This window comes from Centruroides vittatus, unplaced genomic scaffold, assembly GCF_030686945.1.
Source record: "Centruroides vittatus isolate TY-2023 unplaced genomic scaffold, ASM3068694v2 scaffold_149, whole genome shotgun sequence".
NCBI lineage: Eukaryota > Metazoa > Arthropoda > Arachnida > Scorpiones > Buthidae > Centruroides > Centruroides vittatus.
The window spans coordinates 655,817-799,995 of NW_027122681.1; the positions used below are offsets into that span (position 1 = coordinate 655,817).

Sequence of the window (144,179 nt, forward strand, 5' to 3'; positions counted from 1 at the left end):
GTTTAAAAAATTATAAATAACTGCATTATACTGTCAACCAGAAAGGTACAGCTGATGTTAAATTTGTTATTTGTCTAGCCACATGATTACTGTTCGTTAGACAGAACCAAGTACTCTTCCACGATAGACATTGATCGTTTATGCATTTTCTGAACTTTTGCATTATTATTTTGTCGACAAGATGTCCGCCTCTTACTTTCGTATTGCTCAAATTACCATGGCCAGTATACGCAACCGAGTAATGTTAAACTCGCAATTTTCTAGTCCACATTAATACTAGTTTTAAATTACTACCACATACAAGTAAGGAAAAGGTAACTAAATATTTATCGCAAATTTGTTTTTGTCGTCGCTTTCTCGTTCATCAAATGTACGAAATATCGCTACTACAAACAAACTATTCCGAAGAAATCCCATGCATAAATTAAGCTGTAAGCATTAACATGCCTGTATCAAAAATGCCGTATATTTTAAAATATAAGATACTGTTATATAACGAAATGATCGAAGACGAATTTTGATCTTCGATTTAAGCTTAAGTAAGGAATTTAAGCAGGTATTGATTTCGTTTGTTAATACTTACAACAGAGCGTTATACAAAACAAAGGAAAACAATGGCATTCCGATGAAAAAATGACTTAAGATTTTTATATTTTTGGTTTCAAGGACCTCGAAACATCGAGAAATGCAAACAAATTCGAAAGGTTTTTTCAGTATGTATGAATGTTTGTGTGTGTGTGGCACGATTACAAATTCATTTATTTAATTACTTGTTTTATAAACTTATTAAGTGATGTAGGAAAACACCAGTAATCAGTTTTTTTCTATACTTTTGTACTGTTCTTTGCAAACAGGTACGAAGTGAAAGAAATGAATATTCATGCGATACAATTACAAGAAACTGGATGTCAGTTAAACGAATTCGGCCAATGGCTGACTGATTAAGTGTTAATTATAAAACATTATATTTATCCTGTTGTACTTGAAAACACTTCGTGTCTGCATGGAATTAGTACTACAATGTGCTCCTTATTTTTTTGTTATTTTCATTATTTTGTATTGACTCTGTAATTTTCGAAACAGACTGTACTTGTAAATTTTCGTATTTATTTATTCCACAGTTGCTTTTAACATGCAAGCAGCAATCGGCCGGAAATTTTGAACTTGACATGTGTCAACCCATCGATTGAATTTAAAAGTCCAGCTTCTTCAATATAATTGTAAATGTTGAGAAACAAATAAGAACTACAAAACAGAAATGAAGGGTTGTCCACTGGTACATTAAGTATTTATTTCTAACCACTGCGGTTACAAATAACAGATTAATGTTCATCAGCCTTTAAGTGATTTCTCAATAGTGTGCGATAAGTACTACCAAAAGCTATTTGTAGTGATAGGATAATTAAATAATAGCAGTGGGACAAGAAGAGTAATATCAATTATTTAAGTACTGTTAAATTAAAATGTAACTTATCAAGTACTACAGAACATTTTACAGTATGTACAACTATAACCTGCGTGATATTTGATGTTCTTCACTAAATTAAATTAAGCTCCGGGTGGTCTAAAATACCTTGACGAATGACCGGAACTGAGGAATGTGTACTTTACGGGTTTCCGTGGTTTACGTGATTAACGTGGATACGAAGATAAAATTAGGCACTTACACAAGTTAAAATATAGTGAAACTATTTATTTATATGATTAATTACATCTATACGTAATGATCATTAAAATAATTGAAAAATAATCCCAACGAATTTTGAATTATCGAAGGAAATCCGAAGCAAACGTTATGACATTTAAGGTGCCAATTCTGAAGCGTCAGAAGCACGCGCTACCACTGTATCTTCATAAAGATTAAACCATAAACTTCGTGTACATCAGACATTCATTTATTAATTTATAATTTTGAACATCAAGATTAACCTTTTGACTTTCGGATTTTTGAAAAAATAAAAAAATTCGACGAGTCCCGAGGCTTAGATTTTATGTAAAATAATTTAAAATTATTTAATTTGAAAATAAATTAATTTATTATTTTCAAATATTTAAGATTTAATAAATGTACACGATATAATTACTTGGATTGGTTTTTGTTTAGTTTGTCTGACTGTACACCGACAAAACAGTTCATCTCTACTCATAAATATTCTGGGAAACTCCACCTTCCTACAGTAAGTCTATGGGAAACCTTATTGCCGTTAATCGGCTTTTAAATTTCTTGTTTATACGCTTTTTACTCTCTAATTGGTCGTGTTAAAGTTAATAATAGCTCTGTAAATAGTTGGGGCTAATTCACCCGCAATTTCAATACGGACAGAGTTTGACGCGCGACGCACGTGTCGCGCGTCGCTTAGTGCGCGCTACGATGACATAATCGTTCCTGTCTCAGCTAGTGTCCTCGAATAACCGTTTGAACATCTGTTAGAGTTATTTATAGCTCTGTGGACAGTGGGGATAGATTTGGCGGTAATAAATGTAATAAATGAACCGGAATTGCAGTTACCGTTTCTAAACACGATAAAAGACCATAAAATCAATAAGTGAAATAAAGCAAAAAAATCATTCAAAAAACATAATCTTAATCTGAAGTACACTCAATACACCGGTTTCGAATAAGTTTCTAAGTTAAGCAAATAAATAAAGCAAATGACTTAAAAATCAATAGATTCAATTAAAATTCTTCATCTGAAAACGTAATTAGTATTTAATAGCGCTATGTATATAAATAATAGAACTGTAATAAGTAATGAACCACCGTAAATGATTTTAACCATTTTAATCACACTGATTTGTAGAAATTATATAAACTTATTTCCACTCAATCGATATACTCCATGATTTTAAAGCAGATCATAGCAACCTGCTATAATCGAATAAACAAATTACGACCAACACAACTGAAATATTCTGCAAAAAGGAAACCGCTTAATTGTAGGCTAAAAACTATTCTTTTCGTATAAATAAAACATGTTTTCAGTTCAAAAGAAAAAACTTTGCATGGCGTACATATTGGCTCCATTGCTTAATTCAGCAAAGATATTTGGATTATATTATTGAAATCCGTGTCAATGCGTGGAAAATAACAAGAGGACACAGAACAGTTTTCGATCAACATTATTTAAGTTGTATACTTCGTTTGTAGAAGTATTTCTATGGTTAGTGGCTTTGGTTTTTCTGATGAGAGTACACGATGTCAATCTTTACTTTGTAAGAGTTGTTAAAATGTTTGGAGATTACGCATTAGAAGCATCGGTAATCTATGCACTTGTCTCACTTTACATAGCTGCGCAGTTTAGTATACTCAAAAGAAGAAAAGTAACGTTTCACTGCGTCCTCAGCAGTTATCCAGAAGAATGGAAAATAACAGAAGAAATAGAAAAATATTCATTCAGTTTCTTGTCTCTGTTATTTATGGCATTCACTACTTCTTCCGTCATGTCCGAAATTGCATTTTATGCGCAAATAAAAAAATTAAAGGGAACAGACACAGGGGCATTTCTTGTGTCTTCAATTCACGCTTTATGGTTCATTTATTTTTCTGGTCAAATCCTATCGCTCGTTTATATCTGTTCTGCTACTGTGTTGATATTGCAGAGAAGATACTCGAAACTGGCAGAAGAAATGTCGGAAATAACTGCAGACAAACTTTTTCTACGGCAGATATTGGAGGAGATATTGCAAAAGCAGTTTGAACTTTGGACATATTTCATAATACTTAACGAATCTTATCTCCTTTTGTTTACACCTTGTTTCTTTTGGTATGCAACATTATTTGTTAAATTACACCCGATGATGAGATTTTATCTTACAATATCTTCGTTGCTGCTTCTCTTTGGATTAATTTCTGTCTGCTGGGCGCTGTCTCATTTGACATCTGCGGTATGTGATCGTTATTTCTTGTTCGATTCTTACAATTAATAAATTAATGAGCTGGAGTGTAAGTTACAAAAAAATATTTTTAATTAGAATATCTAATCTTTATAGCTCCATGCATTAGTGTAACAGCAGATTTCATCACAAACAATTTTTTCGTTATTACATTAAGTAGCATTTGGTCAGATGCATTAAATAGCTTAACCTGGCAATTCATCTAATGTCAATTATTTTATTTAATAGGGCTCTAATACAGATGCATAGCTAAACGAAACAATGATAATGTTTTACATGAAACGTTATTCAGCTGTATTAAAGCCGATTTACCGTGTAGCTAGACTAATGTCAAGTAATTAATATAATACAAAGTAAATGGCTTTCAATTTACATCAAGCTCACTTAATTCAACGAGCAAACCAATGACGTATCCCGTTCGATGTGAAATAGACTATTCGTTCTGTTAGTTTTCAATCTGTTTTCAGGCTGCTTTACCGGGCAACAAAGCATAGCTTATGTAATAAAGTCGTTTATGAAAATTTAGGCGACTGCTTCTAAACGGATCAGCATTTGAAACCTTTTTGTTGAACATTGAATGAAGACACGAACCAAAAATAGCTCATTAACCTCAATATGAGTGTGAGTTAGCAACAATCCTTGGTCTAGAGCAAGTACAACTAAAATACGAAAATATTTTACAATTGTTTCTAATTTATTGAATTTTTCACACTATTCATGTGCGAAAACGTTTCAAGGTAAGTTCGTATTTACTCAAAAAAAGTTGTTTTACTACAATTTTAATGTTATTACAGAAAAATTTGAGTTGTGTATGATCACTTTATGCACATTTATTAATAAAATATACGTAAAAAACAGCATCTGGTTCTCTTACAGCGTAGACAATTGCGGCTTTGTAACATAATAAAGTTGGTGTACTTGACACAATTTCTCATCTCTGTACTATTAAAAAACAAACGTACTAGGAAACCGTTCTTTCCTTAAACACTCTTAACGACATTAAGGAATATTGTAAGTAAAAGTTTTAAAATACGCAAAAATTACAACTGTTTATACTTTTAAATTGTAGATATATAAGATCGACTTAATTCTGTTTTTCACTTCTGTTAAATGTTTTTAAATTTACGCAATATTTAATGGAGTAAAATCGATTTTGGTGTCTTGGCACGTAGTGAACGAGTTGGTATTTGTTTTTATAAATATACAGAGTTAAAAATAACTGTTGCGAGTTATTTTTGTACGCTTCGTAGTAAGTAAAGTTTACTGTTGGTGTTCTCCAGACGTTTGAAATTTACACAAGGAAAGCCTCATTTTATCAAATATAACGTATAAAAATACGTATAGATTATAAGTGTTTCATCCTTCCATCCTTCGAGCACTAACATGGCCTTTCTCTTGTCTATTTTGGGTTTGGTTAAGCCACAGATGGGTTGGGCGTTTACATAAATGTTACATAATTCTATGGTCTTAACCATTGGGTAACATAATCATTCGTTTTTGTTTCTGAAGTGCTACTTAGAGGAACGTTATGTTTGTCACCTGCTTTGTACGTTACGCATGTAATTGATAAAATAATGTAACGTACTGTACTCTGTCCTGTATATTATTCCTTAGTACACTTAAATGGGTATTTTTACGTATATTTGGAGGTGGGTATTTTAAGTTTGGCATAAACAATACGTATGTGTGTCAAGGACTGCTCACCCTTGATCTACAGTATCAACACTGCTCTAGAAAGCCATTGAATAATAGAGACAAAATCATTAATAGTTACTACTGTTATCGTTACGTTATCTCGTTTACTTTAACCTAATTTCTTTATCTTTCTATAGGATCTTAAATGTTGCCTGGAAAGTCGATAAACTTATTGCTAGTTGTTTATTTATCATTATATTTTTGAAGAAGGTGAAGTGATGCTCGAAACTGTACACGTAAAACACGAGTAAACAATAAAACGAGAAAGACAGGCTTTACAACGTTACGTTACGTTATTTGTGGCCAACGAAAGAAGGCAATTACAAATAACATCTTGTTTGATTGACCAGACGTAACATAACGTAAGATATGCTGCACGTAGCCTAACACAGGCGATCATTCTGAAGGTGTGACGGACAATCGAAAGGCCAGATTAGAAAGTGACCTTTATATAAACGTATCTAATAATATTTTCATTTTCATTTGAAAAACAAATGAAATCATTTGATAAGATGATAAACGAAAAGATAAATTTATCGCTATTATTTACAGCAAATATCAAATTAACGCTTCAAACGAAAGAGAAACTTTAATAACTGTTACAGAAGTTTCTCTTCTTCATTTTCTGTGTAAAAGGTTTATTATCGTTACGCATTTTCCTATATAAATTTATATTAAAAACATTATTTATAAGTAATTTTTAGCGTTATAATAATAGTAATAACAATAATTAATCGATTAATTCTTAATTTCAGGCAGTCAAATTTTAAATTTCAGAAGGAATGCCGTTTATCGGAAACCGTAAGTTTTTAATTTTCATTTTATATTCTTATTTCTATAAAGTATCGAAGAATAGCAAAATCTCAAGCGTATTATTTATAATATAAATTTTGCTAAGCTTTCACCGGGATAGCCGGATAGTCGAGAGGGTAAAGAGATGATAATCGAAAGGATAGTCGTCTATTAAGAATTTGAGTAAATTTCACAAGTGGTTTCTCTGTATGTATGCCTAAAGAGTAGTGACACGTATATGCCTCCAGATCGACATACTCGTCCATTGCATGGTATACACAGGTGCTCGGGGCATAGCTGCACCCCTTCTAGGGAATTTTCTCGAGTAAATCGAAGTGACAATAACGAGTGTACGGGACATAATCATACGCCTTGTGCCCTGTAAAAACGAATATTTTGGACGAGTGAATTGTAGGTGTAAATAAAATACAAGTATCCATCCTACAACACGATACTTCTACGATTCGGTAATTCGAACACAACTTCTGGCTTCCAAAATACACAATATGATTCAATTTGCCAATCACAATAACTGTCCATTACAATCTCTTACTCAGTGTTTACAGTTTTTACATCCGACAAGGTTTACCCAGCATTCCGCTGGCACCACACCGTTATTTAAATTTACGGAGTTACTTCGCGTAACAATTGCAAAATGTTCTTTAAATTTTCGTTTTACATTATTTATTTCTTTATACACAATTTTTACTTCATTAACATTAATTTGACAATTATTAATATTACAATGCAAAAATACCCGGGAAGTATTGACCTTTAAAAAGGTACTGCGGCGAGACGTTCCGACAGTCTGACCTCCAACTTCCGTTTAATCCCTCCGACGTAAAAATTCGGGACTCCGCACGTGCATATCAATCTGTACACCACTCCTTCCTCCTCCAACGGATCCTTTTTTTGCTTAATGTTACCTATGGTGCCAAAATGGCGGCTCGTCTCTGATTCAAGGAAACAGAAGAAAGAAAACAGTGGTGACGCACGTTCTAACCTAACCTAACCTATTCTAATTATTAGGTTAGGTTAGTTTTTAAGCCTCCGTAAGTCAGAAAAGAAGGAAAATTCGAATTTTCGTCTACTTACAGTACAGTTACAGTACAGTTAAGTAAGGATATATACTATTAATTATTTATTGAACGGAAATAAATTATCGATTGCGTTAATCAACAAACATATTTCTCTTGCTAACTAAAAAGAATAGAATCCTTTGTTCTAACTTATGGAACGTAACCCTATGCTTCGCGTTAGTCCTTTGTTTTGTATAGCACGAATTCGCATAACACGGCCCTTTTTCGGACGGTATCTACCGGGTTACACGAGGGATACCTGTACAACAATTACGTAATTTAAATAAGTTATACTAAAAATTAATTTTATTTGTTATAAATTCTGTCAATATCGTTAAAATCATCAAATTATTATCACTATTTACTTGCTGATAACATAATTTCTGTAATTTGATTTTGGTTTTGGTTTGGTTTATTGTTTTTGTTAGATTAAAATAACATAATATCAGGTCAGTCCATAAGTCCATGCGCATTTTTATGACCTTGAGAAAAATCTCGTTTTGCTGTTAAAAATATCAGTCTAATGTGATAATTTTTACACTGAAGTGTTAAATTGGATCTCATTCATATAATACTGTTCAGAATTGAAAGCATTTCAGTTGTTTATTTTTGTTAAAATGGAAGTAATTCACGAATACAAAAGACATGTTTTATACTTTTTATTTTTAAGTGGTGAGAATGCTACAAATGCAGCCAAAAAAAAATAAATAAATACTGTACATAATCAAATTGTAATTAGTGCAAGGACTGCGCAGAAGTGGTTTGAAAGATTTAGAAACAATGATTATAGTGTGGAGGATAAGGCTCGTACTGGAAGACTCGTTGACTTTAATGATGATGCTCTCTCTGCACTGGTTAAAGCAGAACCATCTTTAACAGTTGATGAAATTGCGGAACGTTTAAATTCATCCCACGGAACTGTTCATACAACAAACCGGAAAAGTTTCAAAGCTAGGAAAATGGATACCACACGAACTGTCAATAGCTAACCGACAACAACGTGTAAACATTTGCACGTCTCTTTCATCCCGCATTGCTTTAGAACCTTTTCTTGGTAGGCTGGTTACTGGAAACGAAAAATGGATCTAATAATGTGACAAGAAAAAGACAATGGATGGATCGCGACAAGCAGCCAAAACCGACTGCAAAAGGTGGGTTGCATCCAAAAAAAATTCTTTTGTCTGTTTGGTGGGATATGTCCGGTGTAATTCACTTTGAGCTGTTAGAACCTAATCAAACAATTACAGCTCAAATGTATTGTGAGCAATTAGAGCGTTTAAATGAAAAATTGAAAAAAACAATCGACCGTCGTTAGTGAACAGAAAGCAAGTTCTCTTGCAGCATAACAATGGAAATCGTGACTTCCTGTTTAAACCGGATCTTAATGCTTAGTTCATCGGGACCTCCCTTCCGTATGATTTTTATATCTGGTTTCTAATTTCATGTATCTACCTCCACTCTCGAGATTAAGGAAGGACAGACAAACGGATAGTGGAAATTTATAGGTATACAATTTTTTTCAAATTGTAGCGCAACAAGGTCCTCCAGTGGCCAAGCGGTTCCGTTCCCTGAACACTGAGAGTTCGGTCGTAGAGAGGACGGTTTTCTCCACGTCTGTAACTCATGATTAGGGGCCAGTTACCTTTAAAAAGACCTTTTCTCTAGACAGATCGCCCAAGTGTTGCGTTGCCGTGACTTAACTAAATAAACAAACAAGCAGCCCAACAATACTTATTAACGATAAGTGTTATACTTAATTAATTTACGTGTCCACCAGTGACCGAGTGGATAAAACTATTGAACACGCTAGCGAATTGATGAGGTGTGAACAGTGGTTTCATCCACTCTGTCGAGTTTTTCTATGGTTAATAGTCGTGTTAAATCAATAATAAAATGAATTAATATTAAAAATCTACAAGTATCCCTGTTTGATCTTCCGATTTAACTAACGCCATAAGCCTAATTTCTATTATTTATATTTTAAAGATATTAACAATAACATTTGTGAGGATAATGAAAATACTCAAAAGGTAACCGTTTTTAATGTAAAATATTTTTATAGGTAATAAAATAAGTTATAACATAATATTTGTTATATAAAACCATAGTTAATTTTTTAGATATTTTGCGATCCTGTTCACGGACAAATCAGTTTCAATGGTTTATGTATGAAAATCATAGACACACCAGAATTTCAAAGACTACGTTCCATCAAGCAGTTGGGATTTCTCTACACTGTTTATCCAGGAGCTAACAATAATCGCTTCGAACACTCTTTAGGGTATGAACATTTTAATATTCAAGAAACCTGAGATCAGCAAACAGGCCACTAACCTGTTGTTTACACAAAATATTAGTGCCCGTCGGTGGGCCAGAATAATTTAGTATCCTAAATATTTATGTATAATTCTAGAGTCGCTTATTTGTCGAGAAAATTTCTTCTAGAATTAAGAAACAATCAACCGGAATTAAATATAACGGACCAAGAGGTAAATTGCGTACAGGTTGCGGGACTTTGCCACGATCTTGGTCACGGTCCATTTTCTCATTCGTGGGAAAGATTTATGAGGAAGTGCAGAAAAAAACGTAAAGAAGAAAGCAAACCGTGGAATGTACGTTAACACGTTAAATATCGAGCAATTTCTAAGCGAATTGTGAATTTATATCCATTTTAATTGCAGCACGAAGAAGTATCCATTAGGATATTTGATTATATTATTCGAAAATACGAGTATGAATTGGAAGAGGAATTTCAAAGATATAATATAGACAAAACGAAAATCAATTTCATCAGAGATCTTATGAAAGGAAAACCTGTAAGGAAAACCATATTACATCTTTTCTAAAATACGCTCTGTTTACCTAATTAATATTTCATTTACAGACCTGCGATGAGCGGGCATTTTTGTTTCAAGTAAGAATCTGTTTGTTTATTTATATATTTATTATTGATTTTAATAAATACGGTATAACCTCCGAATAGCGGACACCGTCGAAACACAGAATTTTATCTGTTATTTAGTGGTAAACATAATAGATGTCCTGTTTGAACGGTCTGGGATTGTAAAAATGCCCGTTAAGTAAAGGTGTCCGCTATTCGGGAGTGTTTGTTAATGGAGTTTTCGCTGCAAATAAGCATTAATGATTTCTATGTGTATTTTATAGATTGTGAATAACGAAGAATCGGGATTAGACGTTGATAAATGGGATTATTATCTTCGCGACTGTCTGTATCTCGGAATCAAATGCGGATTCGAATACAAACGTCTCATGCAGTTTGCAAGAGTAAATGATGTCGATGGTAAAAAGGTCATCTGTTTCCGTGACAAAGTAAGAAATTTACTATTTAATTAATGTTTTAAAAAGTAAGGAAAATTACCGATTGGGTGAGGGAATTCACCAACACTGAGGCCTGAAGAGCCTAGTGCCGGTAGTGCCAGGTAAAAACAGAAGTATCTGGGATACTGCCCATCTAATGATCCATGGAGGCAGTTGCAGCCTCTTAAACAGGGTCCACACAGGAACCGAAGTAAACAGAGGGAAAGTTTGTCCTCGAATGCATGTTATCACGGAGCCTTCGTGGTGGCAACCTAGTGCCTATTTCGCAAAGACACAACTCGTTTTAACAATTTCTGTAGACATTACTCAGAAAAATTTAATTACACGCATTTTCTTAAAGGTTGTAAGTGCTGTTTACAAGAATTTTCTAACAAGAAGTGAATTGCATCACGCTGCTTACCAACATCGCATGAACAGAAGAATAGAAAGAATGTATGTTTTTTCTAATATTGATAAAATTGTGTAGAATAACCGAAATAACACGGCTATTTTACAAAATTTCAGTATTTTCGATGCTTTATTAGAGGCGGATGAAAGAGTTTTAGCGCCTAACGGGTAAGCTGGTTTTTTATTTGTGTTTTGAAATAATGATTATTCTATATTCTTAATTCATTTTCGCTGTAGTGAAAATTTCCAGTTCTACAATTGGACTAATGCAGTGAACAGGGAGGAAGAAGATATTGCATTGACAATGAGAAACTTCTGCATGATGACTGACAGCGCTGTTTACGACTCTCTCAAATACTCAAAAATAGAGAAAGTTCGAAACATAATAGATATAGTAGAGAGACGCTTTCAAAATTCTAAAATATATCAGACGGTTTCTCATTGGTCCGTTGCCGAAAAGCCTGATAAGGTAACTTTAAAAATAATTATAACTCATATAGATTTCGGGGTATTTTTCCCGTATCTAACACCTTTTTTTTTTAACTCTTTCCGCCCTGTGGGCACTAAGAGGGCCTCTTATTGCAAGCCATTATGGGTTCGGCCAGGCCCACAATGGGGCGACCGGGTGGTGAGGGACGGGGCCCGACATAACCGGACGGACCACCCCCCGAAAAATTCCTGGGGATTTTTCGACCCGTCGGGATTCGAACCCGGGTCCCCCAGAGCGATAGGCTGCAATCTTGACCGCTCGGCCATCCGGCCTCGTATCTAACACCTAAATAGGGACAAGTTTCTCAGAGAATACCTTCTAGGGGGCATCTCCACTCTCGGTGATTGCCCTCCTAGTGCCATTGCCTAATCCTATCACTCTGATCTAAGCGGCACGTGTTATGATTATTGATAATCATAACAAATGCCGCTTGGATGGCCAAGGCGATCGAGAGATGCTATGAGAATCTGAGATTAAATTTGGGCAAGCAATTCTCTGTCAGATTTTAGTAGGCAATTAGACCTGAATATATCGACCTTCACCCAATCTTTCCCGCAACGGGAATTGGTATAAATAGAAAGATCCTCTAAGTGCCCACTGGGCAGAAAAAGTTAAAAATTGAAATAAAGTGGAAAACTATAACTTCATTTAGTGTTTTTTGGCACAAAACTAAACTAAAACGAGAACACTTTAATAGTCGCATGCATATTTCATGTACACGTTTTTCATTTCAGAAAACTGTAAAAGCGGCAATTATAAAATGTGCACAAGAATTATCTCCGGAGGAAAAAAGAGACTTTTATAAAAAACATGGAAGTGATTTTGAATTACACGAAGAAGATTTTAAGATTCAGGTAAATAACACTAGAATTAGAAAGTATGCAATTAAAATTACACTGTAAAATATACATAAATATGAAATTTGTGTTATTTTTAATGTATATTCAGGCCGTCACTTGAACATTTATCTAGATTCAAAACAGGTCTTTCCAGTATCGAGCACGTGTGCGTGCTGTTCCACAGTCCTGTAGGAAGGAGTAAATCATTGAGGGGCTGCTACTTTTTCTATTTTCTATCTAACGTGCTAAAAGCAAAAGCGTATATTATGTATTGCATACAGGCACTGCCGAGCAAGATGAGGGAGGTTAGCCATCTCATAGCCCCTGTATCTATGGATCTGTCGTGCGATCCCTAAAATAATCGAATGGAATTAATTTAAGACGATTTACCATTATGTATAAATAATCTATGAGTGTAGCAATGACAACATGGCAATAATTGACACAAAAGGTGGACTTTCTTTTGCTAGAGAACATCTTCAAAGCGATGCGTTAAGAATCAAACATGACATTTCTGGTATCGCTGTATCATAAGTCTTTCTTACGCATCCAGTTCGATAACAATAGTGAATATGCTGGCTAGGCATGTAACGATTTTTTTAGCTGACCCACAAAAAAATTTCAGAGTGGTCATGTGTGGAGTACGTGGTGGTCATGGAATGTTGAATTTATTGTGTAAATTCAACATCGTGATGAACCTCCACTGAAATCGCTGTGCGGTATGTTTGCCTTTTATGATGGTTTCAGATATCAGAGAGGTGGGTGCATGTCATGGCAACGTAATATCCTGTTATCTAAAGCCTACAAACTTAACATAACAAATACTGAAAAAGAACTGTTTTGCCTCTGGAGAGATGCTTAAGTGAAAAGCAAAATAAATTCAAAAAACACAGTTAATGATATCCACTTTATGTATTTCACTATTATATTATACGAGGTACTCCATAAGTCTGGAACTATATGCATTATGTTGGTATTTGCGTATGCTTTTACAGGTAAAGCACGGTGCTGAGTAGGGAGAAACGAAGTCAAGTTGTTTCGATAGTGGCGATCCACATACAATCGGCGCAAAGTCGCCGAAGAGTTTAACAGGCAGCGTTAAGACTGTTGCGTGTGATCGAAAGTCTGGATGTAACCTGTTAATTTCTTCCACGACATCATATTGACTGGGGTACACAACATCATAATAACTCGAGTTCGACTCTCCTTACTCGGCACCATCATTTCCTTGTAAAAGAATGAAGAAAGAGCAACATATTTCCCGTGGACCTAGTCTTACTGGGTACTCCTGTAAATTGTCATAATTTCTCTGAACTTATTTAGTTATTAAGTATCAATATCTTTATTCAACGCTGTCTGTAAAGATTTTTCAATCCAAATGCAACCAAATCTGACATGATGACGTTTCAAGACATATAGAAGACATTTCCAAAAAAATATAATAAAATTAATAGCAAAATTTTCCACTATTGCATCTGTGATGCTGCAACAACAAACTTTATTTGTTTAAGACATTCACACTACACAGAGATCGTAGATGCGGAGGACACTGTTCAATATGGTTTTCATTCTCTACGTGCAAGTTCTGAAGGCAACTGTCGCTGAATTTCTGTAATATTTCTAACATGCAGAGTTATGCAATCTTTCGAGGCTGGTAAATTTGCAAAGTATCCTCGATAAAGTACACTTTTTAAGACTTTATGATCCAAATCGCCAATAGTGCCATAGTGGTGAATTTCTATACTTATTTGCAAATGTCTTCCACATGTCCCGAAATGTCACCAACCAATTTTGATTATATTTGGGACTACTAAATTGCTCTCCAAACAGCACCAAATACAGGTATTTCAATTACAAGATCGTTGTATGTACCATTCCCAGAATGCCCAACGTTTTCTGTTATACTAATATTAAAAGTTTAAATAATGAAAATTTTTGACAATAATTATGTATTAAACATTATTTTTTGTGTTATTAGATAATTTCGATTGATTGGGGCAAGGGTGAAGATAATCCAGTTAGTCGTGTCTACTTCTTTTCTAAATATAACATGAATGATACTTGGAAAGAAGAGCGAACTAATTGGATGACTCCGAAAACATTCAGAGATGTAAAACTTAGTGTTTTGTGTAGACGACACGACGATATGACATTCGAAAAATTAAGAATTTGTTGCGAAAAGTACGATGCAATGCACACTTAATGGCATCTTTAAACCTGCGCAACGAATTTGCGATAGTTATAAAATTAATTCTCATAAGTTAATATATTATAATTTAAATTATAATTCTATTATATTCTACAAAACTTATTTCATAAATTTCAGTGAAGAGAATGCGTTAACTTGTATACATGCCATATTCAATTAAACCTGTGAAATATTTCAATGTAAAAGTCGTTATATTACAATTCTGTACATCTGTACTGTACAATAAAGTATATACTGGTAAATAATTAATCATTATGCTTACTATTTTAATTTTACTGCAAATCAAGCCACTTACAACGCGTTAAAATACTTTCATTCGCCCATCAGTGGCCGAATGTATAAAAAAACTGAAGTACTGTCGTGGGTTCTCGCCTGGGCAACGGGCTGCACACGTGGAATTTTTCGGGTTTTCTTTGTGTTAGTAACACCTAAATCGGGGCCGGTTCCTCGTAAAAGACCTCCCGAAAGGCATTTTCCCATCAAACCAAATACTTTATTCGTGTACAATACTGTAATACTGGATAGCTATATTACTGTATGTATAAATTATTATTTTCAATAAATATTTAATTAATTATACATTTTTGTATAAATTTAATTATTTTTTTAAAATTTTCTACCAAAAGATGGCGTTACGTGTAAATACAGAATGTCCTTGCTCTATGCTCCTCAGTAGAGTTAATGTATCAGGTTGCCGATAGCTGGCGTCAGAGTCGCTGTTAGGCGAGAAGAAGTTGGTTTATCTATTTGGTTAATTACATTTTTTAATTTTATATCATGTATAAAGAAAGAAAAAAGCGTATTTGGTTTATAAAAAATTAATAACATGATAATTTAATTACAGGTGATGATGTGGATAAATATTTAATTTATCCGGGTTTTAAATAGTGATCTGTTTAAAACTGTTATAACTAATATCTCAAATACCATAGTAGAGATAACAGAGACTTATCACACTGCTACTGGTAACATAAAAATGACACTTCTTCAGAATGCAATCTTCTATCATTTTATGTTATCTTTAGCATTGTGATAAGTCTGTGTTATCTCTACTATAGTATTTGAGATATTAGTTTCAACAATTTTCAAGACAAGAAGCTCTTTTATAATGTTAAAAACTGTTAACAATATTGCTATATATCGTGAATGAAAGTTTTGTACATAATGTTCCGTGTGTAATATATCTGTTCAATAAATAGGTAATGGTATAATAAGTAAATGAATTTGCATTTTACTGTTTTATTGCATACGTATGACAATAGAATTAGGAAAACCATAGCTTATCTTCTGATACATTTAAATAATCGTAGAAATTTAATTCAGATAAAGACAAAGTACTTTTTAAACAATTTATTAACTTTAACGCTACATAAAGTGTTCTATACAATTTTACTTGATTTAGTGTAATGAAAAATAGTATTTGGAATGAAATAGTTTTGTATTTTTGACACGAAAAATTATATTTCTTATGATACATTGGCTCTGCATATTTTGGTAATTTATATAATATTCTGCACTATCAAAAGTAGAATATGAATGAAGATTTATTCATGGCCTACTACACCTGTCCTTTATTTTTATAGGTTCAAAATATCACTAACATGCCTTTTTTCTAGCCTCCATGTCATCACTATCACTGTCAATATCTAATAATAATGTCTGAACTCTTACCATCCTACATTTACCTATTTTATTTGTCAACCTTTAACTCATCATCCTCTAATCATCTCTAAGTTATTATGTGCCTGTAAATATGTTGAATAGGTTGTCTAAATAGTTGGAATTTCCTCTTTTTCCTCCAACAACCTATATTTGAAATCCAAGAACTAAATCTACTGAATTTAATCCCTTTCTCTAAGCTGTTCCTAACTTTTTTGGCTCAACTTTAATCTCTCTCCATCTCATTAATAAACACAATATAAATTATGAATAACATATATCATAGTTATTTTCTCACTGCAAAAGAATAGTTAAGAAAAAGCATTACATCGATGGAAATTTAACATCGTCTCAATGAGTTTGGCTGAGGACAAAAAAACAACAGTATAAAATAACGAAAACAGAGATGAGAAATTACTATAAAGCAGCGTTTTCCAAACTTATTGGTCACGTGACACTAATAAGTATGTAAGAATACGGGCCAGATGGCCGAGCGGTCAAGGTGACACCTTACTGTTCTGGAGGGACCAGGTTCGAATCCGGACGGATCGATAAATCCCCAGGAATTTTTCGGGAGGTGGTCTGTCCGAATATGTCGAGCCTTGTCCTTCACAACCCGGCCTTCCCATTGTGGGCATGGCCGAACCCATAATGGGTTTGCTAAAAAAGATCATCTTAGTACCCACAGGGTAGAAAGAGTTTTAAAAAAAGCATGTATGGAATGCATAAGATACTTCACTGAAAGAAATCAAAAGCTTGCATATGTTAAATACAAAAATTTTCTCCCCAACATAGATACATAATCGACACGACTCAATTGCTTATTGCTTACAGGAACAGTACGATGTACAGGAGCAAAACACTAGTACACTTCAACAGGCAAGTGCTATGCGCTACCTGTCGCAGTAATGGCACATCTATTTCGACTATATCATTGTCGCAGTAATTAGGTGAATATTATATATATATTTTAATTACCGGTACTGTATATCCTTTTTTGTAATAATTATATTTAGTTAATTATTTTGTTAACTTTTTGCCAATAGATGGCGCTACGTGTAACACAGAAAATAAATAAAAATTAATTGATTTATAGAAATGCAATCGATATTTTGGAGTGGGATGTATGACATGTTCTAAGTTAGAGATATATCTTACTTATATATATGGATATATAGGTTAACGTGATAAAATTATTGAATAGTATATGAAGCAAAAAGCAAACAAATAATCGTAAAAATTAATTCTAAAAATGGAAAACGACATTTATTTTTTTCCAGTCGAACTTCCATTTAAATAAGTGAACTAGATTATTACCATTTCCCCAACTAAACGTATGTGGCTGCGGCTAAATAAGCAGTTTGGAAAAGACATGGCGGCAACTATCCGTATGACCACTCTCTCATCAAAGGCTTCCTAATTTGCATAACCAACCTTACAAAAACGGACGAACATTTTAAAACAAACAGAATCGGTTCGAATAGTTTTTCAGAGGAGGAATTTCGACAGTAGGATTCGAATAAAGGCGCGAAAATAGGAATGGAGAGGAGAGCAGATTGTAAAAAGCCGAACAATAGCGTTTTCTAACAGATAAAGAGTAATCTGGTTAAGTTGTCAATCATTACTTACCGTCGTACATATTACCGTTATTAGCAAGGTTGAGGCCGAAGTTTTAAGTGCGAAAACGCGTATGTCGGACGTTCAGCGCCGCTTCCTGTAAGCCTAGAAGTTTGACAATGGCGTTTGGAATGTCGAGCATGATTCCACTGACTTTCCAAACACCATTGCCAAACTTCAAGGCTTACAGGAAGCGGCGCTGAACGTCCGACGTATGCATTTTCACGTTTAAAACTTCGGCCTAAACCTCGCTATTAAACTTCTGTCCTATTGTCGGGAAGTAAACTTACGGTACTAAGAAAACGTAAACTTTTTCCGAGTTATTCATTCACTCGACAAGAATCTTACTACAGTAATAATGAAAAATAAACTTAAAACTGTTAAAACTGTGTTTATTTTGGTGAAGTTTCAAAGATCGCGTTACGAAAATTTGCCGGCCATTTTAAAGTGTGAGAAGATATTCGGTGTTCTGGCATTTATGACGTCACAGCTTCGTGATGTAATTTTTTAATAATTTTTTTTTACTTTATTTATTTATTATTATCAATTTTATTAAATATAACAATAACTTATTGTTCTAACCTCTATGCATTTATCGTACGGTAATTATTACGCCGATGATGTAATAAACCATGTTAGGTTCGGTTTGTTAGAATTTTAAACGCTAGAGGGCGACCGGAAAATGATCACATGGGTTTGGGTTTGGTTTTGGTTTTGTTTACAGACATGGTTTAATCGTACGAGATGAAATTCACTAAGATTCTCTATCACTTGGGCTTTGGGAAATTTCAGGTTTACATATGCCTGCTGGTAGGGGTTTTGCAGATATTCGGAGGTTTGCAGTTAAATTCTAATCTGTTCTATATGCATAGCTTCGTTCCGAAAAGCAATCTACAACGAAGCAGGTAAGAACTGCTAAGCACGTGTCTATTCGTAATTAATTAATTTGTAAATTAATCTTAAAATAGAATTATAACATAGCGAGATAAGATTATACACACGTTTAAACGATAAAACCTTATTAATGAACGCGAATTGGTCAAACAATTCGTATTCGGATAACGAATTGCATATTGATCTGTTGAAGTCGTCTGTTTGTCGGTTCGTTTCTGATCACTTTTACAAAGTTAAAATGCAGCTTAATCTAATCATTTGTTTTGCGTAGCTTACTCGGTCTAAAATCGATAATCCAGTCAAACCTTATGGATTTTAATGCTGCATGAAATGTTATAGTACAATTAACTATAGTCATTAGATAAGAAAGGAAAACTTCCTTTCACAATATGTTTTAGTTAATGAAGAAACTGTTGATTTCTGAAGGTCAGAGGTCACTGATAGGTGGGCCGTACCATTTACACTCCGACGGGGGACACATTTCGGAATCGGTGAAAATGGGTTCCGGAACCGTCGCGTTTATTGATTTGTAAATCGGTAGCATTTTATATCGACACGTTAATAAAATTGCTCCGTCGGAAGATTGATTCTACGGTTAAATATTAAAGGCGGGCAAAACCGGGATTGTCCGTTGGCCCTATTGAGAAATTCTCGTTAACATTTATATATGTGATTCCCAAAAGCAGATTAAGGTAATCGATTAAAAGTTAACTGATAGTTTCTTATGTAAAGTGTGGGTTGTGATAAAGGTGCGACGATACGTTTCCTTTCGAGTGAAGGTCGCGAGAATTGTAAGATTTCGTAATGCCAAAAATTATATTATTTCTCTCGATATGTTATAGTCTATTAGATATTAAGATTTAGCTGCGTATATTAAAGAAGGGATTCGGTTTTGGTATCGGTCGGAGTTAAAATTAGTGTGCATTTGCCACACTTAAATTGTTAACAATTGGAAAATTAAAGTAAGCATATTTGAAAATGGCCGAACAAACTGTATTCTTATCTTTTCTCGTGTCATTCTGGCTACTTTGTCTCCATCTCCAGATAAAAGATTTCTTTAATTTTCATAATAACTATTGTTTTCGTCTGGGATAATATTTAAAGGACGCACGGTAAAGTCCTTATACACTGATCGAGTGAGTGATGCACAGTATACAACACAGTAATAAATGCAGCACTAAGACTAAGTAAAATGAGAACTGTGTGAAATGAATGAGAAATACAGTTTACTATCTACACTCAATGCGCACATTAGCATTTTGTGCTTTCTATTCACACCATTTGTGTACCAGGGTTTCCTATTGTACTAAATTGGTTGTGTTCTACAACTTTGTAATTGACTTTTTTGTATTGCACATAATTTTTCGGATAGGAGTGCTAACTTCTGAATTTTATCATAAGCGTACTGCAGGTGGTCTTGTCTTGTAACACATACTGTAGTCATTTTACTATAACTACAAAATATCTTTGTAACTGTTTGCATTCGTCAGTTACATGGACGTTTAAGGACTTTACTGTGTACCCTGCGTATGCTGTGTGTTTTTGTAATCAAAATCCTAAAAACAAGGATCTTTATCTATATTATGACAGTCTGTCTGTGGGAGGAATCAACTTAATTAACTAATGAGAATCAGCTATTAATTGCTTAGTTGTGGTAAGTTACTTCCAGTTACTTTGTTGTTTGTTAAACATCACCACCATTATAAACAGTGTTACAGATGCTTTGTATTATGGTATTGGAATATGAGAAAGTTGGTTGTAATAGTAGTTGAATTCACAATTCTTTACAGTTAATGCATCTTATAAAAAATTAACACAATTAATGGAAAAGTTATTCTGTTTTCTAGTGAGAGAAAATAAAATAAAATCCACGTATTGCCTGACGTATTAAGCAAAAAGTGCCGATCGGTTTAACCAAAGTGACGTCACTTCGGTCAATTCATTCTGTAGACAGACTGCAAGATAATTTGTTTGTGGCTAATAAGAATGTATGGTGTAACTGAACACTTCGTGGGATTAAACAAAATAACTTAAACCACAGTATATAAAAAAAAATGAAGTTTTTTATTGATTTACAAGTTATTAATGGTTTTAACAGTGCATTATTTCAAGTCTAACATACTTATTGTTATGTCTTGATTTATTATAAATTCTCCAAAAAATGGCAGAATGGAAAAGAAAAAGAAAGATTTGTACCCATGCATACATCACCGTCAAGAGAATATGAAAGAACATCACCAAATCGTCACCAGATTTATCAAATTTGTGTCAAGAATTGTATTATTGAAAATGAATTATAGATCTCCTTTACAATTAAATGTAGTGTTTACAGTTTAAAATTTAGATTGTGTATATCGTATTTAATAAAAATGTCTTAAATCTCAATTTATTGAAGAACAGATTCTTATTAACGAGGTCGAGGCCGAAGTTTTAAACGCAAAAACGTATGTGTCGGACGTTCAGAACTGCTTTCCTGTAAGCCTAGAAGTTTGACAGTGGTGTTTGGAAAATCGGTGGAATCGTGCTTGACATTCCAAACGCCATTGTCGAACTTCTAAGCTAACGGGAACGTCCGACGTATAAGTTTTCACATTTAAAACTTCGGCCTCAACCTCGCTATTGACACGACTTTCCAAACTTCTAGTACTTTCAGGTTCTATTTTTACCATAGGATGGGTCAGAATACTTAAAAGTATTAGGGAAATATATAAAGGTATGTTAATAAAGCTGTTCTCCTTACAAAATTGCTAGTGTCTTATGTTTCATTTTATATTTCTACATTCTCTGAACTACAATTGATTTGAATTGAAAATCTTATGTATATATACTTGTTAAAAATCATTTTTATAGAAAATTAAAAACTAAGCCATTATCTATTACATATATCAGGTGTCCAAGCCTTGACACAATATGAACCATAAATCATCTATCAGAATTATTATTGATTGTGTAATTATGTAATTAATACAAGCAATTTATTTATGGTGACAATGCAGGGCTGCAATTTTTAATCATGTTTTTAACTTTTCTTTTAACAATAGTGTCATACTTTTTAGCGAAAATTTTTGAATTGAAATAATGTGACTTCCGGTTTGAATCGGAAGTTTGTATATAGTTAATTGGGGCCTCCCGACTCTAATGTTTTCCGTACCTGGTCTCGCCTCGCCTATCTGGCTCCATTCTTGAGATTAAGGAAAGACGGGACAGACGGACAGTAGTGGGAATTTATAGGTTTACAGTTTTTTTAAATTGCAGTCCAATAAAGTAAAAAATGGAGAAGAATAAAGTATCAATTAAACAGAACTCTATTAAATGTGTTGTTTTAAATTTAATAAGAGTTACGTTCATTTAGCTTATGTTGGCCAAATGGCTGCATAGTTTAGTGTCAGTTTACCACTACAGGAATCCAAGTGGGAACTCAGTTCTGACCATAATTTATCACAGAATATATAGGTTATGCATCATTTCCCATGCTGATCAACTCCATGGCAGTTGGGCCTGCTCATAATTGTATAATTCTTGCCCTCCATATGGCCTTTATTTTTTTAAAACATTATTTTATTTAAGGTATGGTCAGCAGCCTGTGATCCTTACATCGTGGAATGATTCAATTTGGATTGACGGAATAAGACAATGTAATTTGTGGTCAATCTGCCAAGATAAGGATGCTTTCTGGGATGACTTTCAATAGGAAATTTGCCCATTTAGATGTTAGACATAAAAAAAAAACCCCCCAGAACACTCCATGTCAGTTGGGCACGAACCTGCAACCGAGCGTTCGGTGGTTTTACCCACTTGGCCACTGATGGGCCTCAACAATTTCGATGAACATACACAAACATAAACTTAGCATTTGTCAAAATTTTTTAATTCTTTACCATTATGTAAAAGCAAATGTGATTTGTATGTGGCGGTTATAGCTGCAGGAAAGATTGAAGTCTCCACATTCCAAAAGTAGCCTAGAAAAATGATCTTTTGGAGTAAGGGCTGTTTTGTCCTTTTAGAAAGTTTTATTAACATAAATATATTGCAAATATTGATTTTTCACCCAACAGTTAACAATAAATGGTAAATAAGGACAATTAGAAACCATAAATGTATGTTGTGTTTTCTCTCTTCTTGAAAATTAAACCTTAGCATGTCAGTTTCGACTGCGTATTGTTATACTACGGAACTATTAAACACATTTCATTACGGTATTATTAAACGATTGCTCTCTTATAAGATCAAGTGTTTCGGTAAATACATTTCATAGTATTGAATGTATTCCTTTATTAGTGTATTTTTTACCTTATAATAAAAAATTCATTATTAGTACGATTACATGTTCTTTTAATAGTTAAATTCTCTGTTTTCTATGTAAAAAACACATATTTAACATTACATGAAAAACAAATATTACATTACAGTTTAAATTTTGAATTTACATATCTTAGGAACAGATGTAAAAATATAAAAGGCCAAATTCAGGAAAGCACTGTATTAAAATTCATTGATGTTATGTTTGTTATATTCCAATTTATGTATTTAAATAAAAATTTTACATTTTATATGCTATTATAACGGAAATTTTTGGTTGGTCGAACCTCACTAGTCCGGCAGCTTCGACGATTTGGGATAGCGATTTGAATCCGACGACTGTCGGTTTGCACGACCGTCACTTGGTCGGCTGTGCCATATTATCAGTGTATTTAGTAATATGACATAGCTGGCATTTGGCAAATACAAATTTGCTGTTGGGCCACTTGTTGCTTCCATATTGGTAACATTCATCTCGGCTCGTTTACGATGCAGCTTGATGTTGCTATGTTGGTTCAGATATTACTGTATTGCTGTATTTTTAACTGTAAGCTTTGCCGAATTTGGATTCTACACTACTCGAGCACCCGTCCGGTCCAAAGCTTGCAGGATTAGTGAAGTTTGACCCATATGCATCATATCTATAACAATTTCAAACTTTACAATTAAAAACTACTGTAGTTTGTTCAGCGAAAGAGTAGACACAAGTCAGCCCAAGCTGGGTCTGTCAGATGAAAGGGGTGGAAGATGTGGGAGTTGACATATGAATCTTATCTCTTTAAGCTGTTTTGTCTTACTATCTTCATTCATTAATTTTATTGTTTTACTACTTTTTACAAATTTATTACTGTAATAATGGCATCATGGTCAATGCAGAACCAATATGGGGAAGAAGAACAAACCAGGAACTGCAGACAACCTATGACAAGCCCATTATCACACAGGTGATTAAGGCCAGAACATTACAGTAGCTAGGCCATGTCGTAAGGCCACCTGCAGTGGCAACAGCATCACGAGGGCTACACTACGAGAGGAAAGGGAAGAGGCCAAGAGGCCGTCGCAGAAAAAGGTGGATAGATGGAGTCGCTTAAGATCTTCAAGACTTCATAATCAAAGATTGGCAGGTTATAGACCAAACGAGGTGGAGAAGGATTGCAACTGTGGCTAAGGGGACTCCAAGGCCCATATTGCCAGACGAAGAATGTGTCGATTTTCACGTGCCATCTTTCATCTGACATATACTCTTCCAGCTCAGGCTGACTGATGTCTACTCTTACTATACAGACTACAGGCCTAGCAGATTAAAGATAAGAATCAGAGAATTAGAATTTGTCGTTTAGTAACGACAAATTTTATAGGTATAATTAGTTTAAATTATTAAATGTCAACTATTGGCCTAAATTATCATCGCAATAAATAAATCAATCGTGTCCATTATCATCAAATACAAGGAACTATTTTAATATAGATAAAGAAACGTGTGAAACATTTCTACAAGATTGTAACGTGTTTAAATGAGTGTGTACAAATTGTGTGAGTACGACAATGTATACAAATACTTACTACATTTTGAAATAATATCTAGTATCAAGAGCATAGTATTAAATATCTGTAGTCTGTTTCCTTCTCGCTTGTTAGAAGTTATAACTTAATTTACATTTTTAATTTGTCAAAAACCATAATGTAGATAGCTGGGTGTAGATAATAAACTGATAAATATTGTTCTAGTTCGACTTATACTTGTGTATAAGCGAAATAATATAAAATCGAGGAAGATTCCGAGCGAAATTTTAACAATAACTCGGTATTTTTGCGTGTGGAAGCCGAAATTTGTTATAATGTAAACGGCATTTACCCGAACACTCGATTGTCAACGGGTGACACTCGGTCACGTGTCCCCCGTCGGCATCGAGCTGATAGTAAATGCATGGATAACAACAATAATATAGTCTCGTGGTTTAACTCGTTTCGTCCTTGTACGTGACGTCGACGCCACGTAACAACTCTCCATTAACGGGTGAAACATATTTCATAGTCGTACTGGTGTTTATAGTGTGATGTCGATAGTTTCTGCCGCTCTCCTGTCGGAAATATGGGAAAAGAAGACAAAGGAGATAGGGAAATCGACGAGATTATGGCCCATCTCGGTCAGTTCGGGAGATTTCAATTGTATATTTTTATATTAGCTTGTATACCACAGATATTCGTTGGGATTCATATGCTTTCTAGCGTTTTCGTCGAATACGTACCCCAACACAGGTAAGAGCACGGTACAATTTCTCCTTCCGGAAGGAAATCGCTTCCGATTTGACGTTTCGAAACGATCGACGATCCGTCGGCCAATGACGTCCGCCGTTGCGAACGCGTTTTCGATTTTCCTTTCTTTCTTCCGGACGTCGCCGATTGGCGTGTCGATTTCGCGGAATAATCCTCTAGTCCAATCGAATGTCTCGTCGCGAATAATTTCGTTACGATTGGATGAATTTGAACTAAATGACGGGGAATACATTATTTATCGTTTTTTAAGTGGGTGTTTCGTTCGTTAATTATCTAATCTGAAATAATCTTTGTGAAATTTCGACTGTACTCTGAAGATTTTTTGATTAGCCTATCAATTGACTTACATTGATATTGGATTTATCATTTATTTTTTTATTTTTATTTTTTTAAATTGCATCTTATCTTAACTTTTCGTCTGTTGTTTTCTTTTTAAATTCTATTTCTCCTGTGGGCATTAGGATGGTGCATTCTTGTATCCGGTGTGGGTTTGTGGCGGCGATGTTTTTAGGGTGTTAGATGTCCCAGATTTTTTCCGACTGCCCTCCGGTGAAGGGAGGATTTTATTCTAAAAAGTCTTCCTAGGCTGAAATATATTGTGTTTTTGCGATTTAAACGTATTTCTGTCATCGGAAGAGTACAATACGCGTCTGTTGCCCATCCTGGTAATCTCGTTTGGTGCGGTAATTTGTGGTGTTGCCTGCTTGGATCTCTTTTCGTAAAAGACCATACAGAATACTTTACTAAATTTTTTCTACGTACTAATGTTACTCAAACACTGTAATTTTCATATATAATGCCAATAAAATAAAACAATTAGCAAAATTAAAATTACAATTTTGTAATCATATTTATATTGTAACCCAGTAATAACGGCTGCTTTGACTGGAATGCATTAGCATTAGGAAGTTCGAGAAGCAAGTTAGCACGGTTTTAGTGTTGCAGATATTTTGACATGTAAGCCAATTTGTTATATAACTAATTATAGGAATGTTAAAAATATAATAGCAACAATAAATTTCGGCAGAAAAATTCCACAAAAATTTTACAGATATTCGTTTTGGCATCACCCGTGTTTGGTGTTTGCCTACCGTTATGGGGACTTGGAATGAATCTGGTTGGGTTGAAAACCACGGGAAGATTTTTTGGGGATGGTCTGTCCCAGAAATGTTGTGCTCCTTCCCTCACTGTCCAGATTCACCATTGTGAGCTTGACCAAATTTATGGTGGCAAACAATGGGGAAGCACTTTCTGCAGGCCAGTTTAGTACCCACGAGGCAGAAACAGCCAAAAAAAATTATGGATTTAGTCAATCCATTACAAGATGCCCTGACATCCTCTTGATCGTACCACCCATGTATATTTCTGAACATCCAACTGGGACCAAACTTCGAACCTCAGAAAGTAGGCTTAAACAATAGCAAAGGACTAGAAATGACAATAAACAATTTTTATAAATTATTATTCTGTCATTTTTGTTAAATTTAAGTTTATAAACGTTTTCAAATTAACTACAGATGTTACGTTCCTACCTGTGATAATTCTACATCAGACTACAATGAACCTTGGGTAGAATATGCTATACCCAAAGCTGGAAACGAAGACGATTCTTTGGATGAGCATCAGTGTACTTATTATGACTCGAACGCTACTACTTGTTCGCCAGATAGTTTTACTAAAACATTAGTAGAATGTGATGATTGGAAATGGGATAAGGAAGTATTTGAATCAACAGTTGTATCGGATGTAAGTTGGTTTACAGATAATATAAATATTTAAATTGCATTTATAAGCTAACCTCTTTTCGACCGACTTATCAATTGGTTTAATAGATTTGTTCTGTTTACATACACACATCTTATGAATGTAACAGAATGTTTATTAGAGATAAACGATTATAATGGTCAAATATATTTATCTCTAATAAATGTTTGTACATCTGTAAATGTGTACATATATTCATGTTTGATTAATAAACTATTACACAAAGGTGTCATAATGAAAATAATACATTTATTCTTATTTTTAATCTTCTCTTGCAGTTTAAACTTGTTTGTAAATCGAAAAATAAGAAAACAATGTCTGAAGCTTTATTTATGTTTGGAGTTCTGACTGGTTCGGTTACTTTTGGACATGCTTCGGACAGGTAATTTTGCTTTCGTTTATATAAGCTAGGCTTTCATTGGCATACGAACTGCCAGTCTGTTCCCTTTCACCGACTGTTTGACTGGTTCTTTGGGCATTCCAAAGAGGTTGTAGCATTCTCAACTTTGGTTCATTCAACTGATTAACTTTTCACGAATGATTAAAATGGTTTTGAACACTAATCATGTCCTAACTTAGTTTTGCATAGTACAATATGGACAGTGTTTGATGCAGTTTGTATGACAGTGTAAACCTATCTTAAGTACCTAATGCTTCCTGTAAATGTTTAAACTTTATAGATGGGGACGGAAATGTGTTTTCCTAGTAGCTCCTGCAATGCTGGCGGCTTCATCCATAAGTACTGCATTTGCAAATAGTTTACCTTTATTTTCTTTCTTGAGGTTTGTTACAGCTGCAAGTGTCTCTGGATTGTTTCAAACCGGTTATGTCCTAGGTATGTCTGCAGTGACGATTTCTTTCAGCAGTTGTAACTCTTAACGAATTTTTATTTATGTGCGTTTATTTATATTTTAGCAATAGAATTTGTTGGTAAAACAAAACGTTTATGGTGTGCTAACTCGTTGCAAATGGTGTTTGCCGGAGGAGAGCTGTTGTTAGCCGGTGCTGCGGCAATTTCTAAAAAAAACTGGCAAACTCTGCAATTAATAATATCGGCCCCGACTGTCCTTTTATTAGGTTACAATTGGTAAGTTTAATAATATCAAAATGCAGTATTTTAAATATATAGTTTTTTATTGTTTTATTTATTCTTATTTCGAAAGGCTGTTACCAGAATCGGCAAGGTGGCAAATTTCAAAAAATCAGTTTCATAAAGCACGTTCTACTATTTTAAAAGCTGCATCTTGGAATAAAGTAACCATACCAGAAAATTTACTGAGATCACTTAATGATGTATGAATTTATATTGTTAATTTTTGAAAATAAATTTAGTTTTCAAGCACATTTTAATATTTAAATTGTCTGTTTTTAGCCTGGATTACATGAGAATACAAGACGTCAACGTTCAAACCCAATAGATCTGGTAAGAACTCCAACAATGCGTAAATGGACTTTAAATTTGTTTTTTAATTGGTAAGTGTCTCCTCAGAGTTCTAATTTGATTTGCTAATTTCAAATCTTCTTAAACGTGTACAATAAAATTACAGGATTGTAAATGCTATGGTGTATTATGGCCTTTCTCTTAGTGCATCGAAGTTCAGCAATAATGTTTATTTAAGCTTTTCGGTAATGGCTCTAGTCGAAATACCCGCCATTGCATTATCTACGGTACTTCTGAAACGGATCGGAAGAAGACCAGTCCTCTGTTGCGTTATGATATTAGGAGGAATTTGTTGTCTTACTACTCCATTTATACCAAAGAGTATATGTTTTAAAAGTATTATTATAATTTTGTATTAATATAATACCAAACTTACTTTAAAAATTTGTTTAGTTTACGGAACAGTAATGGCAATTTTGGGGAAGGCTGCAATCGGTGCATCTTTTTCAATCATTTATATTTATTCCTCGGAAATTTATCCAACTGTTTTAAGGAATACGGGACTTGGAATGAGCAGTATGTGCGCCCGACTTGGCGGCATAGTCGCACCATTTATAGCCGGAATGGTATAATCTTTTTTTAAATAAAAACAGATTTAATTAAGGTTTAATTAATGTTTTATTTATATCTCTTCAGCGGCAATTTCATTCCAAGTTACCAATGATAATTTTTGGAGTAAGTACGATTATTGCCGGGGTTCTTGCATTTTTATTACCGGAAACTAATAATAGAGAACTTCCAGAAAATGTAGAAGAAGCAGAAAAATTGAAAAGGTTTGTGTTATACTTTTTTTTAAATGTTCAAACATAAAAGATAAGATTATTTTGTAAAATAATTACCGATTTCACTACTTAATAGCCGTGATTCTGGCGATGAGAGATCTCAAATTGATTCGCAAGATGATGAAGAAAGATTAAGACTTTTAGCTGGATAATGTTGTTTTGTGGTGAATAAAATGAATAATATTTAAAGGTGAGAAAATAAATTTGTATTTTTTTTTCAAAAATATGTTTTTTAATTTTAAGTTACCCTTTCTAGTTTTGTTTACAAAACTTGATATACTCTGAAAGTCTTTCATATTTACAGATTTTAATGTAAGTCAAGCACATCCTTAATAAGGAAGATTTACATGTACATATTTGTTTTAAATGAATATGTAAAAAGCTTTCATTAGGTGGAAGATCATCAGTTTGTAATTTTTAAAATAAAAAATGAAACAATTTAAAACTTTTTAACACAGTTAAATGTTATAAATTTGCATATTTTCACACTGTTGGAATGTATATTTATATATACATTTTGAACTACGATGTTGATGTTTTAATAAAATATTTTATAAAATGTGCTTTTTGTACCAAGTTTTCGTCAGTGACAAAAATACAGATACACCACTGAATTTCTGGCAACTGATCTGAATGAAATTACAAAAGGAAACTTGGAATCCTGCAGCTACCAGATTAATTTGCTGGGCATCTACAGATGGTGTTTTGTACTGGGCACACTTATTTACATTTTTTACACTAACTTTTTTATATTCTTAGTTTCGTTTGCTAAATTTAACCCTAGATACAGTCTCTAAGAAAGATGAGAGTGTCAATGGAGGTGTCATGTCTAGTTTCTAGTCCATGCTGTACTTTAGACACATAGGTGTATAATTAGTGGATTAGAGGTGTGCCGGTGAATCATTATTACACGTGACTAACCACTTTGCTGGACCTAATCTGGCCAGACTTTGGAACCAATCATGTATTATATTATTCATGAATTTAAAATACATGATATCAAATAGCAATGAATCAAAAGTTTATTTTAAATATATATTTATTAATTATAATTATAAAGATAAAAAATTTACTTTTCTATTAGTTTAATTTAAAAAACCTGAATTTAATATTTCACAGCATAAAAAATATGCACAATATATTTTTTATTTCTAACAGAATTGCATTAATTGTAGATCAGACACATTAACAAAACTTATTACAGTCGTAACAAGATCAAATTATTAAATATTTGTATATATATTTAAAATCTGATGAAAGTATGAAATAAGTTTACAACAAAAACACTCGAATTAGGGATTAAAATTGGGAAATGGGAGAACATAAAGCAACTGGAATGCACTTATAATATTCCAAAGGAAGTAAATGTGTTAACTCTGAATATGCATCTGAATCATTAAAAAAAATTTGTTTTGAAATTCAAATAGTACAGAAAATAATTTACTGTAAACAAACTTACTTGATACTTCTTCAGATGTATGAAGACGTTCGGGAACAATTAATGAGGAATTATCTACATTTTCACATTCAGCTTCTTTTGATTGGCTGAAATTGTTAAGAAACGATAACCAAGCAGTTTTTTCTTCTTCAGTAGCTTCGTCTCGGTTTACGTCCGTACACGACATACGAGTCGTAAGATTGTCTGTCTGTGTACCCACGTTACGTTTAATTATCTTAATGCTAGGAATTAGAAGAAGTGCTTTCTTAGTCGAGCGAAACTCCGAACACTTATTCTCGTCGTCGGTGCGCTCTGATAGAATGTATATTTTTATAAATTATCTTTCAAATTTTTATTAAAGAAACTACAAAAAGCTTAAAAAAACAAACCTGATTGAGAAATGATAACCTTAACAATTGATTCTGGTAAAGAATCTGTCATTGCCTTGGATTATAAATTAAATATTTTTAGAATTCATTCAGACTTTGTAATTTAATTTTGTTTGATTCATACTTTACCATGAAAGAAGAATGGTTTCTTTTCTGTTTCAAGGATTTGCAATTTCTTCTTGGTCTATAAATGTACCCTAAATGAAGAAATTTTAAAGTTTTTATTATAAAATATGTAATTATAAAGTTGCAACTGTATAAATTGTTAATGAAAATACATATGAAAACATCGCAGTTAAATTTACCATTTGCTGTCAGTCTTTCTTTAATCGAATCATTAAAATTAATTGTATTAAAAGGTTTTTAAAATGTGGTAATACCTGGATAAATCTCTTTGTGTTTTCTGTCGCATTCTTTAGCTTTCTGATAGTAAATTGCCTTTGCCTCAGGATTCATCCTTCTCCATACGTTTCCTAATCGTATGCTAATCTCTTGATTGGTATCCTTCGGATAATTCAATCTGAAGCTCGTGCGATTTTCTCTGGAGAAAATCATAAACGCATTCGGCGGACGAGGTATCTTAAAATCTTAATAAGAATAAATAGAATCTGAATGCGAAGTCTAAAGTAATATTCAAATCAAACCAAATTATATAACTGCCTTAAAGTCTATCGAGCAATTTCATTCTTCATAAGATTAGTCTAGGAAACTTATGAAATTAAACAACTGCTGCCAATAAAATTAAGACTGCTTAGACCAGGGGTGGCCAAACCTCATCCTTTTTATATACACTTAGTATCCCCGTTCAATAGAGTATCACTTGCATTACACTTACAATTCCACTGTCTGTTACACATATAAAAACAATATATAAGTTTTCTATTATGTAGTGTAAATATTATGTATCAAGTTTATAATAAGAAAATGTATAAATATATGGGAGCTGCAGGAAGGGTCTAGAAGAGCCACCCTGGGCTTACACTATAACAGTAGATTGTAGGCCCAAATTACCACACAATGGGCCCTTCCCTTTCACTAAATCATGATAAATATAAAAATTGAGGCCCTAAATCTGAAGTTTATTTACCTTATGTGTGTGAGGGAGTGAGAGATCATGTCATTGAAGCAAAGAAAAACTTGGTGAAAAGAATTAAAATTGAATTTATTTGAAAAATTTCCCAAATAGTGGCGCTATCTATCGGTGATATTAAGAAACACACACACACACAGTATATACAGTAGTGTCGTTTATCCGAATCAAGTGGGGACTGGGGTTGTTCGGATAACCGATTATGCACGAAAAAATATATTAACCTATCCGATGTTGAAATTTTTCTCCGTTGCGTGTCGCTTCGCGTTGAATTTTTGTCGATTTTAAGCCTAACGAAAATTTTTATTATAATAATCGTGGCTATTGTATCGTTAAAAATTATTTCTTTATTTTGTACAAACAAAATAAATATATTGAAAAATATAAAAACAAAAAAAATTATACTTTAGAAGTTAATCTAGTATCAAAAACGTTCGATTCGGCACGACACAGTCCGACTGGAAAGCTTTCGGATAAACGACGCTCTACTGTAATTTGATTAATTATATTTATATAAAACTTTTAATTATATATAATGAAATTTGACATTTATCGGCTAAAACTTACCTTTATCGCCATGCTTTTTCGATAGGAAAGGTTTATTTTCCATATTTTGCCAAAATTAATTAAGTTTTGACGAACAAATTAAATATGTCCGTTTCGTCAGGTGAAAAACCAAACGACTTTTTAAAGTGCGCCGCTCGATTAAACAATATTTATAATTTACATTATTTTGTTTTATAAATAATACAACTTGCATAAAACTTATTTTAAAATTGTTATTATAATTTAATGAATTTTTTTTAATCAAATAATTAATTAATTTGTAATAATATAGTAATTTTTGACAGATGATTTAGTGTTGCCATCTGTTTACGTTATTTAAAAAAAATAAATTCATTTTTTACATATTTTTGAAGATAATTTCCTAAAAATCTAAACTTTTTTTTCTAAATTTAAAATAAATTTTAATTATGTGAAACTTCTAAATAATTAAAATTTTAAAAAATTCGATAAATCTCTTCGTGTAATTTTTGTAAATTTATATCATAAAGATCGTAACTTCCCGAATGGCGAAGTCGTTTTAAAATTAAAAAATAGCCTATATTATGGTAAATATATATATATATATATATTTTACTTCCACATACCATAGTCATCCGGGATATTTACACACCTGTACGGTGTGACAAGTTTTTTTTTATTTTTTTTTTTTTATTTTTTTTTTTTGTAATCCTTCCTCATACACCCGCTGCCGGTCCATTCAGAAGCGTAGTAACTCCAACGTTTCTGAATGGACTTCACAAAAATTATAATAAAATTTGAAAAAAACAGGCAGAAAATTATTTTCAAAATACATGAAATGACAAAACTTTATTACACATAACAGAAACAATAGAAGCCAATACACCAGATATGGAGAGCCCGAAACTTCTTTCATTTAATCCGAATAAATTTTAAAATTGGCGTGTCTTATTTCTACTACAGAAAATTTATTTAAATTAATTAAAAGATTTCATTAGATTTTAAAAGTACCATTTTCAGTTTATCATAGTTTGGTAAAGTTAAGTTTGACCATGGCCGCTACAGGAATGAGTACGGCCAAGATCAAATAATTAGATTGTGCAATAGTGTTAAGTTCTGTTTGCCCGAAATAAATGTCTTCGGATGTGTTGAATCTGTTCAATTGAAGAAAATAACAATAGCGCACATTCATATATTACTGCAATTACCGTTGAAGTACAAGTACTCGTTGGCGGATTTCCTCATAGCAAGTAGGTACAGTACGTGCCTCCAGCGACTTTGATTAAATACATTTTTTAATGATTTTTGCATTGATACGTCATCAGAAACGGCAAAATTTTCCATGCCCATAGCCAGGATAGTAAATCCGTCCATGCTTATACTACAATCAAAAATCGTACCACAATACTCAATATGGCGTACCCCATATTGGGAAAGTAACATTTTTATTTATAATTACATACAATGTAAAGACGCTTTTAGGGGGTATTCCTCATTGAGAGCGTTGTTTTACTTAAAACTTTATTAATATTTTAACAAATTGAGACCAAATAAAAAGAAAATCTTATTAATTTATTCCTTCATCACATTTTTCAATAAGATTGAATTTTTTCTGTAATCTTAACAAATTTCAAAATTTATTGAATCAAATGCCGTGATTTATATTTAAATACACATTTAACTGATGATTTCTCGTTTAAGAATAGTATATAAAGAGTAAAGAATGAATCTGGTTTATGCTACATAAAATGAATATGGCGGCGGATTTACTTTTTTGGTAAATGAAGAAGAATGACATGGAAACCAAATTTTTATATCGTACAGCAAAATCCCAAATTAATAAATACATTAATTCTGGTATCTTAGACCGCATTTATATCCTATTAATATTCGTACACATAATTTTCATGACCGAGTCCTCCTTCGGTTACTTCCTGATAAGCGTAACTGTTAACTGATTTATCGTTTCTACCGTAACCGACGGCTTGTATACGAGTTGTTACAGTTCCACTTGGTTTTTTATCGTTATCGGTATTGTCGTCGTCCTGTTTCTGCGAGTCGTCTCTCTTAGTTTTCGGCACGATGTACAACCTTGCATTCGATTTCTCGTACAGACTGCGAGACTTTCCACAGTGTACATTGTACCACCAATCACAGACTAGAAATAACTGATTAAACATGGTACCGTTTGGGCACAGAAACGAATCCATTGCACCTCCCGCTTGACAGATGTGGAATACCTGAAATTAAACGGAAACATTTTTAAATCGACCAATAATACGACTCGAATCGATCCGACGCAGTGCTCCGATTGGCTAATTTAAAATTTTAAACTGTTTTATTGTATTTACCTGGCACATAGTGTCGGGATCTGCATAATATCCAGGTTTGTAGTGAGAACAATTGAAGTGTGTCATGGGTACCGTAGCATAAATGGGGTAATCTACACCGGCAACTCCGGGTATGGGTGGTGGAGTGGTTTTATAATGATGGTGATCGTCGGTTTTGTACTGATCGTGACGTTTGTTTGTCTTGGCCTTACTTTCGAGGTTTTCTGATTTATCTACTGTTAATGGTTTTTCGTCTTCTTTCGAGCTGTCCAAATTGTCATCGTCGTACATGACTGTATTCTTGATGATGACTTCTTTGCTAGTAGTGGGGCGATCGCTTTCTTCTGTGGATGTTGAGATAGCTTTAGTGTTAATTTTAATATCTTTCGGGTAATTTTTAAATAATTTATCTAATTCGGGCTCTTTAAAACTAGTACGACGTTGTTTACCATCCACTTCACCACTGTGGTATGTCGACTTTTTGGGATTATCTATAAGAGATGGAAATGAATTATCAGACTTTTTAGAATGGTTACCATCTGATTTTGAATTGCTAAATAAGTTGGGATGAAATTTTCCTAAGTATTTTGAATTTTTGTTGGGTTCGTAAATAGGGCTTTTGTCTTCTTTACTGTAATCATAATCTTTGGCTCTGTATGGTGATCTTGAATCTTTGGTGGTCTCGTAACTATTTCTAGTATTTTTATTTGGCTCGTGCCTAGATTTCGAACTTTTAACGGGCTCGTAATTAGATCTAGAACCCTTATTTGACTCGTAACTTGATCTAGAATCCTTGCTGGGTTCATCGTAACTGGATCTATAATCCTTGCTAGATTCGTAACTAGATCTAGAATCCTTACTAGGTTCGTAACTAGATCTAGAATCCTTGTTTTCGTATTTATATCTGGTTTCTTTAACGGGTCCATAATTAGGTCTTGTGTCCTTAGATTCGTAACTAGATCTAGAATCTTTATTTGGCTCATAATTACTATTTACTCTAGAGTCTCTACCTGGTTTGTAATTCCCGTAACTTTTGCTAGGATAATTATATGAGTCTTTTTCGTATGATTTCGCAGAAGCGGGATAATACAAAGCTTTCTCTGGATCTCTGGCACTCGGATCGTAAACTTCGCTGGAATCTCCGGAATTATAAGAATAAGGTTTACTTAATCTTGAAGAATCGGAAAATTTCGTTTTCTGGTAAATTTCTCCTGAATCATCCCCTGGCTTATAATAAGAGTGATCGGGATAACTCTGCCGTTTTACCTAAAATAATGGTGTTAAGATTAAATTTTATATAAAACTTACATGATCACAAGTAAATTATTTAAATATTACCCTAATTTCGGTAGCAGACTTGACTAGAACACCTGTAATTTAAATAATTTTCATTTAATACAAGAATCTCGTGATTAAATTACGCTTTATCTTTATAGGCAATCGATCCATTAAATGGAATTGATAAATACAATTAATTAAAGTATAAACAGCGACTACAGTGGGTTACTTGCCTAATATTTAATGAAGTTTATACTTTATCTAGGGCCTTGTACTTTTAGGACACTTAGAAAAACACAAACTTATACAGAATGTTAAAAAGTATTCAGCATTTGTATGGTAAATAGTACATGCCACACTGAGTTAAAGCACCACAGAAACGATTGAGTTTTCCTACTTACAAGCTAGTTTAGTGGGTAATAATCCTGTATGTTAATGCACTTGAACACTGTAATTTAATACTAGCTGGGATCAGAGCTGGACTTCGACTTGACCTTAAGCTGAAATATAACAGTCCCTTCCTCGCTAACAAATGATGATATATGTTAAAATACAAGGCCCTAAGATGCAGCTGAGGTATAAATCGGGCCCTGGCTTGGATATTTGTACAATATGAGGGTTTTAAATTCTAAAAAAAAAGCTTAGACCATAACCTAAAACTCAATTGTCTTACTTATAAACTACATTTTAATGACTAATTTAAACTTAAATAAACATAGAAGCATGTGAAAGGATACCTGATTAAATAAATTTAAAAATTAAATTTAAAAAAATATATATAAAATGGTTTATATTTACCCATAGCTAATACTAAAACTGTTAAACGGTGCTTCATTTCGCTAGAAACACCTAAAAATAAACAAATAAATAAATAAAGATAAAATAATATATAAATAATAAAAATTATAATTGAACGATATTATTTTTAACGTACCAAACATATATTATACAATTAAATAATATAGAAAATATGGCATATTAACTGCGATAACAGAGTATCGAATCGATACTAGCGAAAATTTTCTAATCGCCAATTCTTAAAGACTTATGTCACATGACTTTTATGACGTCAAGCGGTCAGCAGACAGAGGTTAAAAAATGGTGCCTCTTACTTATAGTTTCTCCATGGTACTTATTCTTCCTTCTCTTCGAGAGCGTAAACATATGCAAAAGATTTCCCCCTTTAATCGCATTTTTACTTATTTTTTTCCGTTACAATTGTGTTTTGTCTTCTGTTTACACTTTTTTAAAAGTTAATTAACAGTTTTTACATTTTAAATTATACAAATATTAAGGTATTTGTATTGTTTTTAACCCCTTAAAGCTACATTAAAATGAGCTCTTAACGAGTGACGTAAAGTGTATTGCAAGTGTATCGCAGGCGTGCAAGTATATTGCAAAGCTATATATACCCTTGAAATTAAAATGAATAAGTAATTATTAAAATTTTAACCTCACATTTACTCGAAATATTCAGAAATATTCTTAAAAAATTCATCGCTTTCATCAGTAAAATTCAATAAGGTTATTATCGACAGTTTTAACAAGGAAACTTTGATTATAGGATAATGTTTTTAAATAGCTTAAGTTAAATTAATGATATATAACGGCAATCACGTGACTTACCGGGAACTCTTCAGCTTAAAACACGCTCCGGACAGTGACTCCTTCAGAAATGGCAGAGCTAGGATCACTCTCGATGTATTGATGAAAGTATGGAGATGTCATCTGAGACAATACTTAACAATGCATGAAATATGCTTAATTGATGCATCGCAAAGGTGATGAAGTGAAAAATGTCCTAGATTTTACTCGGTGAAAAAATGTTATATTCCATAAAATATTCTCTTTTTTCTCTTTCTCTCTCTCTCTCTCTCTCTCTCTCTCTTCTTGTTCATTACTTTCTTCCATTACAAAAAATATCAAAGAAATAAAATAGTGAGAAAGTGAAATTTCTTAACAGGTTTGCTCCGAGAGAAAAATATTCTACGAAATTTCTTGCAAATGATTAATTTATTTCAGTTTATTTTTCATAAATGTTTACCTTATTTTGTATATTTGACTTTATAGGGTCAGGTACAAAGTAAATTGTTTATGATAATAGGAAAATGTGCATACACCTGAAAGGTCATAATTATGAGGGATGATAATCCATACCCCCCTCGACTTACACTTTTTAAGTTTATGCAGCAAGTTTTAAGTTGTGAGGGCTGTAGGCAAGTGGTTAGAAGGCTTTAAAGTATATACTTTAAGTACTAAGCATTTTCGATAGTATATGAGGCTCCTTAAAGCCGAGACCGTAGAACCCTAAAGATATAGTCTAGGGCCTAAGATCTAGGCATAGGAAACACAGACTTTAGGCTCTAGAAACCTAAAGTCTAGGGTTCCTATGCCTAAAATCGCCACTTAATTTAGGTTAAGTCTAACGTAAATTCTCAAAGAAAAATGCTTTTATTTTGATATTTCTAATTTATTGTTTTATAAATGAATTATAAGTCGAAGCTGTCACCTGTAAACGGCGGCCATTTTTACAAGTGCAAAAATGTATAAAAGTAACTTCCAAACGACGTCTACCTCTTAAAAACGGCCATCTTTTTTTTTTACGTTTCCGCAAGTGGTAAGCTATTTTTAATTATTAAATTGCTTTTATAAAAATTGATAATAATTAGGCCCACGATCAGATGTCAATTAGAGTGAAGAATGACGTTAAAAAAACTTACAACCAATCAAATTAATTCTCACACCGAATTTACATCAATTTCACTTTTTAAATTTCGAATCAACCAATGAAAGGCCTTTATTTACGCCGTCAAAAATTCAAACGTACGAACAAAAATATATTTTAATTAATATAAATTATTTTGTATAAAAACTTGTTATATATTTACATTTTTTATTTTAAATTTTTAAGTTAATATTTTATTTTAAAAAAATATTAAAAAAATAGTAAATTAATTCGTGCGAATTTCACTAGTTGTTCTGCCTGATTAATGAAGTTTAAAATCAGGCATAATAAATAGATTTTAGAAAATAAAAATAAAAAACACATATTTATTTATTTTTTATTTTGTTCTTTTATGAAAAAAATTAAGGAGAAAGCAGAACGGAAGAGACAGTGTCATCCAGGGCACCGTGACCACCGGTGTGAGGACGTGTCTCACTCAAACGGAATATCATTTTTCCTGTTGTGGTCAATTGTCGGGTCAAATTGCCGATGACACTTAAAAAATATCCCTATTTTACCCTACAACACAAACCGTAAAACAATGAAATTTCTTTTACCGAGCTCCAACCGTTGTAATGAAAGCGACAACCAATCACGAGCTCCGATTTGAAAATTTGAATTTTGAAATAAACACGAGAATTCCCGTGTTTAAAATTCGTAAATTATACGGGAGAATAGTTTTTATTTTTGGTGTTGGTTCGGTCAGTGAGTTTTCTGTTATGTTAATTATCGCGTTTTAACTAAGTGAATGCTATCGTGTGAATTATGCTGTAAGTTTTTCAAATGTTAATTTTAGTATTCTCACGTTCCACCCTAAACGGTCCATTGAAGTGAGGATCAATTCATACGAAACGTAGGAACAGCAAGGTACAATGTGAGTAATGTATAAAAATATATTAAGGATCGATTTTTATTTTCAATTATTGTCTGGACAAGCGAAAATAATATCATACAAAATGAAGATTATTATTGTTTCCTTACAATTAAAACTATAAATATCTGAATGGCGTCGTTTTTTTCTCCTATTTTTTCCAGATATTCGCTGGAAAACAAATGCTGGGAATCAGTTGTTTGTTTAAAATAATTATTTGTATATAAATATCCTTGGCCTAGAACCTGTTAAGGAGTTGTGGCGACGTGTTTTAATGCTCGATGCCAATATCGTATGTGAAATAACTAAAATATACGGCTGGAATGTTTAAAGGAAGCACCCTGTGGGGGGCCAGGTCGAATCTGGAAGTGTCAAAAAAAGTGTCTTCTGGAAATTTCGGGTCCTGTCCCTTATTTTACCAGTCGTCCCCATTGTTGGCCTGAAAACACGACGCGCGATTTAAATAAAAGCCCCCTCTTAGTGTGTCGTTTTCATATTAATTCTCTTCACTAACATATTTAATTCTAATTAAAACAAACGGACCACTCAAAGCATATTTTAATTTTTACGAATTTAAAATATACATTTAAAAAAATCTGTAATAAAATACAATTGAAATAATTAATTTAAAATGAATTTTTTCCTTATCTTTGTTGTAAGGTCCTAGATCGTAATTAACGTTAATACGCTAATTATAATTACTTTTTTAAAAATTTAACCTGAAAAAATGTGTTCTGTTAAGTGTTTTTATCCTTCCAATTAAGGATATTTGTTCGAATTTTAATTATTTATCTGTCCAAAAATAATACCTTAAATGAATTAACAAACATTTCTTTCTTTTCTTCTCTCAACATAATGCTGAGAGTAATGTTTTTTTAATCTCGAAATTCGATGTTGTAGATGAAGTTTGTATACCCGAAAACTTCTCAACCTTGACCAATTTGTTTAAGATAAATAAAATGCTGTGCCATATTTAACTAGGTACTAATTCATACAGAATTAAAGAGATGTAAGAATAGATTATACACAAAATTTAAAAATCTGCAACAAATCGACAACATTTGGAACCTTTTCTATAATAATTACATCCAGGATAATGATGGTAAAAATATAAGATTAACCTTTTAATCGATTATTAGCCTTTACTCTTGTAAATACTACTGTATTTTAAAACGCGCAAGGAAAAAAATCGATTAATTAAACACGATAAATCGATTTTACGTTTGTTAATCGATCATGTTTGCTTGATCGTGTGAACAATGCATCGATTATATTAAGGAAATTTAAGTCCGGAGATGTTTTAATGAGTAATAAACACTTTCTACCAATAAAAAGACACAATAGCGTTGTTCTGGAATAGGCATAATAGCGCTGATCTGTAATACAGTAACTAATAGTGCTGTTCTAGAATAGATAGACAATTGTGATGTTCTAGAATATAGACATAATAGTGCTGTTCTAGAATATATAGACATAATAGTGCTGTTATAGAATAGATAGACAATTGTGATGTTCTAGAATATAGACATAATAGTGCTGTTCTAGAATATATAGACATAATAGTGCTGTTATAGAATAGATAGACAATTGTGATGTTCTAGAATATAGACATCATAGTACTGTTCTGGAATATATAGACATAATATTGCTGTTCTAGAATAAATAGACAATTGTAATGTTCTAGAATCTAGAATATATACATAATAGTGCTGTTCTAGAATACAGGAATACTTGTGCTGTTCTAGAATATATAGACATAACAGTGCTATTCCGATATAGATAGACACAAGTATTGTTCCAGAATAGCGTCGTCCTATTGAATAGATGCATTGAGCGCGTTATCTGGTAAAGCGTTTCCTTCAATTTTTAATAATATTTAAAATAGAAAACAATTATTTACAATAGATCTACACATACTAATAATAATTTATTTTCGATACAAGAAATAACAGAAATTTTTATATTCTTTGTGTATATTGGGCAATTTTTACGGGAAAATTAACTTTTCGTGCTTGTGAAAATAATTATTTTCGCTAAAATTTTATGATATTTATGCAATTTTAAATTTTCTACACTAAAAAGTATTAGCAAACACTTATTTAAAAATCGTATTGTTTTTTAGATTTATTTATTTTAATTTTAAATTAGTTACATTTATCATAAAAAAAAGGTGATTGAAGTTAAGCAGCTTGTTGAAAACATGTCTTAACTCTTGTGTATTTATGAAAATTAATGTATTTATGCCACTTAATCTGTGTTCGTTGTATTCAAAAATCTCACCTAGAACTTACACACGAGGAATAGTAAAAAGTTATAGAAAGATGGCTGAGAGGCCTTCTTAGAGCTTTGGGGCCCTGCTAATCACTAATATTTTTCTTCCGTACCTGTACGCCTGTAAATAAATTGGGTCCTAGGCCGAAAATAACTTCTCAAAACGGCCCCGTATATTGATTGTGCGTTATGCCAGGTAAACAAGTGGTGATACATAAATAAAACAACAGAAAATATTTTAATTTGTAATCCGTAAGTATAGATAAAACGTAAACTTATTAACATTTTAATTCGTTAAATAATACTGTCAAACCCGTGAATAACGGCCACATCGCTCGAAGATGGCCGTCATTAGCGGTTCGTCCGTATTCAGATCAATAAACTTGTTTATTATTATTTAATTCCTAGATCTAATAAAGCAATCGGCTGTGAACTGATACTCTTCTGCAAAATCACACCTTTTTTTTTTAACTTAAACCAAATAAAAACTCGGGAAGAAGTATAAAAAACCGGACTGAATAAATAGAAAATAAATATTTTAAGATCTAATGATGATTTTAGGGGGTTAAAATTAACATTATCCAACGATAAATAATACATTTAGTAAGTTAAAACTCGTGACAAACTGTACAAATGAATATCTTCTCCTTGACATACTCACGTAATCAGTATTTTTAATCTAAACTTTCCTTTCCGATGCTCTTCACAAGAGGAAAACCGTTATATGAATGGGAAAACCGAATTCATTACTCTCTTATATCCGTAACAGTGCAGTAGAAGTGTTTTATGAAAACGTAGCATACAAAATACAGTAACGTATTGATGTACAGTCAAGCCGTTATTCGGGGGTGGCCGTTGTTTGGGGATTGTTTTGAAAGCATTTCAAAGAAAAAAGATGGCCGCCATTGGAGGTTCAATTAAAACATTAAGGAATGCAGTTTTTAACACAGTTTGCCTGCCAAATCTTTTATAAATTTTAATTAATTAACCTCCAAACTCGATAAACTGATTAATTATAATCGAGTATTTCAAGATTATTTAAGATTATGTTAAATTATTTAAGAAAAATAGTAAAAAATATAATTTATTTATTTATTTTAATTAATATTCCTGTAATGTCAGTAGTATTAATAAATTTTTCCCCGAGGCGAAAGTGAGGAAGAGTGAAGTTGTCCTTGCACCTTAGCACCCAATGTCTATAATCCCCCCAATGGTCACGTTCAGTGTCCTTGTATCATGTGACCTATTTAAAAATACATTAAGCACCACGTGAGAATTTTATTCATTTACTTACAAACAGTTTGTAAAAACATTTTTATCAAGTAAGATTTGCCAATTTACACAATGAAAATAATACTCGGTAAGTACTAGTTTAACATCTAAGAACTATAATTTATTATTATTATCATTAGTAAATACGTAATTTTCTGTATATTTTCAGAAATTTTAATCGTTTCCGCGATTTTTCAGGTAAGTAACTAAATTAAATATATTTTTTTCCTCTCGTAATCCAATAAGAATCATTGAATTAAGATTCAAAATTTAAACTATCCAATCACGTGTACTGTAACGATAATTAACCGACGCTGATTAGCTGAGATTTTTTGTTATTGTTTCTAAAGGTGATAATAGGTTTGGATCAGGACGAGATAAACGAAATCGAAGATGTTATACCCGGTAAAGCGGGAGAAGATTATCCGTTAAATATCGATTTTCCCAAGACGGAATTTCGTTGTTCTAATTATAATTATTCTGGATTTTTTGCTGATCCGGAACTTGGTTGTCAGGTGAGAAATTTTGCCGTTCTTTCTAATGATTTCTGCATTATCGAAGCTTGTGTGAGGCCCGATTTGCACGTAAGCTGCAGCTTAGGGCCTCACACATATATATGCATCATCGGAGAAAAAGGGTTTGTTATCAGTGGTGCGTTAAGGATAATTCTATGCTCGTTTTCATCGTTTGTACGAGCATTTATACCCTTCTTGCAATGAATATTTACATTTTAAAATAGCTATTTGTTACTGTAAAATTTTATCTTTTTTAATTCTAATTTACTTAAATTAAGGGCTATCACATATGCTTCCCTGACGGGCGTAATGCAAGCTTCCTTTGTGTCAACGGAACGGTCTTCAATCAGCGATATTTTGTCTGCGATTGGTGGTTTCACTTCGACTGTTCGGTAGCTCCACTTCTCTATCCACTAAATCTGGTTAACAGGCCACCATTGCCAAATTTACCGCGCATAATCAAAAAGTTTCTAAGACCTAGAAAGAGGGTTACTACACCCAAACCGCGTCCATTAGCTGTTCGTCAAGCTTCTGATTGCTATTGTCCTTGCCTCAACGAAACTTCGACACTGGATTAATTATATTTATGCGTGTTTACAAATATCTTCATGATGTAGGCTATATGTTTGTATGGTTTAATAATATCCACAAGAGAAAAATCATCCTAATACCTTTGTAGAAGTTGAATAAAGTTACTAATAAAATTTACCATAGTGGTGTTTTGTTATTACACAATATAAGTGAGTCGTGTCTTTATACAAAGCTGTGGCAAGGATTCCTACTAAATTCTGCAGCAAATCTTAAGATGATGTCCGTACCTACCAGTAGGATGATCTCTGATATGGAAATAGTCTTAAAATGAGGCCCTTGAGAAGACCCTTTTTCCTTCTTAAGGCCCAATAGCGTAGTTCGTTTCATACGATACGGACTATGCTATTGGCTGGCTTAGAGGGTCTCACGTGCCATTCCCGTTAGAAGCGCTCATTGTTAAAGCAATATGATATCTAATATTGCATTTATGATTTAAATACAAAATTAAATACTTAATTATTTTATAAATATAAATATAATTCAATATAAATTACGTAATTAACAGGTTCAATAATGAATTCGAATGGTAGCATTTGTCCCGCCATCTACCGGAGGAATATTTAATGATTTCATTTCAATTTTTAAAGTTTTATTTAAAAAGTACAAATTTAAATGTTAGAATGACAAATAAATTTAAACAATTAAACACTGTTAACTTTTATAATTTTCTTATAATTATGAATAAGTTTATATAATACACGAGTGTGGGAAATATTTAATAAAAATAATGTAAGTAGTTATATAATTAAGAATTCCATTATACAGTTTAAATAAAGAAAATTTATTTAAAAATAATTGAAAAAGAAAAAAAAATTCGCAGTCGACAGGATTCGAACCTGTGCGGGAAGATCCCAACGGATTTCTAGTCCGTCGCCTTAACCACTCGGCCACGACTGCACGTTCACCAACTTTTCATTTACATCTCTTTAAACTTAAATTTATTTATTTAAAATTTCTTTTTTTAAATTTTATATAAAGTACATTTAATCATTTATTATTGGTGCTATTTTTGGCGTGAAGTGAAAAAACAAGAAATTCGTCACTTAATTTCGCGACAGTAGATGGCGCTAAATGGTTTTATTACTTACCGATGAGAACAATTTTTTAAAATTATTATTTTAACATAAACGTACTTTTCTTTAATAATTCTTGTTTATTACATTACGTTAAATTTGAATAATTTTCTAACAAAATTAATACAATTTGGAAATAGAAAAATTAATTTCGCAATTTATTGAAATGAATATAATTTCTGTTGTAATCACTGGCGTTACTGACGTAGTTAGTGACGTAACCGAAACAATTATTAATTAATTGAAGCAGGCAAACACTGAGTTAATGAAATAAAAAAATATGCAAAATTCGTAGTCGACAGGATTCGAACCTGTGCGGGAAGATCCCAACGGATTTCTAGTCCGTCGCCTTAACCACTCGGCCACGACTACACTTTACACAATAGCCTTTTCTCAAATACATTTCAATTCAAAGTTGTAAGGTTCAATCGTCCCTTACAGTCACTCAAAATGCCAGCGTAAACAGGCATTTGGAGTGACTGTATGTATATTGTGAACCATTTATTCTGTATTTTAATATTACAGCACAGAACCAACACCTGTAGAGATATAATCACGCTTATTTAGCTGCTATTTATAGCGAAGAACATTGGAATATAATGGAATTAAGTACGTTAATATGAAAAACTTCACGTACTTTCTTGTACTTTTACTGTAAATACGCCTAATTTTTTTCTTGCCATATTCTTTGTATTTTGTCGCGCATTCTTTATGCTAGATTACAGCCTTTAAACTGTTTTTCGTCGATTAATTAAACAAGTGTTTTCAGTCTCAGATTTTAGTCCAATAATATAAAAGAAACTAATAAACAATATTTGTCCACTGACCCAAGCAACTTCGGGTGCGTTCTTTTATTCCTCCCCGTAACTCCGCGTGAGAGCGACATCTGTTTAAAAATTCCTGTGAAACGCGTTCCTAAATTCCGGTGGGAGTGCGCGTCGTCGAACGGCAAAAACGGCCGTTTGTAGCAGTAGTTTACGGTGGAAAGCAAAACGGCATTTTCCATGGCTCAGATAGTTTCGTTTCGGGTCCATTATGTGGTTTTATGAATGAAAATTTAGAAGTTCTGAAAGTGCACGCAGTGATGTAAGTGTCTTTTCGAAGTTTTTTCGAATGGTAGCCCGGCATTCTAATTTTTTTCGTGGCTATTTCGAATGCTCTTTCAACAAATAATCCATTTTATGGTTAAATTTTACTTACTTACTTACTTAAATGGAGCAGTCCATCCTTCCTGACAGTTCGTCAGGAGGTTGGTACTCCAACTTTATTCACGACCTTGCTTCGCATCTTGCTTGCAAGGGTTTAAATACATACATGCGGACGTAGCCGCTATATTATTATCCCGACATTGTTATCTAATTTATAATTTATTTGTATCCGGTTAAATTTTACTATTAGGACCCTTCTTTTACCTTTAAAAGCTCATATTTTAGAATTATAGATTCCTCCATCACGATACTATCGATAGTGCGGGCGCCGCCATCTTTCTTTCTTTCACCGTCGTTCCTAAATGCCTACAAACAGCAGCGCACTCCCGTAGTAGCGGCGACGCGGAACGACCGCTATTAATTAAAGAACGCACCCTTCGTCGTATGTTGACCAAAATCCCATTCCTTGTTTTCGAGACCAACTTAACCCCGAGTACAACCAGCGTACATTGTGAGAACGCTGATCCGACATTGAATCATAGAGTTTAAAGTTCCTTTCGTGATGTACGATGCCTTTTTTTTTATAGCTTGTGCCCCCTTTTTCATAGTTTGCGGGCGCCGCTGGACCTGGCTATTCTTCCGTGATAACCGGCATTTCGTAGCACATTGCCCACAATTTCTGAGCTAACTTTTTAAATGCATGTTGAATGTATTTCTGTTGCAATATTAGAAGTACTGGTTTTTGGATTTTTCATTATTCTGCGCACTGTTTTCCTTTCTTATCTGGAAGTCAATATCTTTGACAATGTACAGTACATCTGACGGAGAAAGTTTCTTTATGATTCTACACACTGGAATGAGGTATATCAATGATTTTACTAATTTAATGAAGAGATTGACCCTCATCTCGTAATTATATCAAGCGCCTCACAGATAGAGGTATTTCAAGCTTTTGCCATTATTTCACGTGTTAAAGACATGTTGCAACTTGCTTTGTACAAAATCGCTGATTTGAAATCACTGATCTTTAGCTATTGTGGCCAACCTGGCAACACTTACCGTGCCCCTAGATTTTTGCCCTTTGTCTCCCGGTCAGCCATTCTGACCACGTGCATGGTACTGCTGGCATTCTCTGTACTAGAGCTCCAAATAAATTTGTTTTACCCGCTAAAGTCTGTGGTTATTTCATCTAGAACCCCAAACTATCATTTTTGGAAACAAAAATATGTAAATTTCTTGGTTGTATATACAACTCTTTTGATCGCATTTTCTTCCATTCGATGGAGTCATCGATACCATTCGTTAATGAAGACTAGTGCCTCTATAAAGAAAACTACAAAAATATTATGGTAGAATATTAAATTAATCGCTTCAACCATCCGGCTGGCGAATATACATGCTTATACTGTATATAAGTATGTATATATATGTGTGCCTATATCTGGTATGTATTCCTAAGCCGAAATTTGTTGTCTGTCTGATACTGGTGAGTGGCTAAATATTAATTGTTCAGGAACATAGTGTGAACCAGCCTTCAGCTTTTTCTCATTTATTGTGGATGCTAGTTTACGCTATGTCTAATGAAAAGTGAGCTAAAATAGAAAAGGGTAAACTCCTTGCATTATGAGCTTCACGATAAATCCAATCTTACTTTTGAAAAAAGTAAAGCATATTTATAGACGTATCAACACACATTATAAATACTGATTTTTTGCAATATCTCAGTTCCATTACACCTATGTAAATATCATGCCGATTGTCCGTAAATTTAAAAGATATTTATAGAACTTATATTAAAAATAATATTGATATAAAGTACAAGGGCTTCGCACTGTTTTAAACAAACGCAAGGGTTTCGCCCTGGTATGACTACAGCATTTATTTTAAGACAATTCACTGTTTTTAACTTTCCTCCCTGTGAGCACTAGAGAATCTTTTTACTCATACGGTCAGTGCCGTAACTAGCCATTTCTGTGTCCTGTGCAAGAATTAGCATTTAGGCCCCTTAATTTGGGAAAATAAAACAAAATACAGTAGAGCATCGATTATCCGACTTAATTGGGGACTGGGGTTGGTCGGATAACCGAAAAGTATGAAAAAATACATTATTAGTATAGTGTATTAAGCCTGGTTTAAATACTAGCCTCCCTTTCATGGTCGAGCCAGTGCTGCCAACTAAAACATGCAAAAATTTAAAAATAATAATATTGAAGTAGCCAAGACATAACCAAATATTGTAGCGCCACATCACTAGCGAACATTTGAATTTACTGACTAGAACGCGGTCGGTTAACCGATAAGTCGGTTAATCGGGGGTTGGATAACGATGCTCTACTGTACCTGTACATGCATTTTGGGCCCCCTTCCAAGTGGGCCCTGTGCGGATGCACCTGCCTAGTTACGGCACTGCATAGGGTAATATGGTGGGTTCGCTTTAACTTGAAATAGAACGGTGGTTCTTGATCTTGAGCTCACGGCGCACTCAAAAATCGTTAAGTTGCAACACGCAGTGGTGATATTCGAAATATTTAACAAGGGGTTCGCTAGCAGAAAATTTTTCCTTGACAATCACCGACAAACGAAATGGAAGTTTTGGCTAGAAATAAATACAATACCTTTTCTTGCAACCATATATCTAACAATCAGTGGCGTATTTAGAACGTAACGAGCCATGGGAGAAGGCCAGGTAACAATAGTATTTTAGGGCTGTCGACCTTTTTTTTTTTTCAAGGCAGAGAAATTCTTTACCGCAATATGGCGCTTCTAGAAATAGGCACATGTCATCATCTCTCGAGATACATTATACTTTTTCTTTCGCTGTCCATAGCCCGACACGTGTTCCACAGCCATCTTGTCTCGCGCGCGTGGCATTCTGGGATCTCTCTTATGACTGGATCTACTTTCAAGAACACTCTTGAATCGATCGCGACTAAACCTTGATTGAAACGGTCGAGAGAGATCGCACCAAGACATACTCCCTGACCTTGCTCACAATCTAGATTGAAATGCTCGGTGCAAACAGGGTATAAGGCCCTAGTTTAGTAGTATTACAGAGTATAATACGCATATTTTAATATATTAAAAAAACCCACTGAGAAATGTTCCGTGTGTTTAACAAGGTTCGGGAAACTGAAAATTTTAACAACGGGTTCGGCCGAACCTGTGCGAACCCGCCGAATATCACCACTGGCAACACGCTATTGAAAACTACAGGACCGGCGAACAAATCAATCGCGAAGGTACTGTGCTTTTACTTGCAAGTCAGAGTATTCAAATTTGTTCGTGTTTCTATCATGTCGACCAGATGACCGCAGCGACTTAGCTTCGCTTGCTGCTCTGGGGGCTAGATTGAGACCGGGCTACGACTGCCTGTATTTTTTGAGCGCTGGCAATCTCTGGAATTTCAACTGAGGATGAGGCGTCTGCTCACTCAAAATTCTGAGTTGTGTGAGGTGGATCAGAGTGGGTAGGGTACCTTATTCCCGTTACCGGTCAATACGGAGACAATGGATCTTTCGGACGTCATTGCTGAATGATTTCACCACATACACAATCTAACGATTTTAAATACAGTGGGTGATCGGTTAACGAACGCTTTCGCGAAAGATTTTTATGTTCAGACAACGAACAACTCACAGAAAAAACACAAGAAGCGACGTAAAATAATGAATACCGATTGGTTTTCCTCGTCTTCGGGCAAGAATTCGAAACTTATCGAAGCGCGGGAGACATCGACATCGACGCTCAACCCGGTATATACTGATAGGATAGTATTACTCCGAACTTTGAGAGTCTCCCTTGTAATTCCAGCCTTTTATTTTTCTGACAGATACAATTCTTTTATAGTATTCGCGGGACTGTCGGGCGGGCACTCGTTAAGTATTGCGTGGGTTTTTATTTTCGAAAAGTGAGAGTATAATAGCAAAGGTATAGAGCAGGTATGGGCAAATGCGGCTCTTGCTGAAAGTTCTATCCTTCCCATACTATCCGCCACGACAGTACAGAACTGCGGCTCCCATGCATTTTGCAAAACCTACATTTCGACTCCCACTGAACTCTTGCTTGCCCACCTCTGGTATAGAGCGTGCAGATAATGTCTGACGTTGCTGGACACGGCCAGATTTAACATTCAGAGGCCCGTGGGCACAAATACGGTCGGGGGCCCCCCTTTAAGAGTAGGCAAATTTGATGATTTAGAAAATTTACACAAAATACTGTACTTTCAACTAGATTTCAACTAGGAGGTTGTAAATTTCACTTAAAAATAAGGTTATTGTAAACATACATATATTTTATTGTGTAAAACTAATTATTTTAATTTAATAGAAAAATACCTATATAAAATTTTTCTTTATGAAATTTTTTTTTATAGGTTTTTTTTTCCCTGGGTTTGGTTTTCTCTGCCTGTGGCCCTCATAATTAGGCCACATTAGGCTGTCACGGTAATAGAAAAAAAAATTATGTTTAAACATAGTTTTGTGGGGTCCCTGGGCACCGACCCCAAATGTCCTTATGTAAATCCGGCCCTGTTGCTGGGCAGTATGGCTTGAACAGGTCTACAGTAGGCCGCAGTTCAATCTTATTTAAGAAAGATACAGTATAATCAAGATGATTCAAGCAGCTAAAAAAGTAACAAAAATCACATCTGAGAAATAAAGAACATTGAAGAGCTCATAGAGGAACCTGAAATGGATCTGACGACAGAAGAACGCCAAGAACTCTTGAATGAACACAAAGAGACTTGGCGAGATGTTTTCTTCTGAAAAAGAGGATTAATGCCAATATCTGCCATTAATCATCTTTTAAAGAAGTGGGAAGATGTCAGAATGGTCTTAGAATGGCATCCAAACCAGGTTGAGGTTATTAGGCTTGGGGAATCTCTACAATTACAATGCTATTAATTACTTCTGAAAAATCCTGAAGGAGAGAGAAAAGCAATCGACATTAAAAAGATTCTTTAATCCCCACAAATGGAAAAAACATGAATAATAAAAATGCAACTGTGTGTGAATGTATTTTTATTATTACATATAAATAAACATAGTAAGGAAGTATATATATATTTTTTATTTATTTTGGGGGCCTCCAGAATGAGTTAATCAAATTCCCATAAAAACCTATGGTAAATCGATAATCGGTTAACGAACAAAGTCTTGGAAGGGATTATGTTCGTTAACTGACCACCCACTGTACAATGTATATAGGTGATTTTCGTTTATTATCCCTACCTTCCAACAAAATTATACGCATTTTATCATATTGCAAATTTTTGTAATTTTATTTTGAATAGAGTAAAAATCCATATCCACAATCCTGTGACGGTCGGATGGCCGAGCAGTCAAAGTGAGCTACCGCTTTCAGGGACCCGAATCTGAACGGGTCGAAAAATCCCTAGAACTTTTTCAGGAGTAAGCCATCCAGATATTTCGGACACCGTCCTTTACCACTCGGCCTCCCCATTGTGGGTTTGGCCAGGCCCACAATGGGCTTGCTAAAAGAGGCCCTCTTAGCGCCCACAGAAAGGAATTAAAAGAGTTGCTTAACTTTCCCATCAATCTATACTATCCAGAACCTATAACCGGTGCATAACACATATATACTATATATATAGTGCGGTTGAGCTATCACATCGCTCTTCCTCAGGTCAACTGGTTCCCTGGACGGAGTGTACATTGTTTAGTGGAATCAGGTGTCTTTCTGGCAAAGCCTTCCTATTCCTGCCATGCACGGTTGTAGGGGGTTGGCATCCAAAAGGGATTGCCAGGCCTGAGACAGTGTCATCTCCTCCTTCCGGTTGATGCACATGGCTGCCCGGCTGGTGTTCTCAGATGGCTAGAGGCAACGGCCATCTACAACACCAGCCGGGCAGCCATGTGTGTCAACTGGAAGGAGATGACGACTCTGTCTCAGGCCTGACAATCCCTTTTGGATGCCAACCCCCCATCCAGTACACAACCACGCATGACAGGAAGGACCCACTTCACCAGAAAGACACCTGATCCCACTAAACAACGTACACTCCGTCCAGAGAACCAGTTGACCTGAGGAAGAGCAAAGTGATAGCTCGAAAACGTTTGTCAACCTCACTATATATAGAGTATATACGTGTTACGCACCGGTTATAGGTTCTGGTTAGTATATATTTCACCCCGGTGCTGAAATCAGAGGAATTTTCTGGTTATTGTAAGGTTTCCCATCAATATTTGATGGCACCATCTATGCCACTAATACACAAACACATCTATAAAAGAGGTCTTTAAAATTTTTGACTATTCACCATACTTCCTGTTATATATAACAGAGGCGGGGAGATATTAAGTACAGTACATGTATTTTTAATCTTTACATACACGTATATAAATCAACACAAATAAATTCGTTAAAGAGGGCACGTCTGGGAAGAGTGTGCATATTTTATTTTTTAAATAATATTACATTTGATATCAAACTTTTAAAAAAAACTCTGCTCTTTGGGTACTAAGAGGACCTTTCTAGCAAACCCATTGAGAACTTGGGTAATGACAATGAGTCCGCTAGTAGGAGGTGACTAGGCCTGACATATCCAAACAGATCACCCCAAAACATTCGTGGGGTTTCTTGACCCATCCGGGGTTCCCAAAGCGACACACTAATAGCTGGGTCATCCAACTGTCAATATACTCATATATTCAATAGTATCAAATATTAAAATGTGGGTTATACAACGCCTAGACAAAAAATTAGAATATTCACCTAACTGAAAGTTTAGTGTACATTTTCTTATGAACACAGAGTACGAAACTTTTTTTGACCCTACATAAACAATGTCTATGTATATTTATTATACCCATTAATCAGACAAATTAAATCAAACATTTTTTTGTTACAAATGTAAATGAAATGACGAAAAATAGAACAACAGTTTGACCATGACAAAAAATTAGAATATTAGCAAAACAAACACCCATAAAAAGCTATATTGTAATGTAAATTTCCATATCGCTGAGCAAAGAAGTATAACAGTACATGAAGCGTAAGCGCAACATCAGTGACAGAACTAAAGATATCATAGCCTTTTACAAAGTAGGAAAAACATGAATAAATTGCAAATTATGTATAATGCTCACAGCCAACAGTCTTTAGAGTACTAAAACAACAAAACCGTGTTCAAGTTTTAACTAATAAATGCCAGAAATGTGGACGTAAATGAGCAATGACTGCGAGGGATGAGAGAAACTTGAGAAAGATTGTTGTGCGAAACTGCTTTAAGAGCGTTAAACACTCGCATTTACAATGAAGAGCAATTGGAGTGAACGTTAGTAGCCGAACCACATGCTGAAGGCTGCATGACTTGCACTTTAACTTCCGTGTTCCCAAGACAAAGCCATCTCTAATAAAAACGCGACAAGCAAGGTTAAATGGTGCAGAGAGGGGCTCATGTGAAACAAGACAACTGGATACAATGTTCTCTTTTGTGACAAATCCCTATTTTCTCTCTCCTGTAGTGACCAAGGTCCACATGTATGGAGAACAACCAAAGAGGCCTTCGAAAAGGATTGTATGAAGAGATCCGTGAAGTTCGCATCATCTATCATGATCTAGGATGCATCAATGCTAACGGCTTAGGACAACTGTGCATATTTCGGGAACATGTCAATGCACAAACGTATCAAGACATCTTAGAGACATTTATAATTTTCCTTTCCTTTTTTTTCTTTTTTTTTTTTTTATCTTTTTTTTTCTTCTTATTTTTCTTTTTCTTTTTTCTCTTCTCTCTCATTTTTCTTCTTTTTTCTTTTTTTTCTTTCTTTTCTTTTTTTTTTCTTCTTTTCTTTTTCGCTTTTTTCTTTTCTTTCCTTCTTTTCTTTTTTTTCTTTTTTCTTTTCTTTTTTTTTTTTCTTTTTCTCTTCTCTTTTTTTTTTTTTCTTTTGTTCTTCGTTTTTTTTCTTCTTTTTCTTCTTCTTTTTTTTTTCTTTCTCTTCTTCTTTTTCCTTTTCTTTTTCCCTTCCTTCTTTTCTCTCTTTCTTTTTTTTCCTTTCTTTCTCTTATTTTTCTTCTCTTGTTTCTCTTCTTCTTCCTTTCTTTTTTTCTTTTTTTTTTTCTCTTCTCTCCTCTCCTTTTTCTCTTTTTCTTTCCTTTTTCTTCTTTTTTTTTTTTTTTTTCTTTTTTTTCTTTTTTTCTTCTTTCTTTTTTCTTCTCTTCTTTTTCTTTTTTTTTTCTTCCTCTTTTCTTTCTCCTCATCCTGTCACTCTTCTCCTCTTCTTCTTGTTTTTCTCTTTTTTTCTTTTTTCTTCTCTTTATTTCTATTCATTTTTTTTTTCTCTGAGGAACATGCCGAATGGTCATGCACAAACGTATCAAGACATCTTAGAGACATTTATAATACCACTGGCAGAGAATTTAATTGAGAAAACATTTCTATTTCAACAAGACGGAACATCCTGTCTTACTGCAAAGTCAACGATGCATTGATTATAAGAATGACAGATTGCACTCCTGCCTTGCCCAAGCAATTCCCCAGACTTAAACCCATTGAAATTTTGTGGGGAGTCATGAAACGACAATCTCAATAAATGGCAATCAATTCAAAAGAGGAACTAGTGACGTATACATTCGACACATTTGGAACTGCATCACCAGAAACGAATGCAAAGCATTAATCTGCACCATGCCCAACAGATTGCGAGCACTGATTATAGCAAAAGGCGACGCACCAAAATATTAAGTTTATTTTGTTGTATTTCCTATATTTAACCCACATTTCGATAATATTGTAATCTTTTGTCTAGGAGTTGTAATATCTAAATCTTTGGGATATATAAAAAGCATTTAACTCCCTGTGATGGTTATATAAAACATATGTGATTTAATGTACAGTATGCAGCTTATGGAAGTTTTTATACTTCTTAGTTTCAGTTTTTCATAGTTTAAGCATAATGTTTTATCAATTATAGAAGAAATGAATAATATTACACATTAAACTTATTTAATCTACACACATTTTGATTATTAGTATCATTTTAAAATTATTTAGCAACTTTTATTTGCAAAAAGTAAATAAACATGTAATCTTCTGTGGATTTGAATATGTCCTAACAATACAAAATTTTACAAGTTTAATTTTGCTGTCATAAATTTTGAAAATATATTTTTTCTTTCAACCTGAATACAATTTATTCTCAGTATATTATACTGAGTGTGAATAGTTACAAAATGCAAGATGCAACACCTTCCAACTACAGTAATAAACGGTCACCCATCTTTCATTTAATGATGTAATTGCTCAATAACTGTAATAGGGGAAAAAAGTGAAATCTACTCCGCACGCGGCGCTAGTATCGACGAGGTTGTAAACAGACTAAGCGATACGTTGTCGGTTCTAAAGTACGATTTGTTAATTCTTTAAACAAAAATCCAATAATTATTTTAAGACTGGGTAATGGCTGATGGAGGTTTTAACATTCAGGAATAACTAATTACTAAAGATGTTGTGGTAAATATACCCACTTTTATGAGAGGAAAAGCACAGCTGAGCAGCAGTTTGTCATCTCGAGACAGAAAAATATCTAGTAAAAGAATACATATTGAACGTATTATAGGAATGGCTCGTACTGTACATATAAAATTTTGAAGCAACACATGCATCCGACAGTAACCAAACTTGGCAGTGAAATTATATTTATATGTTTTATGTTATGCAATTTTAGACCATGCATTGTTGGCAGAGATTCTTAATTTGTTTCACTGTTAGTCTAGCTCTCTATTAATACCGTATATAAATTTTTTTCCATTCTAGACCCTAGCCTAATTTAAGTTTTCCATCTATAGTATTTTTAAATTTTTGTCTGTTTATAAATTCTAAGATTAAGAATGTATACTATCATACACAGTAAGGTCTTCATTGTGGAACTTCAATTCAAAGTAATATAGTGGTTTTAAAATTTGTACTATAGTTGAATAAATACTTGTAAGCTAATAAAAGAATTTTAATCTTTAAAACAAAATCTCTTTTTATTATTTAAAAAAATTCACACTATACACCATCTAGAAAAATTTTACATAAACTCAAATTGTAAAATAACAATTAGCTCAATTATTTTATAAACTTAATGTTTATAAAACATTTTTTTTAAAAAGAACTGGCTTAATATGCTCATGGAAAAACATAATTAGTGTTTCAATCATGTCTGCAATGAATTTATTATCTCTTGGAATGATACAAACTTTGAAGTCACTTTTTGTGTAAATAAACAGATGAGCAACTTGTCTATTTGTCACTGCTAATTGTCCTTGGATTTGATGAAAATAATCATGATTCCGTTTTAAAGTAATTTTGTCATCAGTACATTCCAAATATGGTATCTTTAGCACATTCACAGGAAGTTTAAAACTGGAGTAAGGACATTTAACTTCTAATATTTTATCATCATCCACTAGCCCATCTGGACTTGCAGCTAAGAATGAATATTTTGAATGAAGAAACATGCCACATTCTTTCACAGGAGTATTTACAAAAGATTATGTTTCAATTGCTTTTTTTTTTCATACCTTAAGCCGTGAGAAATTGCCTTACTTTTTATTGGCCTACTTGACAGTAATGAGCCACACAATTTTAGTCTGTTTGTTAATTTTAATTTACAAACTTTTCCAAAGTTTGAAGATGTCAAATGCAACAAATGTTCCTTCTTCCAAACTGCACTTTTTCATTGTAATCTGGTCTCTTTTTCCAAATGTTTTATGTACTCCCTACTTGCTTCAGTTACATGTAAAGCACTTAAACACATTTCAGACATTGTGCTTTTGCAATCATGATCTGACTCTAAAGCCCTCATGTTTGCTGGTTGCCTTAATTACAATATCGGTATTGCACAACCACTTTGCATGTTCATTGCCAAATTAATAACAAAGTTTGTATAATCAGGGATTGTACTACCAGATGGTCTGGGGTCAAATTTTATGTCTTCCAATCATTTTCTTTTCATTCCTTTCTTCTTAAATAAATGAAATGGAAGCTCACTAGCCTTAACTGGGGAACCTTTATGTTGGCAGGTAGGCTGATGGAATGTTTGTAGAACCTGTGTGCATGTTTTGTGACACTTATATGTGCCTGTTCTTCCATATTCTTCTATTGCCAATAGTGTTACACATACATGTTTGCAATACGCTTTAGGCCCTTTACCTGCTGTACATTCACATATTACATTTTCTATAACCCCATCATCTGTAATTACTAAATCTGTGTAAATCTGTTCCCCTTGGTTAATTCAGATTTTACATTACCTTTAAAATATAAAAAATGTTTCTCTTTTGTTCCTCTTATTATTAATAAGAATTCATTAAAATACATCTGCACAGCAGACAGTGGCATTCTTTGATCTGACATCTGCATGTAGGCATCAATTGTCTCTATAGTCAAAACTGGTATTTGTAAACTTGGAGAGAGATCCTTATATTCAGATGAATCAGGAAGTTTGAGTTCAGGAGAGCTATCACAGGATATAGAAAAATTATGAGTTTTCTGATTCCTCTCATATGCCAGTAACCTGAAAATTATTGTAAACAAGTTTAATAACTAGTTAACATATGATCACCAATATTTTATTTAGTTTTTTCTGTCTCATTGACAGGAAAGGCAAAAATTATTATTATATATTATATTCTTACCTTAATATATTACATATAATATAAAAATAAACAGTATAAGGTAACTGAACAGTATTGACAAGCACCTAAATATGGCATATATATAGTGTATGCCAGATTTAGTAAAAGAAAATGGGCAAAAATTCACTTGTACAAAAAGTTTATTGGTGAAGAAATTAGTCTTATTGCATTAAATTATTGAAACAAGATGACTTGTGACCAATAAAAAAGACATTTTGATTATATTTATTTTAAATACTCCGAATATTGTTTTCTCTTGGTAAAAGATTAAGATATGTATCTCTTATATTGTCTTAGAACTTCATAGAAAGTAGTTTTGTTTGTGTTGATTGTTGTTCTAAATTACAGTGATAACCTATTGGTACAGTTAACATTTCAGATACTGGTATAAATTGGTTATAATATGTCAGGCTCAGTACATGACCATATTCCAAAGGAAAAAAAAATTTATTTTAATTAAAGTTTTGACCTTATGTATTGGTTAGACAAATGTGAAAGGAATCAATGACTACTTTACTGATCTTTAAATGTTTTTATCGACGAAAAATGTGCATTTTGTGAAATCTTATCCTTAAAACTTTCATCTACTGGTAAGTTACCTTATCATGTAATAGTTATAAGGACTTGAAATTATAAATGTAATAATTAACGATAAAAATGTAGATGTAGATTATTTTAACTTACCTTTCTATTAAATCGGCTTTTCTACCAGCTAACTTGGCATTGTACTTTTTTAATTCTTCCTTTAATTGTACCGTTGTTAACCTTCCTAAAAAATATTTTCGTTCTTCCATTATTGTAAAGTAAGCTATCCTTCGAACAGAACAGCTTGTTTACAACCGTATCGATATGTGCGACACCTATGTCACGTGATCACTTTTTTCCCCTATTGTTTTTCATAATTTAAATCTTGTAAAGACTAATTACACTAAACACCTGTTCTATGAATTAACATGCAATCTGTTATCTGTCTAAATTTAAATAAAAAATAACCTTGGATGACGAATACAGTCAAGAGATTTACGTTCTAATCTCCTAAATTTTTTCCCCGTGAAAAACACTCAAAGTTTCGCGTATATTTTTCGGGCATTTTAAAGTAGAAACTGTTAAACTTTACAAGGTTTAGTATTGCAAATAAATAAACACGCGAGTTTCGTATAAATACATTTATTGTTAATATATAATCAAATAACATATTGTAAATCATAGTAAAACAAAAATGTAAATAACAATTTTCATATAATAATAATAATTGTTTTCTCTACAATATATTAAACATAATTAAAATGCTAAATCTGTAAAAAATTTAAGTTCAATTAATATAAATGAACACGGATACACTGTTAGGAAAACTGGAAGTGTTCAGTATCCATCATGATCTTTCATCACTATATTAATTAAGCATATGCCAAATATTACAAATAGACTTCTCTCGTACGAGACCTCTTGTCCCCAAAAGTATTTACTACTGTCGACTTTACATCAACTTAAAATAAGGTAAAGATACATAGTAAAACTACACCTTTAGTGTATTTTAATTAAATATGGAAGAAATCATAAATGAATATATTACAGATTATATCAGATTATCACTTCATATTTTAAGATTCACAAGGATTTAATTTGTTTTCAATATATCTGATCCAGAGATATACTTTTAATAATTCACATTAAAACTGTAATCAAATACTACCACTAATTGTAAATAACTTATTAAAAAAGGCTAGCTATTTTTATAAACAGTTTGCGAATTATAAAATGAAGAAGAGTGCATAAAGCTGATAACGGTATATTTTTGTGGATCTATTAAGTGTTTAAAGTGGAAAAAGGGAGCGTTACTAAAATTAAACAGAAAACAAATTCATTAAATCTGCGCAAACCGTCTCACCTGCAACGACACAAGTTTTCTCGAGTAATTACATTTTAACGCTCGAGACACGAATAAAGTTACGAGTATTAAATTTTAAAGATAACAAAATAATTAAAAATTGCATTTATTTCTTTTACAAAGACGTTCCTTAAAATTTATACAAAAACATTATCAGGAATAAGATTTTTCAAAGAATGTCGTAGCATAAAACGACCACTAAATTGCTTCTTCATGCATAATATTAATAATTTTACTTTCTCCATTTTATAATTATCAACATATTGCACTGTTAATGTTACTTTTAAATAAAACAATTATACTTATTATTAGTTTAAAACAAAGTATAGTAAGCTATAACTATACTTCGTTTTAAAATTATTCTATAATGAACAAGCTATAGTTCATTATAGAATAATTTTAAATCGGTAATGCTCGTCGTACACTGTAACATTTAAATGAAAATATTATATATTATAATTTATACAGTAATGTTTCAAATTTTTATTATATAAGTATACGATACAATGAAAAGTATAGATCCGAAGAAGAAATATTCTCATACTATTGAAATCTCGTACCATACAATATATTGAAAGAATCGCGTATTATTCTTTAACGAAAATTATAATTTGTACTTCTACGACACGCAACCGGCAGTCAAAAATCTTATTCAACCGATGTAATATAGATTTTATTCATATAATAAGCAATAGAAAGTCTCTAAATTGCTTAATTAGCATATTTTCTTGTCTTACAACAATTTAGAAAAATTGGTGATGGTGTTGTTATAACAAGTGCAGTTTCATATCTCTCATTTCTAACTTTCAGTATAGTCCTTTCTCACATTCATAAATTGCTATTTTGACTAAATAACCTCAATAAAGATCGATTCCTCGACGACCGTAACCTTATTCCGTTAATAGCGTATGTAGATTAAACTACATTTCCGAAAATTAAACGTCGAAAATAAAATCCGTTAATCATTTATTCGTTTCTTTAGAACGATCGAGAAGGATCGGCAATATTTTTTAATGCAAATTTTTTAAGCGCACGATCTACCATTTATCTAAATTTTACAAAAAGCAGCATTTCTAAACTACAATCAATGGAATGTGTAAATTTTAAGATATGTTTTAAACTGGAATTATTTTGGTTTCAAAAAGTGAATAAATAATAAAAAAATTTACTAAATTATAACTAAAATAAAACTCGCAAAATTATACATAAAACAACAACATAAATGAAAAAATACTAATAATAATAAATGTGGATTAAAAATTCCTTACTTTTAAATGTGCAATATTTGAATTCATGCCGTTTTCGAAAGACTTGCATTTATTTAAAACACTACACATGTCAGCATCCATTTGACACTAATTTGCAATGATGGATATCTGTCATATTTAATTATAGGATATGATGCACATGATAAAATGTACCATCATATTTTCTACAAAGGTAGTTAAGCTTTTAATTCACAGACTGATGCTATCCAGGAAGTAAAACATATATTTAATTTGTACACTATAAATCAGTTTATGTCTGATTTGAAATAAGAACGATATCATCTCTCAACCATGTACAGCTTGATGCACATGACAAAAAATCCATTAATGCCTAAAGAGGAAGTAGTCGTCATTTTTATAAAAAATTCCCAAATATTGCATATTCTAAAATAGGGGAGAGAGAGAGAGAGAGAGAGAGATACTTAAATTATAATATTAATTGAACGTTATACTTTTAATACGATCAAAATTTAAAACTATATCACCTACTAGAAAAGACAATAAGTGATATATTTTTCTTTTTCTGCTACCGCTAAGATTATCGATTCGTTTTTAATATTACAATTTTCTCTACTACTATTATAAACAAACGTTTCGAATATTTTAATAATTATTTTAATCCTAGCTACATATATTTCCACAGTGTGGAATGGATGCAAAATATGAAAAATTTGCAAGTAAAAATCAAATTTATAAAGATTAAGTGTCAAAATACATTAGAGACAGTCGCGTCGTCCTTTCGTTGGCACCTAGGGTTTACCGTTATTAAGTAGCTGCCGTTTTGTTTTTGTCTGCAAGTTTTAAAAACTTAATATAACAATAATTGATAAACGGAATACAGCCAAAACAGATAATTTTATACGGTTTCTAAGTTGTTCTGTAGATAAAATAAATATAAAATAATTAAACTTAATAAATCTTATTGAACATGTACCAAAATAATAGAAGAAACATGAAATGTGATGTTTAAAAAAAATATAATAAAATTGGACAGATTATTCGGCTTTACAGTAAACGAGCACCGAGGCAAGCCCCGGACAGGACAAGAATGGCCTTTCGGTAATTAAACATATAAATACATATATGTGTCACAAAATATAACTTTAGAATATTTACGTATTATATGATATAATTAGCTTGTTAAAAGTCGGTCTACTTTTGTAGCGTTCTTTTCGCACCTACCGTATATTATAAGTCTTTTCGATAATAAACGCTTTATAGATCATTTACTGTATAATCCAGAGTATTAATTTAATAAATTTATCATAAAAATATGACTTTATTTATCAAATACTATCATTGAGGTATCTGTAAATTCATTTATCTGACTGACGAGTGAAATACAAATGTTAAAATCTGTCAAACGAAAGTATCTAATAGACATCTTTAGTGATCAAAGATCGAAACTACACATATAAAAATCGTACTCTTGCGATCGACCGGATCGATATTCGTTCTTTCGATTATTTAGGTACATGCCCGATGATCTTATATTTAATTTAACATTTTTAAACTAGTAATAATAAATATATATTATAATAATAATAACCATTATATAAAGTAATATCAAATAAATGAATAACAATATATGTATATATATATATATATATATCTAAAAATATTTCTAAATAAAATTATATTCTAATTTTTGAAATTAATAATTCAATAATTAATTCTTGCACATCATTTAATTAGTCTTGCTTTGTTTCCTTGTTCAAATTTTCTTTATTTGAAACGGTTGCTTTGCTTGCAAGTAATTTGCTCTGTTTCTTTTCTTTTCGTCTCACTTGGAAAAACACTACCAGCCTACAAGCCAACATCAAGGCAAAAACTATAGAAGGTGCCGTACGTTCGAATTTATCTTCCATTATTGTATGAGTATAGAAAGCACCGGTCATCATCATGAGGAGGAGGACATTAGCCAATTGCTTTATCATTCCTACAATTGAAAATTTAATATAATTATTTTCATTAAATACGTAACGTTGCTTAAATTGAAGTTCGTAATTCGGATGAATTGTTATTCGTCTAAAATATACGATACTTACCGGGTATAAAAACAAGTATAGTGCCACAGATTACCTCAGTCCAACCAACAGTTAACCTGTAGTACTTTGAAGGTACTTTAAATGCAAACGTCTTTGCCAGTGGAAATACTTTTGCATATTGGACAAAGTTTCGACGCTAGAAAAGAACAATTTTTCAACAATGCAGAACTTTTCGCTGTTAAATTCATTTAATATTTATCGTTAAAATACATAAAAATATTAAAAAATCTGAAACGGAAAATGAATAATAAATTAAAAGTTCTTATATTAATTTATGCTTCAAACTTTGTTCTAAGAGATTGTTTCTGTTAAAAATTAATCCATTTGAGTATAAATTATCATCGTTCTTTAAAACTGGTTAATATCATCAATGTAAATAGACGTAATGGAGCAACGTATCTCTGCTCTCCTATAGAAACAAAAATTGTAATAATATTTTATAGAGTAAATGGAACATAAATTGGTAATAAAATGTGATAATTTTCTAAATGCTACATAAAAATAAGGATTCATTTTCATAATATAAATGAGTCAGGAATACATGGAAATGTCTATCATGCTCCATCAAAGAAACCACAAAAACTCTACAGGATAGAATTAGAGAATAAAAAGTAACTATAACGACACATAATATAACTAGAATACATTAATGTGAAAAGTAGACTAATGAATAATGTTAATATTAAATACAATGATATGAAAATTATAATCTTATTTACGGTAAAAAGATTAAAATAACTGACAATTTAAATCTAGAAAAACGTAATTAATGGAAACATTATTGGAAATTCGAATGTATTGATAATTATTGGAATGATTTAATGACTAAGTGGACCGTATCATTTATGATCCGACGGAGACGTGTTTCGCAATTAGTCAAAATGGAGTCTAGAAATGATTCAAGTTTATTTTTTAAAATTTATTTATTGATCTATAAATTGGTGATAATTGATGCATTAGTAAAATTACTCTATTCAAAGATTTATTCTACAATCAAACATTAAAAAGAAGCATAACCGGGAAACTATTCTCAGAAATCGAGGATGTCCGGTCACTAACTCCAAAAAATGTTTTGTTCTCGATCCGAAATGATGATTTTTATATCTTTATGTGTTTTTTGGTTGTTTTCAAAATTAAACATCAAAAGACAGTTCTGTTATTTTAGAAGTAATATCAATCAATAATTAGCTGTAATATTTAGTGCGTAATGAGATTTTTGCGTACAAAAGAAAGATTTCTTCGCGGTGGTACAAACCGCTTGAGTTGGAGAATATCCAAGATTTCTAGTTTCTCGATATAAATTAAAAAGATCCGTGAAAAAATAAAATCTTTCACGGATCTTTTTAATTTATATCGAGAAACTAGACTTTTAATTTAATTTATCTGTTAAAAAATAAAGTATAAAGTTGATAGAAAAAAATCGTATTAAGTTTGTTGAAATATGATAATTCTTTCCCACTTATTAATTTCGGAAACAATCAAGAGATAGTTTTACAGATAGAGAGGATTTTTAAATGTTTTTTTTACTGCTATTACTTCTAATAACTGTATCGACTAAGAGTTATCGCAAAAATCATTAGTCTCTAAAAACAAATGTAATTTTTCTATTATTTTAATTTGCACAGATAAATTTCAAAATATTTTAACTGTTTACGCTTCTTTCATTTTGATTCTATGCTTAATATTTTATTGTAAATTTTAATAATCAAAATACCATCAACTTCCCTACCATTAATGGAGTTTCGTTTACTGAAGAATGAGTTTAATGGGCGATTGATTGCTGTAATCTGTATTAAATTTCAAAAATTGATAAAAGTATTCAAAACACATCATTGTTAATATTAATAAACAGACATATATAAGATACTAAAAGGACTAGGAGACGAAGTTTTTTAATACTGTAAAATCGCTTCATGTCTAATTGTTTATCTTCACATTTTATTAATGGCTGTAACAGAATATAAATGTTCTTTGAGGCTTCAGTTTTATCATCATCACATCCTGCAATATTAATTTTGCAGGATGTGGAGCTTGTGATGAAGAAAAACAAACGTTTTCTCCATCACAAGCTGATTTTACCGCATGATCTGCGATATTATCTGGGCTATAACAACAATAATTTAATAATTAGTCGTAAAACAAAACACTTGCAGAAAACTGGAAATCAATATACCAATAACTCTACAACTTATATACTTTTCCAGCAATATTTTAATTAAAACAAATGTTTTCGACCCCGTTTAGAGCTCCGTCTCGGGTTAAAAACGTATAAATCACAAATTACAGAAAAAAGAAACAGAGTTGTAACAGCTATTTCAAACTTACAACATTCGAAAATAAACAACTCGCAAATTTCAAAATTTGACAAACGAATAATTTATGTATTAAAAGGAAAACATAAAATCAAATAAAATAAATTAGCAACCCGGGAGTGTTGGCACGTTGCGACCAGGCTGAATTATTAAGAAAGTGTTCGACGTCGACAAAGTAAAATCAATGGAAGTGTTTGAAATCTTCCAAGCTTCTAGAAAGAGTGTACACATGAATTAATTTCAAAAAGAAAACGTTATCCACAACTTGGCATTCTACTTGATAACACGACGAGACAAGAGAACATCATAGGCTTTTAAAATTGACTTAATCGTTGAACGGATTTTGAATTAGTGAATTTAATTTTCAACATTTAATTTAACTCAGTAAATTAACAAAAGCAATTTATCAAAATTTGCCTAAAATTAACTTTCAATCAATTATATTTTTAAAAATGGGAAGAAGACAGATAAGAATTTGTAGCATCTATTATATTATTATAATTAACGAGCTACGTGTTCCCGGAGTAGCTTGGGCTTTCGAGGAGATTGGGATCGACGAAGCTGTGTCGAGAAAGGCCGATAAAAAGAATAGTCTTTGCAGTTAAAATGTACTGTACATTTAACATATATAAACATCTCAAGGTGCAATGATCAAAATAATCGGTCCAGTTGCAGAGGTCCTAACGCCTACCTCTAGTGTCAAATTACTCAGGATTTAATAATTATTAATAGTGATAATGTAGCCCAATCTAATCCGGTAATTGTTTCGCTATACATTTATTGACCCGAATATTTACCCTGCAAAACACTGAAAATTGCTGAAGCTTAAGTTAAGAAGGAATGTGCTTTGGCAGTGATAACTTTAAACTAAAAACATTTTTAAAAGACATAAATTTATATTTTAGAAATATAACTTTAGCTACAATAATTATATTTAGTAAATAAAATAAAATACAATACAAAGTTTAATATAAAAACAAGGGAATTCTTTAGAATCTTATCAAATAAATATATGCAGGAAAAAATACATAATCAATATTTACTTAATAATTTAAGATTGTCAGTACATGAGGTGCTACTACCTTTCAGTGTTGGATTACAGATTTAATGAATGTAAGATGAAGGAAAAGATACGTTACTTAATGTCCTTTTAATCGTGCTTATCCTATACAGGTATAGGAAAGATTCTTATCTTACAGACAACACTTAAAAAAATAGTATTACTAAAGATTTATATAAGATTCCCTAATTAGTGTTTCTACAAAACTCTTCTTTAATGAATGAAAGTAAAAATCAATCTATTGATTATTTTATAACTCAAAAATTACATGTTACAAATACCTTCCAATGAAATTTACTAAGTTACAGCGTATAAATTGTTAAATACGAAGAAAAACTTAGTTAACGAAAGATTTATAAAACAGTGATTAAACATTAAAAGGATCCAACTGATAAAGATGAAAAGATCGGAGAATAAATCAAATTACACGTATTTTAACTATTAAATATAATTTTGTTGCGATTAATAAAATAAATTGTAGTTTTCTGTGAATAATAATTATACTTTTTTTTACACTTTAGTTTTGTTTACATTCAATCATTAATTCGGCTATATGATAACTATTGAGTTTATTAATGCACCTTTAACTATATGTGAAGTTAAACAATGTTTTTAGTCCAATTATAATGTCCCATCAACCAGATTGAAAATGTTTTGTGTTCTTTAAACTTCATCCTCTGTTAGAGGTGTATCGATTGTTTCGGATGAGTAACCTACAGTGGCTACTTAATCCTTATTACAGCTTAAACATAAACACAGTTTGTGTTACCTTATAATAAGTTTTTCTCGCAGACAAAGTATGTTTTTAATATTAAGTTTTATGATGTTATATAAATATAAATAACATCTAAATAGAGAAACAATAACATTACATACTTGTATTATAATGTATTTTAAATGCAGACCTAATTCTGTTGTTAACTATAAAACAATAAGTTTAGGAGAGAAAAAGTTATTTCTATTCTAAACTTACCGTTAATGTATAATTTTCTTTCTCGAAAACAATTTTAACTACAATATATATTACAGTAGAGCATCGATTATCCGACTTAATTGGGGACTGGGATTGGTCGGATAACCGAAAAGTATGAAAAAATACATTATTAGTATAGTGTATTAGGCCTGGTTTAAATACTGGCTTCCCTTTCATGGTCGAGCCAGTACTGCCAGCTACAACATGCAAAAATTTAACAAAAATAATATTAAAGCAGCCAAGACATAACCAAATATTGTAGCACCACATCACTAGCAGACATTTGAATTTGCCGACTAGAACGCGGTCGGTTAATCGGGGGTCGGATAATCGATGCTCTACTGTACTTTAAAACTTATGAAATTCATTACGCTGACTTGTTACAAGCAGTTTACGAATAAAAAACCTATATAACCTATATAAAAAATTATTGGATTATATTTCGAATTTAATACAAATTCTATTCTTTTAAACAAATTAAAATTAATATTTTAATAATAAGTTCTTTTGTTATTACTGGGATATCAGGATATAATGAATTTGAACAATTATTTTAAATTCTGCATTAGTTTCTTTGATTAGCAGATAGCAGCAAAATTCATTTCTCATTCTATAATTAAATTATTTATTATATAAATGAGCATTAATTAATATTTATATATATTTTCTGAAATCGTGCCAAGTTTAAACTTGCACAACTTAAAATCATAATTAAAAAATTGTTTTTAAATGTTGTAGAAAGAATATAAAGGATATATTTAAATAATGCCTAGAATAAAAAGTTAACAAATCTATATTATATATAGATATAACCCTACAGTATTTCTGGAAATATTAATTATAATTATTAATAAAAATACAAAATATATTTAATCTATTATTATAAACGAATTGATTAGTTTAGAATGTTGTCCCACAACACGAGTTAGGTATTTTTAAAAAAAAACATTTTTTTATTCTAACCGTACGACAATGCATCGATTTGATATATTTCATCGTCTCGTCACCAATGTCAAAGAATTATTTAGCAAACTTAATACCTGCAATTTCTGCCATCGAGATAATTAGTCAGAACGTAACCATTATATAAATTACAAAAGTACTCGGACACGTTTCGTTATTCCATTTGCAAGAAAGTCGATTAAGACGCTTTGGTCACATAGAGAGAAACAAGGACTACGTCGGAAAAAAAATCAAAAAGTTAGAAGCTATAAAGAGGAGGAAGCCGAGACGAAAAGACAAGACAGCAGAAGATTCAGGAGAGAAGTAGAAAAAACAGATTAAAGATAGTAATGCCGATCCCGAATGAATTCAAGAAAAAGCAAAAACGAAGAAGAAGAAAGTCCGATACATTTCGGAACGGTTAATCCCGTCGACTCCCGGCGGCACACTCGGGATTTAATCTCAAAGAGGCCGAGAGTTGAACGGACGGACTTTTTAATGCAAATTCGATAAAATTCTCACCTTACGTAACCAATAATCTATTAGTAGTATAGAAGACGTGGCACAATATAAAAAGAGATTAATTACGAAAAGATTTTTGGTAAACTTTTCAGCATTTCTTTCCTTTCTCTTCGGAGTTTATGGGAGCCCCTTGGCTCCCCTCCGGATGCACTGCCGACTCCATATTATTTGTATATTTTATTTACCATTTTATTTACGCGTATGTTTCGTTGTATATCAGATATTCCTTCTCATACACATTTAGAAAAGCAACAAATATTCATACTTCTTCAATTTTATGGTCTATTGCTGTAAACAATAACAAATAAATAAATAATAATATAATTCCGTAGGTGTACCACGTGTTATTTTATCAAAAATAAAATAAAATTTTACAAAATATAGATTGAAAGTTCGTAGATGAATACTTTAGAGCTAAATAACAGTATAATTCACCTGCACAATAATGTATTTTACATGAAATGAACAGCGTAAGAATGCTATTAAATGGATTAAACGAGAATGCTTACAATTTCTCGATGCATATCTCTATTGATACTCGGTGTTAGCTTCATAGAACCAACGAAGATAAAAAATAAGCCCAGAAATATGGAGAGGGTCGTTAACACGATCGATCCCATTATTATTCGATCAAAATAAGGTAATGACGACGATCAAAACGAATATAAAAGTCCGGTGAAAAAGCCAAAGTCCATCTTCCTAGTTCATTTCGCCTTGTTTCCTCGGATTAAGCTTATCACGTGATGCCATACAAAGCTTTTCTTTTTTTTTTAAATTGAATTATTCGATTTAGTGAATTAATTAATTGAATTATTATTATTACATTTGGTTAATCAAAATTAATTTTTTAATTATTATTAAAATTAATTAACATTTCATTTATTATTTTACCTTTTCTCGATATCTGGCAACAATGTGTAATAGTAGAAGGCCATGTTTTCTTGATTTAATAACGTCTACGAATCCAAAAATAAATTAAAATTTTAAATATCATTATTAGAACTTGTCTATATTTAATTTTAATATATACATACACTAGATTTTTTCTTTTTAAATACTTTTCGCCCTGTGGGAACTAAGCTGAAGACACGCGGGACACGGGACACGCACGGGACGCAGGACACGCTGGCCGAACACATAATAGACTTGCTATTATGTGTTCGGCCAGGCCCACAATGGGGCGGCCGGATGGTAAGAGACGGGGTCGACATATCCGCGCGGACCATCCCCGAAAAATTTGATCCGAGATTCTCCAGAGCGTTGGTTCCCATCCTAACCGCCCGTCTATGGGAATTATATTATAAGCGAATTGCTGATCTTCTCTTCGATGTTTTCATTAATCTCATTTTCTCAATTACGGATACAAAGATCTGTCACCACCGCTCCCAAATTTCTCATAGAAAGAATTTAGAATCACCACTAAATATTATACTTACATTCTTTACATGTCCTGTGCACAACAATTATAATGCTAATAAATGTAATTACCAGTTCTAATAAATATATTTTACTATATAATGAATATATATAATGGATGCTTATGCTTCAATAGCCTATTGGATAAAACTATTAAATATTGGTAGATTGTGTGAGGAAAGTCATCAAACACAAGATTTGTAACCTGCAAATTTAGAAAATTTTGCCTAGCTGATAGAATAAATTTGCTTGTTTTTATTTAGTTCAATAATCACATAATGTATTTTAAAAAGAATGAAATAATATAAACAATTCATTACTAAACAGACAATAATATACCAATTATATACCAAACAAACAGCCATTTTTGGTTTGAAGTTCTATAATGTTTACAGTAAACTTTTAGATCTTTGTCCTAAAATATTGTTAATTAATTATGATGGCAAAATGATCTTTAAAGTGATAAATATATGAACTAGTATATTTCAAAGTTTATCACAAGAATCACGACATTGCTTCATTTCAATGACCATAGTTCAATCAAAACTGATTGCAACAGCACAAACAGGAAGGAATGAATTACATCATTACGTGGTGCAACCTTATTTATTCCTGTGCAGATCACAATACAGTTCCTCAGCGTTTCATATACCACATATACGAAACAGTATAGAGAACAATTCTTCCTTTTAAAATTTCATCTCGCAACTGGATTCTTACAAGTAAGCATTTTAGTATTTCAGATTTCTCTACCATTTTTAAATGTAACATTTTAGGCTATATTGGGGTTGAACTTAAATTATATTATTCATAAACTAGAAAAGATTTTGAAGAGGCGTCGAGTTTTGCTGGACATCCGAATGGGGGAGGGTGTTACGGAAACTTGGACAAATTTGTGTCGTGTTAAAGCTCGTTGCCTTAACACAACACAAATGCCAAGCCCCCTCGACTAAAAGGAAAATGGAGGACTCGTATTTAATTTTCTTCAAACGTGGCGTATCTTCGGCTGGTTTATGTAGTATATTCTAGCTCGTTGCCCCATACTCTCAACCTATGGTGGATCCAGAACCAAACGGGGACTAAACCGACAATGAAAAAGATTTGAAGGATTTTCTTTTTAATATAAAAAAACACTTTTACATTAATGTCCTTGTAACAAAATTGCGCCTAGGGCCTGGAAGGAACATAATCCGCCACTAGTCTATATCATACAACAAACTGGGTCATGAAAATGGGGATGAAATGTGTATAATTTTGTATTCTTGGAATCAATTTTAATACATTTATCACTCTATAATTTAATTTCTTTAATTAATTATATAAAAAAATTACAACTTTTTCATTTCTAATTAAGTTTATTTTTGTTTTTTAATCCTAAAAAAGTCATAAAAATAAAGTTGAATACAAATCTTACAAATATCAGCTCTCTTGTTCAATTATCATTAATTTCTTGCTACATTTAATTACATATAATAAAATTTATTTATGGCGTCAGTAAATAAATTTTCAATGTGTTTACATAATACAGGAAGACAGAGACATTTGCATAGACATTTGCATTTGCATAGACATTGCATAGAGATTGCAGAGACATTTCCATACTTATTAATTGCATCACTATTAATCCCTTTGTAGGCAACATTTAGCATTCTTGATAAATGTATAAAAAACTATAAAGTCTTGAAGACGTATACAAACTAATTTACGTGCATACAATACAATACAACAGGAATATTTCATAAATAAATTTAATTAAAAGTTGGCAAAATAAAAATCTGTTCTTGTAATTTTTAGTAACTAATTACTTACATTATACATTTCCTAACATTATATAAATTCAATCACAGTCACGTTAAACGTAAATACAATTATAATAAACAACGCTTTTAGCCCACGACTATAAATTAGATAGAGTTAGATAACCTAATAAATAGGATTTAACAATACGGAGGGCTTGACTTTGAGTTGACTTCACGCAGTCTTATGGATCGAGCGTATTTGTTTTCGTTTAAAGTCCGGAAACCAATTATTTTAATAATATGGAACCGTCTACCAGAATTTGGAAAATGTCGGAGAAAATAAGACATTCACTGGTCCCAAATAATACAATATATCACACTGTCATTGTATCGAAAAATTTTATGTTCGATAGTTTTAGTTCTTTAGTTTATGGGTTATATTAAAGACTAACTTTTTCGTAAAAGATCCGGTCCTTCTTTCTGTCGGCCTTGGTGTGATAAGCCCTCCATATTGTTAAATCCTATTTATTAGGTTATCTAACTCTATCTAATTTAATAAATACAATTGTTTAACAATTAAGTAGCAAAATTAATTCAATACTGTTTTGTTTGCATAGTACTTATTAAGAAATATTTTGTACAAAAATATTTAGAAAATTATATTGTTTGAATTTTGATTAGAGTTGCTTAAATATCAATGCTTTCGGAATCAATTTTTTGATGATAATGATAATGATATGACAGAAAAACAACAGAAGAATCCTCCCATCAACAGATAAATGATCCAAAGAACTGAGAGGAGACAGAGGAAATGAAAAACAAACAAATGTAAGACAGACTGGTCCATTAGATTTAATAAAAAAACTTGTTGGACATTTGCGAGGAAAATAACTAAGTAGTTTTATAAATAAATAACTGTTCAGTTCAAGAAGCTGACACTTAATTAAAAGAAATATATTTTCAGTCAAGCACTTGACTATCTGATCGACAGATCAGAGTATTTTGTAAGCGTATAACAGATATTTGGTTGAAATATTTCTTTTATTAAAATCGGTTTCCTGAACTAAGTAGTTATTTTTATTTATCAATGCATTGTTGAGCTTTATGAATTTTCATGCTAAAGTTTCCTTTATACAACTCAAAATCTACATATGTATAAAAAGCAATTGTGAGATTCATTCTTTTTTCCGTTATTTTATTATTTAAGTCATACTAACACAATGCTTGTGGCCAAACACAAAACAACTGCTTCATAGCTTGTTAGAAAACTAAAGTAAAACTAATATTACTTCAAACGTATTGCTGACTTTGATGGTCGGATGGCTGAGGCAGCGAAGGCATAAAGTGGGCCAACCATCTTATAGACCCGGGGTTCAGATCTGGCACAGATATTCAGGAATTCTGTAGGATGATCTGACCACTGTTGAGTCCATTCTTCATACCAAGCTGCTCCATTGCAGCTTGGCTGAACCCATATAGGAATACAATAAGGGTTTCATCAGGACAGAAAAATTTTTAAAAAATCTAAAGGTCAATTTCTAGCTATGAAAATGACTAGTAAATAATCATAGTCAGAAAAGTTAAAATCACTAGTCCAAGGATGGCAAACCTATGGCACATGTAGCCAAAGAAATCTCAGAAATTTTTCACGGGTGGTCTGTCATCGTGTTAGGCCCCATTTCTCATCACCAGCTGCCACATTGTGAACCTCACACCAAACCCACAATGGGTGTAGAAAAAAGGTCATCTTAGCATGGTGCATTATCCTCTGGTCATAACAGGCAATTGTATGGGACACTCACCAACAGGGGGCCCAAAACAATCTTTATAAACTCATTACTGTAGAAAAATACCGAAATTTAAATTTGGCACCATATCTGAGATCCTAAATTGCTGGTACGGTGCAGGCACGGCAAAGAACTTAACCTTCTAGAGGTCGCATTAAAAATTTTCCCAAAGAAAAATATCTGAAGTCGACACTATAAATCCCCTAATTCAAATTTTCCATGGCCCGATGAAGCTATAATGCACTACTGCATCTTAATCGCCGTGGAATAAAAAAGTTGAAAATGAAAAAAAAATTGTTTTCAACTTATATAAAAGTCTAATTCAAGATAAATAAACAAATACATAAATCATATGGCATATTTAAGTTAATAAAATGAGTAAAATAGTCTAAAAATTTAATGTAAAGTTTTCTTTATATGTCTATAAAAAGTATTCCATAAAAAATATAACAAGTAAAACGGTGAAACCATTTTTGGGACAAGACTATGTCTCGGAGAGTGCACTCTCCCCTATTTGTAGAAAGTCTCGGTGTTTTGTATTTTCAGTTCTCGGTCCCCTGACTACCTACAAGTCTGGTTTATTTAATGTGCGCACCAAATACTCTGTGCCAAATTGCAACTCCTGACACGTACTCCTTCATACCTCTAAGGTGTGAAGCCGTCGACAGCAGCGCGATTTTAGAGACGAGACGTAGTCTCGTCAAAAATTCCTAATTAAGCTTTTAACGTTTATAAGATTTAATGATTACTGCGCAATTTCAAAATCTTTTAGAAATTGTGACCATAAATAGCTCTAAGATAAGCATAGAGATGAATAGTGAGAGAATGAAAATGATATATATTTTTTCATTTCATTCTAAAAGTATCAAGAGTATTAAGAATATAAAAATAGAATAGTAAATTTCAAATGTTAACTATATTTTTATAAAAGTTTAAATGCATTTTACAATACAATAACTGTATACATTATCCTACCAAAAGTAATATGACACCATGTATGAAAGAAACTGGAACAAAAGCTTGTGCGCGCTTGGTAATTAAACAGTTTGCGTAATTCCCGATCCTCACTTTCCTCTCTTCCATCCGATAATTACAAAAGTAACTGTCGACCTAGTGACTTTTCATTTAGCAGAATTATCACAAGCAGACGAATAACTAATGTGAGTACGTTCAGACTAAAAGTTCCTTGTATCAAGGCATATTAGTTAACTGTGAGTGGCATATAAATGGTGAATAGGAGATGCCTGTGAGATTCTGTTTGCTTTTGAGATTAACAACTGATTTACTTTGCAGAGATAAGCATCTTGTTACTTTTGGTATGATAGTATATCAAATCGTAAATCTATCTTAAAATGATTTTTATAAGAATTATCGTTGTCGAGTAATTAAAATTCCCTTTATCAAAAGATGCAATTATTATTGGAAGAAAGACAATAGTAATAAGAGAATTAGAAAGAGTTATATATAGGAGTTTGACAAAGTTATATTTGAAAGAATTACCGATACAACGATTAAGCCCACAGAATGGCTGAGGCAATCAAAATGTCAGCCTACCATTATGGATGATCCGGGTTGAATCCGGACGAGCAACACCAGGAATTTTTCGCGAATGGTCCGTCCCAGATAAGTTAGGCTCCGATTCCGACCATCCTGTCCCGACTGTGAGCACAGCCAACGTACAATGGGCATGAAAAAAGACCTTCTTAGTTCCCACAGGATAGAAAGAGTAAAATAAATACGACGATTAAACATACAAACATGAACATAAAACTAAACTGCATTATGATATCTAAATAATTAGATTAACTATAAAGTTCATATAAATTTTAATATTTTTGTTTGTTTAAATTGATATAGAAATCTACAAATCTCTATAAGTAAGAAAGTTAATATTTAGATAACATTTGTACTTTATATGAAGTTTTATTCTATAAAATATCCCATCAATTTTTATATAGTTTTTCCCTGATAAATTAAAATGTTATTGCTTTATTACACTTAAACTAAAGGATATGTCTAAAACTTCAAAAAAATAATGTTCTTCTCTGTTTAGAATGCTGAATTCTTTCAAAGCTTTCGAGCAATGTTTCATTTTTTGAAAGATTACCCGACGACAGCCTTGAAAACGTCAAAAAAAGCTTGTTTTAACATACAGAGTCTTTCAAAAAGAGTGCTACCATTTTGAAGTATTGTAATCATGTTAATTATTATCCGAGAACATCAGAATGTGCATTAAAACATTGGAAAAAAGTCCAAGTTTCACCTTTGCCCATTAAAATTTCTGAATGTGTGTTTGCACAGTACATGTCAGACTGATACTCCAATTCTTCCTATGTTCGCTGCAGAAAATCTGTTGCCACTCCTCCCACAGCAGAAGTAATCTGCAGGAGTCACAGTTCTGTGGTTCCTGCATATTACTCACATTGCATATTGACAAGTAATTATAAATTTCTTACGATATGTCTTTGCCTTCACAAAATGTCTTCTCTATTGTAGGGTTGTGTTTTAATTTGCGGCGATTCCTAGAGGTCGGAGACAACGAGACGTTTGAATGCAGATGGCGGACGAAACTTAGATGGTTACTCTACGGACTGACGCGTGTCGCATACTTCTCGGATAATTATTAAAATAAATACGGCAAAAGTACACTAAAACGGTAGCATTCGTTTCGGAAAACCCTTCATACCTGCCGAAGTTTAAAAGTTAACGAGATATACGTTTTATTGTTTTAGTGTATTAAATTATCAGCATTTTGTCCTACGGATAATGGATGATTGTACTGTTAGAAGAACTTTTATATACCGTATTTTCTGGCGTATAAGACGACTTTTTAACCCAGGAAAATCTTCTCAGAAGTCGGGGGGTCGTCTTATATGCCGGAAAATACGGTGACTTTTTATTATTACAATAAAGAGAAGACAAATATGAGAAATAAATAAGTTTAAAATATGTTTTCTCATATTTCTTTTCTCAATTTATGAATGAAAAATGTTTTGAAATCCTTCATATATGAATTTTAAAAAATTAAACTACATTGCACGTTTAGAAATTTACAAATTTAACACTTTTCATTTCATAAAAATAATAATATTTTTTCTATAAAAGTTATTAGAAAAATATTTTTATATTTTTCTTGTATTTTAACATATAAATTAATGATTAAAAAAATTCATGTTAAGTAATATTAACATACGTAAATACCATAAAAAGTATTTATGGAAACATTATAAATTAATTCTGAATATAATTAACGTACTTTTCGTTAATTATTCTTCCTCCATAATGAAATAATCGGGTAGAAATTTCGAAATACATCGACGAAAAGGATTATCGATCCGCAATTCTTCAATAATACAAAAGTTATGAAAATTGAATTATTAGAGTGAAAATGTTTAAATGTATTGATTAATTACTCTAACTTGTATAATTTATAAAATATTCATTAAAAAAGTAGTCTTTTTTTTTTAAAGACTGGAACAAAAATAAGATTCTGTGTCGTAAAGAAGCAACATAAAATAAATTATAAGAGAAATACAGGGTGTTCCAAAATACGCTACCATTTTAAAGTTCTGCAAATAATATTAATTATTACCAAAGAACTATGCAACGTACACCAATCAATAGAGTAAATACCGAAGTTTCATCTACCGTCTACATATAAACATTTTTCTCCGCTGCCTCCGTAAACTAAAAATGCTAACTCCACAATAAACAAAGCATTTTTTGTTCGGCAGCCCACAAACTCGGAATCATTCATCGTTACTCGACAGGAACGTGTTGTGTTACATGTGTTGAATTTGTATGAAAATGACAATTTTAAAGTGAACCGCCATGATTTATTCTAACTTTGAAAGCTGCAGAACAAAAAATGCTTTGTTTATTGTGGAGCTAGCATTTTTTGTTTAGGAGGCAGCAGGAAAAAAAAATGTTTGTATGTAGATGATAGATGAAACTTGGGTATTTACTCTTTCGTTGGTGTACATCGCATAGTACTTGTTGCATAAAAACACTCCCAAACGGTTCTTTCGGAGGAAAATGAAAAGTGTAATCCACATTTAATGCATTATTCCTTTGTTTAAATCATTTAATTTGACTCGAAAAACTCGTTATTGTGCCGACGACAGCTCTTTTTGGTCAAAAAAACCTGTCGTCGACACAATAACGAGTTTTTCAAATTAAACGAAAGAATAATGCATCGAATGTGAATTATACTTTCCGCATAGTTCTTGGGTAATAATTAACATAATTTTTTTGGAAGACCCTACACTGCCTACACTGTATAAAATTACGAAAAATCATCTTTAGAAAATTAAGATTAATGTCGATAATAAATATTAACAACTGTCGTTATCTGAAATATCTTCTTCGGACTGTTTAGACATGTCCGATAACATCAATAAAATGTCTTTATTTTGCCTTTTCAAATGCAGAAGTTGCTTTTGTAAGTTTTCAATTTTCCTCGACATCGTATCCTGTTTCTCTTGAACACGATCCATTTCAGTCTATGAAAAAATATATATATATATATATACATATATTGGCAATGTTAAACAAACAAATCCATGCAAAAATTTTATTTATTTGAAATTAAACTAAACTAACTTTAAAAAAGTTTTGTGTTGGGGTTATATTACTTGTCGGCCATATATAAGAGAGAATTCTTTGATACAATGTTTTCACGTTTGGACAAACTGTTCTCATTCTGACTGTACATTTACGAAGAGCCCAAACTGGTAGGACGCTTTCTACATTTAAAACTAAATCAACCTGTATTAAAAAAAAGAATTACATTTACTATTTTGCTCAAACAATATTTTTAAACAATATACAATCTTAAATTTCAAAAAATTTAAGTAAGACAAAACCTTTCACACTTTGTTTCTAGCAGTTTAATCACTAATTACAAATGTTTTCGGTGGTTTTGAATGGCCTTCTTTGGGTACAATGAGGTCGGTTGGAACGTCGGTTAGCAGATATTTAAATGACGTCGTTGTTTACGAAGGTTTCTTTTTAGTAGTGACGTCGATATCGTTTAAACTTTGTTATCGGCAAAGAAGAAACCTTTGTAAACAGTGATGTCATTTAAATATCTAACTCCTGTTCCTAAGTTTTCCATATCTGGTCTTGACTTTCTTCTAACTCCATTCATGAGATTAAGAAAAAACAGACAGACTATAGTAGGAATTTATAGGTATGCTATATCAAATAAAAAAGCACACATCTTACAAGAAAGCATGGGATAGCTAAGATAGAGAAACCCAAAGAAGCATCTTTGGCCATTACACGAGAGCAATAATATAACTAGGGGTGCTCGTAAAGCTTGGGCTTACCTTTGTAAATAAATAAATGAAAGAAATCAAATAATTACAGAGGGAAGATTTGAATGTGTAAAATGTACTTATATACATGAATACACAATATCTAAGACATTATTCTTATTCCACATTACTATGTGGTTATATTGACAATGTAGATTTGCACATTCTAATTCAGATACCTTGTAGTATCAATTCTAGTTTGCTACCGCAACATTTTTGCGTCAAGAACACTCTTGTGCAGTAGTGTAACTAGAAGTAATATTAGAAAGGGTCTGTATTTAGAATATAGCCAAAGCTCTTTCCTAGCATTCAATACAGTCGAGTCCGCATAAGCTGTCATAGGTATAACTCGACACTGTTGGTTAAGTAGTCATTTTCTGTGGTCCCAGCCGACTTACATAGGCATTAATGTTAAAAAACTCTGGTTTACTCGACACCACTGGATAAATCGACATAATTTTGAGGACTCGACTGTAATTGCTTAGTTCAGAAAGTCAAAACTTTAATAAGTAAAACGTATGTGGTCATTTATACGACCATTTTCAGCATATACTTATTCCATACACCAAAATGATGCAGAATATAATTAAAATCTTGTGTTAACTTCCTATGGTATGCAGATATCTCATTTTTTATATATCAGTATGATGCTAAATCTTGTCAATTTTTATAACTAGCCATTTATAATAATGTGTTGGCAAACAGTGATGAGTTCTGAAATATAGTTGTATTGTGATTAAACCTGGAGAATTCCACGCTATTGAGGATGTCAACTGAAACATGTCAATGGAAGAATTTGATAAATAAATGGCATACTTGCGTATCATTATTTCATCTCTGTTAAGATGATACACGACATTATTAAATTTTGTTGCAGATCGACTGTTATTTTCATATCATAAAATCTTTATACATTAACTAAGAATAAATAGGAAATTAATAAATGCATAAAATATAGATTCCTACCTTCATGGCTTGTCGTTTCAGATGAGCCTGCTCTTGAACACCTTTAATATCATCGACTGCAAGTCCAACCAACAGATTCATGATTATAATTGACATTAATATAAGAAACAGAACAAATAAAATGTATGTTGGTCCCTTGAAATAGATGGGATTCTCGGGATCGTTGAAAATAGCATCAAACTCAAATTCTCCAATCATCATAACACTAGTCTTCAGTAAAGATTCGGCAGGAGTTTCAAATGGATTCTTAAAGAATAAAATTAAAAAATTTAAATATTTTTTGTAATCGGAGCAATAATTATTCTAGAAACGGTTAAGAATTACAGTAGAGCCATACATATATTTAATAGTGATAAAAGACAAAAAGAATACTCACTTGATTTTGTATTAAAGTGTAAAATCCTAAACTAAATGCAATTATGAAGAGAAAAAACACAATAAAGAACTGAGCAAAAGTAGTAAGGATGTCAGTAAACATGACAATGTATATTCCAAGAAGATGGAACTTTCGAATGAACAGAACAAGCACCATCCAGGCTAAAAAAATTGATATTCCACCCATTTGCCATTGCCAATTCTAAAATTTAAAGAAAAAAAGGAGGAAATTAAGGATGAACATAAATAAAATAAAGAGAAACATAACATTGTAGTAACTTACAGAACGTATTCCAGTAAGTCTTGAGCATTCGGTGAAGTTTATTGTAAATAACAGAGCACTAACATAACAGCACCATTCTATGATATTTACTAAAGTAAAATACTGTAATTTCTGTTGTTTTAGTTGAAATAACTGCAAATAAAAGTATTATTCTGAAAATTTGGAAATTACAAATATCGTATTATAATCCACTTTTACATTTGCTTATTACAATTTCTCAACATGTGCATCTTGTGTCGCACAGCACATATTCAACCAATACTTGAGTTCTCCCTATACTCACTTTCCCATGACAGCCACAATCGTACTAATACAGTAGACCCCCCCTATAACATGGTAGATACATTCCATGTTATATGAATTCGTGTTGTATGAGTCACTTAAATACACGAGCCAATCACAGCCCGGCACGTATGCAGTTTAGGGGCTAGAGCTGTTTGAAAGGTTTTCTTCCATAAAATTAATCGATTCTAGACTAATTTGACTCAACATTTCCAAATCACATATAATTTTTCGGGAATAATCCATATAAACTATGCTATAAACAAAAAATTGTAGAATTACTTACCGAGCGCTCACCGTTCGACGACGCCATTGCTTAAGCTTATTTTCGTCGTGGAGCGGCTTGTCAAACGGCAGGTGCCCATGTTTCCCGATAAGTTATTTTTGTGCAAAAAATTCGTTGAATTTTGGAGACATCACTAATAAAAATATAATTTTTATGGCCGTTGAATAATAAATGTTTTTTAGTAGGTCCAGTGCTCGTTTAAACTCAATGGTTTGTACAATATCTGCTATTGGTCCAGATTCGACCAATCCTGTCGCAACACGAGTTGGCGATGATGTTTTACCGTGTTATACAAGTCTCTTTTAGCGTGTTATATGAACACAATCGCAATTTTTTCGATGTGCTATACAAATCCGTGTTATATGAACCCGTGTTATAGGGGGGGTCTACTGTACTGCAGATTACTCGTGTTGTAAAATTGAAATCAGTCATCAACTTGTGTCGACAGTGATTCCAATTTTACAAACTGCAGAATGCTTCTCTACATTCTGCTCTAGGCATATATATATCTCAAAATGCCAAAAGGCAATTAAATTAATTTAAATTTAATCATTACAGTTTCCAATAGATGATGGCCTGCGTAATCTAAAATTGAAAATTATTAATTAATGTGCTGAATGTGAGATACATTAGTCACATGTGGCTCTTCTAGATCCTTATTGTGGTTCCCATATATCGAACCCATACCTCCTATTACTTTACTAAAATGGCAGCTCCAAAACAAACTCAAATTAAATTTTATCTTCAAACGTTTGGACTGTAATATTAATTTCATTCTTACCTCTTTTAATAAATGAACAACAGTCAAAATATATAAAGCTGTCGTTGACATATGTTCAAAAAATCGATGGAAAGCTCTATCGTGACGTTTGCAGTTTCCTAAGGCAAGAGGACATCCCGTGACATTTGCTATGGAACTAAATAAATAATAATTTTATCAATAAATTATCTACATAATCATTGATTTTTCTGAAAGATCAAATATATATAATACATAAATTATTCCAGAAATGTATTTAAATTTATGGAACTGCAATAATTTTTACTACGCTAAATATGTTATTTTGATATTTTTTAAAAATTCTTTAAAACATTGTAATTAAAACAACAGTAAAAATATTTTATACACACAAATACTCTGCTGGGTTAAGGCAGCCAAAAATTTTATTTTCACAGAAGTGTGTGAAGTGCATAGTTGATGCTCATTAGCTGACAAAAGGTAAATACACCGAATAAAGAACCACGCACAGCAGATGGCGGAACAAAAAATTTATTTTCTCAGAAAAGATACAGGTTCTTAAGGATTCAAACTCAATAACAATAAATGGTAACACGGCGTCACCAAAAATTATCGGTGGACAACTGACAAAAATATCAAGACAAGTACAGGGAACCGAGCTCAGGTAATGCGCTAACTAGTACTTAAAACTAACTTATACTAAACAGAGAGAAATCAGAAAGAGAAGGTAATACACAGCAAGATAGATAACAGAAAAGAATAAAATACCCGGAATGTATGAATGTTACACACTTTCAGTGAGGGGCCACGTGGAACCCACTCGGACTAATTTCCAGTTGTCGTCTTCCTTTTCTCTTTTTTTTTTTGTTTTTGATTAGAGACTTGCTGTGTTGTCATTTCAATAAGTTTGCTAATCCTTCTCAGGCTAGTTCTGTTTCACAGTCTTGCTGACACAAAGCACCATCTTCTCCGTCCTTACTTTACGAGGGCCAGTGAAAAGATGACCCACTCCAACACATGCCCTCAGGTAGCCTTTTCCATCTTTGTTTTACTCGGTTTCACAAATTGGCTCTCACCACCCAAAGGAATAGAGCAAGAATAGAAAGTTCTAGAAGTAAGAAGGAACAAAGAACAAAGGAAATATACTAAAACTATGACTACGCAAAAATTATACAATGGCATATAGCCACAAGTGTTTTCAGCTTTCTCAAAACCATCATCAGATATTTAATATGAAACAAATTGATGCAATAAGATGATATTTGTGTTAATATAGTTATTTGAATAAAATTTTTTATTGTCTTAACGATCAGTGTACAGGTATACCTCGAGTTACGTTATTCTCGATTATACGTCGTTTATACTTCTGATAAATAGCACTGAGTTCAGCATTAACGTAAATTCTTCTTTTTACTGCAAGCACTTTCGATGAAATTACGTTCGTTGTCTTCAGACGGATAAGGAAATAACAAATTTGAAAGTGGCACGTGCCGAACGTTCCAAATCGATAACGGAAAATTATCGTTGGCGAATTTTTAAAAATAATATATTCTTTTAGTGTTCGGTAACTTTGCCAGTTCGAAGGAAATTTTAAATCGGCGCAACTGATGGCGCATGCGCTGAAAAGCACACGCGCTAAATGTGCGACTGTCGGCGTGTTTGGGTGTCGGCGCGACTGATGGCGCATGCGCTGAAAAGCACACGCGCTAAATGTGCGACTGTCGGCGTGTTTGGGTGTTTAGGCGCTTGTAAAGAGTGACCAAATTTCGGGCAAGTCCAGGGTGGGGACGTTGCATGCATCTGATGTTATTGTGAGGATCGCTTCCCAGATGAATGTAATTTTTCTATTGTTGCAACTTTTTAGGAGCGCTGTTTCTGACCACAGCGGAGTGTAACCTTGTTGTAGAACTTTTCTGGTCAGCTCTGTTGTTTGTCTTCCTTTATTTATATCGTCCTGGTGTTCCGCGATACGGCAGGCGAGCATTCTTGTTGTTGCCCCTATATATTTCTCTATTGCTCCTGTTGTTGAATTTTCTAGTGGCACCGCGTAGACCCCCGATTTTTCTAATGCGCTGATTATGTCTCGGTCGTTGCATATGGTCCTGCGTAGGCTGGGTAGAGGGGTTAAGGGGAACACAAAGCCGTACCGCCGGAATATACGGCTAATGAGTTTGGACTGTGCTCCTAGATACGGTAATGTTGACAGTACTATTGCCATTTCTTTTTTGTTGTGTAGCGTGGTGAACGGGTGGATGGAGTCGTTCACTCTACGCAGTACATGCGTAAATTTGGCGCCTGTAAACCCAGCGCGATGTACTGCTGTTCGTATGATTTCCAATTCAGCGTTTGTTAGGTCCTGCGATGATGGAAGCAGTATCGCCCTTCTGATGAGAGCTGCTATGGCGGCATTGATATACCGCGATGGTTGGAAGGCGTCAGCTGGAGTGATGTGGGGAATCATGTTGGACTTGTGGTATACCGCAAACCGTGGTCCTTCTGGCGATTTCTGTATCCGCATATCCAGAAAAGTTATTGTTTGGTTCCGCTCCTTTTCCCAAGTGAATTTGATGGTGGGATAAACGCTTGATAATTGCTGCATAAATGGGATGAATTCTTCCTCCGAATTTCCCCATACTAGTAGGATGTCGTCTACATAGCGTAGGTATGTACAATAGAGGGTAGCAAATAGTGAGCGGGGCATTGAAAGTTTTTCGCTCCACGTCCCTCATGACGAGCTCGGCCAAGACTGCAGAGAGAGGGGAGCCCATGGGGACACCCTGTTTCTGAAGATAGATTTTCTGGTTGAAGCGGAAATAGTTGTTTTCAGTGACGAAGATCAGCGCTTCACGAATATCCAGTACCTGCTGAACCGTGAGACCTTTTTTAAGGAGCATAGCGATGGCTAGCATTACGGCTTCAAACGTGGGGACGGAAGGGTATAGAGATATCACGTCCATTTTGTAGAAGGTGCAGGTGTTGATGTTTGCTCTTGTGATGTTGGCTTCGATGGTGGTCTTGGCGTCTATGGAGGAGGGAGTGACAAATGGTGACTCCGGAAGCAGCTCTCGTAGAAATTTTGCCAGGGCTTTTTCCAGGTGGTAAGTTGGATGTGACCTTTTGTTTACTAAAGGTCGTAATGGCCAGTTCTCTTTATGCGTTTTGGGCTGAAAAAACAGCCTAGGGCAGGCAACATTTGATGGCAATTCAAGGTGACCAGATAAAGTCAGTGCTAGTCCTGGCAGTGTTATAAATTTTTTTGCCTTTCGCAGTATCATTGGCATTGAGTCTCTGTCCATCTCCACTGAGCATGATTGTAACAGAAAGTCATTGGCTCTAGAAATAAAATTCACCTGAAGACGACGAACATAATTTCATCGAAAGTGCTTGCAGTAAAAAGAAGAATTTACGTTAACGCTGAACTCAGTGCTATTTATCAGAAGTATATACAACTTTGGTGTGAGTTTACTTTTATTTTTTCTACAAGCAATGGAAACTGCGAAAAACTCTTTCTTCACATTGCTGAAACTACAGATAGTGTGGCAAAAATTGCTCACCCAACTACAATTCCTACTAATGTGCAGAGCCAAAAGAGTAGTTCCCAAATGCATACAACTTAAGCGCAAAAAGTTTCCGGAGTGTATTCGAGGGATGCTTCCGAAGGTAGAACAGTCCCTTTCAACCAAACTAATTAGAAATAAACGTAAGTGCATCGCAGAAGCGGAGAAAAGAACCTATGTGGCACATCTGGGGTTTTCCAAATTATGTGACCTCTCCAGGTTGTACACTCAAATAGGCAAGATACAAAGTATAGCTTCGGTCGCCACTCAAAAAACTAAAAGAAGCTGAGCAAAAAGCTCCAGTGGCTACTCAAGTTTTCTTATGCACAAAAAACAGCGGCAGTACCCACACCGTATCATAACTACACTGAAGAAAGTGTGCTCACGATTGTGCACAACACGCTGCAACGAGGTCCGAAGTATATCCCTCCTCCCTCAAGCTTCGACTTTGACCAGCTGGTCCTGGCCGCCCTAGCTGCCTTAAAGTCCTGCCAGTCTACACCCATGCATCAGCAAATGGAACTAGAGGTCTTCACGAAGCTTACTACAACAAAGCGATCATCTGGTGCACCAAAAACCGTGGAAACCATCAGGTAGTAACACGATTCCTTGCCACAAATGATCTGAGGCTCTTAATGTTAGATAAGGACAGAAGATTTGTCTTATGCAGAGAGAACGATTTTATTTCTAGAGCCAATGACTTTCTGTTACAATCATGCTCAGTGGAGATGGACAGAGACCCAACGCCAATGATACTGCGAAAGGCAAAAAAAATTATAACACTGCCAGGACTAGCACTGACTTTATCTGGTCACCTTGAACCGCCATCAAATGTTGCCTGCCCTAGGCTGTTCTTTCAGCCCAAAACGCATAAAGAGAACTGGCCATTACGACCTTTAGTAAACAAAAGGTCACATCCAACTTACCACCTGGAAAAAGCCCTGGCAAAATTTCTACGAGAGCTGCTTCCGGAGTCACCATTTGTCACTCCCTCCTCCATAGACGCCAAGACCACCATCGAAGCCAACATCACAAGAGCAAACATCAACACCTGCACCTTCTACAAAATGGACGTGATATCTCTATACCCTTCCGTCCCCACGTTTGAAGCCGTAATGCTAGCCATCGCTATGCTCCTTAAAAAAGGTCTCACGGTTCAGCAGGTACTGGATATTCGTGAAGCGCTGATCTTCGTCACTGAAAACAACTATTTCCGCTTCAACCAGAAAATCTATCTTCAGAAACAGGGTGTCCCCATGGGCTCCCCTCTCTCTGCAGTCTTGGCCGAGCTCGTCATGAGGGACGTGGAGCGAAAAACTTTCAATGCCCCGCTCACTATTTGCTACCCTCTATTGTACATACCTACGCTATGTAGATGACATCCTACTAGTATGGGGAAATTCGGAGGAAGAATTCATCCCATTTATGCAGCAATTATCAAGCGTTTATCCCACCATCAAATTCACTTGGGAAAAGGAGCGGAACCAAACAATAACTTTTCTGGATATGCGGATACAGAAATCGCCGAAGGACCACGGTTTGCGGTATACCACAAGTCCAACATGATTCCCCACATCACTCCAGCTGACGCCTTCCAACCATCGCGGTATATCAATGCCGCCATAGCAGCTCTCATCAGAAGGGCGATACTGCTTCCATCATCGCAGGACCTAACAAACGCTGAATTGGAAATCATACGAACAGCAGTACATCGCGCTGGGTTTACAGGCGCCAAATTTACGCATGTACTGCGTAGAGTGAACGACTCCATCCACCCGTTCACCACGCTATACAACAAAAAAGAAATGGCAATAGTACTGTCAACATTACCGTATCTAGGAGCACAGTCCAAACTCATTAGCCGTATATTCCGGCGGTACGGCTTTGTGTTCCCCTTAACCCCTCTACCCAGCCTACGCAGGACCATATGCAACGACCGAGACATAATCAGCGCATTAGAAAAATCGGGGGTCTACGCGGTGCCACTAGAAAATTCAACAACAGGAGCAATAGAGAAATATATAGGGGCAACAACAAGAATGCTCGCCTGCTGTATCGCGGAACACCAGGACGATATAAATAAAAGAAGACAAACAACAGAGCTGACCAGAAAAGTTCTACAACTAGGTTACACTCCGCTGTGGTCAGAAACAGCGCTCCTAAAAAGCTGCAACAATAGAAAAATTACATTCATCTGGGAAGCGATCCTCACAATAACATCAGATGCATGCAACGTCCCCACCCTGGACTTGCCCGAAATTTGGTCACTCTTTACAAGCGCCTAAACACCCAAACACGCCGACAGTCGCACATTTAGCGCGTGTGCTTTTCAGCGCATGCACCATCAATCGCGCCGACACCCAAACATGCCGACAGTCGCACATTTAGCGCGTGTGCTTTTCAGCGCATGTGCCATCAGTCGCGCCGACACCCAAACACGCCGATAGTCGCACATTTAGCGCGTGTGCTTTTCAGCGCATGTGCCATCAGTCGCGCCGACACCCAAACACGCCGACAGTCGCACATTTAGTGCGTGTGCTTTTCAGCGCATGCGCCATCAGTCGCGCCGACACCCAAACACGCCGATAGTCGCACATTTAGCGCGTGTGCTTTTCAGCGCATGTGCCATCAGTCGCGCCGACACCCAAACACGCCGATAGTCGCACATTTAGCGCGTGTGCTTTTCAGCGCATGTGCCATCAGTCGCGCCGACACCCAAACACGCCGATAGTCGCACATTTAGCGCGTGTGCTTTTCAGCGCATGTGCCATCAGTCGCGCCGACACCCAAACACGCCGATAGTCGCACATTTAGCGCATGCGCTTTTCAGTGCATGCGCCATCAGTCGCACCAATTTAAAATCTCCTTCAAACTGGCGAAGTTACCGAACGCTAAAAGAATATATTATTTTTAAAAATTCGCCAACAAAAATTTTCCGTCATCGGTTTGGAACGTTCGGCACGTGCCTCTTTCAAATTTGTTCTTTCCTTATTCGCCTGAAGACGACAAACGTAATTTCGTCGAAAGTGCTTGCAGTAAAAAGAAGAATTTACGTTAACGCTGAACTCAGTGCTATTTATCAGAAGTATATACAACTTTGGTGTGAGTTTACTTTTATTTTTTATACATCGTTTGTCAAAAAGGTATATGGAAAAATAAAAATCAAGTTTAAGTCATTTTATTCGACTTTACATCCGTCCGCCACAAATATTGAAGTTGTAATATCACCAGAAAAGCATTAAAAGCACATAAAATCATATAATAATATGTACATTTACAGTAAATGTTAATATAATCATATCCTAGAGAACAAAACATGAAAACATCTGTGTTTCTGTGTTGTTGTGTTATTTAGTGGTCTTTAAGTGCTCATTATTGGCATTTTCCACTGTAGTTTCGAACTTACGTCGTAACTACACAAGTAAATTTGACTTACGTCGCCTCTCCTGGAACCAATTACCAACGTAAGGTGAGGTATACCTGTACTTGTATGTTTAAGGTGGTATCAAGCTTAATGGAGTTTGAAAACATTCAAACAATATTCATAATTAGGAGATAACTCATCCTTTTACACACAGGAATTCAAAATCTTATAGTGTATATCAACTTTCTTTTGTAGGCATTCCTCTGCCTGAATATGGCTAAAACACTCTTCTGGCATTAATACACTTTAAAAAATGTAAATTTGGCCACTCGGAAACCTTTATAAGCACATCATCTTCAGGAAATTGATTTTGAAGCAAACAAAGTATATAGAACCTTATAATATTTTCAAAAATGAGAATTTTGTAAGATTCTGTATGCCATATTTGTTTGTAAGATTAGATAAAAACTATTATATTTATAATATCACTCACCAACATTCTTTAAATTCAACAGAATCGGGACAAGGAGGATGATTAGATACTACGTATCCAGTGAAAAATATTAAAAATAAAATGTATAATAAAAGATTCGTGTAGTACACATATCTTCCGTAGATCTTCCACTTGTAATTCAGCAGGCTCGTACATATCGGATGTCCCAATAATTGTTGTTTTTGTAGAGTAACCTAAAAATATATACGTGAGAAAATATTTAAAGGCATAAAGTTCATTTTAAGTACTATTTATCTAAACAAATAATTCAAATTATTAATCTCAGTTAAATTAATACATTACGAGAAACATACGGATAATAATTACAAAATGCTTCTTTTAAGATAAAGGTTACGCATAGCACATTCAAAAATTTGTGGAAAATGTCTGTAATGTGTATAGGTGGAGTGAGAATGACTAAGATTTATCTAAATTCCATATTTTCTGGCGTATAAGACAACTTTTTAACCCAGGAAAATCTTCTCAAAAGTCGGGGGTTTGTCTTATACACTGGAAAATACAGTACTTGGCAATTATGCACACAAACTCAGCATGTGAAGTGGTAATGCCAGAATCAGTTCATGATGTGTCTATGCATGCATTTTGTGACATGACAAAAGCGAGATTTTGGAGTACAGTTTAGTGAAAAATGTCAAATTTGGAATAAATATATCCTTTTGTAGAACGTATCTCAACAAACTCTAGAAGTATGAAAATATTACCCATAGCTTATGGGATTCGTGTCTTTTCCTATATGAGAACACACACAAAAGATCAAAAATTTGTCAACAAAACAAACGACACTGCTGTTAATTTTAAGGACACATCTTCACTATAGCATTCATGGGAAGCTATTTATAAACATTTATTGTATTTTTAGTTATTTTTATTTGGATTTCTCTCTTTTATTTATATTTTTATTTGTACTTATACCTTAGACCCACCAGTGGCTGAGTGGTTCTGTCTCCAAATTCTGGGAGTTCGGTTGTGGGTTCGCGCCACGCAAAATTTTCTGGGTTTTCTCCATGTCTGTATGCCTGAATAGGGGCCAGTTACCCTTAAAAAGAACTCCCAGAAGGCATTTCTCCCTGTGTAACATTTGTGTATCCAGAGAAGGGAACGTGGAATGTACTAACTTCCCCAGGACATCACTTGGCGAACAAACTAATCCATACTAACCTGTGCCAGGTGTTTGCCGACATCAGGATGACCTGATATGGCACTTGAAGAGAGAGACTTATACCTTATGTATGTACTGTACAGTACAGTACATATATAAGGTACAATTGAATTACAGGTATTAGTTGGTTCTTTTAATGTAATCTCATTCAGTTTTGCAATGTCGTATTCGGTTTTTTTATAAAATTTTTCTCAAATATAGGTTTAGAATAGGCATATTTACCTTTCAATGCAGTTAAAACCCAAAAGCACAGATTATTAACTGAGAAGTATATATATCTTATTAAATGATTTACAAAATAATTTATAAAATTTAATAAATTTTTTTTAAATTCTAAACTTTCTGAAAGACCTCTTTAATATTAAATTAATAATTAATTTATATTATACCTATTTTAATAATGTTTAATTAACTTACCATCAACATCAGAGGATGGTTTTGTTTTAAAATTTCTTTATCCTCTGTGTACAGCAGACTTGTTGTTTTTATTTTATTATGTTCGTCGTAAATACTAGCTTCATTAATTGAAAAAACAAAAACTTACTAATATATTTTTCAGAAACAACTGATATAATAATAAATTAAAATTAAGGAATTATTTTAAACAGTAAAAACTTTTGAGACTTTTAAATTACATTAACTAAATTCTATGTAAATAAGAGAACATGTTAAGAAGACCAATACACAGACATTTACAAACAAACAGCTATTGTTTAAATTTAATATGATTTACTAACATAGTAGCGTATTATAGCTTCACGGGGCCCAGGAAAATTTGATTTAGGGGGTCCCATATACAGTACAGGTTAATCATTTTCCGAGAAGTGTGCAATGTACACCAATTGGTAGCGTAATCGTCTGAGTTTTGTCTCCCATTGCGTTTGAATATCTTGTCGTCTATTGCCTCTAGGAAGTGCTGTAAACAAAAATGGTGACTCTGCAATGGCAAAGGCATTTCGAGTTCTTCAGTTTACAAAGTCAGAATTGCTCATCATTGTGCAGCATGAGTATTCCGCAGCATAGAAACCTGGATGCTGTGGGAGCAAGCATAGGAAGAATTTGCGTATCAGTTGGACTATGCCCTATAATGTAAGGTGAATGAATGTATTGAGAAATTGTAATGGCAAATGTCAAATCAAGTACATGGGCATGTAGAAGGTGATGTAGCAATGGATGCAGAATCTGAATTTAAACCTATTCCTGTATCTCAAAATTTATTGAAGATAATACATGGTTCAGACTCATAGACATAAATGTGGTCAGCCATAGAGTCTACAATGAGCTGGACCCTCTCATTCACTCATATCTAACAATCATTTTTAAAGTTTCTCAAAAGCAATTTTTACACAAAACATACCCTAGTGAAGGTTCCAAATATCATTCCTTGTAATGTTCCATATAGAGTAGAACATTGTCTTCCTTCAGTTGGATGGAGTACCACCTCATTAAGCATAAGAGGTTTGTGCAACTCTGAATGGCATCTTCCCTGCATGTTGGTTATGTGTGTAGCAATATCCCATGGCCACCGAGATCATCCAGATTTCTCCCACTGGGGTTTTGTAAAGGATTGCATTTACGTGTTGAATCCTCTGTCTGTTCAGAAGCTCACAGATAAAATTGTGCAACTATGCATCTTGTGACTCCATAAATATTATCAAAAGTCTTTGAGAAAACAAAACTGCACATGACCATATGCATTGACATTGCAGATAGCTATATCAAAATACTGAAATATGTTTTGTAATTTAAAATCCACCCCTGCATATTTAATTATTTTTCCACCAAATTCACCGACAATTACTCAACAAATGTTTCTTCTTATTGAATAATTTCCTTTTACTTTCATTATTGTCTTGTAAAATACTAGTAACATAGTTCCATATCACACAACTCTCTCTAAGATTAATAAATAAAGTAGTATGGGTCCTCTTCTTCTGTATGGGTTAAAGTTTGGGTTTAAAAGGTCCCCTTTTCTTTTACTCAAAATTGGAACCTGCACAGTGGCAATGGTTAATCCTTCTGCCGTCTGGCTGGGGAGACGATTAGAGTCCGACGAAGTGACGGACGAGTCTTCCCACTTTTGCGCTGCAGATTTATTTAGAAGCAATTAACAAATAAACGCTGTTTATTGGTGATAATCATTAAGAAAGTGCAAGTTTCAATTAAGAACTCTTATTTAAAACTCATTGGCATAGTCACTTAAATTTTGTTCTTATTCTAAATACGTTCTATTTTGCACGAAGATGACATTTGTGAAGTGATGAAAGTTCCTGTGTGTGTATTCTAGTTTGAATTAAACTAAATTAATGCCAAAAGACAAAGTGTATTTATTAATTGTACAAATTTGGCAGCGCGTTCATCAGTTTTACTTAGAAGCGTTGCACTGGAGTTTTTCATGTAGAGTGCAATAGGTGCTAACTACATACCAGTAGACATCTTTTTTCTCATTCACAATCACCAGTACTTTATATCTCTTTTCCCTTTCCTATCTTGCGGAATCTTCTCATCTTCGTTCGTCACCAAGTCAAAAATCATTTGTGTATGAACTGTCCTAATGCTTACAAATTCCCTCGACAGTGAATTCGTTGAAGTTTAGTCGAGAAGATATCCGTAACACTAACCTCCTTATCTCTCTCCACTCTCTTTATCAAGTATAAAAAACTTTTCTGGACTCTGTTTGTTTGCTAACGTTTCTTTATTTATTAATTCAAGTAGCATTTTAGAACTGTAACATTACATTAATTGATATTAAAGATAAACATTAAAGAATTTAAACTAAAATCGATGATGACTAGAATAATTCTAGAATTATTGTTTATAGGGTTACATACATGAATCAAAGAGACTTTCTCTACTTCCTCGACTTTCAAAACCGAATGAAGTAACAAACATATCGTCCAGAAACTCATAATTATAGTATTTTTTCAGTTTTGGGTGTTCACTATTGTATCCGTTATCTGTTATAAATTTATCGAACACTTGTTCCGCAACATCTAGGATACGAAAAAATGCACATTTTATAGGTTTTAATATAAAATGAATACATTAAATGAGATTGTTAAGAATGGCAAATTTACCAGGCATATGTCTAATAAGTTTTCTCAATGGAGTTTGATGAATACCGTATTTACTACTGGTAGTGGAGTTTCGTAAGGCATCTTTCCAATTTTTATTATTAATTATGACTATAACAACTTCCCTGAAAAGTCATTACGAGTTTAGGTATATTTGTTCAATAAAAACTTATAATAAAGCAAATATTAATATCAATATCATACCTCTGATTCGATCGAATTGCTAAATCTAGACAATTATTATTTTCTGCATCAACTTGACCGATTTTAGCATTAAATCCTAAAAGCATTTCCACGACTTTTGCATGCCCTTTCGACGCAGCTAAATGAAGTGGTGTCGTCTGCAGATGAGATATAAAATATAAAAAAAGTTTAATTATTAATGCATTCGGTACTAATATAGTCTTGCAGAATAAATGCTACCGTTTTAAATGACTGTAATTATGTTTTGATTATAATTAATTGGATAATTGTGTTAATTATTATCCAAGTAGTATGTGACATACACCAATCAATAGAGTAACTGTCCAAGTTTCATTTCCCATCTGCATTCAAACATCTTGTTATCTACTAACTCTCGAAAGCACTGTAAACAAAAGTGGAAATCCCAAACAGAGAAGGAATCACTCATCACTGTGCACATCATTGTGCAGGAGCTGCAGATTAAAGGTGTGGACCTGTAGGAACTGTAGAATTGTGGCTGCTGTGGGAGCAGTAATGATGAATATGCTGTAGCAAGTGTAGGAAAAAATTGAGTATTCATTGGACACATGACAAAAGGTGCAAGCACTGAGAAACTGCAATGGGCAAATGTGAAACTTGGGCACTTTACAATGTTCTAATGCATGTTATGAAAACAAACATACCAGTGAGCCTGTTACTGGTGGGGGGTTCCGTGGTAAATAACCACTTGTCACAGTATTGTATATATAGTTGCAATTAGTTTGTAAGAAACACAAATAATATTAAGCTTTGCTTTGTACCTGGTATTCTGTAATTGGTGACGCTCTACAAGTTGTATGTTCGTACAAAAGCCTACCTCTTGTTTTAGTAGGCTTTCCACCTTTTGTCGATTGTATATTTCGATATTGTATTGTATGCTATTTGTACCCTACTGTTTTCATCGATAAATGCGATGCAGGTGCCCTTGGGCCTCCCACGTCTTCTTTTTCACACTTTCCTATCCCCCTTTACTTCACACTTCACATCTCATGCCTTCTCTTCTTTCAATTTCTCAGAGAGCAAAGTCTGTTACTAAATACAAATAGCTCTACTTACTCTTTAATTAAATGTTAAATGTTACCGGTGGGCATCTCCAACAAATAAAAATAGACCGTTACAAACGTTTTCGAACCCCTTATGTTCTTCCTCAGGTAACGTATAACTCCTGACCGAATGCAATTCAAATCAGATTTAATTGGAACACCAGTCGAAACTCATTCGTGTGCATATCGGTAACGACTTTCAGGCATGTGCCCTTTAACTGCTGTAGATTATCATAGATTCTTGTCTAAGAGTGTCAGGCTGTTGAAAGAGTAATTTCATCCTTATGGTTAATGCAATTACCATATTTGAGTGTAGCCATGCAGTTGTAAATAGCTTCTAGCCATCTGAGATGGTGTACGTATTGTGTAGTGTGGATCACCTTCACTTAATTGAACATTGGTTCTATGTCTGGGTGTGAGGCATAGATGGCTAGAACAGAGGTGGTTCTTGCATGTAAAATATCCACAGTGTGCTCTTTCATTCTCACTTCTAAGGAGTGCTTGGTGGATCCTACAAAGACCAGGGGCCCTATTCTGGTCATTGTCTCTCGTATTTCACAAGCCGGTTGCTGATTGGCTAAATATTTGTTTACGTCTTGAGAGATCATCACGTCTCTCTAAACACAATTCTGGACAACTTTTTCTCTCTTCGCATCTCTCGTTTATCAGAGACGAGCAGATAGTTGTCTTTCATCTCGATTTCGTTATATCCAATATGGACAACTCAATGTTACTCATGCTGTACAATCGTATTAGAGAGCATTCTCTATCTCAGGAAAAAATATTTTGAGAGAGAAAACGCTTCTGATTTTTTCCCAGTACCTACACTGATTCCATTTTTTTTTAAATTATCCTACATCAATTACTGACTATCGAATATGATGTTAATCTTACTTAGATAGTTAAGAAGAAATTAGATGGTAATATTTCGAAAAATATCTAAGTACGCACGCTTTTCTAACTTAGATTATTAAAATTTTTATTTGTTAAGAGACAAATTGACATTACAATCTGCACAAACGTTATAAAACAAAAAACATAACTTTTTCAAAATTACATGCTTTATTTGAACATGTGCTTTCCTTGCCACGTGATCTATGATTACATACTCTGCATTTTCGAAAATTTTACAATTTTATTGATTAAAATTCTATACCGTGCTGCGCGCGCAGATAACCCGAACATGTATAATCAACTGAATAGAATCGTGATGTCAATGACAAAGACGAGATTGTTATGAACGACCAGAATCACCACTTTGTATGAGAGACGAGAGATAAGTGACCAGAATACGACCCCAGGTTCCTATCACACCTGTGGTCCATGATCAGGATGGAGTACATACCTGGGAGTCATTCTTTGTTGGCGATGTCTTTTCCATTCTGTAAAATGTCAAATATTGTTGCACATCTTCTATATGTGATGCGAATATTCTTTTTCTTAGCTATCGCAGTGATTAGCTAAGAAAAAGAATGATTACCCTGCACTCACAAGTAAACTGATTCGCAGTTGGCATCACTGCCAAGAACTAGACCCAACCCAAGTGTGAGATCTGGAATTCCATCAGAGTCACTTTTTGTAATAATTCGTTTTAGGAATTTTCTCCTAATATAAACATCCTGTCTAGAAACGGTCCCGGACGAGAAAATATGCGTCCCCGGCCGTATAACTGTCAACAATCCTTTGTTCTTAAATTGTATCCAGATCGTATTGCAACCTTAGTTTACACTTACCGTCTGAATTCGTCATGTATTTTGAATCCCGGGAACACCTATGACACAAATTGTCATCTGCTTACGATCACGTGACCTAATTTCCCAGACAAAAACTATAAAAGACACTCCTTTCCCCCCTCCGGGGAGTCTCATATCATCTGCCGGACAAACGCCGTCTCACGTCGTCACCGCTCGGACCTCTTGTCCTAACGTATCCGCGCTCAGTCGCGACATTATAAACTGTGCCTATTTAGGATACTAATCTACACCTCGTGGATATCCAAGTGATAACTATATCAGCAACGAATTATGAGGTATGAACTGAGACTGTAAGCTCTCTCTCTCGAACCCTACGCGGCTTAGGGAATTTAGTCAGATTTTGTATTGGTGTCCTTTGTTAAATTTAATAAATCTTGTTTTTATTGTTAACTGGTGTCCTCTTTGTCTCGAATATCGCTTCACCTTATCGTCGACCCCATCCATCTCACCTCCTATCCACTCGCGTAACGCGTAACGCTAGCCACATAACCGCCATCCTTGACAAGTGCGTTACCGGAAAGGGAGGTACGACTTCCTCCTACCTCCCTCGAACTCACACAAGCATCCAATGAAGTTCCACCTAATATCATCCCTAATATAACACAACCCATATCTTAAATCACTATACACTGCAATAGCTAAGAAAAAGAATATTCGCATCACATATAGAAGATGTGCAACAATATTTGACATTTCGCGAAACGGAAAAGACACCCCCAACAAAGAATGACTCCTGAGTGCGTACTCCATCCCGATCAACAACCACAGGTGTGATAGGAACCTGGTCTTCGTCGGATCCACCAAGCACTCCCTAGAAGTGAGAATGAAAGAGCACACTGCAGATATTCTACATGCAAGAACCACTTCTGCTCTAGCCATCTATGCCTCACACCTGGACGTAGAACCAATGTTCAATCAAGCAAAGGTGAACCACACTATGCAACACGTACACCATCTCAGATGGCTAGAAGCTATTGACATCTGCATGGCTACACTCAAAGATGGTAACTGCATTAACCATAAAGGTGAAATTACTCTTTCAACAGCCTGGCAAGCACTCTTAGACAAGAATCTATGATAATCTACAGCAGTTAAAGGGCGCATGCCTGAATGTCGTTATCAATATGCACGCAAACGAGTTCCGACTGGTGTTCCAATTAAATTCGATTTGAATCGCATTTGGTCAGGAGTTATACATTACCTGAGGAAGAACATAAGAGGTTTGAAAACGTTTGTAACGGTCTATTTTTGTTTGTTGGAGACACACAGCATTAACAGGCTCACTGGTATGTTTGTTTTACTTTACTCCGGTGTAGTAATACTGTTTTTGGCATGTTATGAAGTTCTTAGATAATAATTACCATAATTACAATAAATTAGAAGGGTAGCATTCTTTTTCAGAAGAGCTTGTATAATAAATAACAAAAACTCACCTTGGATTTGTCTAAAGGATCGACGGGAGAACCAGCATCAAGAAGAATTCTTGCTGTTTTCAACCAACCACCATAAGCAGCACAGTCTAAAGCGGTCCACAAATTACAATTTCTATAAAAATAAGTTATAAATTTGAGTAAATAATCTTTATAAGTTTTTTAAATATTTTTCTTGAAAAAAGTTATTTAAATGGTATCAAAGACATCATGTTACAACTTTAAAAATTTTCTCAGTAAATGGACGAGATAGTAAAGACCATTAAATGAATGTTACAAGAATCTTTCTTTTGAAAATAAATGAATTTGAAGTTTATGAGGACCTTCTAAACAATTATCTATTATTAAATATAATCTCCCTATAACCAAGAAGTCAAATATAACTTTAAATTAATAAGATGTAGTTTAAAAAAAGTTAATAATCATTATTACACTTGAATATAAGTGGAACTAGGCAACCTAGATGTTGTAAACGTGGTTTTAATGTATGGAGCAGATACTAACGTACTTGACAGTCTCCTACATGTACCACAGTAGAATAGTGTATTCTTCTACAGTGTACTTCACTACACTAATTTTCATATATGCTTCAGAAAAACATAACATTGATATCGCTCGGGCACTTTATATGTAAAACAAAACCTGAATCGTTGGGTTACATTTGATGAACAAGTTTTATGTTAATATAAATGTACAGTGATACCTCAGTTCTTGAACTTAATTCATTCTAGAAGGCTATTCAAGTGCCAATTTGTTCGTGTTACTCATTTTTATCATAGAAAAACTTTTCGTGGACAACAAAATTAAAGATAAAATAAAAATATTAGCCGTTAATCAAAAATTTGTTCTAGCGGGTCACGTTTGTTTGGCCGAGCGCCGAGCAAACGCCCGACTACAGAGCAATTTTTACCTCGAATGTATGTTTGAATTCCAAATTGTTTGAGTTGGGAGTAGTTTGATTACCAAGATACCATTGTATATAAATTCTAAATAAATATTTACCTTGATTCTACATTTGCACCAGCATTTACCAAATCTGTTACTACTTTCTGATGTCCTTTAAGTGCAGCAACGTGAAGCGGAGTATTCTTTTCCTCGTCTTCGGCATTTACTATAGATTTGTTCGTCTCCAACAGAAGCTTTACGACACTACATTAAGAAAGAGTTTACTTAAAATATTAAAAATACAAAAAGAAAATTGTATTCTTGCCGCGCATACTTTCTGTGTCCCGACTGAGCTGCAAGATGTAATGCAGTTTCCTCGTCTTCATTTTTACTGTGAATATCAGCTCCGTGCTCTAACAAAATCTGTATTTAAAAAATATTTATCTATAAATAATGTTAATAATGATTATTGTTAAAAATTTTTAGATTCGCAAGCTACATTCAAACACATTTGAAGTTATTAAATAAAAAAGTGTTCTTACTTTTAATACATCTGCATATCCATGTTTTGCCGCAATATGTAGAGGATTATTTTCATAAGCATCTCCTTTGAAAACTAAATTTGGTGCAAAACTACCTTCCAATAATATCTATTACACACATTTTAAAATTCTTATTAATGACATTAAAATTAAGCAAAAGTACAATAATTTTTTATAGTATACTTACTTTCAATGCTTCTGGATGGTTCCTTTCGCATAACCAGTAAACGACCGATTTCTCGTTTCTGTCGACAACCGAAACGTCTGCATTGTTTTCTAATAATATCTTTATGGCGTCAATATGACCTTCTTTGGCAGCAAGTAACAGAGGAGTGAAATGACTTATGCAGCGGCATTCTATCAAAGCACCACTGAAAATGTTTTTATTGTAACGGTAAGATCATTTAATCGTTAATAGTGTGTTTTAAGAAGATTAGAAAGAAAATTCGTATCACTCGCATGCTTCTGCGTGTATTCAAATTGGTGGAAAACATCGCAAATACATTTTTGTAATATTTGTAATACTCTTTTCAAAATTCATGTGTTCTTATACAATTTCTTATTTGTAATAAATGCACATTAATTATTCTCTTATTTGTTTGAAATACACTGAATTAATCAATGCACCCTTAATAGTGTGTGAAGTTTAAAGAATGCTAATAGTTTTGATCCAGTTAATGAGCCATCTTCAGATAACTAAGATATTGCCAGGCAGGGAAAAGGGAATCCTTGTCCTGCTGCTTAAACACGTGTCGATAATGGTGTGGTTATAAAATTCATACTTTTCTACAATCCAGGCAGACAAGGGGTAAATTTATTACTATACCATTACTATTATGTATTTAAATGGCAAGAACAATGAATCTCTTTCCTGAATGGCAATATCTCAGTCTGTTGCACTGACCACTGTCATCGTAGACCATCTTCTACTGCTTGTTTACTCTATCCAATTTTCCTCCCTTATCGAGACTGGCCTTCCACTTCCAACTGTCTAAGCCCAAAGAGAATCTGATTAACGAAACAAAAAGGTTAGTGTTCTTTAAAATTCACCCACTGTTAAATGTACATTGATTAATTCGGCTAAGTAACGACAGTGACTGGTTCAACGTTATTTGAAACACAACCTCTAAAAAAATGTTGCACAAAATAAAAATGATTTATTCTTAAACATATGTTTATTGGAAATTCTTTTATCTTGACCTTCTTAAAACATAATATAAATCTTTCCCAGTCTTTTTCAAAGTTCTAACACACATACAAGCGCGCGCATGCACACACACACACACACACACACACACACACACATATAAACTTACTGTTTAATTAGATAGTCTATGATATCTTTGTGATTGAATGATGCAGCCCTATGCAGTGGCGTCTCTTGTTGATAATTTAAACAATTTACTTGAGCCTTATACTCGATTAAAAGTTTCACGATACACAAGCTGCCTATCGTCGAAGCCAAATGTAACGGATACATGCGAAATTCTCCGGGAGAATTTACATCCGCATCTAGAGAATAATAATCAATTCAAAAATTAATTGCAAGATATGATATTAAAATAATTTTTTTCGTGATTTACTTTAATAAGTTAATTCAATTAATAAACATATGAAATTGAACTATAATTTGACTATTAAACCTGTTCCGACCCAATTTTACATTACTTTTTTTCTCTTCTATTGTTACTATCAATAAATAGGATATACACTGATATAAATAGGTATTAATAATACACTGTAGCTAGCAAAGGAAAAAACTGAGTATCAGTCGGATGTCTGCCGTGCGACACAAGACGCACACGTCAAAAAATCCTAACGGGTAAATGCGAAACTTGGATGGTTTTCCAATGCTTTACTTTACATTACGATGTTCTCGGATAATAATTAACATCATTACAGGTTAATTAATACTTTTAAAATAATATTTCTTGGCATGTTATACTTACCGTGTTCCAACAGAATTTTTGTCACATTAAAATGTCCTTTCTCGATCGCAAGATGAAGAGCGGTGTTGTCATCTTCGTCTTTTTCTGCAATTATCTGTTAATATATAGCTTTTAGAAATTTATAGCATAAATAAATACTTTTAAGATTCAATTAATATAAACAAATACTTCTTTCATTATATCTAGACTTTCTTCTTTGGCAACCATCAACAGTAGCTCAACAATATCACTGTAACCTTCTGCCGAAGCTTTGTGGAGAGGAGTCTGGAACTGTTCATCATAGACTAATATAGGAGAGCCAGCTTCGATTAATAATTCCACAATTTTGTAATTTCCGTAATTTGCGGCGAGATGCAACGGCATCATGTCTTGTTTATCTGTAACCTGGTTTCGTGCAGAATTAATTAATCTTACTTTGCCATTATTCTTACAAAAACTAAATGAAATAAATAATAAATTACTCGAATATTTATATTTGGATTTTGTAGGAGCTCTTTAGCGGCCACTACGTTTCCTCTCATAGCTGCGTAGTGTAATGGCGTCATCCCGTATCTATCTTTGCAATTAACGGAAGCACCTCTAGAAATTAACAGACCAATTACGGAGCTGTAAGAAGCATCTACTTCATCTGTAACAGGTGACATACTCTGTAATAGCATAAAAATTATCAAAAACCGAATAAAATTTAAAGCTTTCGATACAAGGTAAGTTATCCTTACTGGCCGACGATATCTAGAAGCAACGTGCAGCGGTAAAACATCGTCTTCTCCTCTTACATTAATTTCTATTGAAGAAAAATAAATTAAAATCATGCTGAAATTAGAAACAATATCATGTACTTTCTTACATTAATTAAAATAAATAATAAATTATTTCAATATAATTAAAGGCTAAAAGCAACAAAAACAATGTAATTTCTATAGTTTACAATTAATTATTTATTCATTAACTTCATCATTAATGGATGATCTGATGAGAGACTGCAACTTCCAGTCACACGCAGTCTTCTGTGGCTTCTAGTATGGTCTAGTTATATAATATAAAATAATTTACTGTAATCTCAAGGTAACGGTACAAAAATATACTGTTATCTAAAGATTTTATCACTTTTAAGGAGCAATTATTAACAAAACTAGGTTAATTTGCAGATAGTGAAGAATATATTCTGCATGCGTCATTATTGGACTTTTGAAATTTAATTTACTTTATTCTTTACATCAATTTAACTAAACAATAGCCTCTGTCGATAAATCACACTCAATTTGTTTCATTAAATATATTTAGAGTCTATGCTACTTTCAAAAATACTTAGTTTAATAAAATCTAAGGGCCTTTTGTCAAAAAATCATTTAGTTTTTATTTTATTGATTTAGATAAAACAGTTTTAATAAAGATGAAGTAGTACCTTTAATGGTAGAATTTTTTGAAAAAAGAGCACTAAGATCTGGTTAATGGGCGATCATTAAGAACGAACGGTGACAAGTGCTCGTATCAGAAGGAAGGACGAAGGGATAGTCTCCGATAAACAATTGGAAAGGTGGGCAACGAAAGCAAAGGATGACACGCCCAGCAATATCTCTTCACTATTTCACATTAATCATCACAATTGAATCCACCTTCCCTGCTTTTTACTTTATCAGAGACTATCCCTTCACCCTACCTTCCACTTACGCTCGTCATCTTGCCCGTTAACTGGTGGAAAATGTCGAAGCTCTTTTTTTCAAAAAATCCCATTAAATGTGCATTCAACTGTTTTACATACATTAACTCAAAACTATAGACTAATGCAATAACTAATTATAATTAACTATAAATTCACTAAATATAATTATCTCTAGACCGTCATTCGTGTACGTACGACACTCACCCGCTCCGTATTCCAACAATAACTTTACGATGGTCATGTGATTATAACGGGAGGCATAATGCAACGGAGTCATGTTCTTGTCGTCCAAGGAATTAATCTGCTTCTTGACGGTCTTAGCATCCATATTATTCAGAAAACACTTCAGCGCTTCCACATTTCCATTTCTCACAACCTTAATTAAATAAATAACAAATTTACTGCTTCGTTCTATCGCCGTAGATGCAACAAGACAGAAAAAAACCTTTATACCTGATGGATCGGTAGGAAGAATTCCCTACGAGTAGTCTGCCTCTTCAACGCTTTTTTGGGTGAAAGGGCATCCATTTCTACTTTACATTCCTCCTTCTCGGTATTTACAGCCCCATTCAATTCTTGAAAGTTGTCATTCAAGTTTTCATCCTGTATCCTGTTTTTTCCTGGAGAGACATCCTCTCCTTCGTCGTCGCTACCATCTCTTAAACGTTTGCACTCGTCTGTACCCTCCATAACCCAATTAAACCATTATTTTTAACGGTATGCAAGATATCAAGTCACGTTTCAACAGAGAGATTTTTATAAATTGTACTGTTATAATTGCTTAAATAACGCATTAATCCGACAGATAAGACTATAAAAGTGAAATTTCTATTGAGGAAATTGCAGAAACAAGTGCAAGGTAACCGGAATTTCACTCAGTTACCGAGGATTCCACGCCTTCGTCTCGAAATCGACATGCAATCACCCGCGACTTCTAGTCACGTGTATTTTCATCTTAACGATGTCTATGACGCAATTCTTATTCTTAATTAAGTTAATTACGAAAATCGTTTCTTAATATAAAACTTTTTGAAATTTAATTAATGCATTAATTTAAATCGTTTCGTAACGTCGACGTAACTTTTATTCTTTTGTAAATACGTATCACGTGACAGAGAATGACAAGATGGCCGCCTCCGTAAACAGAATCGTGTCCGAGGGATTTGTGCTGAAATTTCGGTAATTAAGCGAATTACATTTAAGATAATCAATTTTAATTTATAAATTATATAAATTATACGAGTTATTCGCCTTTTCTTTATATTTTATCGCCATATTATGAGAAATTTAAGTTAGTTGGTGTGTGTATGAATCAAAGGTTAATGTTACGCTTGGTATCACCTATGGTATGGCCTATGTTACCCTTGAAATCAGAGACGAGCCGCCATCTTGGCACCAAGGGTAACATCAACCGAATTGAATGCAGTAGGAGTTACTTTCAGGTCAATGTATATATATTTATGTACGTTTGAACTACCTAAAAGTAACTGCTGCTTACACACTTGAGAATGAATGGTGAATTAAAGGTACAATTACATCTCTGAATGAGTTGCAGACTAAGTCTATAGGAGCCGAAAAGTTAAAGGAACCACACCTCTACATGTGATCTTTTGCAAGATGCAGACCCCGAAATCAGCCTACTTTCGGGTTACGGATGATAGGGAGTCACGTCGCTCCATTAAGACTGCATTCAACTGTTTGGCCGATGACTATGCCAGCTGAGTAGCTTACTTAACTGTATGTGGAGTATTTGATGTTATATAGTTTGTGGGGCTCACCCCACACTGATGTGCTTGCTGTCACTTACACCGAAGTGCATGACTACGTGCAGAGTTTTGGTTAGTTTGCCTTGACCGACATGAAGCATGGAGAATGGGCAGTGCACTAGTCCATGGTAAAAACTGAACTTTGGAGGCAAATATCTAGTAAAGGGTAACATGTATGGGTTTGGTTCCGTTGACTTTTTGCTCGTACAGAGGTGTATATGGCAAATTCATCATTCAGAGTTTACATCTTACCAAATTAAATACCATTTAAAAGTCATAGTGTTTATTATTGTTATATAGGTTCTGGATTAACGTAACACGTGGTTCAAGTGTAATTCCTAATTTTGTCATAAGAAAGTCGGCATTTTCCTCTGATTCCAGTAGTTCTGATTCTAGTAGTTCTGATGATGAAGAAGTAAAGAAAAAAGCAACTAAAGAAACTGCTCCTAAAAAACCTCAGATAAGCGACAAGTTGGCATCACTTCTATCAGAAGTGAAGGTATAATTTATATTCTGTTTATTCCTATAATACTGTTTATGATTTAGATAAACTACTAATTATTTATTAAATAAATAGTGAAAACATATTTGAGAGATGTAAAATAATGGTTGAGGTGGTCATAAATGAGATATTATCCTTCTCTGAAAGCCATAAATACAGAATGGAACAGCTTATTACTTTCTGTTATTGATTTTAAAGAATAGTGCACTGGAGTGGTGTCACGAAAAGTACTGTTTGTTTCTTGCTCAACATGGATGCTGCATTGCTTCCGCACTCTCCATATTTGACTTGCACCTTGTCCACCTTGTTGGTTACCTTTTCCCAAAGATGAAGCACCATTAAAGGAATGAGTTTTCTGTGATGAAGATACTGCAAAAGCAGCCAAAAAAGGGCTCCAGTAATGTTTTGAATGGTTGTACTAGTATTGGAAAAAGTGTATGGCTGCAGATCAACAATACTTTGGAGATGGCTGTTTAAAATGTTTTCGTATCAATACATTTGGCAATAGAGCACCAGTCCTAGAAATCTTCGAATGTACTATATATATGCATTTATAAGACATTGTTCAATCTATATCCAATAGGTACTACTTATTCAGTTTTACTGTTTATAAAGAAAATAATGAAACCAGACTATTTGACATCCTTTATTCATTTCTTTACCATGGTCAACCTCTTTGGTCGACTCTAAAAGGTGATTTATTATGCTACCACATTATACACTGGTGTAGAAGGCGGGCCTCATTAAAGGAACATATACACTCAAGGTGATGTTACATAGGCCCTTCTTGATGACATAGATATGCTATTTAAGGAGTCACTCCTTACACTTATCGTATAAACATTTTTAGCTTCTTCAGAGGTACTCGTCAGGTAAAAGACAAAAGATGTCTCTGAAGAAACCAAAAATGTTTGTGTTTTGAAAACCAATTGTCCCGAAAGTTGTACGATAAGCATAAGTTAGTTCTTATGTAAGGTTCCACCTACTTTCGTGTTTTTATTACACGCTCAAGCTATCCAAAAGTTGAGGCCCTATCTGTATTCTATCAAAAATTTTATTCTCGGCACCAAAAATCATTAAAAATGAGCCACAATCTGGAAAAGGAATTTTAATAGAAGACCGAGCTTCATTTTATTTCATGGAATTGTACCGTACTTTTTGATTAATATTTAATAATTATCAATGAAACTTTAAAACTAATTCCCACTTAATTGTATTTATGTAATAGTTTTTATAACTGTTACTAAATTCTACTGTTTTGTGAAAAAAAATTGTTATAAATATTCTGTTTTTTTTTTAATAGATTGAAACTTCCATTCCTCCGGACAAGAGTTTGATAACATTAAAATTAGCAAAGCCTTTACCTCGCAGACAGAATAAAAATAATTTGAAACAACAGTCAGAACGTCTGGAAGATGAAAGGTATTTAATCGGTTTAATAAGAAACGTGTTTAGTAACAAATTGCGGCTTAATTGTATTTGAGAAAGAAATAATAATAATAAGCTTTACCAGACAAAGAGCTATAAACCAGCTCAAAAACATTAATTTAGCAAATGATTTTTGTGCCAGATATCTAAAATGGTTGTGCTATTCGATATATTTTGTTTCCAGAACAATTAAATTAATATAAAATTGGTTACAAATAAATGTTTGAAATAATTTAAATTATACTTCACTCCATGGACACAGAAATATTTCTGTATCCATCACGGAGGCAACCAGACCTACAATGGGAGCAGCCGGGTGGCAAGGGATAGGATCCGACATATTTGGGACTGATCGCCCATAAAAAATTTCCGAGCATCGCTCTTAACGTAAAAATTCTGTAAAATTAATTATAATTCATTTAAAAACTAAACATCACTTGTAATGTTAACATAACAGAATTTATTTAACGAAAACATAGACAGAACACACAAAAGTACAGAAGTATAAGAGACCAGAATTTGGGTCTGTGTCGGATTCTCGGAAATTTTTGTGGCAGTTTGGCCGAGATGCGTCGGGACGTATCCGTCACCGACCGGCTGCATCGTTGCAACTCTGCCAGATCCACAAAACATTTGGTAAAAATGCCCCAATAGCATTAAAAGAGCAGAATGAGTTTTAAAGAATAATAATAATAAGCACTGTAAACTGGCATTTTATATAATTAATAACGGTTCGTGCCGCTTTTGGTAGAAATACTTCATTCATCAAATGTTTTTGCCAAAAGAAGCAAGAACTGTTATCATTTAAAAAGAAAATAGAAGAAATATATTATCTGTAATAAAAATACGTCAGAAAATATTTGCAAGTAAACTTATATTATTAATTTAATTCCTTTTTAATATGTTTTATCTTAGATTCAAAAAACTTGATCCTAACCTTAAAAAAGCAGTTAAAGATGTTGCGAGTAGTTTAGGAGGCGATGTCAAAAACACAGAATCCGAACTCTTATTAAGATTAAGAAGTCACTCGAATGAAAATAAAGAAGCGCTCGATGTAGATGAAAGCGAATCAGTCAAAAATATAAGGTATACTTTCCAAAAATAATAAATTTATATATCTAGAAAGAGTTCAAATAATGTTTTTTCAGCGATGTGTTCGTGGGAATGAAAATCGATAAATCTAAGCCAAAACCAAAATTCGACGAAAGAAGTAGGAGAATGTACGAAGGTCGAGATAACATTCTTCTTCCGAGAGGCGAAGTACATAGTAAACAACCTATCGTTTCTCATCTATCCGAGTAAGTATTTAATTATTTATTTTTAAAGTTATTAAATATTCAACGATGTAAATTGCAATTAGAAAAATTATTTAGAAATGGTCTGTTTAAGAAAATTTATATCATATTATTATCGAGAAAATATTTTTAAGCATTTAAAGATTTTCAGTGCCCTGTTACTGTATTAATTCAACTCTAAGGCACACATTTTTTCCCACATCTCCAAACTTAAATTTGAGGTATTCTTTGTTGTTTACAAGTGCCGAATTCATCATTTTCAGGAAAGAGCAAATGAGCATAAAATTGAACATAAGGAAACAAAAATACCGAAACTTTGAGCTTCTGTAACTAAACAAACGCAAGAAAAAGCGACATATAAGCTTGCATCTGTAATTCATTCTGTGAAAGCTCACTCTCGGTACAATACGAAGTGGTTAATCCATCCATAACTGTTGTTTTACTTGATCTTGTTGTTAGTCCAAAGGTTGCCCTCCCAATATGTATTGGGTTGTTCAGAAAGTTCGTAGCAATTTTTGATAGCCGACAGTTGAGACACCGATTGACACAAAAATGATTAGAATTGTACAAACCAATGAATATTACGATAAATGACCTTGAGACGCGTCCGTTACAAAAAAACCGTTAAGATTATTTAAATAGCGTTTAATTTGTCTCATTGCAAAAAATGGATGCGAACAACGTGCATTATCGACACTTATTTCTTTTCTTTTTTCGTAAAGGCAAAAATGCTGTACAAACAGCAAAAAAGATATGTGATGTTTATGGTGGGAGTGCTGTATCAGAATCAACTGTTCGAAAGTGGTTTGCAAAATTTAAAACAGGTAATTTCAGCCTTGAAGATGCTCCTCGCTCAGGAAGACCTCCTGTTATTGAAGAGGACCAGATCAAAGCATTATTGGATGAAAACCCTCATTACACAACTCGAGAGATTGCAGACATAGTGAAGTCATCAAACAGTACTGTATTTCAACATCTAAAGAAGCTCGGATACGTGAATCGTTATGACATTTAGATATCTCACGACTTAACGGAAAAAATCTTACTGGATCGCATCTCCATTTGTGATTCTCTTGAAAGACGAAATGAAAATGACCCTTTTCTGAAGCGTTTAGTGACAGGTGATGAAAAGTGGATCATTTATAACAACATCAGCCGAAAACGATCATGGGGTAAGAAAAATGAATCACTATTAAAAACTTCAAAGGCTGGTCTTCATCCAAAGAAGGTCATGCTCACTGTCTGGTGGGATTGGAAAGGAATCCTGTACTACGAGCTGCTTCCACAGAATCAAACAATTGATTCTGATAAGTATTGTTTCCAATTGGATAAGCTGAACATGGCAATTAAAGAAAAACGTCTGGAACTGGCCAATAGAAAAGACATTGTGTTTCACCAAGATTATGCCAGACCTCACACGTCTTTACGAACACTCCAAAAATTATTGGAACTAGGCTGGGATGTTTTACCCCACCCCCCTTACTCATCCGACCTTGCCCCATCGGACTACCATTTGTTCCGTTCTCTACAAAATTCCCTTCATGATAAAAACTTTGATACTTTGGAAGCTTGCAAAAACCACGTGGATCAGTTTTTCGCGGGAAAAACTGGAAAGTTCTACGAAGAGGGTATCATGAAGCTGCCCCATAGATGGCAACACATCATTAAAAACAATGGCGCATACATAATGGAATAAAAGTATATTTTTAGTTTTAAAACAATTTATTTTATTTCTCTTAAAAATCGCTACGAACTTTCCGAACAACCCAATAGTAATGGTCACTCCCCACCTTTGCCTCGATTCCTGCCCGCAGTCTTTAATACATCGCGTGTCAAAATGAACTCCAGTTTGAGGATTACTAGAATGCTAGATTATTACCAGACAATTAGAGATTATTGGCTACTTTTAGACGACGCTGGATTAACGAACTTCTACCATGCAATTGAACAACATTTAGATTTAAAGATTTTATAAACATTAATAAAATTTTAGATTATAGTCTGTGGTTTCTAGAATAACAGATCTATAACTGACATAAAGACATTTTAAGTTGAGAATTATTATTATTTTTAATTTAAATTCTAAAAATTTTAAATATATATTAACAGAACTATGCAGCGTGTGAATGTATTCAATTCTCGTCGTCTCGGTATTTTCGACGTAGAGAGTGACGCTTTAAAGAAAGGTAAGAAAAATTTATTTCTTTTATAAAATATACTACGACTTACTTAATTTAAAATATCATTATTAGTTATTAAGCTAAATTTGAAAATTTTTATTTATATATTTTACTATTGCGTGTATTTAAACAGTCTTTGGAATTCTGATAGTTTGAAAACCATCAATGGTTACGACACTTAAGACACTTATGAACGTCATCACAGCACTTAAACTTTAAAAGTTTAAATGCTGTGATGATGTAGCATTCTGAAAATTTAAAAAACACAGAGAAGTTCCGTTATAAGTTTAGCAAATGGTCTCCGTATACCTTCACTGTGTATTCTGTGCTTATTGCCTGCATGTATTGTTATGTCATTTTAGTGTGTTTCCGCATCCTTGACATTAACTACTCACCCGTGTAGTTCTTCCTTAAAAATTTGAAACTTCTCCGCCTCGGTAATGTTCTTTTTTTTCACCAATTTTCTGCAATATACAGACTTTCTCCTATTCCACCACACTTCTCTCTGCTGATGCTGTAGATTTTCTCTTTTAGTCTTCTTTGTGTTCTCTTAGTCTGACTTCTGACCTTTGGACCACACTAATATGAGTTTTCATTTTTTCCTTTATTCTTTATGGGGATATCGTAGACTTTCTAGCTTTTTCTCCTTGCTTCTCTTCTCTTTATCATTCCTTAAACAGTCAAACAAAGTTAAATTTGTCTTAATGGCAATCTTTTTGTTGGTAAAATTCTCAAAGTAGTTATAGAAACCTGCTTTCTGGTCCAATATATAGTGAGAAGCCACCCGCTTGAATAACAACGTCATTGATGGTTTGTGTCAAGATGTCTAATGATGCGAGGCCATCTCGGTGCCACTAACTTCTGAATCCATACTCCCGTCATTGATTGGTTGGGAAGTAGAGTCGACCGTCTGTTTCCCTCTAATCTGTGGCCGGCTCTTGTCGAATAGCTTGTTCGGCAGCAAAGTTATTGTACGGCAACTGGAGCAAATACGAAATTCAAAATTACGTTCATAAACCGAATTGTTCAAAAAGCGAAGCATTCAAAATCCAAGGTTTGGCTGTACACGTAACATTTGCAGCTGTTAAATCAATAATTTGTGGTTGTAAGCGATGGTTTAAGATTAGTATCCATAAAAATGTACATCAAAATTCGAAAAAAAATTTATTATAGAATTAAATAACAATATGCACTTGCAGTAAAAATAGAATTATGTAGAAAAATGCAGTCTACTCTGTAAGCCAGTTATTCTATATAATTGAAAATATATACAGGAATGAAATAGTTTCGTCATTATGATAATTTTCTTTTTTCAAGGGTAATAATAAAGATTTTGCTAATTCTTGGTATAATGTTTTACATGATAGATATACCAGAAACGACATTATGGAACGAACTGAAGGAACACAGTTTGAAATTGTTAGTGACTCATCCTCCTAAGAACGCTTTCGAAGAAATGATCCGATGGACCGAAGAAGGAAAACTTTGGAAATTTCCGATCGATAACGAACAAGGTGCAGTACATTTGACAATAAATATATTTTAAATACTAAGCCAAACAATTGCCGTACTTAATCGGGATATTATTATGCTATAATTAATAATTCAGTACTAGATGTAAATGGTAGGCACCATCTCTTATCTAAATTAATAATTATAATTCATTAAATAATTTATATTTTGGAAGAAAAGAACTAGTACAGAGCGGGACTCAAACCCGCAACCTCCGCTTACCGTGCAGTACACTTGCCATTTACGCCATCTGGACCCCAAACAAATCTTCACTTCCAGGCATATTTTTAAATTTAGAGTTTAGATATAACCATTTACAGTTTCTTATTAATTATAGCCCGATTTGTTGCGGTAATCATTTGGCTCGGTATCAGTACGTCAGGCTTCAAGATATATATAATGATAATTTTCTTTAGAAGTAAATTTATTCGACAAAATAGATACTGGATTTATTATCAGGTTATATTTCAGCTAATCAAATGTACAAATGCTACATAATGTGGTCTAAAAGTAGGTGAATAGGTCTTTCTTTCTTGTATTAAACAAATTTAGAATATTCTGGAGGATTGATCCAGTGTGTGACTTGAATCCGCAACTTCTGCTTGCCTTGCACACATATTGTCAATTAAGCTACTCGGACTGCCCATCTTTGTTTCCGGACTAAATTAATTTAAAAGATGTAACTACACAGGTCACTTACCTTGCCAGCCTGGGATAAGTAATGTACTGTACTGTACATACTATTTTCTGTTGCATTTGGCTAACTTTAAGCAAATATCTTGTACTTTGTTTTAATTTAACCAAAAGCGTTTACAAAAAGTTATTGTGTATTTTATTACAGGATTAGAGGAAGAAAAGAAAGTCGGATTCCACGAGCACGTATTTCTGGAACCTCTGTTAGAAGGTTTTCCCAAGAAAGGGCCGATTAGGCATTTCATGGAGCTGGTCGTCGTCGGACTCTCGAAAAACCCATACGTTACGGTCGAACGGAAGAAAGAACACATCGAATGGTATCGACAGTATTTTAAAGACAAAGAAAACATTCTGAAAGAAGTGGACGAGTCGATACTTCAGTGAATTAACTTAAATTTACGTTCGTGTTTGTTAATGTCATAGATGTACCATTTGTAAATTTCAATAAAAATATAAATCGAACAAACATTCTTGCCGAGAAATTGAAATACATAACAGTATTTTGACTCAAACTTTATTATTCATACAAAATATCGATTTACATGATTTCAAGTTATTACGGTGCCTATCTAGAAAACTAATTCTTTTCCAGTTAGATTTAGAAATAAAATGTATAAAATATTTCTATTTCATCTATAAAAATTATTATTTTTGCACAATTTTCTTTATAAAAAGTTACACACGATTGAATAAAGCAATTTTTATCACATGGTATTAGTTACTTTGTATTCATTAAGGACGCACAAATCAATTTGTTTTTATATGTTTAAGCATGATAAAATAATTTATCTGCACGTTTTGATTTATGCAGTGTATAAAAATTTGAAAATATCTCTATTGGAACTAAGTTATTTACAACAAACAAGGGAAAAAAATAAAATCACAGTGGTAATGCTAATACATTTTCAATAATGGACTTATTATTCATAATGGTCGCTTCTTCAGTTCTTCAAATCTTTTAGTCAAAGCATCAAAGTCGACAGATTCTGCCTGAGAAGGTGCACTTGGGGCACCTGGTACACTGGGTAATCCTTGATACTGATCCCAGTTAGGATTATCTACTTGCGATTTCTCTTTGTCCGTATTCGACGGCGGAATGTAAGGATAGGGCATATCGGGAGGCGGTGCGGCTTCGAAGGTTCTCTTGTGTCCTTCCGGCAGCATAGAAGAATAAGGTGGAGGTCCCGAGGAATTGTCCTAAAAGAAATTTGAATTTTAAAAATAATATTTGATCTTTATTCTTTAAGGGCGAATAATTCACGTACCATATTTTGTTGCATTTTAGGATAATCAAACGGCCGTTCGGTGGGTACGGGCGGACATATAAAACCACCCGCGCCAAAATTTCCTCCGGCGGGAGGAGGAAACTTCTTAAAATCGGAATCGATGTCGATCAGATAATCGACGGCGGGTGCAGTTTCTTCCCTCATTACATCCAGATCTGGATCGTACGGAATGTTATTACTCTTGGCAATTTCTATAAAGATGAGAATTACTAAATTATTGTTATAAAATAAATAGCAATACTAATAGCAAGTATAATACCTATCATATATTTTTCGACTAGTAATTTGGACGGAGCAGCCACACTAAGTTTCTGTATCAATTTCTGATTTACCGTATCAACCGTATTCATGAGAACGCACTGGGTGTATTGTTTGCCATATTTTATCGTTAACTGATCGGAAATAACTTTAATTTCTGCAAGATCGGTTTGAAGACGTGGCGTGGCCCATATGATACTCGAGATAGGTTCCGAAAGTCCTTCGTCCATCAGTCTATAAAAAAAGCCGAATATAATATCCGAGATAATTGCTTAGTTTTTTCTGTTAGAAAGCAAACATTTTTTTTAAAGAATGGAGCTTTTAATAAAAGCAATTGCAAACTTCACTTAATGTAAGAAAAAAAACCCCGAAAATCATTTACAGAATAATGTAAGCAACATTTTGAACACCATACTGATTTGTTTATGTTCTTTATAAGCAGCTATCGATTAATAGTTTGATGATTTCTGGACGATACGGTAGTCCTCTTTGTCCGTCCCAGATGCATTGGGCCCGTCCGGGTCTGGCCAAATTCGTAACACATGAAAAAAGGGCTTCTTTAGTGCCATATGGCGGAAATACTTTAAAAAAATACAGTAGCCTCCTACTTAATTGGTTCCTGGAAAATCATAAGTCAAGCCATCGTGATATCCATGGTCATCCACAGAGGATGGACGACATGTCAACAGCCTGCAGAGAGTGTTCACGATGATTGTGATACTTCAAAAAAATGCAGCCTGGTCAAATTGAATTTTCTATTGTAACCATGTGAATTATTGTATTTAAATGTCATACTTTTTTATTGTGATGTATTACCTAACCCAAACTGTATTTATGGGAATTTAATCTAACTTATAATACTGAGGTTTTTCTGCCTTGTCTGATCATGGAATGGCAAACATTCCAAAAATATTAACCATTTGTTTAATAAAAAAAAACCTTACTTTTAACTAATTCTCACATACACAAATAGAGTGGCGAAAAAGTTGCTTGCCAAACGGAGCTAATCGGTTCTTATTGTACCAGAAGTAATCGTGCTGATCCAGGAACAAATTGAGCTTGCACAGGAATTCTATTATCACTACCTTCCAAAGCATTCATATCAAGCTGTTGGCAATATCCTAGTGAAAAGAAAACATTCAGTCTCTTAGATAAAAAACTTCACTCATAGTTTAAAGTTAGCATGATTACTTCCAGTCATTACTACTTTAAGTGATAAGAACAGTGATTATGCCAATTTGGCAAGCAAGTTTTTGGCCACACTGTATACAAATACTGACCCGTATGTTATTTCAACCAGATTTTTGCAAAGCAGTTCTCGTTTATGATTAATTTTTTAAAATATTTAAAGCAAAGACGATCTTTCAATCAAGTATTTCTTTATCGGGCAACTGAACGGAACAATGTTAAATTTAAAAACATTTATTTTTGTCTTTATTAGCAAGTTGAGGCCGAAGTTTTAAACGCGAAAATGTGTACGTCGGGCGTTCGGCACCGCTTTCCTGTAAGCCTAGAAGTTTGACAATGGTGTTTGGAAAGTGAGTGGAATCATGCTCGACATTCCAAAATGCCATTGTCTAACTTCTAGACTTATAGGAAAGAGGCGCCGAACGTCCGACGTACACGTTTTCAACTTCGGCCTCAATCTCGCTATTTTCTAGAAAAATACTTTTAAATTTAGCACGAAACTTCAAGATTTCCAGCAATCCCCGCAGTTTCGAATCCAGCATTGAAATATGGACGAATATCATTCAGCATCTGAAATATAGTGTGCTGCTATACCAGAATTCATTGCATCGTATTTCAAGATAGAAACAAGCAATTATTTATTGTGACATTGTCACAATGCTGGGCTGCAATTTTAATCATATTTGTTTAATTTAAAATATACACTCTCTACCTCAAATTAGTAATGTCTAGCCCCTATACATCATACTTTTTCTGTTAGCAATAGAGTTGTGCCAGTCATCTATCCAACTCTCTTCCGGAAAAAATTTTTAATTGATATCGTGTGAATTCCGGTCTATACTGGAAGTTTGTATATACTGAATTGGGGTCTCCTGCCCCTAACCTTCCCATATCTGGTCTTGACTTTCATCCATCTAATTCCATTCTCGAGATTAAGGAAGCACAGATGGGCAGTAGCGGGAATTTATAGGTCTACAATTTTTTCAAATTGCAGCCTAGCAATTCAATGAAACAAAGGAGAAACAGTAATGGATATATTGCAGTATTAAGCGCATTTGTGCGGCCATAATCTGCCGAAGTTAACAGAACTTCACAAATTATAGTTTTGAAGATATGCATGTAACTGCATAATCAACAATGGTAAAAATATCAGTATGAGAAAGAAAGCTAATGTTATTTTGTAGTTTTCTATATAATATTTAAAACAATCACTTATAGTTTAACAAAGGTAAACGTTAGCATGCGTCTTCATTCTTCCATTACATTGCACATTGACAACTTGTTTCTCTTACATAAAAAGGTCAACAAGAGATAAGTAAATGTGTTTGTTCATCATAGTTACCTGTTACAATATTTATGTTGAAACAATAGATTAAATATAAACATTTTAATTGTTTAAAAGTATTTTAAATACTTCCAAACACAATTGAAAACAGTAAACCTTTAAATCCAGAAAAAATGTTCTAATAAACAAATGTTTTTGGCCATTTTAAATTACTCAAAAATTTTTACATGTTAAGAACACTTTTTGCTAGATTTAAAGGTTTCTTGTTTTAAATTACGTTTGTCCAGTTAAATTAGTTCCTCCTTAAATGTATGATAACAGAAATAAACACAACTACACACCCACAACCAGCAAAAAAGCAGATATACCGTATTTACTCGCATTGGTTTTTATTCATTTTTCACTGCTTCAATAACCTAGGTTGTCCTATACGTGCGAGCGAAGAATTTACGGGATTCTCACCTTCTGGTGTTTAAAAACAAAAGTATTTTATCTGCGTCGTTTCAATCGTCCTTGTGTATTGTCAGGAGTAAAAATGAATAGCAATAAAAAAAGCAAAGCTTTGGAATTGAATTCCGAAATTACACAGGAGCCCGATATAAGTTTTAATTCATTCCCACATAAAAACAGACGATTATTTGGAAATCAGAATTCGGAGAAACGCGTAAGTGTAGACGGCGAAGAATAAATTCGACTGTTAAAAATTGGCAAAAAAAGGTTCTCAATTGTCCAGCTTTACGTGAAAAATTATATTGTCGATTTTAAAAGATTTTTCCTCAAAGTTTAAAATACCAGTAATTTTTGCGGGACAATGTGTGCATTTGATATTTTATTTGTGATTAAACGAAATAAAATTAGAATTGTATTAATAAATCTATTTTTTTTTTATTTTGATCTTTAAACTCACACCTCATCCTATACGCAAGATCGTCTTATATCCGAGCAAATACAGTATCTAGTTGTGTTTATTACTGCATTATACCAGTATAGTGGTAGTGACTACGATAATAGAACTGGCAAGTCAAGAAAATTCCGTCATAATTGCCAACGAAAAATTACTAAGCTAGTACATGCAGCCAAAAGACAAGTTTCACCACACGCTAATTATGCCATCGTAACAATAACCAGTAAGCTGGATAAACACAAATGGAAGATGTGGAAGATGTCTGCTCTCAATATTTTTACGGTCGGGCCCCATTTCTCACCATCCGATCGTCTCGTGGCCCCAGTCGGCAAACAAACAGGTGCCCGAGGCCTCCGGCCACCCAGGATTCAAGAAACTGAACTTGAGTCAGAGTCACCGGTATCCAAGTTTCTCAGGCTCCTATCCTCTGCGGGCTCGGTCAAATCTGTGATGGACATGGAAAAAATACATTACTTTACACGGAGTTTATATCTACGTAACAATAGACATTTGTATCTCCAGCAATACCATTTGACACATTCTTCGAACGACACGAGCCTTTCAATCGTGGTTTTATTTGTTTATGGCAATGCAATACACGAGCAATCTGCCTCCGGGAAGATCTTGCATGGGAAACCGGCCGTTATTTAGGTTTTACGAATGTAAAGAAAAACTCCGCGAGGCCTGCCGGCGAGATGCAAACCCACGACCGACTACAAGCATTAGGTAGTTTTATCCACTCGATCACCAGCAGGCACAAACTTTACGTTCGTGCGTTTCTTTTATCGAGTTATGGCAACGCAGCACTCGGCAGGGTGCCATCCGGGAGTCTTTTTAAGGGTAACCGGTCCCTATTTAGGCATACAGACGTGGAAAAAACCCAGAAAACTCCACGCACCGGCGAGGTGCAAACCCACAACCGAACTCCCGGCGTTCGAGGGACAGAACCGCCACTCTGCCACCGGCGGGCCCAGAAACTTTTTCGACCATCGAAATGCATTTCGAATACTCGCTTTTGACAGAAAAGTGACAAAAGCGTCAAAGCCGTCTTCATACATAACACATAACATGAGTTCTGTCGTCTTATGTCATGTGTAGTGTGTAGTGTGACATAACAAATCTTCGTGTTAAACGTCACAGTTGAGATGTGACGTTTAACACAACAGAATTGGCAGTGTGTAACAACGCTTATCTGTTACACAAGCTTGGATTTCAGAACGTCAACGACTTACTTCATTTGCTCGATCAGACCGAATCTGGCAAGTAAAAGATCGCAAAACATCTCGATTATTTCCATCGCCTCTACTAAATAATCTTCCCGGATGATGTGCTCCACTTTGATCTTCGCCCTTTCGCATTTTCCGTTGGAGATATAATCCGCGATTTCTCTTCTCGCCTTTAGCGACAACTCGCTCTTCTTCTTCTCCAACAACTTCAAACGGTTGATACACAGCCTCAAATTAGTCTTCAATTTACTGTAATTCGGACGTGGGGCGAACATCCTTCACATCGCTTCTTATCGCAGTTCAAAAGACGTGTCATGTGATACGTCGTTTAAAACGGATCTCGTTAAACTTAATTTATTCGTGAAGCGAATAATTTTATTTCTTTATTAATTAGTCAAGTATAAAATAAAATATTTCGTGTAATGTGACGTATAATGTAATATTTTTGAATTTCGTACGCTTATTTCCGTTTGTGAGATGGCAACACTCACAAACGGAAATTAGTGTAGAAAATTCAAAATTATTACGTCACATTAAGTACAATAAGTAATAAAAATAGACCGAATTTTGTATAATAATAAAGTTTATTTAATTACCTGATCGATATTTTCGTTCGGCGCATAAATTTTTTAATTAAATAAAATTTTTTTTCTATGAATATTGAAAAACCCTTAATTCTTGGGCCGAATGGCCGAACAGTCAAGGTGGCTACCTACCGCTTTGGGGGACCCGGGATCGATTCGGACGGGTCGAAAAAAATTTCCAGGAATTCTTCGGGGATAGTCCAATTGAATATGTCAGGCTATGTCCATCGCCATCCGACTGTCCATTTGTTATGTATGTAAACCTCCAGAGGATAACCCACACCGAATTGCCCCTTGACCTAGTTAGGCGACCCCGCACCTCTGACCTTTGTCTTTGTCATGCTTCTTTGTCTTCGGGCAGTCGTGCGTTAGCTGTTGTAACACTTAGACCTGGAGGCACAAACGTTACGTTGTATTACCCGCCGTTACGTTCTATTTTAATAAAGTTGTTTATATACGTTAACAGTAATCGTTTATTTTACGGACACAACAATTGGCGACGAGGATAAAACTGACGACAAGGATAAAATTGGCGAGAAGAATAAAATTGACGACAAGGATAAAATTAGCAACGAAGACAGAAAGGATATAAAAATGACTGAACTTACGGAATTAATTTCAACTCTAGATGTGTTTATCAAGAAACTACAGAGTCAGTCAGCGGAGACAAAACCAGAACTATCAGTTCAACGAGTTCTCCAAACGCAAGCCTTAACCTTCGAAACTTACGACGAAACGTCCGAGACCTTTGAAAACTATTCCCAACGACTGGATAACTTTCTCAAAATCAAAGGACTAACCGGAACTGACGCCATTACTGAAGAAGCTAAGGTAATGATATTAATCAATTGTCTTGGACCGAAACATTATCAGCTACTGACCAACCTAACGGCACCAGAAATACCCTCTAGGCGAACCTTTGCTGAATTAATGAAGTTACTACAAAATCACCTAACACCCAAACGAAATATCCTAACAGAACAGCATAAATTTTTGTCCAGAGTACAACATAATGGTGAGTCCATTTCAAATTACGTGACTTCTTTAAAACAACTCTCGAAAAGCGCAGATTTCAAGTCTAGTTGTAACAATGCGGACTGTATAAAATCCGTCATAGATTTAATGTTAAGAGTACAATTCATACGTGGTTTACGAGACGCCGACATCCGTGAGAAAATTCTACAACAAACTGATCTAACCTTCGAACAGACGCTAGAAATTGCATTAGCCATAGAAGCTTCCAAAATCGAAAACGACGAAGTATATAAAAGTAACCACCTTGTTCACAAAATTACCAAAAATACTCAAATAAAACGACGCTCACACCCCCAAATACAACCGTCAAATCGGAACAAAAGCAGAATAGAAGGTCGCAGTGGAAACCCACTTATACTCCACGAACTCCATTTAGAAGGACTATGCTTACATTGCGGGAAAAACAACCATAAATCAGTAAATTGTAGAGTCAAAGACCAGTTGAAATGTGAACGATGTCATAAAAAGGGCCACACGGGGAAAGTTTGCATATCATTCTTAAGGAAACAAACGTCAACAATCAACAGGAATCATAACGTCCACAATATTAATCACGAACGTGTAATTGACTTTGATATAAACAGCGTTCTAGATATATTTGTTAATACAACAGGAACCGATGACAGACTCCTCACAGAAATCTACGTTAACGGTAAAAAAGTCCGTTTTGAATGTGACACTGGCAGTCGCGTCACTCTCATCAGTATCGACGAATTCAATCGCTTACAATTGAACGCACCTATAGCAAAAACGGAAGTGACTTTTCGAAGTTACACAGGAGATATTTTCAAACCTCTAGGAGTAGCAAAAGTGAAAACAAAATATGATGATAACTACAGTATAGAGGACTTGTATGTCGTTCCCTTCCAAAAAAATGCAATAGTAGGAAGAGATTGGATTCGGAGCTTAAGGATTGACATCAATGAACTCAGTCACACAACTACAGTCAACAACATTTCGTCAACAGAGGCAGAAGACCACGATGATACTTATCACGACACCGTTGTTAAACATATCTCAACTGCAACTATCACCGCCAAGGACATTCGAAGAGAATCATCAATTGATAAGGAACTATCACAGGTCAAAAATGACATTGTCAATGGCCATATGTACGACCCAGAAATATCCACACACAACGGAATTCTGTTTAGAGGACACCGTGTAATTGTCCCAAGAAGTTTACAGCCAGCAGTCCTGCAAGAGCTACACTCTACACACATAGGAATCGTTCGAATGAAGGCTCTAGCCCGAAATTACTGTTACTGGCGTAATATTGACTCTGATATCGAGAATATGGTTAAAAGTTGCAAAGAGTGCTGTGACATTAAGAAAAACCCAACAAAGGCCCCAATACACAAATGGGAAACGCCTACAAAAAACTGGCAACGTATACACATCGATTATGCAGGACCATTTATGAATCATTATTTCTTTATTGTTGTTGATGCCAAATCAAAGTGGCCAGAAATATTCTATACAAAGAAAGCACCAGACACATCCATCACAATTCATTTTCTACGTGAAGTCTTTGGTCGATTTGGTCTACCTGAGATTTTAGTAAGTGATAATGCAAGTATTTTTAAGTCACAAGAATTTCAAGAGTTTTGTTCGAGAAACGGAATCCGTCAAAACTTAATTGCACCAGGACACCCAGCCACAAATGGCCAGGCTGAAAGATACTGTCACACCTTAAAAACACACCTCAAATGTATGAAGTATGAAAGTGGTACTCTACATCAGAAGCTCCACGAACTACTATTCCGGTATAGAGCGACTCCCTTATCTAACGGGAAAAGTCCAGCAGAAAACTTGTTAGGACACAAAGTAAGAACAAAATTAGATCTGCTCAAACCTCAGGCACAAGCTTCCCAAAGGAACGTAACCGAACAACCGAAATTCTACAAATTTTATCGTGTGGGAAATCGAGTACAATCCCGAAATTACACAACGTCCGGCTCTTGGAAATATGGTATTGTTGTTGAACGACTAGGTCGTGTACATTACTTAATTGAACTCGACGATGGATACGTAATTAAAAGGCATTACGATCAACTACGCCCATGTGAAATCAACAAACAGACAAATCCTATTCAAATAAGATTCGACGTCAACAAAAAGGAAATTGACAAGTGTAACGACATAGCTAACAGTAGAGACTCATCCCCAGCTAGTGCTAGTCCACACCCAAGCACAATTAGCTACGACGAAGGAACTGTAACGACTTTACCCAACAAAAAGGAGACAATGACGAAAACAACTTCCGAACAGCCCCTAGAGAAGGAGGAGGGAGAGTCTAGCCGAACGATGACAAACTCAAATGAAGCGGAGCCTCGACGATCAACGCGAATACGAAGGCCAGTACAACGCCTAAATCTGTAAACGAACAAATTTTAAACATTTTATTAAGCGTGGGAGAATTGTTATGTATTTGTTATGTATGTAAACCTCCAGAGGATAACCCACACCGAATTGCCCCTTGACCTAGTTAGGCGACCCCGCACCTCTGACCTTTGTCTTTGTCATGCTTCTTTGTCTTCGGGCAGTCGTGCGTTAGCTGTTGTAACACTTAGACCTGGAGGCACAAACGTTACGTTGTATTACCCGCCGTTACGTTCTATTTTAATAAAGTTGTTTATATACGTTAACAGTAATCGTTTATTTTACGGACACAACAATGTCCATCGCCATCCGACCGTCCATTGTGGGCCTGGCCGAACCCATAATGGGCTTGCTAGAAGAGGCCCTCTTAGTGCCCACAGGGCTGAAAGAATTTTAAACAAAAACTCTTAATTCGTGTTATGAACCCTGAATCATGCGTAATGCTGAGTTCGGGAAGGCCCACCGTATCAGGGTGATGGGTCCCGTGGGCACTAAGCGTTTTTACCAAACCCATTTTCGGGTCCGCAATGGGACGGCCATACGTCAGGGATGTGGCTCAATATATCACACGGACGGATCATCCCGAAAAACTCCTGGAGTTTTTCGACTCGTTCGAATTCGATTTCGGTTCCCCGGAGTGGTAAGGTTGCAACCCTAACCGCTCGCCGAAGGGGCGAATAGAAAGTGAGGGATGAGGCCATTTTCGGGACAGACCACCCGTGAAAAAATTCTAAGATTGTCGACTCGGACTCAAACCCGGAACAATTGAGATGCAGGCCGACGCCTAATAAAATATCGTGTATCCGATTTTTTTTTTTTTTTTTTTTTTTTTTTGTTGTTATTATTTGTGGTTTTAAGCCCTTTACCGCTCTCGGAGCACAAAAAAGCCAAATTGTGTGGATACTCAATTTTTTTATAGATGCAATTTAATTTCAAAAATGGATTTTGCTGCACCATACTCCAGATTGTCTCGCAAGTCAGATACTTTATACAGGATTTATGTCTTGTGAATCCATTAGAATTTTCTGAAGATCCAGCAACTAGCAGATACCCAATAATAATAATAATAATCGTCTCGGTAATTTTAAAATTGTTGATAAACAAGCCTTAGACTTAGAGGATTTGATCCCGGGATCAAATCCTCTAACTCTAATGCTCGAATTATAAAAATTAACCCAAACATTTTTAAACGCGTGTATTTTTTCATGTAATGAATGCTCAAAAATGGTGCCTTCAGTACCTTCCTTCAAAATACTGAAGATTGCACTGAAAATGTCAAAAATTCCAGGAAAAAAAACTTTTAAAAAAAAACACAGCAAAATGCATGGGGTTCACCTGTACCCCCGCGCCTAACGGAGGAAGTTTTTTTAGCGCGACCATTGGAGGGGGTGGACCCGAGTTAGTGTACTGAAAAAACGGTCATTGCCTGATATCGAATCAATCATATTACAAATGACGAATAAGAGCATAGAAGGCGTGTAAATAAGTTTTTTAAGGCCAATAAACGGAAAAAAGGTGTCCCATAGACTTAGCATTGAAAGTTTGAAAAGTGGCGTTTTTGGAAATATTTATTGCTAAATTGTCTTAAAAACATGTTTATTTGTCTAAATAACGTCAAACAATCTCTCGTTACCAAATTAGAAGTAGAAAAAAAACGATTAAAACAAGCGATTTTATCGCGACTGTTTACATAAGTCAAAGTGGTAGTCTGCGGAGGCGTGGCATTTCGCGGGAATTTTACCGACAATTGTTTTTACTGGTGGATCTAATAACAGACAAAGAAAGTAACCAATTACAGTGAAAAAGAAGTTGACTATCGATGTTATCTGGCAATAATCCGCTTTTTTATCTCTAGTCGCTGTAGAGTTTCGGGGGTGTACTTTTGGAAATACTGAAATATTTTTGGCCCGGGGTTTGTGACAAAGCATTTAATGACTGGAACAGTTAAAAAACACATACGGGAATACGATTCAACGATTAGATAGCAACAGACATGTTTACAGTTTGAAAAATAGACTTTTGAAGTTGACGATTTTTTTCCTGAAAAATTCGCGAAACGTAATACTTTTTTGTTTTCGTTATAAATAAACAAAAATGATATATTTTAAGTAGTATTGTTGATTAGTACATCAGAAACACAATCCCACTAACGTCAAAAACAAAAAAATCGCGAAAAAAATTTTGATTTTTTAAGTAACACCTTTAGTCACGCGGGGTGCAATTTCACCCCATGCGCCTTACCGTGTTCCATCCCCCCGCGCGCCTAACACAGGGTTTATTAATAATAAAACACAGGCAGATAAATTGTTCAATAAAGCTATTTAGGATACAAATGACACCAGCGAAGATGTGCAAAGTATAAAGATAAATTGACTAGAGTAAATAGTGAAAATGGAGGTATACCTCTTGCAGAGATTGCTAAACAGAGAAAAGCACATGAAAAAAGCCCGCATGAAAATTGCGCACAGAAAGAACACCAGAAGAAAAATGCGCATATGAAAAATTGCTCACAAGGAATAATGTGCGCATAGAAATTCTTGCATTCACAATATTATACAAAAATCAAATCTAAATTATGTAAATTCTAGAAGTAATGTCCACAAAATAAGCTTATAGTGAGGAGGTATTGAATTTCTTCTTAACTCTTTTCGCCCTGTGAACGCTAAGAGGTATTTTTTTAAATAGCAAGCCCATTATTGGTTCGACCAAGCTCACAATAAGGGAGTCGGGCGGTTAGGAACGGACCAATTCCAAAAATTTTTTTGGAGTTTTTCGGGGAGGGTCTGTTCAGATATGTCGAAACCCGTTCTTCATTACTTGGCCGTTCCATCGCGGGGCTGCCCGACCCTTTAATAATATGTTTATAAAGAAAATTCAACAACATAAATTGTAAACGATTACAAATGTATTGTCCCTTGACGAGGTTTGGGACTCGGTGTATCTTATTATATAATATTTAGATTTATAATTTTCTTTCTACTTATTACATTTTTATAAATAATGTCTTTTATTTGTTTCTTATTTTTCTTTGTCACAATAAAAATATCTATTAGCAATAAAATTTAAATTATTTATATTTTATTGATGATTTTTGGGCTATTTTTATTATCATTAGATAGAGTAATACGGTAATTTAAATTGTAGCAGTGCACTTGTGAAGCAGCATGCACTTGGTTATAAAGTTGACGGTTAGTATTTTTATGGGAAAATAAATCTTGTATTTAGGATGAAATCGCTATACTTTTTAAAAATTTAGTAGTATTTTATTAAAATTTATTATAATAGATGGTTAATGTAACCCTTGGTGCCAAGATGGCAGCTCGTCTCTGATTCCAACAAGGAAACAGTGGGACGTACGTTCTAACCTAGCCTAACCTATTCTAATAACTTGGTTGCTAATAATTTTGGTAATAGAATAGGTTAGGTTAGGTTAGAACGTGCGTCCCACTGTTTCCTTGTTGGAATCAGACGAGCCGCCATCTTGGCACCAAGGGTTACATTAACCTAATAGATAACTCGGTATGAGTGACATATTTCTTGTCGCTAGTATAGCTGAAACAAGAAACTTTCAGGTGTGTTTGGTTAATTCAGGTGTTTGGATTCTTGTTCTGTATGCATTTTTCTAGCTGTGTCTGTGCAAATTAATACAAGAGAAAAAATTATTGGTCCAATGAAGTATCCTAAGAAAGCAAAATTAGGAAAAAACGCATAATGCGGGAATAATGTACAATTATCAAAAAAATTACTGTTGGGAAAATGCTATCCAGATAGGTAGGGTTGTGGTTACTCGGTTCCATATGCGGTTTGTCCCATTTTCTCTCTAAACTCTGCGTGAGTCGGTCGGCGCGTGACAGCATCCCAGAAGTAGAATGTACTATTGCATATTTACCAAGTAAGAAACATTGATATTGGCAACACAGATTCTATTCAGCCAGTTTGTATATCTAAAAGATTATTTAGAGAAAAATGATACCAACCAAAACTGCAAAGCGACAATAATAATAATAATATTTATTTTCGTAATATGGGATGGTCCCGTTACAAGGGGGAACATAAATTAACACATTTGATAATTTACATTAATAACAGTATTTATCTTGAATTACAAAAAAATAATTTTGATTAAGTCTCGTTATCAGATTTGTTGCTGGCCTTCCCGGACAATTTAACATATTTAGTGAAAAAATTGTATAATCTTGTTATTATAGTTGGGCTCATGTGAAACAACTTTTTATAGAATTCATTAGTTGATTTACTCTCAGATAAAGTGGAAATACCGTATTTTTGCCTAATCTCTGTACAACCTCTACAAATACATATTATATGGAAGATCGAAATTTGCTCCTGACATAATTTACATGTTTCTCTCCTGATCCTTATATAATTCTGATCCACTAATATATAAAAACTGTTTAGTCGGAGCTGCATATAAAATATAACTAGAACTCACTTGTGCCTGTGATCGGTGTGAAATAAATTAATTCAAGTTAACGAACGTTTTCTGGACGCCTTCCGTGTCCTTCCGTTTATTTCACACCGGTCACAGGCACAAGTGAGTTCTAGTTATATATTATACACCCCGGTGTGTATGAGGAAGATATGCTGCATATAAAATTTTTTAATCATAAACGGTAGGTGAAAATTGATGTATTCATTTGAAGGAGGAAAGTTTAAGTTCTCCATATACCAGGGATGAAATTTTGAACTCTGTAATTCTAAGTATTTCTTGATGGATAGAGTTGTTAAACAAATTTTCTATTAATGTACGGTTACCAAATTGCCAGTCTTCTTCTGTGTTTCCAAATAAAATAGGAGAAATTCCGTATTTAGCCAGCATTTGACTATATTTAGTAAACCAATTGTTGACATAATTTTTCTTTGTTTCTGTTAGACTTTTCAGATTATTTAATATGGTCTTAATCCAAGGGTTATCACTGTTAATCATTCTTTTATAAAATTTTTGTATTCTTGATACCAAATAGGGCTCCAATTGTAGTCGGTTTGTGTCATGACGTATGGCATATCCAGGGACTGCTCTGTCTAACCCATATATTTTCCTTATATATTGTAATTGTATTATTTCAAAACGAGTAATCCATTCAATTCCCCATATTGGGAAAGCATAACATATTGAGTTCATCACTATTGCCGAAAAAAGTTGCATTTGTTTTTGAATTGAACTAATTTTTATTTTGACCAATAGATATATAAGGTTATTGATTAGTTTATTAGCTTTATTTCTCATATTTTTAAAGTGGGCTTCAAAGGATAGAGTTGAAGTTATATTAAGCCCCAAGTAAGAGGTCTCCTCTGTAAGCTTCAATTTCTCATTTAAAAGGTAAAAATTATGGTCTTGTTTCGCCAGTCTTCCTCCTCTCCTGAAAATTTGAATATAAGTTTTGCTTGGGTTAATTTTCAGTCCAAGTTGTGTAAAGTACTTCTGCATTAAATTAATTTTTCTCTGTAGACCAATTTTTGTATTTGAAAGTAAAACAATATCATCTGCATATTGTATTGAGTGAATTACACAATTTCCAATTCTTATTCCATCCTCTGCTTTATCAAATTGTTTATTTATATCAAATATGAAAAAGTTAAACAAAAATGGCGATAATGGGTCACCTTGTAACAGACCTCCAAAAATATCAATGGGGGAGAAGACAGTTTTGCCAGATTTTATAGTAACATGATAATGACCAAATAAAAATTTTATGGCATTTATGAATAAGATATCTGCTCCATTTTTTCCTAGTTTTTCACTTATTAATTCTATTGAAACTGAGTCAAAGGCCTTCTCCAGATCTAGAAAAGCAGCGTAAACTTTATGCCTTTTTCTAGATAACTGTATTTGAATAATTGATATCAATATAAAAATGGCTATTTCTGTACCACTGTTTTTAGCGAAAGCAAATTGAGTATCGGACGTCAACTGTTTTTCTTCTAGCCACTGATTAAATCTTTTTGCGAGAATAGCTGTAAAAACCTTCCTTAAAGTTGATAGTATTGCAATGGGTCTATAATTGCTTGGGTCTGAGCCGTCTCCTTTTTTATATATCATTCTAAAGTATGCTGAACGCCACGAATCTGGATATTTATTATTTTCGTACATGTAATTAAAGCTAAGCGCTATTAAGTCGATTGCTTCAGGTGGTAGTCTTTTTAATAAACAATTGGGAATTGAGTCAGGACCTGTGGCCGTGGTTTCTTTTAGTTTGTTAATAGTTTTTATTATTTCTGAGGCCAGAATTGGTATATTTATTATCCTCTCCTCCCTGTACAAACCTATCTGTTCTTGATCTGGGTGAAAATTTATGTTAGTTAACTGTCTTTTTCCAAAAAACTTGATCCATTTATCAAATCCAATAGGGTCTTGTTTTTCGTTACCTTTCCTCAAATGGTATTTTTTCACAGTCAGCCAAAAATAATTTGTTGCTTTTGTCAGTCAATAGTTTTTGATTGATTAAATTGAAGTATTTCTTTTTCTTTGCTTTAATAAGATTTATATAGCTCTTCTTGGAATTTATATAATCAATTAATTGATCTCTTGTTCTAAACCTACGAAAAGTTGCTAATTTAGTTTCCTTTTGTCTCTTTGCTCTGTAGCATTCCATATCGAACCAGTCTTGCTTAAATTTGGATTTTATTTTATCTAAATATCTATTCTTATGATGATTTGGTTCTATCTTATAATCATTAAATATTTTTATTAAAGTATCATATAGTTCATTAGTCTCAATTTTTTCAATTAACTTAATTCTTCCTCCTATTTCAGTTTCAAACTTTCTTAATTTGAATCTGTCTCTCGCAACCTGCTCTTTCTCTTTAATTCTTGCCTTCTCATATTTTGATTTGATTGATTCATCTCTAATAATCAAGTGTACAGGGAAATGGTCAGATAAGTCGTGGTCTAATACTTTAAATTCTTCACAATAGTCTAGTATGGCTTCAGAGCACATTATGTAATCAATTACCGATGCTCCTCTTGATGACATAAAAGTATGCCTACCGGGATAGTCTTCTTTTGTACGTCCATTAAGAATGTATAAATCATAATTTTTAACGAAATTTAATAATAGATTCCCTTTAGGATTACTACCGGTGTCATGACTATTTCTTAAGTTATAAATTGTTTGATTATTACCCTTATAATAGGAATCATTATAGTTATCAATTCTTGCATTAAAATCACCCATAATTATCCAACAAGAGGTAAAATGCAGCCAATCCATTATAACCTTTTCCATTTCTTGATAAAGATTTTGTAGTGTTTGATAAGGTGGAAAATAGCTTACTATTATTGCCAGAATATTATCTGATTGATTATTAAATTTAGGAGACTCCAATTTAATTAATGAGAATATAAAGTAAGTTGTTGAAAAACTATAAATCATTTCACCCAGAGATTTTTTCATTATTAACATTATTCCTCCTTTTGGTCGACCTACACCTAGATTTTTTTCTGCTGGAACTTGTAAATATTCAAAGGCCTGGAGAAGATGTTCCTCATTTGTATTTAGTTTATTGACCCACGTTTCCTCCAATCCTATAATATCATACTTCTTTAGGATTTTATCAAAATAGCAAGCGGAAAACTTATTTCTAAGTCCTTGAACGTTCCAAGATAAAATTCTAATATCCGAATCTTTAAATTCCTCTATATTAACTTTGTCAGGTTCTCTGTTTAGATTACTCAACATCTTAGTACCATTATTATTAGAAGAGCTCAAATATTGATTGTTAACTCTAAAAAAGTTTTAGTATCAACTAAACAATTATTTATAAAACTATACGTTATTTGCTTATTCTTATATATTAAATAGTCATTTCTAAGAAATATCTGTTCACCTTTTTTCTTCGACTTCTTTATAGTATGGGAGGATTTTTGCTCTACGGTTTCTGGATTCCTGTGTCAGGTCGGATGACATACGTATATTTTTAAATGGCTCTTCTAAGGATACTTCTTTATTTTTATAAAAATTTGAAAGTATTTGATTTTTTCTCTGGACCTTGCTCAGTGTAATTTTCAAAATTGATGGATCTTCTTTTTTTATTACGTGAATGTCCAGAATTTCCTCTTTTTTGAATTCTGTTATCTTAATATTCTCTAGGAATAATTGTGTAAAACATTCTTTCATGTTTGTTTTTTCTGTTATCGCTAATCCAAATAACATTAGATTACATTGGTTAGTTATATTTAAAATGGTATTTACCAAGTATTGTTGGGCTTCTATTTTCCTATCTAAGTCTGGCACTTTTGTTTCCAATAGATTTAAATTATGCTCTAACGTACCAAGTTTAGCTTTAAATTTGCTTATTTCCTGGTGAATTAAATTTATTTCGGCTTTAAGGTCCAATATTTGTGCTGTAATAGAGTTATGAGAGTCTTGTATCAACTTTGAAAGTTGTTGTAGAGTAGTACGTGACGAACTGTCTTCTATCTCCACCAATTCGGAAAAATTTTCTAACCTTGTTTCTTCATCCTTCTCCCTCTCTATTTCAGCTATTTTCCTCAGCTTTTCCATCTCCTTAAGTGTAATTGGTTGACGACGGAGCATTGTATCTACACATGCATCCTTGGACACCTTAACGGCACTTGTACTTCGTGTCAATGGAGGTCGTCCTCTCTTTGTCGGTGAATGAGATAGCGGACCTGGATTTTGTTCTATTCCTGCCATTATTAATTTTAATCTAATTACTATCCATAAACAGTTCAACAATAACCACCAAGTTAACAATTGATTTAATTTTTTGGCACACCAAAGATACTCCAACGCAATTTGCGCCATCTTGGTCGAAGGTCTGAAGCGCCCCCCCTGCAAAGCAACAATGAAATTGAGTATGGAAGAGAAATGGCTGAAATTTTTGGCAGATACAAAGCATATTGATCAGAAGTCACGTGTAATGAAGCTATGCAAATATGTATTTGCCATTCCAGCCTGCAATGCAAATGTGGAGAGAATATTTTTCCTAATGTCAACTCAATGGTCAGATGAAAGAAACAGGTTGTCAGTGGAGACAATTGAAGCAATTTTGATTTGCCATTATAATTTTATAATGACTTGTGCCCAATTTTATAATTATGTGAAAGAATAAAATGATATAATTAAGAAGGTAAAATCAACTTTAAAGTATGACTGGGCTAAAAAGGATTAGCCTTGCATTTTTTTTATTATTCTACATATTCATTTTATTAGATTACTTACACTTTATTGATTTTTTTTATCAGAGTAAACTAAAGCATTACCTACCCACTTTTTCATGTTTAATTTATTTAGCATTTAAATAAATGTCCTGTATTAATGCTTGGCAATTATGGCAACCCTACAGATAGGTCACTTCCTCTACCCACATTGTAATGATGTTTTGTATTGAGTAAAATAACAATGCACCCAGTCTTTAATTCTTAATCCTGTGTGTAAATCATTTGCCGAAATTTGTTATAAAATGGATTCATTAATGAATTCAAATATACAAATATTTGGCTGTTGTATAGATTACTCCCTATGGAATTTTGGGACTTTCAGTATATATCTGAACTCGGGACTGAGATGAGTTTGACGATACCCTACTTTTGGACTGCAGACAAAAAGAATAAGAAAGTTATCATATTTACGATTTCTTTCTTCTCACGATGCATTCTATGCCATTTTAGGGTGCGACTATGCAGTTGCAAGCGAGTGAGAAGAGGCGAGATGCGATAAATATCAAAACCTGTCAGATATGTGCAAGAACCAGAAATTTGCTCTCGCCAGCATTATTTCTCGCTTCTCACTTGTGCATGGTTTTCCTTTTCAAAAACTAAATCGCTCGCAACCTCTTGCTCGCTCTAAATTCACGTCTGCATAGTTGCACCCTTAGAGTTTTCCACTAGATAGTGTTTGACTGTTTGTGCTCCCAACAGACTCCTGGAGGGGAGCTGCTGGCAGGCCGCTCAGTGTTTAACATCACTAGTTATTGATTCACAGTAGTTCTTGAACAAAAGAAAAAGGAAATATATACTGAACTACAAGCAGTGCTACCTAGTGGAAAACTCTAAAATGGCATAGAATGCATTGTGAAAGGCAAGAAACCGTAAATATGATAACTTTTCGTCTCTGGTCCAAAAGTATGGTATCGTTGAACTCGTCTCGGTCCCGAGTTCAAATATATACTCAGTCCTGAAATTCCATAAGGAGTAATCTGTAGTACGGCTCCCTTGACGCTTGGGGCCCAGAGATTAAGCCCTATTAGCCCCTATGTAGATCTGCCCCTGTATGAATGTGTCCTTACCATATATTGTTTTTCCTATCTGGAAACTATTGATGCAGTGTCTTCTACTCGTTTTAACAGAGGAAAAAGAAGGTTGTGAGTAACCCCAACCCTTGTTTATGGTAACCAGTTAGTACCTGCTTCCAGCACTCCTTGTCACCCACTTGCTCCGGTTTGCTCCCCTAGATTTAGATCAAGATTTATTTCTTCAAAGTGAGCAGATTTAGTTACTGCTCACTTTGGGAACCACTGGTATAATTGATTTGTGTATTAAAATTTAATGTGTATTTGGATAATCCTTAGATTTAGGAATTTCAAGTCTTTTTAGCATTGAAGATATATATATGTTTTTTTAATTGTCATCACAAGTTTCCTTTGAAATGTTTTCTTATTCCTTTCTTAAAATTTTTTTAAGATTTTCTTTACTAGAAATATGATATTTCCCAGTGTTTCTTTTCAAATGAACCCATTGATCTTCTGTTGGTTGAAGGGTTGGTGATGGAAATGATGTAGGAAGAATCATTAGGATATTATAGAGTAAGTCCATCCTAGTTTGCAAAGCAGTATGCATTGGTCATTGTCATACTGGAAAACAAAACAAAACTTCTACTGAGATTCATGTTTTTAATCACTTGTAAACAAATTATGTTTGAAAATGTCTGTTCATTGTCATAAATTTAGTTGGCCAAATGACTGAGGCAGTTGAAGTATCAAACTTACCAGACATCCTTGTTTGACATCCACTTATGATGCCAGACATCCTTGTTTGACTGGGACAGTCCCATCTTCATGATGATGTCCTACCATCCTGACTGGTTTGTAATTTTGTCCCAGTTAAAGGATAGGTACTAAAAATTTATGTAAATTAATTGGATATACGGAGAAGCAAATTTTGGAAGCATCCTAAGCTAAGAAAGGCAGCTGTAACATGGGTTGATCTTGATGTCCAGTGACAGTGTGGCAGCTGTCAGTTTCCTCTTCCTATTCCAATTCATTTCTACTGTCTTTCACCCCTCCCGTTAAATAAAAGCAATGATAGATATATGATAAAATAAAATAAACAACCAGTCGAACTTCAGCAAAAATTTTTTAATCTTAAGAACGTTTTCAAACGCATTAAGCGTCCATCTTCAGTTACTTCTTTAAATCAAATATGAAATTTGAACAAATATTACATAAATTAACGGTACGCTTACAATAAATAAATAAAAAATAAAAAGGATTATCGTGATTTACAAAATTATGCTAATATTTCATAAACAAATAAAAATAAAATAAAAATAAAACAAAACAAAAAAGCAACATGAGGTTTAAATCAATCACAGATTATCGCAGTATTTTACAATTACTCTCATCCGTCATTAAAGACTTCTAAGAGCTAGAAAGCCCAACAACATAAAGCAAGACCAACACCAACACCAGCTCTAGGATTATCGTACTTCTATAATTAGTCCAAATCATCGCACAAAGATTTCCAAGCCGTGCTAAGCCCATCAGTGTCCCTATAATTAATGCATTGTGTACTTCTCTGCGCTCTGTGGATTTCCAATTTTTCAAAAAACTTTATCGCGTGTTTCGATCTAGTAGACCTGATGATAGAGGTTTGGTCCCAAAAGACCATGATGCCCTGCTGCGTAGCATAATAGGCCAGGACTGTACTATCAACCGATTTTTCCACCGACCGCTTGTGTTCATTAATCCTCTTTTTTAAATTCCTCAATGTTGCCCCTATATATACTAATTTAGAATTGAACCTATGATCCTTTAATGGTATCGAATGAATTCCTGTTAGGGAATTACGCTCATACTTCATCTTATCATTCCTTAAAAGCTTGTATATAGTGGGATTGCGTCAATAAATAATTTGCAAATTCCTACTCCTGGAAATCTTCTTAACTAACTAACAGCTTAAGAAAAGGAATGTAATCGAGGATCACTTTTTCTCTTGGTTGGTTTCTATTCATCCCACGTGTTCGGTTATGATTCTTCTTGATGAGAGCATCTATTTTTTCTGTTCTGTAGCCATGTTGCAAAGCCGTTGTTCGGATGTATTGTAGTTCTTTAATTGTATCCAAAACATCTGTGCAGTGTGTGTGTGCTCTCTGTATCCACGAGCGAAATAGTGCCATCTTGATATGCCCAGGGTCTGCGGAGTTTTTAGGGATAACAATTGGGAATGATGTCGGTTTGCGATAGACATTCGTGCGAATTTCCCCTCCTACACATGTTATAGTGAGATCCAAGAAATTAACACTGTTATAACTTTGCTGATCCAACTCTAGAGTTAAACCATAGGGGTTTTGATTCATTAAATCTATAAACTTTTTGATGTTGCGATTGTCCTTCCACACGATAAAGATGTCGTCCACGTATCTCACGTATAATAAAATATCATGCTCTACTATCGGGAGAATACTGTGTTCTAGATTGCGGAGTACCAATTCGCAGAGTATATAAGACATAGGGCTACCCATCGGTACTCCTTGCCCCTGTATATAAGTTTAGTCCTTGAATCCAAAGAAAGATGTGTGACATATCAAGTCCATTAATTCCAAGATCTGGGTGTGGTACTTTGCAGCGTTCTTAATATTGGCAAATAAAAAGTCCCATAAGGCACAAAAGCAAAGAGGCAGCTTGATTGAGGGGTATAACGCCTTATAATCCAATACTGTCAAACACTCCTCATTCATGAGTGCAACATCCTCAAGTTTTTGGATCAATTCTATCGAGTTTTTGATCGAAAACGGCAAAACTTGCATATTACTTTGTATAAATTTAAGAAGTAGTTTTTCTATCTTGAACGTCGGAGCATTACACTTTTCCACTACAGGGCGTAATTGAGAACCCGTTTTATGCGTTTTTCCGAAAGCAAACATTCTCGGAGTCCTGGGAGCTTGTAAAGTGGCAGCACCCATATGTAGCAATTTCGCTAGAGGAGTTAGGGTGAATCTTATCACTCTTTGTTGCAATGCTTCCAAGTAATTATTCGGGGCAAGATGACATTCTGTGCTATCGATGTATTCATTTAACTTTTCCCTATACGAGCTTCGTTTGATGAGTACAAGACCTTTCAATTTGTCTGCCTTTAAGAGAGCCACATCGTTTTTTTGAAGCCATTCCTTTGTTTCTTGAATGCGCTGTTGGAAAACTATATTTGTTGAGCTGTTACGTTTTACTTTTTCGGCATATATTCTCGTTTTCCATCTGTAATAATCCTGTGTGGTTAAGTTCCTGAATGGTTGTTTATTTTATTTTATAATATGGTATTGTTAATTTACGTATTCTACATGTATTTTAATAAATGAGTTTACATATATTTTTATGTTTAATGTCAAATCATTAGAGTTATTTATAATCTAGCATAGTATTAAACAAAAATAAATTGAGTAGCCTAGTACCAAAACCAGTCAAATCCAGAATGATATACTTGACAGGAGACCATTCTCGACTTTACAAAAATACTGTTTGGGGAGTAAAAGTGTCTGATTATGGAAAGGTTTGTAGTAACTCTATAGAGTTAATAAAACTGATAATGAAGATAGAAATAACAAGGATGATGGAATATGGCAGATATTACGAACGCTTTTAAAAATAGAGGTGACTGTTTCCGGCGGTAAATCATGGAGTTGCTGATTTTGAAACCACGGACAAGGATTAATGAGTAAATTTAATATTAAAATTTTATTAGAGCATTAATTTACTATACTGATTATTGCAAATTTCTGATGCTAACACAATATAAAATCTTCATAAAGTAAAACAGAAAAATACAGTATGTCATAATGTAAAAGAATGTTTATATCAAAACACCCAAGGGCTTTTCTCACAGAGTACACAGCATTTCATTTTTTTTTGTGATTCTTTTCCTATATATATATATATCTTTCTTATTATTGTTAAAGATAAGGTATTCCTTAAGAGTATTTCAAAACATTCCATAATGCCTCACTCATTGGCATAGCATAGTGGGGCGGCAAAATTTCACAATAAATAATAATAATACCTAAATGAGAGGGCAGCGAAATTTTCCTCTGCCCGGGCGGCTTACACCCACGCCACACCACTGGCTTCAATAGTAAAATTCTTGTAGTTTTAATTGATTATATTCCAAATGTCATGACATTTCAATTGATTATATTAACATTTTTCTCCTTTTTATGTATGCTTTTTGCAACACCATTGTCAGAATTATAAGCAAGCCATCCCTAACAGAAATTGATTGTTTTCGGAGTTTCAAAACAGCTGATAATCACAAAACAACTCAAAATTGTAATAGGTACTACAAAAAACTTGTAAGCATTGCACGAGTACACGAACATGGCTGCAGCGCCTCTGGCCGAGGAGGAGGAGTTTGATTTTGAAACCAAAAACAAGCTGGAGATGGATGATTTTGATACCGTGTCTTACCTTACAAGCTGAATAACAATGCTACATATTGGATTTGTCTTGTTTTGATGCTTACAGGTTGTAGATAATTATATAACCTTCAATATGATACCAATATCTCAATAATTGAATTTTTTGGAGATGGCTGGTTTTGATACTAGGCTACTCATGTATCTCAATATACCTAAATGTGATTTAGCAATTTATAGAACTAAATAATAGATAATACCCAGTGATAGTTGTCAATTTTCATTGGCAGTTAGACCTACTTTTTTTACTACTCGGACACCTTATACCTCTGAGAAATTATTAATTTAATATTGCAAACGTTTTCCACCTGTTTCCACAGGTCATCTTCAAGCAATTTTTACTTTTGCAATGTTATCTCGTGCAGGTTCGAATGTATATGCGCAAGATATTTCAAATTTTAAAAACCGTTGGAACATTCCATGTAAAATATAAAATATAAACAATAATAAAAACATTAATAAAATTAATTAAATAAACGTATTGATTCGCTAAATAATAAGTTAAGGGATGTAAGCTGACATAATATATATCTATACTTTATACGGGATGAGGATATGCTGTATGCTTGATTAAATGGGGTGTTTGTCAATCATGAATTTCCACGCAGTTGGCAAATTCATTGCGTCTTTATAGTTCAAACATCTACCTGTTGTCCCTGATTTGTATATTTCAAATTTTTCCATGGTTAATGCTAACGATGGTGAGCGTACTTGTTGAATAACTTACAAACTATCGGCGTTTAGGGCCATTATTAGAAGAGCATTTGCCTATTGCTCCAACGTGTATGACAGAATACAAGAGTTGAATAGAATTAGAACCATTGCAAACAACCCTAGGATTTAAAAAGTCAATAGTCGAAAACCTAATAAAGTCTTACATAACACCTAATAAAAAGAAACCGAAAGGGAATGCAAACCGGGAAATAACTAAATTCACGTACAGAGAAGGATTGTCCACGATAATGAAGGAAATAGCTAAATGTAAGAATGCAAAGCTGATTTATAAGCATGCACCCACCATCTACAGTGCCCTCAGGAACGACAAAGATAGCACAAAAGCGGATGAATGCTCTGGGGTCTATAAAATACCATACGAAAATGATCAATTGGACCTGAATAAAGAATACATAGGAGTCACTAACAGAGGCTTAAACAAAAGACTAAAAGAACATATGTATGACATCAGTAAAGGGCACTGCACTACCACCTTATCAAAAATGGCACAAACGGAGGGATCAGTAATTAATTGGAATGAAGCCAAAGTTATCCAACAAGTGCGCTCACCATCGTTAGCATTAACCATGGAAAAATTTGAAATATACAAATCAGGGACAACAGGTAGATGTATCTTAAACAACAACCGAAGTTGTATGAGGAAATTTGCCTATTTTACCGATCTAGGTACTTCTGTTTCCAAATTTTAATATCAACTTAAAATGGTTTAAAGAGACGAATTAGAGTAGAAACGGTTTATTATCCAACTATCAGAAAACTGACAACATGCCAAGGAAAACAGAAAGGAGCAATTAAGTAATTAAATTAATTTGTAAAGGATTAAAAATATAAAAGTGGGAAACATCGTACCCCCCCTTCCACGGCACCGAGTGTCACTTCTACAATGTTTACACATTAAACGAAGAACTTAGTCAAAGCAATCAATGAATAATGATGAGAGCTGTCAGAAAACAAAGATGAGTCACATCAACAAGATGATGACTCTACAAAAGTTAGATGTCATTATCAAACAACAAAATAAAACAATCATCTCGGCTACGATGACGAAACCACCAATAAATCATCACCCGATGACAACACTACCATATAAATCATCGTCTGATGATAAACTTTCTGATGCTGGAAGTATTTAAAAAGGGAGCTCCAACCCGATCAAAGAGTCAGATAGAAAGTCAGAGACAAGACTCAAGAAGTCTCAGGGTCAGAAAGAAAAAGTCAGACAAGAGAGTAGACCAGAAGCAGTAGTGAGAAGTAGTGAGAGAGAGACAGAGAGACATTTAACAGTGAGTTGAATTGATTTAAAAATTTGAATAATTTTCGAATAAATTCGAAATCAAATAATTCTTTCAAATACTGATTTTTCCCATTTTTCTCAGGGAATTTGCAAGCATCGCCGACAGTTATGCCCCCCAAACGTCAATCGATTGGTCGATCTACATCTCAAGCACGAAAGAAAAAGGCATTACGAGCTTCAGAAACAGATGAGGAACAGAAAGCAAGATTAGAAGCCATTCGAGTACGCACTGCTCAATCCCGTTCTTCTCAAACGAACAAGCAACGAGAATCGAGATTGGAAACCAATCGAGTATGCACTGCTCAAGCACGTTTTTCTCAAACGAATGAGCAACGAGAATCAAGATTGGAAACCGATTGAGTACATACTGCTCAAGCCCGCTCGAAGGAAACAATTGACCAACGGGGAGCAAGACTAGGAACGAATTGAGAACGCAATGTTCAATCCAGATGGACACGGCACGCTGATTTGAATCTTGCTGCGTTTCATTACGATGCTGATTATGGTTAGAGTCTTCATCGAAGTGTCGTTATTGAGAAAATGGACAAATTATGCAAATTTTGCCATGCTTTGAAATTCAAAAATGAAACTACAGGAATGTGCTGCGCAGGTGGAAAAGTGAAATTGCCAGAATTGCGTTTACCACCCGAACCATTATCAAGGTTGGTATCAGGTGACACAAGCCAGTCGAAACATTTCTTGGCAAACATACGCAAGTACAATTCATGTTTCCAAATGACATCGTTTGGTGCAACAGAAATCATACGTGACAATTACATGCCAACATTCAAAGTGCAAGGGCAAATTTATCATTGTACTGGATCACTTCTACCACTGCTGGATGCAGATCACAAATTTCTCCAAATTTATTTCATGGGAGCCACTGATGAACAAGTTGATCAACGTTGTCGATTCAATACCGGCACTAATCGAGAAATTGTTGCTGCATTACAAAATTTATTCGATCAACATAACAAATTAGTTCGACTGTTCAGGATGGCCCTCGAGCGAATGCCAGCTGACGATTACGTAGTTGTCATTAGAGCTGACAAAACACCAGTTGGCCAACACGAAAGACAATACAACGCACCAACAATTAATGAAGTGGCGATCGTCATAGTTGGCGAAGAATTTAACTCGCGTGATATAGTTCTTCATCGCAGAGATGGTAATGTTCAGCGAGTCTCCGAAACTCATCGCTCATACGATGCATTGCAATATCCAATTTTATTCTGGCAAGGAGAAGATGGATATCATTTCAACATCAAAATGAGAAATCTACAAACAGATAGGGAGACCAATAAGAAAGTCAGTGCCATGAATTACTATTCTTATCGATTGATGATTCGTGAGAACACAGGCAATCACATTTTGAAATGTTGGAAATTATTCCATCAATATGTTGTCGATATGTACACAAAAATCGAGACTGAACGACTTCTTTTCATTCGACTGAATCAAACCAAGCTGCGCTCTGAAGAATATGTTCATTTACGCGATGCAATTGCTACAGATGGCAATCCCAACGAACTGGGAAAAATGGTCATACTGCCAGCTATATTCACAGGAAGCCCACGGCACATGCGTGAATACGCACAAGATGCAATGACTTATGTTTGCGCATACGGCCATCCAGATTTATTCGTAACATTCACATGCAATCCTACGTGAGAAGAAATTAAAAATCTTCTGTTGCCTGGACAATCGTCTTCGGATTGCCATGACATCATTGCACGTGTGTTCAAACAAAAGTTGAAATCTATGACGGATTTCATTGTCAAACATCATGTTTTTGGAGAGACACGCTGTTGGATGTATTCCATTGAATGGCAGAAAAGAGGATTACCGCACGCACACATTTTGATTTGGCTGATCGACAAAATTACACCAGACAAAATTGATGTAGTCATCTCAGCAGAAATACCAGATGTCAACATTGATCCAGGCTTATTCAAAGTCGTTACCAACAACATGATTGATGGTCCATGCGGCGCGATCAACAACAATTCTCCGTGCATGAAGAATGGAAAATGCACGAAACGCTATCCACAAGACTTACACGCCGAAACTATCACTGGAAATGATGGATATCCACGATATCGTCGACGATCAACTGAAGATGGTGGCAAATTCATCACTCTAAAAGTACGCAACAATGAAATTGAAGTCGATAATCATTGGGTTGTGCCGTATTCGCCATTACTCTCAAAGACTTTCAAAGCACACATCAATGTCGAATATTGTAGTTCAGTGAAATCAATCAAATACATTTGCAAATATGTCAACAAAGGAAGTGATATGGCAATTTTTGGAGTGGGAAAATGCATCTGCACCAATCAATGAAATCGATCAATATGAATTGGGATGCTACATTAGTAGCAATGAAGCAGTTTGGTGTATTTTCTCATTTCCAATTCATGAACGTCATCCAACAGTTGTTCATTTGGCAGTACATCTTGAAAATGGACAGCGTGTGTATTTTACAACGAAGAATGTACATGCAAGAGCATTATCGCCACCGAAAACTATGTTAACTGCGTTCTTCTCATTGTGCACGGATGATTTGTTCGCAAAAACGCTACTTTACTCAGAAGTGCCAAAATACTACACATGGAATACATCAGCGAAAAAGTTTCAATGTCATAAACAGGGCAAACCACTTGAAGGACATACGAATTTATAAATATCGGTATGACATTTATAAATATATCCTGGTACTGCCATTAGCTCCACTTCCAAACTTGCGCAAGCTTCTGTGTAACGACAGAGACAAGCTTTCCACGCTCGAGAAATCGGGGGTCTATGCTGTTCCACTGGAAAATCTAGCAACGGGAATAAGCACACGATATATCGGGGCCACCACCAGAATGCTTGTCAGCCACCTCGCCGAGCACCAGGACGATGTGGTGAGGGGTAGGCACACCACAGAGCTAGCAAAAAAGGCGCTCGAACAGGGTTTCAATCTGCTATGGTCGCAAGTGCATATGCTCAAGTGCTGCAACGATAGGAAAACAGTTTTCATCTGGGAATCCCTACTTACCACCATGTTAGAGGCATGCAACACTCCCACTCTTGAGCTGCCCAATATTTGGGTCACGTTATTCAAGTGTTTAAACGCGCTTTAGTGTTATCTAATATACGATTAGCGTAAGCGCGTGTCTGCGCATGCACGGCCTCGCTAGTCGTGGAGCTAGATGCTCAATCGGCTTTCGAATGTTTTTGAATTTTTAATTTACGTTCGTAACGGCTTTGGTAAAGCTTTATGCGTTCCATTCTGCATTGGTTTGTTTCTTTTTGAAGTTTTTCAGCAAATTTACGAACTCGCCTGAAGACGACGACAGTAAGGTTCGTCGAAAGTACTTGCGACAAGCAAACGTGGATATAATGCTGAACTCAGTGAACTTTTCGCAACGTTTATACGAATTTATATTCGTCCGACGCGTTAGGCCGTCTGTATACAGTTCATTCAAACAATCAATAATGTTTTTTACTTGCGATTACTGTTAGTTAACGTACGTGGACCGAAATCCTTCCAAGAACTGAGAACAGTAAATGGTGAATTATGTGCGACCTATCGAGAGGCTTGCCGAGAATTAAATCTTGAAAACGATGCACATTGGGACACAACACTCACTGATGCATTGAACACTGCTCAACCACAGCAAATACGCACGTTATTTGCGATAATATTGACAACGTGTTTCCCATCCAATCCGAAAGATCTTTGGGAAAAATACAAAGATTGCATGAGTGAAGACATCCTACATCGTTTGCGAGCAACGAATCAGAATCCGGACATGCAATTTACACCACACGTGTATAATGAGGCGTTGGTTTCGATCGAGGATAAATGTTTGGCAATCGCTAACAAAGGATTGGGGCAGTTGGGAATGTGTGCACCGAATCGATCTGTAAATGACGCTTATGATCGTGATTTGCAACATGAAACATGCTTCGATGTCGATGATTTGGGTACATTTATTGAAA

The 144,179-nt window shown here is 34.0% G+C and overlaps 11 protein-coding genes and 2 non-coding genes across 15 annotated transcripts in view; 6 read left to right on the forward strand and 7 right to left on the reverse strand.

Moving 5' to 3' along the window:
* Window positions 1-6,162: 6,162 nt before the first annotated feature.
* LOC136987333 (deoxynucleoside triphosphate triphosphohydrolase SAMHD1-like) lies at window positions 6,163-14,804 on the forward strand. Of its 2 annotated transcripts, none has more exons than XM_067285064.1 (13): window positions 6,163-6,218; window positions 6,345-6,390; window positions 9,447-9,490; window positions 9,581-9,741; window positions 9,874-10,072; window positions 10,142-10,276; window positions 10,345-10,374; window positions 10,626-10,790; window positions 11,140-11,231; window positions 11,304-11,354; window positions 11,424-11,655; window positions 12,411-12,530; window positions 14,494-14,804. In XM_067285064.1, the coding sequence occupies exons 2-13, from the start codon at window positions 6,372-6,374 to the stop codon at window positions 14,716-14,718; spliced, it is 1,473 nt and encodes a 490-aa protein (XP_067141165.1). In that variant the 5' UTR covers window positions 6,163-6,218; window positions 6,345-6,371; the 3' UTR covers window positions 14,719-14,804. The 2 variants fall into 2 exon arrangements, with proteins under 2 accessions (XP_067141165.1, XP_067141166.1); XM_067285065.1 differs by having other exon boundaries at window positions 6,207-6,225.
* A 3,878-nt stretch (window positions 14,805-18,682) lies between these two features.
* On the forward strand, window positions 18,683-29,910 carry LOC136987183 (organic cation transporter protein-like). 2 transcript variants are annotated; one of them, XM_067284875.1, is made up of 12 exons: window positions 18,683-18,905; window positions 26,988-27,216; window positions 27,513-27,616; window positions 27,915-28,069; window positions 28,150-28,321; window positions 28,398-28,527; window positions 28,607-28,707; window positions 28,782-28,996; window positions 29,069-29,241; window positions 29,312-29,448; window positions 29,534-29,647; window positions 29,762-29,910. In XM_067284875.1, exons 1-11 carry the CDS (start codon window positions 18,745-18,747, stop codon window positions 29,607-29,609), a joined length of 1,653 nt encoding a protein of 550 aa, XP_067140976.1. In that variant the 5' UTR covers window positions 18,683-18,744; the 3' UTR covers window positions 29,610-29,647; window positions 29,762-29,910. The 2 variants fall into 2 exon arrangements, with proteins under 2 accessions (XP_067140976.1, XP_067140975.1); XM_067284874.1 differs by lacking the exon at window positions 18,683-18,905 and adding an exon at window positions 25,131-25,452.
* Window positions 29,911-30,642: 732 nt separating this feature from the next.
* Window positions 30,643-33,071, reverse strand: LOC136987277 (sex-determining region Y protein-like). Its single transcript, XM_067284989.1, has 6 exons — window positions 32,942-33,071; window positions 31,665-31,871; window positions 31,414-31,481; window positions 31,285-31,339; window positions 30,917-31,207; window positions 30,643-30,845 (listed from the first exon to the last, which is right to left on the reverse strand). The coding sequence occupies exons 1-6, from the start codon at window positions 32,982-32,984 to the stop codon at window positions 30,757-30,759; spliced, it is 753 nt and encodes a 250-aa protein (XP_067141090.1). The 5' UTR covers window positions 32,985-33,071; the 3' UTR covers window positions 30,643-30,756.
* A 1,599-nt stretch (window positions 33,072-34,670) lies between these two features.
* On the reverse strand, window positions 34,671-37,491 carry LOC136987198 (uncharacterized). Its single transcript, XM_067284888.1, has 5 exons — window positions 37,442-37,491; window positions 37,306-37,356; window positions 36,568-36,599; window positions 35,251-36,495; window positions 34,671-35,139 (listed from the first exon to the last, which is right to left on the reverse strand). Exons 1-5 carry the CDS (start codon window positions 37,446-37,448, stop codon window positions 34,783-34,785), a joined length of 1,692 nt encoding a protein of 563 aa, XP_067140989.1. The 5' UTR covers window positions 37,449-37,491; the 3' UTR covers window positions 34,671-34,782.
* A 6,122-nt stretch (window positions 37,492-43,613) lies between these two features.
* Window positions 43,614-44,806, forward strand: LOC136987289 (uncharacterized). The gene is made up of 4 exons (XM_067285002.1): window positions 43,614-43,734; window positions 43,816-43,844; window positions 43,997-44,161; window positions 44,440-44,806. The coding sequence occupies exons 1-4, from the start codon at window positions 43,719-43,721 to the stop codon at window positions 44,737-44,739; spliced, it is 510 nt and encodes a 169-aa protein (XP_067141103.1). The 5' UTR covers window positions 43,614-43,718; the 3' UTR covers window positions 44,740-44,806.
* Window positions 44,807-45,567: 761 nt separating this feature from the next.
* On the reverse strand, window positions 45,568-45,649 carry TRNAS-AGA (transfer RNA serine (anticodon AGA)). Its single transcript has one exon. It is a non-coding gene; the product is annotated as a tRNA-Ser (tRNA).
* Window positions 45,650-46,115: 466 nt separating this feature from the next.
* Window positions 46,116-46,197, reverse strand: TRNAS-AGA (transfer RNA serine (anticodon AGA)). The gene has a single exon. It is a non-coding gene; the product is annotated as a tRNA-Ser (tRNA).
* A 16,087-nt stretch (window positions 46,198-62,284) lies between these two features.
* LOC136987328 (novel acetylcholine receptor chaperone) lies at window positions 62,285-70,384 on the reverse strand. The gene is made up of 3 exons (XM_067285055.1): window positions 70,139-70,384; window positions 63,821-63,956; window positions 62,285-63,711 (listed from the first exon to the last, which is right to left on the reverse strand). The coding sequence occupies exons 1-3, from the start codon at window positions 70,247-70,249 to the stop codon at window positions 63,464-63,466; spliced, it is 495 nt and encodes a 164-aa protein (XP_067141156.1). The 5' UTR covers window positions 70,250-70,384; the 3' UTR covers window positions 62,285-63,463.
* Window positions 70,385-78,846: 8,462 nt separating this feature from the next.
* On the reverse strand, window positions 78,847-104,857 carry LOC136987283 (transient receptor potential cation channel subfamily A member 1 homolog). Its single transcript, XM_067284993.1, has 23 exons — window positions 104,430-104,857; window positions 104,181-104,352; window positions 103,033-103,097; window positions 102,775-102,960; window positions 102,482-102,697; window positions 102,314-102,407; window positions 101,681-101,876; window positions 100,552-100,735; window positions 100,365-100,472; window positions 100,157-100,245; window positions 99,940-100,086; window positions 98,941-99,052; window positions 94,693-94,829; window positions 94,492-94,613; window positions 94,246-94,407; window positions 91,832-91,929; window positions 90,235-90,428; window positions 82,863-82,998; window positions 81,514-81,645; window positions 81,232-81,432; window positions 80,856-81,101; window positions 79,174-79,338; window positions 78,847-79,073 (listed from the first exon to the last, which is right to left on the reverse strand). Exons 1-23 carry the CDS (start codon window positions 104,664-104,666, stop codon window positions 78,906-78,908), a joined length of 3,567 nt encoding a protein of 1,188 aa, XP_067141094.1. The 5' UTR covers window positions 104,667-104,857; the 3' UTR covers window positions 78,847-78,905.
* A 34-nt stretch (window positions 104,858-104,891) lies between these two features.
* mRpS31 (mitochondrial ribosomal protein S31) lies at window positions 104,892-113,852 on the forward strand. The gene is made up of 8 exons (XM_067284994.1): window positions 104,892-105,155; window positions 106,043-106,241; window positions 107,548-107,666; window positions 108,588-108,758; window positions 108,821-108,970; window positions 111,077-111,153; window positions 112,515-112,661; window positions 113,501-113,852. Exons 1-8 carry the CDS (start codon window positions 105,103-105,105, stop codon window positions 113,734-113,736), a joined length of 1,152 nt encoding a protein of 383 aa, XP_067141095.1. The 5' UTR covers window positions 104,892-105,102; the 3' UTR covers window positions 113,737-113,852.
* LOC136987285 (IST1 homolog) lies at window positions 113,850-119,946 on the reverse strand. Its single transcript, XM_067284996.1, has 4 exons — window positions 119,506-119,946; window positions 114,898-115,130; window positions 114,618-114,829; window positions 113,850-114,549 (listed from the first exon to the last, which is right to left on the reverse strand). The coding sequence occupies exons 1-4, from the start codon at window positions 119,772-119,774 to the stop codon at window positions 114,277-114,279; spliced, it is 987 nt and encodes a 328-aa protein (XP_067141097.1). The 5' UTR covers window positions 119,775-119,946; the 3' UTR covers window positions 113,850-114,276.
* A 20,786-nt stretch (window positions 119,947-140,732) lies between these two features.
* LOC136987199 (uncharacterized) lies at window positions 140,733-141,863 on the forward strand. Its single transcript, XM_067284889.1, has one exon. It carries the CDS (start codon window positions 140,733-140,735, stop codon window positions 141,861-141,863), a length of 1,131 nt encoding a protein of 376 aa, XP_067140990.1.
* Window positions 141,864-142,546: 683 nt separating this feature from the next.
* Window positions 142,547-144,179, forward strand: part of LOC136987200 (ATP-dependent DNA helicase pif1-like) — a 3,012-nt gene continuing 1,379 nt past the window's right edge. Inside the window, exons 1-2 of the mRNA XM_067284890.1 lie at window positions 142,547-142,667; window positions 143,700-144,179. The exon at window positions 143,700-144,179 is cut by the window's right edge and continues 1,379 nt beyond it. Of these exons, the coding sequence (XP_067140991.1) occupies window positions 142,547-142,667; window positions 143,700-144,179 (601 nt within the window). The remainder of the gene's footprint in view (window positions 142,668-143,699) is intronic.

What these genes read in the sequence shown, in the direction of transcription:
- LOC136987333 (XM_067285064.1), top strand. An exon ending in TCATCTGTTTCCGTGACAAA is followed by an intron (nt 10,791 to 11,139) that starts GTAAGAAATTTA and finishes ATTTTCTTAAAG; the next exon opens with GTTGTAAGTGCTGTTTACAA. An exon ending in AAGAAGATTTTAAGATTCAG is followed by an intron (nt 12,531 to 14,493) that starts GTAAATAACACT and finishes TTGTGTTATTAG; the next exon opens with ATAATTTCGATTGATTGGGG.
- LOC136987183 (XM_067284874.1), top strand. Translation starts at nt 25,286, where the DNA reads ATGGGAAAAGAAGACAAAGGAGATAGGGAAATCGACGAGATTATGGCC. An exon ending in TTTGGACATGCTTCGGACAG is followed by an intron (nt 27,617 to 27,914) that starts GTAATTTTGCTT and finishes TAAACTTTATAG; the next exon opens with ATGGGGACGGAAATGTGTTT. An exon ending in CTTTTATTAGGTTACAATTG is followed by an intron (nt 28,322 to 28,397) that starts GTAAGTTTAATA and finishes TTATTTCGAAAG; the next exon opens with GCTGTTACCAGAATCGGCAA.
- LOC136987277 (XM_067284989.1), bottom strand. Translation starts at nt 32,984, where the DNA reads ATGGAAAATAAACCTTTCCTATCGAAAAAGCATGGCGATAAAG. An exon ending in GAAACCATTCTTCTTTCATG is followed by an intron (nt 31,340 to 31,413) that starts GTAAAGTATGAA and finishes TTATAATCCAAG; the next exon opens with GCAATGACAGATTCTTTACC. An exon ending in TACATCTGAAGAAGTATCAA is followed by an intron (nt 30,846 to 30,916) that starts GTAAGTTTGTTT and finishes TTAATGATTCAG; the next exon opens with ATGCATATTCAGAGTTAACA.
- LOC136987198 (XM_067284888.1), bottom strand. An exon ending in AGTTTTAGTATTAGCTATGG is followed by an intron (nt 36,600 to 37,305) that starts GTAAATATAAAC and finishes TTTAAATTACAG; the next exon opens with GTGTTCTAGTCAAGTCTGCT. An exon ending in AGTCTGCTACCGAAATTAGG is followed by an intron (nt 36,496 to 36,567) that starts GTAATATTTAAA and finishes CCATTATTTTAG; the next exon opens with GTAAAACGGCAGAGTTATCC.
- LOC136987289 (XM_067285002.1), top strand. An exon ending in TCGTTTCCGCGATTTTTCAG is followed by an intron (nt 43,845 to 43,996) that starts GTAAGTAACTAA and finishes TTGTTTCTAAAG; the next exon opens with GTGATAATAGGTTTGGATCA. An exon ending in ATCCGGAACTTGGTTGTCAG is followed by an intron (nt 44,162 to 44,439) that starts GTGAGAAATTTT and finishes ACTTAAATTAAG; the next exon opens with GGCTATCACATATGCTTCCC.
- LOC136987328 (XM_067285055.1), bottom strand. Translation starts at nt 70,249, where the DNA reads ATGGGATCGATCGTGTTAACGACCCTCTCCATATTTCTGGGCTTATTT. An exon ending in GAGATATGCATCGAGAAATT is followed by an intron (nt 63,957 to 70,138) that starts GTAAGCATTCTC and finishes GTTCTTTTCTAG; the next exon opens with CGTCGAAACTTTGTCCAATA. An exon ending in TATACTTGTTTTTATACCCG is followed by an intron (nt 63,712 to 63,820) that starts GTAAGTATCGTA and finishes TTTCAATTGTAG; the next exon opens with GAATGATAAAGCAATTGGCT.
- LOC136987283 (XM_067284993.1), bottom strand. Translation starts at nt 104,666, where the DNA reads ATGGAGGGTACAGACGAGTGCAAACGTTTAAGAGATGGTAGCGACGAC. An exon ending in AAAAATTCTGTTGGAACACG is followed by an intron (nt 101,877 to 102,313) that starts GTAAGTATAACA and finishes ATTATTCTCTAG; the next exon opens with ATGCGGATGTAAATTCTCCC. An exon ending in GCTCAGTCGGGACACAGAAA is followed by an intron (nt 100,087 to 100,156) that starts GTATGCGCGGCA and finishes TTCTTAATGTAG; the next exon opens with TGTCGTAAAGCTTCTGTTGG.
- mRpS31 (XM_067284994.1), top strand. Translation starts at nt 105,103, where the DNA reads ATGGCCGCCTCCGTAAACAGAATCGTGTCCGAGGGATTTGTGCTGAAA. An exon ending in ATCGTTTCTCATCTATCCGA is followed by an intron (nt 108,971 to 111,076) that starts GTAAGTATTTAA and finishes ATATATTAACAG; the next exon opens with AACTATGCAGCGTGTGAATG. An exon ending in TCCGATCGATAACGAACAAG is followed by an intron (nt 112,662 to 113,500) that starts GTGCAGTACATT and finishes ATTTTATTACAG; the next exon opens with GATTAGAGGAAGAAAAGAAA.
- LOC136987285 (XM_067284996.1), bottom strand. Translation starts at nt 119,774, where the DNA reads ATGTTCGCCCCACGTCCGAATTACAGTAAATTGAAGACTAATTTGAGG. An exon ending in GGTCTGATCGAGCAAATGAA is followed by an intron (nt 115,131 to 119,505) that starts GTAAGTCGTTGA and finishes CTTTTTTTATAG; the next exon opens with ACTGATGGACGAAGGACTTT. An exon ending in CTAAAATGCAACAAAATATG is followed by an intron (nt 114,550 to 114,617) that starts GTACGTGAATTA and finishes AATTTCTTTTAG; the next exon opens with GACAATTCCTCGGGACCTCC.
- LOC136987199 (XM_067284889.1), top strand. Translation starts at nt 140,733, where the DNA reads ATGGACAAATTATGCAAATTTTGCCATGCTTTGAAATTCAAAAATGAA.